Consider the following 144,179-nt stretch of genomic DNA (forward strand, 5'->3'; position numbering starts at 1 on the left):
CATAGATCGGTTCATAGGAACAGAGGAGGAGATCAACCAGAAGGGCGAACACGCCCTCAAAAAAAGAAAGAGGGAACCGGAACCCCCGACTCCCAATGACTACAAGAAGAAGAAGGATCAAGCTCGGGGGGCACAACCAGTTCAGCCTTTCTGAGCTCTAGCAGCAGAAAGGGTGTTTACACCCCTCAACACGAAGTGGGCCGAGATCCTCATGGCGATCAAGGATGCCCCGTATGTAAAGTGGGTACCTCGGCTCAAGGCCGATCCTAGTGTTAGGAACAAGAACTTGTACTGTAGTTTCCATAGAGATCACGGTCATAGCACCGAAAATTGTAATAACCTCCGCAATGAGATAGAAGAACTCATCTGTCGTGGAAATTTGAGAAATTTTGTACAGCATGGCAATAATAATAATAAAGCAGGTCGGCACGTGGGGCGAAATAAAGAAGCCCCTGAGTCCAGCAGACAGGCAGAGCAACCACAGGGACAACCTCCAGACGAGAGATCAGTCCGAGGAACCATCCACGTAATCGTTGGAGGATCAATTGTCGCGGGCTGCACCTCGGTAGTAGCTCGGTCATCAGCCAGTGAAACTGTCAGAGAGGAGTTAAACCCCCCGAAGCGGCCAAGGGTAGAGGGGCTGATCTTCTTCACTAAAGACGACACGCGAGGAGTCCACTACCCCCACAACGACGCGCTCGTCATCAAGATCAAGGTCAACGACCTCGAAGGCAAACGTGTCCTGGTAGATTCAGGCAGCTCAGCAGACATCCTTTTCAAGGCAGCCTTCGATCAGCTTCAGATCCCAGAGGGTGACCTGAAGCCCGCAAGCACTCCACTGGTGGGATTCAATGGCGAGGAGGTCAAGTCGTTAGGGAAAGTCACTGTGTTGATGGAGGTCAGTACTTGGCCTAGTGTGGTAAGGCTCAATCACGAGTTCCTGGTGGTTGCAACCCCCTCTCCATACAACGCGATAGTGGGCCGACCCATCATCCACATCCTGCGAGCAGTAGTCTCCACCTACCACCTAGCGATGAAGTTCCTTACAGGCTTTGGAGTCGGAGTGGTGCGGGGTGATCAGCTCGAATCCCGCAAATGCTACGTAGCCGCCCTCAAAGGAAAGGGCAAGGTAGATGATGACATCGAGCTGGGATGACCCGCAGAGCAGTTCGCAGAGTAGGCCACACCTACTGAAGAGACCATCCCCGTCCTGACCTCAACAGATGATCCAGCGCGGGTACTTCAGATCGGCGCTTCTATTGAGGAGCCCCTACGGTCTCAACTGATAAGCTTCTTACTCAAAAATTTAGATGTTTTCGCATGGTCGGCGGCAGAAATGCCTAGAATAGACCCCAACATTATCACTCATAGACTTAACACTGATCCTTTAGTTAGGCCCGTTAGACAAAAGAAGCGCAACCTAGCCCAGAATGATGGAAGGCAGTCGACGAGGAGGTCGGGAAACTCCTTGCAACCGATTTTATCAGGGAAGTCCATTACCCGAGCTGGGTAGTCAACCCCGTTTTGGTGAAAAAAGCAAACGGTAAGTGGCGCATGTGCGTCGACTACACCGACCTGAATCGGGCTTGCCCGAAAGACTGCTTCCCACTTCCCAAGATTGACTGCCTAGTGGACGCGACTTCGGGGCACAAGTTGTTGAGCTTCTTGGACACCTATTCGGGCTATAACCAGATAAAAATGGACCCAACAGATGAGGAGAATACCGCCTTCATAACCGAATTTGGCCTGTACTGCTACAAGGTCATGCCCTTCGAACAGAAGAACGCTGGGGCTACTTTTCAGAGACTTGTAAATAAGCTGTTTGAGCCACTTGTTGGCACAAAAGTAGAGTGTTATGTAGACGACATGGTTGTCAAAACCCAATTTTCACATGAATTAATACAAGATTTACACTCAACCTTTGAAATCTTGCGTAGATTTAATATGAAGTTAAATCCGAATAAGTGCATCTTCAGTGTCACCTCGGGTAAATTCCTGGGGTTCATCGTCAACCGGCAAGGCATTGAGGCCAATCCGGACAAAATCAAGGCCATCCTAGAAATGAGACCACCTCGAAAGTTAAAAGAGGTCTAGAAGCTGAGTGGCCGGTTGGCCGCCCTAAGTCACTTTTTGTCCAAGTCTGTAGATTGCTGTCTGCCTTTCTGTAAAGCCATAAAAGGCAAAGGCTTTGAATGGACGGAAGACTGCCAGCTTGCGTTCGACGAGCTCAAAAGGCACCTCACCAGCATACCAGTCTTGACCCGACCTGAAGTGGGTGATGCTTTAGAGCTATACCTCTCGGCAAGTGACGATGTGGTCAACTCGGTGCTAATAAGAGAAGTAGATCGGATCCAACGACCCATCTATTATGTTAGTAAAGTGTTGCAGGGAGCAGAGACGAGGTACCCGGAGATAGAAAAGTTAGCCTATGCACTGGTTATAACAGCCCGAAGGCTCCACCCATACTTCCACGCTCACACCATCGTTGTCCTTACCAATAAACCTTTGAGGCAAGTTTTACTCAAGCCCGAGGTCTCGGAAAGGTTGACAAAGTGGGCCATCGAGCTTAGCAAGTATGAGCTCCACTACAAACCATGAACCACTATCAAGGCCCAAGCCTTGGTAGATTTCGTCGCAGAATGCACCTTTAGCTTCGAAGTCCCCAGGCCGGTAGAACACGAGGCCCCCAGTACGGGAGAGCTCAGAGTTCCTAGACCGGTTGAACTCGAACACCGTAAAGCAGCAACCAGCGCGACATTCCTCCTAGTTAGGCCAAGCTCGAACTGGGATGATGAATCCTGGATCCTTCACGTAGATGGCTCGTCAAATCGGCAGGGCAGCGGAGCTGGGATCGTTCTGTACGAACCAAGCGGTGTGAAATTGGAGTACGCGCTACGCTTTGAGTTCATGGCATCCAACAATGAAGCAGAATACGAGGCATTACTAACCGGGTTGGACCTTGTAAAGGAAGTGAAAGCCAAGCACATCGTCGTCTATAGTGACTCCCAGCTCGTAGTAAATCAAGTCCTAGGTGAGTACGAAGCTCGCGAACCAACTATGGTAGCATACTTAGCCAAAGTGAGAGAGACTCTGCTCAACTTCCGGTCACACTTCATCTAGAAAATCTCGAGATCAGAGAACGCTGAGGTCGATGCCCTGTCACGGTTAGCCAGCATGGGAGACAACACCATGAGGGCTATGTATAGAAAACTTACCTCGGCCTAGCGTTCTCAAGGGGGCAGAGGAGGTCGCTCCCGTTGTTCAAGCAGAGCCGAGCTGGATTGATCTACTCACGAGCTTTCTGCTACACGGGGCCCTCCCCATAGACTGTAATGCCGCTAGAAGGGTAGAGCGCCAGGCAGCCAAATACGTCATGATAGATAGACGGCTGTGCCAAAGGTCCTACACGCTCCCCAACCTGCGCTGCCTGTGACCCTCGGAAGCCGAGCTCGTCCTCCATGACACTCATGAAGGCCTGTGTGGTGGACACTTGGGGGGCAGGACCCTCGCTCAGAAAGCACTACGACAGGGGTACTATTGGCTAACCATGAAGGCAAATGCGACTGAGCTTGTCAAAAAATGCGACAAGTGCCAGAAGCACGCTAACATCTGCCATCGCCCTGTCGCTGACATGAAATACCTCACTAGCCCATGGCCATTTGCACAATGGGGGATTGACCTACTCGGGCCATTCCCGCCAGCAACAGGGCAAAAAAGGTTCCTAGTGGTGGCAGTGGACTATTTCACAAAGTGGGTCGAAGCCAAACCTCTCACGACAATCACAGCTCGGAACGTGCAGAACTTCTTTTGGAAGAACATAGTGTGTCATTTCGGATTACCTCGGGTACTGATCTCTGATAATGGCAAGCAGTTCGAAGACATCAAGTTCCAAAACTGGTGCCGAGACATGGGAATTCAGCAGAACTTCACCTCAGTGGCGCACCCTCAGGCGAATGGCCAAACGGAAGTTACAAACAGGGCCATCCTTCGAGGACTGAAAGCGCACCTGGACCGAGCTAAGGGACTGTGGACGGATGAGCTGCCCAGTGTACTTTGGGCCTACCTTACCATGGAAAGGACTGTCATGGGAGAAGCTCCCTTTAACCTTACATACGACACTGAAGCAGTCATCCCAGCTGAGACTGAAGTCCCCTCGCTGAGACTAGAAGCATATGAAGGTAGAGCAAATGAAGATGAGCTATGTACCAACCTCGACCTGCTAGATGAAGTACAGTACCTCACGTACATCAGGACCGCGGCCTACCAACAAAGGATAGCTCGGTACTATAACGCCAAGGTCAAAAAGTGAACTCCCCGCGTTGACGACCTGGTTCTCTGCACGGTTATGGCGCTTGAGCCCGGCGTTGGTAAGCTCGGTCCGAATTGGGAAGGACCCTACCGAGTAAAGCGAGTACTCGGGGAAGAAACATACGAACTCGAAACCCTAGAAGGGAAAAAAGTACCTCGGGCGTGGAATATCGTCAACCTAAGACTATATTACCCGTGAACCACTGAACTGAGTGAACCACGAGTCACTCCCTTCTAGCCTTAGGGCCATTCTGCCAAACTAGCGACAACCTCTGAAACACAAGGTCCAGTCACCCCCTCAACAGGGGCAGACTCCAGGAAAACAGTTTGGAGTGACCACGAGTCACTCCCTCCAGCCTAAGGGTCAACGCACTAGCTTAATTGAAGACCTCGGCGCTATGCATGACTCTACCACCTCGCCTGCATAGGCTTAGCATGCCAAAGACCAAAGGCGTCTCGAGAACAGGCTTTTCGACTCCTAGCCTACCTCGACATATGCTACTAGATGTAAACACCAACCTAAATAGCCAAGCAGGCAGGTCGGGCACGCGCCTTACTATGCCTACCTCGGCATACATCGCCAAAACCTGATGATCATCCCTACTAAGTGCAGGAAGATAGTTCGGGGTGACAACGGTAAAGGGTCGCTCACCTCAGGAACTGAATTTACTAACTCAACAGCTCGGATAAGGAAAACACTCCGATAGAAGTGAATCGCACATGCGCCTAACAGAATATACATATATACTCTCATTGCATAAGTGTAATTTCATTACAGAATCCCAAGTACAAAGAAACAAGAAAAGAAAATACAAGTAGCACACAACTATTTGGAAGGCTTATCAGCCTTACTCGGGGCCTCCTCGGGGGTGTCAGCCAAGTCGGTGGTATCGGCCTCCTTGTTGTTGCCCTCATCGTCAGAGTCTGGGTCGTCTGCGGCCTAACGGGCCATGTCGTCTGTAATGTTATAGGTGGTGAAGGCACTTATGTCAAGGTCAGGGTATGCGCGCCTTATCCACCACCTATCGAGCTTAAACCCCCTACGGTAGGCCCGCGACATTACATCATCAAACCTAGATGAATTGACATAGTCGATGACGGCCTAGGCCTTCGCCTTCCTGAGAGTTCCGTCGAAGATCTCGGTCTTCTCCTTGATGTCGGCTTTGAGGTACTCCACCTCCTGCTCCAAGGCCCCCTTGGCTTCCTTAAGCCCCTGCACCTCAAGCTGCGAAGCCCTCTGACACTCCTTGAGACTCTCCACCCCGAGCTTCAATGCTTCCTGACCTGCTCTGAACCCATTCACCTCGGCCTTCAGCCTATCCCTCTTGCAGGCTAGCTCGTCCTTCTCTAACAACAAGGCTTCGATAAAGCTCTTCTGGGTGGTAGCGTCACTCTCCAACTGGGTCGGGAAATGCCTCAAGTGTTTGTTGGACTGAAAGGTCAGCACGTGCACAACAATGTTCACCTGGCAGAAGGAGGTTGGTCGGTACTAAAGAAAGAAGAAAGAAAGAAAGGAGAGAGAGAGGTGGCTCTTAGGGAGTGAACTCACCACCATGGTGTGGGTTGCAACACGGGCTCCGAGCTAACCAGGGGAGAGTTCGGCCCAATCTATAACCTCCGTAGTGATAACAGCCCTCTTACTTCTTTCAAGGCTGATATCGGGTTTCATGATGCTCTCTTCCTCCTCTTGATTCCCCGAGCTGAATGCCACCGTATCTGCGGCACGATGAGCCAATCCTTCAAAAACCTCGATAGCAGCCCCAGCATGATTTAGGACTTCAGCGGCAGCCCCAGTTGGCCCAGCGATCGACTCTGCCACTGTGTCAGGCCCCCGAGGTGGTAAATCCCCCTCCAAGTCTATCATTGGAGGGGCATCAGGGAGCTCGGGCCCCAAAGAAGGGACCTGCGGAAAATCGAGTTCAAGGGTAGGGGTCCTTGGGGATTCCACGCACGCCTTCTTGGTAGCCCGTTTCTTCCTCTTCTTCATATGTCGGAGGAGCCTTGGACCAATAATCCTCTCTTCCTCCATGGGACCTCAATAGAGCTCGACGTCAGTAAGCCCGAAGACACTAGGCTGATTAAGCAAAACACTAAAGTAGAAATTGACCTACCCGGGCTCAAACCAGCCTGAATGAGCTTCCCTTCAGCAATGTAGTCCCTGTGATTGAACCTAGCCTGAGCCCATGAGTGAAAGGTTTCCCACGTCTTCCGGTTAAGAGCAATGCTAGGAGCTTGAGTGGCCACCCTCCAGTTGGTAAGGAAAGGCCACTCTGTGTTGCTCCGGACTACAAAGTAGTCTCGCTTCCAGGCCGGGACCTTGCTTGGGAACTTATGCAGCATTTTGAAACCCAGGCGAGGGGACAGATAATAGGTCTGCCCATGCTCAGGGGGAGCGCCAGAGGCACTCTTTTTATTAACAAGATGGAACAAAGGATATCCACGTCTAAAGGGAAGTTACGTTCGGAACAGAGGGAGATGGTCCCAACCAAGTTCTGAATAGAGTTGGGGTGGAGTTGGTCCAGCGTGATGCTGAAGCGCCTCAACACTTCAGGAATAAGGTGGTGGAGAGGGAGACGAAGCCCGCCTACAAGTTGTTCCCTAAAGATCATGATCTCATCTGGACCGTGCTCCCAAGGGAAGTTGCCGGTGGGAAGACTATACGAATACTCCTGAGGTATGTTGAACTGTCGGATGAGGTCATGAAGCCTCTCCAACGTCATAACAGATGGACCGAACTGGTCCAGCACCCGAGCCTCATGGGAAGGTTGGGCGACGACAGAATGAACTGGAAGAAAAGGAGAAAAGGAAGCTCGGGGACTCACCGGGAAAAGGACGCAACCGAACTAGAAGATCCGAGATGAAGACTCCAAACGCGAGCTCAAGGCAGACGAAAGATACTTAGTGGCAAAAGAAAATGACCAGGGCCCCCCATTATTTATAGCCGTTGGACCCGCACGATTGAAACGATCTAATGGTCCTCAAGAAAATCGGCTGCGAGACTCTCGATGTGAAATCAGTTTAGCACATTTTTTGGTGTCCGCGAAGTCCAGATCGTGTGACGCCCACACGTATGTTGTACGCAACCGAGGTTTTTCCTTCCGAACAAACCGGGCACCAGACTGGTCTAGCCAAGCGAGTTGCCCGACAGGGTGGCATGAGTACCGAGCCAAATCCACCCGACGCACCATGAACTCCCCATGCTGGGTCACCACCCCCAGCACAGGGAGTGGGGGGCAAATGATAGAGGGTGATTTGGCCCCACCTCGTAGCACGGGGACACGTGTGCATGGCCTGGCTCAAGGAATAGCTCAGTCGCGACTCGGCGAAAGAGACACAACGAGTCCTACGCTATCGACTCAACGGGTTAAGCGACTCGCCGAAGACTAACACCCGGCTAAACTTGACTTTCACCAAGTGTGGGAGGTCCCGAGCTCCTCACAGGGCCCGAGCTCTTCTGAAGGGGCTCTGAGCTCTCCCTCCCTAAGAAGGGAGCACCCCGGTTTTCGACTAAGTATCCCGAGGGAGAAGCACCTCAGGGCAGCACCGCCCCCAACATTGGCACCTCAGCACCTCGGTGCCAAGACAAACCTGCCCCAGGTAGTCTGGTGCATAGTAGTTTGGCAAGCTGTGGGAAGGCCTGCTTGACATCCGTACCTGCCGGTCCCGGTGGTAGGGCTCTAATCCCTTGCCAGGCAGCGTTCTGTTTGCAATCTCTAAAAAGCATGGCACATCAGTCAAGTCCGTACCTGGCGATAGTACTCCGTAGCAGCAACCTGCGCCTACCACACCTGCCCTGGCAGTAACGGCTAAGGCATTGGCGGTTATGCCAGGTATGACCGAGCTCCAACATAAAAGAACCCCAACTCTCACGAAGTAAAGGTATTGAAGCTTAAGCACTTTGAGCACTCTTACTCTCTACTCTCTTTGAGATTTTCTCCAATTCTAACTTAGCCATCGAAGTGTTCCCACCGGGATAACTCCCCGGGAACCCTTCACTTTCTCCTTCCTCTCAGGTGCCGTTCGTTCCGGTCAGAAGCCAGGTCATAGCTAGCTAGGAGTGCCCAGATTGTGCAACATCAATGGACAACACCATTATTGCACATGGAATGTTCCATTTCTTAAAATAGCACAAACGAGGTACAGGCTATGTGGCTATCAAGTTGGGTATGGCAAAAGCCTATGATAGACTAGAATGTTCTTTACTTCTTTTAGCATTAAAAGCGTTAGGCTTCTCTGGAGACTTCTTTCACATCATTCTCGAGTGCATCTCCATAGTCTCCTATTCCATTCTAATCAATTGTACCTCTGAAGGAAAAAATCTATCCACTAGAGGACTAAGACAGGGTGATCCTTTATCCCCCTATTTGTTTATTATAGCCATGGAATGTCTCTCTCAAATGATTATGAAAGCTGAACATGATCATCATCTACAAGGCATCCAAATATTTGCTAGAGCTCTCTCAATTTCCCATTTATTCTTTGCAGTTGACATCCTTTTATTTCTCCGTGGACATCGAGATGAATTAGACAACCTTAAAAATATCCTCCAACAATTCTAGGATTCCTTGGGATAACTGATTAATTTAGACAAATCCAGAATTTATTTTAGAAAAAACATCCATCCTAGACACCAAAGAATGATTTGCCGACAACTCCATATACAAACTCTTCCTGTGAATTTTAAATATCTTGGCCTACCTCTAATTTGGGGTCGAAACAAACACTCCCAACTATCCTACATTTTGGATAATCTTAAAGCCAAAATTAATAATTGGAAAGTTGTTGCCATTAGTCAAGCAGGTAAAAGAGTTCTCATTCAATTTGTTCTTCAAGCTATTCCAACTCATACCATGATTGTTGTACAACTGCCCCAAGAAACTCTGACCTCTATTGAACAAATTATTAAAGACTTTTGGTGGGCCAGATCTAAATCCAACCCCCATCCTTTTTGTTGGTATTCTTGGAATTCTTTAGCCATTCCTAAATCTTCAAGAGGACTAGGTTTTAGACACATCAAGTTGAACAATCTAGTGTTACTCAAAAAATTGGCCTAGAGATACCTTAATGAGCAACATAAATTGTGGGCCCAACTCTGGAAATCAAAATGCCTCCCCATTCATTCTCTCTTTCCTTATACTATCCAACCAAATAGCTTTGTTTCTGGAAATCGATAGCCCCTAAATTTTAGAATCTACTCCAGGAAATAGGACTCTTAGTTCGGACATTCTCCTCAGAACATATTGCTCATCTACCTTGGATCCAAACATCTGAGAAGTTTCAAATGATTACTCACCCTATCTCTTTTCCTATATCTCAGCTTACTTTCAATGATATTATCATCCATGATAATTGGAATATCCCCCTTCTACATGAACATTTTAATACGGAACAAGTTGAGATTATTCTACAAACACCAATCTTTCCATTCAACACCTCTATTTCTTGGGTTTGGACTAAACATTCTTTGGGTAAATTTTCTTCTACTACTGCCTATAGTGACCTAATACAGGATTATCTTCCCAATATTTCTGATCAACATAAAGCTTGTATTATTCTTTCACTCAATCCATTCTTTTTGCTTCACCCTGGAATATTAAGTTTACTACTACTCATTGTACCAACTGGATTAATTGTATTATTCATCTTCGTACTATTTTTTCTGAAAAAGATGCCTTCTTAAAAACTCTTAGTTGATATGCGATTGCGTTATATTATATCTGATTTGCGTGTAATGAAAAATCATTTAAAGATATTACTATTTCCAATCACTGGATTTTAAACAAAATTAATATTGTGTTTACTATTAATAGCATTCCATTTACTATTAAAGATATTACTATTAATAGCATTCCATTTTCACCCAATCTTCAAGGATCCTTGTTGGATTTATCTCTCACCTTAACTCTCTCTATGCAATCACATATAAATGATGTATCTGATATTTTGAAATATGTATCTTGTTCCTTTTATTAATATATTAGCTTTTACCTTTCAAAAAAAAAGCAAAATTAGCTACAATTTTGTCCATGGGATCCCTCGAGTCATCAAACCCAAGCTACTTATTTGAGCAGTGGTCAAGATGGTGTCCAATGTCTAGTGGACACTAGATAGTAAGGCCGACCCCGTTGTCTGAGCGCAATGCACGGGTTGTTACAAACATCCTTATATATGTAGTTGGAAAGCATTTAAACGTCTATGTAACATTAAATCAAAGTTAAATTACAAAGACCTCCTGTAATATAGGGTCAGTGACAAAATACACCCTTAAACTTTTTTGTTGCGATAAATATCCCCTTGGCCATTAAGTCATTTGAAAATAGGCGTTAAATTACCAAAATTTGACTTTCATTGGTGAGAAGTCTCAATTAGTGAGAAATCTGACTTTCTCGCTAGTGATCCTTGCCAGAAAGGGGAAAAAATCCCTTCAAATTCATTGGTAACATCCTCTCTCTCTCTCTCTCTCTCTCCCCTTCTCTTCTCTTCTCTCCTTCCCTCTCTTAGCCATCCTCCCTCTCTCAATGTTCTCTGTCTCTCCATTTTCTCTCATTACCACCACTACAACTCCTAGCAATAGGGGTGATTTCATTTTCGAACCATATCTATCTTCCTTCTTTTCCTTCTTCATTTTATTTAGGGGAAGTTCTAGATTAATACATTGTATTTTGGGCCTAGTGTCACTTTGGACCCCAAACTATAAAAGGTGCCAATCCAATATCTAAATTTCCAAAAACTGCCAATTTAGTATCTACGGTTAATTATGTGTATCGCATGACATCATGTGTGACTTCAGGCTTTGGAAAATGTTAAAATTACTCTTGAAAATAAAACACTATTCATCATCTTCTTCTTCAAGAAGATGAAACAAAGGTAAGTTTTGGACATCTGCAACATTCAAATGAAAAAGCGGAGAAGAAAAAAAAGATGTAGATTCCAAACAAATGTTCAAACTTGGTGTAGATTTCTACTCCCTCCCTCATGAAATCAAGGTGGATTCCTGGAGCAACTCTTAATTTAAGTTCTGGAAAACTATTGGATACTCCACTTGATCTCTTCATATAAACCCTAGCAGCAGCAATGCACTTGTTCTCTCCATATAAACCATCATGAGGAGAACAAAGCACTGATAAACAGGAAAAAGGGAAGAACCCTATTGTGCGCTAAAATTCTCTCCACTTAATGTCAACCTTGTTTCTTTCTTTGGACATTTTATAATCATCGATGACTTCAAAACAAATTCAAAAGGGGCTAAAGGATCTGCAAAAAGATCCTCCCACTTCTTGCAGTGCTGGTCCTGTGGCAGAAGACATGTTCCACCAGCAAGCAACAATCATCGGACAAGCCTTTTGCTGGTGGTGTGTTTCTAGTAACAATTCATTTTCCACTAGATTACCCATTCATGCCGCCAAAGGATTCTTTCCACACCAAAGTTTTCCATCCCAACACCAACAACAATGAGAGTATCTGTATTGACATTCTGAAAGAGAAATAGAGTGTTGCCCTTAAAATATCTAAGGTGTTGCTGTCAATTTGCTCTCGCCTCTCTGCTAGTTGATCCAAACCTAGACAATCCCTTGGTTCCTGATATTGCCCACATGTACAAGATTGATAGAGCAAAGTATGAAGCGCAACTGCCCGTTCCTAGACACAAATATGCCATGGGATAGGAGCTTCGTATTTTGCATATGTGAATAAGTAAACGAGACCTAGAGTCTATAAAGGTTAGAGCATATGTGAATCAACTTGTATTCTTGGAATCTAGTAATCATATATGTTGCTGGATAAAAAAAATCCGTTTGTTGGCATACCAAGAAGGGATTGATGATTGTCCAAAGAAATCAATGGATGAAGACCAAAGGTGAAGAAACTGCTGAGAGGAGATGCATAAATTGACAGCGAATACGAGGATTTAATTTTAGAGGGAAAAATTAAAAGAGATAAAAATTTCACAGTTGGTTCTGATTTGGATGATAGATAAAGAAAATTAGATGATACTCAAAGGGTATTTGTGTCTTTTTATATAGCATTTTGAAAGTTTAGATACTGAATTGATATGGTTTCATGTCTGTAGACCAAAGTGACACTAAACCCAAAATATAAGATACTAATATAGAATCTTCCATTTTATTTATTTATTTATGTTATTTTATTGTTTTCCCTATTCTCCATCAATGTAACAGACCTTCTCTATCACCAATATCCATCACTTATAGGAATCAACCGTCTCTCTCACCTGTTCTCTCTCTAGAATGGAAAAGAAACAATAACAACAGAGGGAACCAAAGGAGTCCAACACTCGCTTGTTCTCTCTCTCTTTCTATCTCCCGATTTTGGATTGACCAAAATCGTCGCGGCCACTACAACTTGCAGCAGTGGTGATGATCTTCTTCTTCCTCGACCCCCTTCTTTATCTATTTTTCAATCGACAAAATCGCCACCGCCGCTGCCTCCACCCTCTTCTCCTCTCCTCTGTGTATTTCTCGATCGACCAAAACCACCGCCGTTGTTGCAACTTCCGTAGTGGCGATGATCTTCTTCTTCGTCCGCTCCCTTCCCCATGGACCCTGCCCCGTTCCTGGGTTTTTCTGGATGATAGGTTCTGTTAATCTAGTGGTAGTGTTTTTAATCTCAACAAAAATGGGATCGATGCATAGTGCTGGAGGTGGTGGTGGTGGTGATGGTGTGGATGGCGGTTTAGGCAGCATTAGCAACAGCAGCCACGGAGGGGGTGTTGAAAGCGAGGAGTTTGAATGGCTGGACTTGGGACGTGGGTTTCACGTTGCAGATACATCTGGACCTTGATGAGGTCAAGTGGGTGGGTGGAACAACCGACAACAATCAAGGCGATGCCTCCTTCAATGAAACCTTTAAGACCCATCTCGATCCTGATTCACACAATCAAAGAGACAAGTTGTGTGTGTTTTGCTGTCGGAATTGTTTGGAGACGAACTCCACTACTCCATCTTTACATTTTTAGCTTTTTAATTAAATATCTTGCTTTCAAAACCGCTTCTGGTTTCGTTTGGTTAGTAACTGAAGATTTTTGTATACGTGGAAGGTGGTGGATTCAAATTGTCATATCTATAGTGTTAGAATTGTTGTAGATGGGTAGCAAGATTGTTCCTTTTTTTTGTTTTATTTTGAAAATTTGAAAAAAAAGGATAAAATGATTTTTGTCTTTTTATTAACGGATAAGAAGTATTAATCAATTTTAAGAAATAGTGAGGATAGCATTAATCAATTTTCAGATAGTGACCCCGTACGAGAGGGGTCTTTGTAATTTATTCTAAATAAAAATGAAGGAGACAAGAATGGGACGATTCGGCTCTCAAAGTTCATGTATTTTATGAGCCGTATGGTTAAATTGTTCAAACGCACCATCGAAGGCTGCGATCAGCCCAAGGCTAAAATCATGTCGTAGCGAAAGTGGTTCGATTAATGTTTCTTCAGAAAAGGAGACGGATCGATAGCTCTGATGCGATTCCCGCCAAATTCTGCACAGGCGCAAAGTCTAACAGCCACCAATGTCCTTCCTCCGGCTCTTCTCCCCCAACTGCGAAATCTTGTTGCGAAGTTGAAATGAAGAGAACTCAACTGTTCAAACGCACCATCCGGGCGAAGAAGACGACTCGATCGAAGGAGAGCGAAGACGATGCACCGAAGCTTACGCGTTCAAAAATCACCACGGCGATCAGAGCCCAACCCCTACCCAAAAATCTTCATCTCCCAGTTGCAAACTCACATCTCACCTTCCGCAGCTCCTCTATCCTGAGTCCTGATTTCTTCCAAATTGACGCCCTAGACCTCGCGCCCCGTCTCCTCGGAAAGTTCCTCCGGCGAGATGACGTCGTTCTTCAGATTACGGAGGTAAAAGAAATAATATATATATATATATTTATTTATTTATTTATTTATTTCCAGGTACTAGCAAAATCGAGAAACCCTAGTTAGAATTGATTGCAGGGATGAAAAATTGAATGATCATAGATCTTGAAGACCGAATGACTGTTGACAGGTAGAGGCTTATAGACCAAATGACACGGCTTGTCACAGCCGATTCGGTATTACAGCAAGAACAGCTCCAGTTGTAAGCTAACTTCCTCCTTTTTGTTTATTAAGTGTTGCATTCTTATTTTCTGCAACGATGTAGTGCTGCTTTTTAATGGCTAATTTCATTAATTTGATTATAGCTACACATACATGAAGCTTTGGTTATATCTTAGTCGTCTGGGTTTAGTTTGGACCAGGAGGGCATGCCTATGTTTATCTTTGCTATGGTCTCCATACAATGCTTAATGTTGTAGCAGACAAGGAAGGAGTAGGCGCTGCGGTGTTAATACGATCTTGCGCTCCTGTAAGCGGTAATATCTCATCCTCCCATCGTTTCTTTGGCTTCGAATGGATTGTAAGAAAAAAGAGGACCCCCTTTTAACAACAAAATAAGTTTATTGTTTGCAACTTAGCCATGCACTTGGGATATCATCCATGGTAATCACTACCATAGCTTGATATTCTAACAACTCCATACAGTCTCTGACAGAAAAATTCTTAGGGGATATCTGCTATTGCATATGGTATATGGAGAACAATGATGCATTCTTCCTTTTTTTATTCATAATTGCAGCCTACAGCCATTAAGTTATGGTTTTTGCTAATATCTGCTAATTTAAAGATTCTAGGATCTTGTCTGATGAGCCCTTTTATAAACAACTGTTTGTTAAACTCCACATGCAAGGCACATGGTGGGTATTTTAATCTTTTGTAATTTTTTTTTTTTTTTTGAAAACTTATAAACCAAACATGGTTAGTGTATTCTTTTGGTTCTTTCTCCCCTCTGGTGACTGAGATTTGTAAACAACCATTTGTTGCTGGTTTCCATCAAAGCATTACAGTTCTATTTTTTGTCCTTTTTTGCGCTCTGGAGGATGACTGAGATTATGTTTAACCCTTATGAATTCAGTGAACATTCTCTGAGCATGCTCTATGGTATGTGCATTTTGCATTTTAGTATGATCTTCTGGAAGTTTATATTATTTCTATTTTTTTCCGCATAGCTCACAGGAGAACCTGCTTTTTCCTTGGTTTTCATTGTTAGTTAATTGGGGTTTCCACTCTGTTGGGGCCTGGCAGTTGGTTAATGGTTTAGGTTAGATGCTAGCCTTTTATGTGAAATGTGTCTTTTCTGATCTCTTTATGCATAACAACAGGGTTAGATACGATTCAGCAGAGACGAGGACAGAAGACTGATAAACCTGTTCTTCTCACTGGGCCAGGGAAGGTCAGTTTTGATATCTGACCCATTATTTCCTGTTCTATTTAAGTGCTGAATTTAGAAATTTTGCTGCAAGAGTTAACGGATGAAGTTCTGATCTGTGCCATTTCTCTGAAGAGATTAATCTTCATTCTAGGGAAAGGGGAGATATCCAAATAGTACAATGTGAAATCTGAAGCTACAGAATTGACTGAAACAAATTCCTTTAGATTATTGGAATTGACTCTTACAATGTAGGACTATACTGGTCATCTGAATCCACAGTCTTGATACAACTATGTAGAGTTGGTTACACTTATCCTGTTTGTCATTCCACCCCATCAAAGAGACAAAAACCATTTCCATCATTAAACTGCAAGTCTTCAACAATTCCTGACTACTTTAATCCAGTTTCATGGTTTTCCCTCATACAACTCTTTCTAGATCCTCTCAGCCAACGTTCAAAGTATCGGAAACGCCAAGTGTATCGGAAAGGCAATTTTAAGATACATATCAGGATACACATGCGTATCAAAGAAAAACTAAGATACGCATAGATACACTTGGAAACACTATAAATACTTTAATAAATCATAAAAATACATCAACAACACTAAATATAAGACCTCAATGAGGTGTATATACATTAAATTAATATATTTTATGGTTTTATGAAGAAATATATTATAGCTAATTATAATTTCATTAAAAATCCTATGCTTAATTATAATTTATAAATTATAATTCTTAAGTTTTAATGTTTTATGGGATGAGAAAAACCAAACTCTCCTATCCAACCATAAAACATGCATCGGCACAACTTCTATGTAAAAATATAATTAATAATTATTTATTGTTTAAATAATTATTATTTATTATTCATTTCCAAAAATTATAAGAAATAAATAAACATTATATAATATATTCAAAAAATAGTTATTAAAGAAGAAATTTCAATTGTGGATATAATAGATCATCCATAGAATTATAATATATTCAATCATCGTGATCAAATGATAAAATATAATTAATTAATTATTTATTTTTTAATTCTAAAAAATAAAAAAAATAATTATTAAAGAAGAAATTTCAATTGCTCTATGGATATGATAGATCATTTTCAATTGTTATGATCAAATGATAAAATATAATTAATTATTATTTGTTTTTTTAATTTTAAAAATATAAAATATCAAAAAAAGAATATTAAAAAAGAAATTTCAATTTCTCCATGGATATGATAGATAAATTCATAGATCTAAAACATATTTAGTCTTTATAGGCAGAGAAAAAACTTACATTTTCAAAATTTTTGTTAATTTATATTTTCCCCAAATATTTTCATGAAATTTCCATAAATCTATTGATGGCACAAAAAATTGTGATTTTGAATGTAAGAAATGTAGGTCAACATAAATTTAAACATTCAAGAAAAAAAAGAAATCACAAGAAATTATAAAAGATTGAAAAATTTTACCTATTTTTGTCGTATTTTTTCAAAATTTGAAAAATATTTTAAAAAAATTAACTATTCACACTTGTTTCTTGCAAAATTTTGCAAATCTAGCACACTAGGAATGAAGTTTGGAGTTTTAGAATCATTTGGGGGTGAAAGAAGGCTTATTTTAGGGAAAAGATGTTTGCTTTCCCCCTTTAATTTTTTTTTTTTAGTTTTTTGCCGTATCTTTTTTGTCATACGCTACTGATATGCCCTGATACACCCCCAATATGCCCCCGATACGGGTCCGATACGCATGAAAAAAGACGAAACATCCGATTTCCATGCATATCCTGTATCGGTTTTTAAAAGATACGATACAATACGCCCTGTATCGGGTGTATTGTATCAAAATTTTAAACCTTGTTCTCAGCCTGGTGTGACCACAATAATAAATGCCATACCTGTACGTTATGTTAATTAGTATTGCTAAACTCCTTGTTGTAAACAACTAAGAATAAACTCCTAAAATGCAGTGATACCCTTAATCAACTTTAGTTCTTTAAATCTTTGAGAGAAGCTTTAATGAAGGGCATGCCAACAGCTACATATAAAAAATAAAAATAAAATGCATTTGCAAAATACTGCTGAAACTTTCTACGGGTATTTTATTTAGCATGGCTAGGATAGAATTCCACTTATGTGGTTTGACTTTGAGAGGAGTTGGTTTTGGAAGCTAATCATTTTATTCCTTGCCACATTGGCCTCTCATATCATATTTCCTTTTCAAAGAAGAATATGCAGACTCTTTTAGGATTTCTTTTATGTGGTTCTGAGTGGATTTGGTTACCAAAGCTTGTCATTCTCCTCCTTATAACATATGGAATCTGCTTATTCACTTTTGCAGTCTCTAATTTGTAGAAAGATATGCATCCTTTTTTCGCCTTTCTGCTTGTTTCAAAATAGTGAAGGCATTTCCCTGCATGTTGTTTGCTCAGTATAGTTACCAACACTGCTTATAGGTTTAAAATTGCTAGTTACAGATTTTGTGCCTACAACTACCTCTCTATACTTTTTGTCGAAGAAAAAAAGAATTACCTCTCTATACTTCAAAAAGAAAATATTTTAGTTTTGGTACAAGCAAAAGGGTCACTTGTAATGGCCTGGCTGCTTTGTATAAGTGCATTGTGAATTTAATTGCTTTCTCTGAGTTGGCAGTCTAGAACTGAGCTTATGATGCAACAGTCGCAATTAGAAGCGCCAACCAATTGAGGTTATTAGTTCCTCCCAGATAAATAGCAGCCCAATTCATGGGCTTAGATTGCAAAACAGTGGTTCATATCTTTTGTTGCTTCAACCTCCTTTATATGATTTCCCCCCTGTTTCACGCCATCATAATGGTCTATTTACACACTGTACCTTGATTGCATGGGTTTTCTAATATTTTCCTTGGAATGAAGGTCCACATAACCTTGGCCATTCTCTCAAGAGGCGCAAGAATTTTTACCATCTGATATGTACCTTTCAGTTCCTTGTGTTAAGGCAATAAACCTAACTTGCTTATGACCTCAACTCCATTTCTAGATTGGTCAAGCATTGGGAATTTCAACAGAATGGTCAAGTCATCCCTTGTACACTCCAGGTAATATTCCCATGCTTTTTTTGTCTGACTTTGGACAGGATTAAAAGTTGCCAATTCTGACAACTATGCTTGGCCAGGCGGTTTAGAAGTTTTAGATGGACCCAAATCAGAGAACATACTGATTGGTCCTCGTGTTGGTATTGAATATGCTGCACCTGAGCATGTTAGTGCATTGTGGAGGTTTGCCATTGCTGGTAGTCCCTGGATAAGTGCCCCTAAGAGCACTCTCAGACCACCCTGATCTGACATTTAGGCACCGAGGGACTTCCTGAGATGGAGGAACAGGAAAAGGAAAACAAGGAGAAGATAAAAATGGTTACAGATATGAAGGCAAAAGGAAAATATTGCAGCCTCTACATAAGTCCACTGTTTTAGAAATATAACATGTATATTCTACAGGTTAATTTCCAGTCTAAATAGAATAGAGAATGGAATATGGAGTTTTCTCAAGGATGAAATCTTAAGGATGGCATTCTCAATTTTTTTGTACAAAAGCAACTTCATATTGTCAATGTGATCTAATAGCCAATGGCTTGGATATGTCAATCAACCATGCTTTTGTGGTTTTGCCCTTGACTTCAATATGCCCATATATTACTGCCATTGAAATTCACCTGTCCAATGAATTTGAATATTTGATTATCTCCCAAGTAAAGGATTGCTAGGCTGCGATGGCCGCTAAGGGCAAACTTGATTATCAGGGAGCTTGAATCCACAGTTAAATGTGCTTTGCTCTTCTTCACCAATGGTGGGTCATGGTCAATTCAGTGTGCCGCTGTGTGCCTCCCGCAAGTGCAAATTTCAAGTACAGGAAGTGCACTCCAATGGGCAAACTTGGTCAGTAAGGGAGAGGTCTACATATATGGCATTATAGCACATTGTTTATGATCAATTGGGATGGATTTAATATTTAAGATGATGATGATAGGTATCAGCTGTACACATTGGCTAAAGTTCATTCAATCATGTATCAGAATGGTAACTTGATTCTATTTCTTTAGATTAAAGGGATATAGAGGGCAACAAATCTTTGTACTTCTAGGGGCACAACTAGCTGTTTTATTGAACATACAATGTGCTGCGAGCAAGGGAATAGACTGCATATGATGTGAAGCTTGACTTTCTAATCTGCTTCGTCCCATGAGCTAACATGATCATAATCATAGATTCATAATATCTTCCTCTGCGTTGAAGGATGTTAACATGGCTTAAAGAAAAGACGAAGATGTTCATACTCACAGAGATGGGGAAAAGGCAAACTTATACTCTTTATGGTACACCACAATATATTAGTATGTATTGTTTAGATGGTAATGGAGCTCAGCCAGGAAGTTGAGGCCCAGGGTTACATTGCAAATTTACTTGGAAATCTGCACATCTTGGCAAGCAAACTAATTGTCCAATGGAAAAAATATATATATAATGGGTAAATCTCCATAACTGTGAATTCAATTAATTTTTACAGAAGGAGCATGTGTTATAACCAGCATGTGATATAAACCAGCTCTTTGTAGGGTAGTTAACACCTTAGGATGAAATCATATGAAACAAGCTAAGTCAAGTTGGCTAAGGGGCTGTTTGATAACACCTAAGCTGTTGAATTGAACAACTTATTGCTTTGTATTTTAGTGGATAAAATATTAAAGGATATAGTAATCTACCCAATTTCAGCTTCGGTCATCAGAAAAGCTTTTTCACTAAATGACAAAGTAATAAACTTTTCAGTTCAGCCATTTCAGCAATTATCAAACGGCCCCTAAGTGGTGAGGTTCCATTACTTTGATTGAAACAAATTCACAAGGGTTTTCAGTGTTCTGATTGGTCAAAGTTCTTCCCATATCATTCCTTCCCAGCATCATAGATATCGCCTATATACTTATCTGAACGTCTTAACTCTGATTTAAAATACTTTGTGAATTGCATATTTAAATTTTGTCTAGATAAAATTGTAAAGGAAAAAGCCATTTTCTATGAAGAAAAGATTGATTTTTAGAGATTTGATCTTATTTATGCATAAATAGATGCCAAAATGAGATGTTCAAATCCTATATATGATAATTGGTGATATCTATTATACAAAAGTATTTTTGAAACGTAAATAGAATGAAAGAATATTTTGCAATTTAATTTAATTTTTTTTTTTTTTGGGGGGGGGGGGGTTGTTTGTATTTCAACTGGACAACTAGGGGTAAGCCAAAAAAAATCGAAAAACCAAACCGATCAAAATCGAACTGAAAAATTGGTTAACCAAACTGGTCGATTTGGTGTTTTTGAAAAACCGAAGGTACCGGTTCGGTTTCGGTTAGCCAATATAGAAAACCAGTGGTTAACTAAACTGATCGGTATACATATAATTTTATATATTTTATATATTTATGTATATTATATTTTTTATATATTATAAATTAATAAATATCCATTATATATAAATATATATTTATAATATATGATATATTATTTATTATTTAAAATATAATGCTTTATATATATTTATAATTTTTTATTATATATTTTTATAATATATATTGTAAAAATTAAAAAACTAAAAAACCGATGGTTAACCGAACCGTCAACCGGTTAACCGACTAGCTTCGGTTCGATTTTGATTACCAGTTTTCCAAAAATCGGTGGTACCGGTTTTGTTTCAAAAAATGCCCAACGGTTTATGCCTCTTTGTACACCTTAAAGCCTGTTTTTTTTGCGATGCAAATTTATTTGCTTTGGTACAAAAGTATGAGAGTGTATGGCTTTGTTTGGTAAAAGTTCAAATGCATAATCAAAATGAAAATGAAAACAAAACAAAATTATTTGGTAAGTATTTGGTAAGATTGCATTTTGTACTGAAAATTGATGTTGCGCAATCCGGGCACTCCTACCTGGCGGAAACCTGGCTCCTAGCTGGTGACAGACATTACCTAAGACGAAGAGGAAGGTGAAGAATTCCTAGTGAGCTCGCCCGGCGGGAACACTCCGATGCTTAAGTTAGAATTCTAAGAGAACTAAAGAGAATACAAAGAGAGAGCTAAGAGTGCAGAAGGCACAAGTTCAGTACCTTGGCTCCTTGGGGGTTGGGGTCTTTTTATATTGGATAAGATCCTAACCTTTGGCTTTATTTTTTGGCACAAATGGCTGGATTCAATTTGATTATGCTAAACGGATATCCAAATTCAATAGAGATATAAGATCAAATTCAAATTCGGTATGGCTTAGATCCAACTCATTTGCAGCCCTACCTTCTTAAGACATAAATGTTATTTATAACACATTTTAGGATGGTTCCTGATGGAGCGCAATCCGGCCGGTCTTAGCTGTCAACGATTTCGCTTATGAGCTGGAGCGACGGGGAGCCTGAAACGGGAAAGATGAGGAAACTCCGGGGGAACCCGGTGAGATAACTCCGAAGCTCAAGTTAGTAATCTCTCAAAGGCAAAGTATAGTCCAGATAGCGCAAAGTTCACATACCTTGTTGTTGGGGGTAGGGGCCTTTTATAATCACTTCGCGCACTCGCTCCGAAGCCCTTGTCAGGTCAGGTATGATTGCCCTTGCATCTGTCACTTCGGGTGTCGTCCTTCCTACTGGGGCAGAACCGTCACTGCCTTTTGTCGGAATCGTCACTCTAACTGGAGATGGCGGTGTCAAGAGGCGGTGGTAGGTGGCCGTTTAGAGTGCGGCCGTCAAGCGTCAAATCCCAAGTCAGTCAGGTGCGCCGCCCTCAGGTACGGACTTCCTCGGTGTCAAGCATAGTACGGTTTGTTTGGTTTTGGTGCCCTGAAGGCGATGTGGTGGAGTGGTGAGCGAGGCGAAGTCTTGAGTTCGGAGGTATGTCCTGTATTGCCAAGGTAGGCCAGTTCGGCGAGGTGTGTCCCGAATTGCTACAAGGTAGGCTAGTTCGGTGAGGTATATCCCGAACTGCTACAAGGTATGCCAGTTCGGTGAGGTGTGTCCCGAATTGCTACAAGGTATGCCAGTTCGGTGAGGTATGTCCCGAACTGCTACAAGGCAGGCCAGTCCGGCGAGGTGTGTTCTGAACTGTTACAAAGCAGGCCAGTTCGGCGAGGTGTACCCGAACTGTTACAAGGCATGCCAATTCGGCGAAGTATGTCCCGAACTGTTACATGCAGGCTAGTTCGGATTACTGTCTGGTTTGGGGCCAGGGTGAGTTCGGGCCCCTAGTAGGGAGTTCGGACTGTTGGTTTCTCCCCTTGGTGCTCGCGCCTTAGGCATGCTTTTGTGCTGAGCTGTCGCCTTTGCCACGTGTTGCATAACTGTGAGGTTGGGCCAAATCTTCCTTCATTAGTTCCTATTGAAGCGATGCCAAAGGCAACCATGGCATTATATGGTAAAGAAATGGTTAGTTTGGTAAATTTTTTTGTAAGCTTAAAATGTTGGCAATCTTTATCTATTAGTGGGAGGCCAAAAGCCCTCTCACCTCAATGCTCATAGAGCTCTTCTTCCTCTCATTTCTCACACATTGTGGCTATTTATCTTTAAACTAAATCTATACTATATATAAAAGTGTGGATGCCAAGTGGAAGTTTTTTTGGACTAAAATTATCCTCTATTTCATTGTTTGAGAAAGGGTATAAAAGTCAATTTATTGTAGCATTAATGTCAGCTTTAATGGCTACTAAAATGCTCATATTTGTCTATTTAGTCAATCTCTAATTGTAAGAATTTGAAAATATAATTTCAATTATTACTTTCCACCTCATTTAATCCCATCTCATTAAGTCTTATAACTTAAGGTATTAATTCTTATTTTCTCTTATTAAATCATATATTTAAGTTATTTTTCACTAATAAATGCTACTAATTAGATTCATATCAATATTTTTAACAATATAAAACCCATGTATTTTAACTGGCTAAAAAGAAACCATTCTTTATCAAAGTGGTGGCTAAGCAATTCAACTATTTGAATCAAATTGATCAACCTATGAAGTCATAGTTAAGTAATGAAAATTTTAAAATAAAAATAAATCTAGAAAATTACAAAAATGTAGAAAATTTAAACACATTTATGATATTTTTATTAACCAAATTAAAAAAAATAAGTGTAATAAATAAGAATTATTTTTATTGATAATGAAAATTAAATACATGATTTAGAACTGACCAAAAATGAAATTGTTTTATGTTTGGCAGAGATCAATAGTTCAACTTTTGGGCCAAATGTATTAACATTTAATGTCATAAATAAACAATAAACATTAATAAAATATAAAAATACAAAAATTGAAAAAATACATAAATTTTTCAAAAGAACATTCAGACACATGTATAATATCATGTAATTGTCATATTAAGCAAGAAGTAAGTGTGACATATCAAAATTATTTTTACACACAGAAATACAAAAAAAAATATCGAAAAATTGAACACATCTATAATTTTATATTTATACTACTATTAAAAATATGAATATGATTATAGAACTTTCTTTTGACTAAAATACTCAAGTTTGAATTTGGTCCCTATTCAATTGGGAGATTTAAATTGTAAATCGACCTACTACTTTTTATTTATTTACATCTTACATTTCTTTGATAAATGAATAAAAAAATATACTCAAAAAAGATAAAACATTACAAAAAGAAGAATCTAACCAAGTAGGTAGGCTTGTCAATGATACTTGAAACTTCATAATTCAATCCAATTATCACATATTTGGATGAGATGTTTATGTAATCATATTTGAATTTTGCAATTTACCTCCGATTAATAATAAAAAAACAAAAATACATATTTATAGAAATATTTGGATACACTTTTACTATCATTATCATCATATAGGTGCATGCTCTATGTGTGTGTAATATCTCCCTTCTCTATTAAATCTCTCATTTCCTTTCTCATAAATTTATATAAATCCCTTTTGACCTCTCCAACAAAAATTACAAAATAGGGGTGTCAATTAGATAGGTTAAAAACCAAACCAAGATCAACCCTACAACACACAGCTTGTTCTGAACCAAAATTGGAATTCGAATATGGTGCATTCATTAATATTGGCTGCAATTAAATTAATATCTCAATCAATTATATTAAAGGTGCTATATAGTCTACTTATTTTTTCATTGATTTATGTTTTACAAAGTATATTTTCCCATTTAATAATTCACCATCAAGTAACATGTCCTTTTGTCATTGTTTCATGTCTTTTGCTGCATGGTGCAACTGATACACCATAGATTGTGCCCCAAAACTGATATCAAAAGCTAAATTTACTAGGCCAAATATAACCAAATTTCTATTCAACTTCAGTAGCTAGTTTCTATGATGCCGGAAAGGTATATGATATGGTAAGGCCTTTGAGGCTTTGACCAATGACACCCCCATTGAATTTTGGTAAGTTGGTTATCAGTTTTGTAGGTATCATGCCTTTTTCGGTAACATAGACGGATTAGTGTTTTGGACGAGAAAGAAATCGAACTAACACAATGGACATGAAACGTGGAGACACGTAAGAGACTAAGAGCAGGTGAGCTGGAGGGATGCTGAGCTGGCAAGGTTAGTTAGCGGTTGAGAACTCAAAACGACTTTCCCGCGAAGAGTGTAGACCTCTCTTTTTCCCAATAACGAGAGGAATGGAGAACAATGTACACACCTCTCTTTTCGGTTTTTCCTCCTATCAAACATGAAATTCGCCTTTCTTAATCTCTATCTTACCGATTCCTTCCTTCCTTTCTTCTTCTTCTTCTTCTCCCTTCTCGTCGTGCTGATCCGATCCCAATCTGTCTGGTACTGTACCACCTCCCATTCATCCTCCTCCTTTTTGCCTTTTTTTTTTTTTCTTTTTTTCTGATAAACTTCCAAATTTCTGCTCCCTTTGTAAATGGATCATAAATCAATTCTGTTATTTTGGGCAGTTCGTTGTTGTCTGCATCTTTCATTTCATAAGAAGTTTATGTTTCCTGATTTGCTGGAGTCGCTGCTCTGGTTACAACGTTTTGTTTTGTTTTCGGCTGGTTTAGATTTTGTTTGAACGGTTTAATATCATTTATGATCATGAATGGTTGGAGTTGATAAATTTGATTTTTAATTCATTGACGGTTTTTGACTTACAATGTGATTTTTTCATAGGCTGAATCCTTTCAGATTGGGGGAATTCGTTCAGATTAAATAATTTGGGAGCATTTGCTCGAGATGGGATTTTGAGTTTACTATCCGGGTTTGGTTTTCTCTGAGACTGCAACATGTTGTGCTGCGGAGGTGCGGAAGAGGAGAACTATGGCCCGCCTGCTAATCAGTATACTGCTCCGCCCAGGGGAGGGAATTCATATGGTAAAATATGACTAACCCTTGTATTATGCAGTCTAATTTGTACCCTCTTTTCTCATTTGGTAATTAGATATGAACCTATTTTATAAGAAAAGAAAAGAACAAGAACAAGAACAAGAATGTTCTTGGTAATAATGTTTATTTTCTGAATTCATGGATCTTACATTGTTCTACCCACTAAATCACCATCATGCCGATTGAAGTGGCCAATATGTTGTTAATTCTTTCTTTTGAGCATTTACTTTGTTGGTTCTTCCATGACTTGTCAGGATATTATTCTATTTTGTTAGCATAATCTAATCAGATGGTCCTGTTTTGAGTCTATAACTACTTAGATTTTCTATAAATGGAATTTCTTGGATTGACTATTGCAACCACAATGATGTTGGTGGGCAGATGCAAAATAGAAAGATGTTCTGGGAACCAAGGAAACATCTTTTACAACATATTATGCATTTTCAGTGTCATCAAACATGAACCCATTGAGTAGAAAATGTTAAATGTTTTTGAGGTTAGTTTTTCTTTCCTTTCTTTAATTTAGGGGTACTGATGGTAGATGTAATAATTTGCTGTTAGTATGGAATATAAGGGGTTTCACCAGCACTATTACCTTATATGGTTTTATTTGACAACAGTTAGCTTTCTTATCATGTGTGGAGCACAAAGAATGTTGCCTTGATAAACATGGAGCATTGTGCATTAAATTCATTATCACTAGGTTTGAAGCTTTAAGGATAAGTGGGAGAAGAACCTCGTGCAATAATTTCTCTGGTAACAGTCATCTAAATACATATTCAAATGTCATCCAGTGCTTGATGGCATTGCTTGAAAAGCTTTATTCTATGCTTTTGACCTGAACTTTATTTCTGAAGAAAATTTATTGCATTAGATCAACACAATGTTTTATTCTTAATCATTTTTTTTTTATAACTACCATAATTTTTCTTCATTTTGTGTAGAGATAACTACAATATGATGCATTTTGTCCTATTTATTTTAGGAGGTGGTAGTGCAGAACCAAGACCAAGTGCTGTCAGGAGCGGAGCTCCTCAGAAGGTTTTACCCATTGAAACACCAGCCTTATCCCTTGATGAGCTGAACAAATTGACTGGTAACTTTGGAACAAAGGCTTTGATCGGAGAGGGGTCTTATGGTCGGGTATTTCATGCAACCTTAAGTAATGGTCGAGCTGCTGCAATAAAGAAGTTAGATCCCAGTGCTTCACAAGAGCCAGATTCTGATTTTGCAGCTCAGGTGACTTTCAGAGAACATTTCATGAGTGACAAACTATTTAAGATCTTATCATGGTGTAATTATTTTTTTATGGTTGCTGCAGTTATCAGCTGTTTCACGACTTAAGCATGAACATTTTGTGGAGTTGCTAGGATACTGTTTGGAGGCAAACAATCGAATCTTGGTATACCAGTTTGCAACTAAGGGTTCTTTACATGATGTGTTACATGGTACTCTTTACGAGTTTCCCTTTCCACAGAAACTCTTACTATAGTATCCATGATGTGTTACATGATACTGTTCATGCTTTGGGAACTAAACTGTGGTTAGTCATTTTTTGGCACAGGGAGGAAAGGTGTTCAGGGGGCTGAACCTGGTCCAGTTCTCAGCTGGAACCAACGGGTGAAAATTGCTTATGGTGCAGCTAGAGGTCTTGAATATCTTCATGAAAGGGTTCAGCCTCCAGTAGTCCATCGAGATGTCAGATCCAGCAATGTTCTTCTATTTGATGATTTCATGTCCAAAATTGCTGATTTTAATTTGACCAATCAGTCTCCAGACACAGCAGCTCGTCTTCATTCAACTCGAGTCTTGGGAACTTTTGGATATCATGCCCCCGAGTAATTTACTGTTGTCACCTAGCAAGTAGCATCCACTATTCCCCTATCTTTGCACAAGAATGGGTTTTTGAAAATTTCTGATGGATTTAGTAATTCATTTTCTCGATCACCACATCAACTTGCATATTGGTGTACAACAGTAAAAGCTGAAATTGCACACTTTGCAACTTGGTTTCATATAAAAGAGAAGTTACAAATAACATATCACATGAAGAAAATAATTGATAATAGGGTAAGAACTATGATTTAGAAGTGTTCCTAAATCCTATAGAAGCTAGGAAATTGATATAAAAGAGGTTAAATATTGATTCGGTAGATGATAGTGTATAACGACCTACAAATTAGAGCTTGAGAAACTAGCAAGTAAATGCTTCCACTTTTAGGCAATCGGAGTGATTTTTTATGTGGTTTTCATTTCAAAATGTGAAAGCTACTATTATTTATTAAGGTTTCTCAAGTAAGCATGCTGATTCAACATTTTCCTTGATTTCTTCTCACGTTTTTATGTGGTCACTAATTATGACTTTAAGTGTCTTTTCATCTATGATTTATTTGGTTCAGGTATGCAATGACTGGGCAATTAACTCTGAAAAGTGATGTGTATAGTTTTGGGGTTGTTCTTCTAGAGCTTTTAACAGGGAGAAAGCCAGTGGATCACACCATGCCAAAAGGACAACAGAGTCTTGTTACTTGGGTATGTTTTCCAGATACTGTGGTTTCTAGGTACTGTTGCTTCTATTCATGTTTGCAATTTCTAACTGCAGTCTAAAACACTATAGGCAACTCCAAGATTGAGTGAAGACAAAGTTAAGCAGTGTGTGGATCCTAAACTAAATAACGACTACCCGCCAAAAGCAGTTGCTAAGGTCCTTTCTGCCCCCTTTTCTCAATAAGCAGTTTTTTTAAGGTTCTTTACTCAAAATGTGGTTACAGAATTCCGCCTTTCTTTAAATCTATTATAATGTAACTTGGTTCTATTGCAATCCTCTCTGTTTTCTCTTTAGTTTGAGTGGGTGGCTGATAGAGAAGATATGACTTTAGCTTTAATTTGCTTAGAAATAATTTACACTTTGCATGTATATTTGAGTTTATCAGATGGCAGCAGTTGCAGCACTTTGTGTTCAGTATGAAGCAGATTTCAGGCCAAATATGACAATTGTTGTCAAGGCTCTTCAACCACTTTTAAACTCAAAACCAGCAGGAGCAGATTCTCAAACGTAACTTTGATTTCTCTTTGTTACCTACACCTTTGCCTGTATTACTGTACTTCAAATCAGTCTGGAGATCTTGTATCAAACAGAATTTTGAGATAGAAAACCAGTTCTGGTTCAATATCTGTAAATTTTCACACTGACTTATTCATTCACTTTTAGGAACTTAATTCTCCCTTGTGATTCTATAAATGGCTTTTCTGGATGATGGGCCATATAATGCTGTACTTTCTCATTTGTACAAAAAGAATATCTATGTTTCAACTTCTTTTACTTAATACAACTTCGCAGATGTGCCATTACCCAATGACATCCATCATCTGATCAGGCTATCCTAACCAACTGATCTACCGGTTTAAAATTTTGGAAGGAAGCGGTCCGCTTTGATTATTTATAGAGAAAACCCAGACATTTTTCTGCAGTGGCATATCTAATCATCATATTCATATAAGCCTTCCCTAAGGGATTGACCTTTTTTTACTCAGTTCTTACACAAAGCATCCCAATTTCTCATCCAAGTTAATGCTCAGACTTTTTCCGCCATGGAAGAAACATCCAAGTTCACTTTGTTCGATGGAGCATTAAGGTAGAGCCAATTTTACTCTAATGGTTTTTTGTCATGCCATGGTTTTGATGATTATAGTTTACACAGAACATGAGAAGTTATAGGAGTCATATGTTTGAGAAACAAAAAGATATTATTTCAGTTCTAGTCTTCCAAAAATTTGAATAAAAATGGTAACCAAGGTGAATGCATCTCTAGTGATAGGAGATAATATGAAATGGTGTGGAAAAAATGACCTAAAAAACTTGAATAGCATCCTTACAATAGAGCTATCTGGAGGAATCTTCTAGTAGTTGATGAATACTTTTAATTCATAAATAGGGAGACCTCATATTGTTAGGTAGCTAAATAATGCTGGCTTACAATGACATTTTGGAAGCTTCCTTCTACTATGGACTATTTATCTGTACTCTGCAGGACCACTATTAACTAAACAGTGGCCACTATTTGTCTGTAGGGCCATTATTAACTAAATAGTGGCCATTAATTATCTGCAGGGCCACTATTGACTAAATATCATTGACTATGAACCTATAATATCCAAGTTCTTTTTTTTTTTTTTCAATTTGGACTTCTCAACCATTCCTCATTTACGGGGAGAGCCAGGGGATGGGGACAAAGCAGAGTGCATGTGAGGTCCTCTAACCTTACCACGGAGAGCCTACAGTTATATGGGTTTGATCATATGCCTCCTTTCTAGGAGGAGTGTTGATTGACCATCTCAACCACTGGGTCATCAGCATAGTTCAATAGTTTCAAGCATAATTGTACAACTACAAACGAAGGCATTTAGCTAGTTTGCTGGTAAAGTCTCTGGTTAGTTGTGTTTGACAACAGGGTTGGTTTTGATTTTGAAAACAGAAACAATTGCCACATCAGCAAAACTACATTGCTTTTGCTGATATGCAGTTGTTTTTATTTTCAACAACAAAAGCAACCATGTTATCAAACACCCCCTAGTGATTGAACGGAAAAACTTATTTCTTCGTTTCTAAGGAGGTTGTGGGCTTATTAATGGCTGTGGCTAAAGCTGAGTTGAGTAGATTACTGTACTGTTGAACATTTTATTATTTATTTCAATTATTCTTATCATTTAATACTTTATTATTTAATTATTATTTTATACACTAAAAGACAAAACAATAAATAATCCAGTTCAACAACTTAAACCTTCAACAAATAGCTCCTTATAAAAGAATCTATATACTTAAAACCCATTTGTCCACATCAGATTCCTCGTATTGTTTCTCAATCCATGTAAAATTTTGTGGAGTTTTTTTTTTTAAATAAGAATTAAAAGTGGGCCAAATTAAGCTCACCTGCAACCAATTCAGTCAAGAAATTGGATTTAACATGGGCATCTTCTTAACCTCACCATGTACACGGGTCTCTTCTAATATATTAATAAAAGGTGGTGGTGAACAATTGACCCATGAGCCTCATGGTCATGGGATGGGGGGATTCAATTGGGTGGTCTCAATCAGACAATCCACATTTTGCAAGTTCTTTAGGATTATGTTCTTTTTTTTTTTTTTTGTTTTAATAAAAACTAGCAAATGTGCATATGTTTTGCACGCGGAAAATGTAGGTGATGATGATAATAATAGTAATAACGTGTCCAATTTTTTTTAATAACCCATTATATTTATGTGTATAAAAATAATTCTTATTTATCACACTTTTGTTTAATATGATGGATATAGAGATGTGTCCAAATGTTTTTTTTTTGTTGTCAAATTTATGTATCTTTTCAAATTTTTGTATTTTTATCTTTTTTTAAATTTTACTATTTAATTATGACATCAAAGGTTGAAACATATGACCCTAAGTTGAACAGGTGACCTACCACTAAACATGAAACAATTTCATTTTTTGGTTAGTTTTAAATTGTGTATTCATTTTCAAAACCTATCACACTTATTTTTCTTTAATGTGATAAATATAAAATATCATAGATGTGCCCAATTTTCTACAATTATTTTTGTATTTATTACTATTTTTAAGTTTTTATTTGACCTAGATGTTTGAATTGCTTACCTGCCACCTAGATAGAAAGAACAATTTCAGTTTTGGGTCGGCTTTAAAAACATGAGTTTCATATTATAAAAAACATTAAATAACAATTTATCTTAAAAGATAACAAAATTTCTTAGTGAGAAAGATTTACTTAAATATAAAATTTAATGAGAAAGAATAGAAATTAATATCTTACACACAAGATTTAATGAGAGAGAATTAAATGAGGTGAAGAACAGTAATACAAATTACATTTCCAGTCCTCACAATTAAAAAGATACTAACTTAAAAAATAAGGATATTTTAATCCAGAAAAAAAAAATCGACACCCTCTTTCATACTCTTTAACTGCGATATCAATTGAGTTGAAATTTTGTCAAATCCCAACATAATCGAAATTCTTCAAAATGGGGAAACTCGACTAGCAGGTAGCAGTACAAAAGTTGGGTGAAGAGTTAAGTGGTTCAGGTGGATGAGTCTCTTAACCTGATCAAACCATTAAAAACTGGGGGCCCAATCCAATTAGGAGACACCGGTGATGCTTTAATGGCTTTAGGAAAAACGGTCGTTTAGGTGCAACTTCAGTACCCGATTTGTAGATTTTCCATTGCAGTGGGCTGTCGGTATGGGCCTGTAGAGGGCCTTTTCCAAATCCAACAAATGTTCAATACTTCAATCCATTCCATTCTCAAACATTAAAAATGTACATTGGTGGTTGATTTGACACAGGACGCCCCCCAAACTCAGATCACTGTCCAGTGGCTGTCTATCAGAGAGAGAATGAAGAGAATGGAAGATGAGGTTGATTTAGAGACTCCATTGATGGAAGGGTCAAATCCAGAGAACAGGTGGACGGTGAGTCACCTGAACTCGGTGGCGACTGCGCTGAGATGTGACTTCTTTGATAAATTGCCGGACAAGGTGAAATGCGGCGTGGATCCTGAGGATCCTGCTCACGTTGATCTCTCTGCAATTAAAGGATTGATCCGAGGTGAGATCTCAGAACTTATCTCTCTGTCTCTGTCACGGTGTCACCATATCTGCTTGTTTTAACTTTTGTATGCGTTGACTACCTGTTGCGATAACGACGCATCCGAGAGAGAGAGAGAGTAAAAGAGAAGAAAAGCTCAGACTCCAAAACATAAATCTCAATCTTTTTTTCAGTTCTCTCTCTCTCTCCTGTGCATTGAGCTACTAGAAACAAAGAAAACACATTTCCAACAAAGGAAGCTCGGCAGCTGCTGATACCCTGCTGCACAAAAGCTTGAAATTTACTTCGTTGTTTCCTCATTCCAGGCTTTTCTTGTTGCAAGTTCCAAAACCAACCGTATTGTGTGTTTTTCCAAAACTAAAACCAACAATGTGTTATTGAATTTCTGGTTAAAGAATATGTTTTCCTCTCGTTTAATTAGCATCATGTTCCAGGGATTATTTAAGTTCTACGTCATTATTTTGATGATTTCAAAAATAATGATATGGGAAAGACATGGTATCCAAAAAAAATTTGTGACCACCAATCAGCTAAAAAATTCATGAGTCTGGTACCATGTATTGTGATTGAAATTTGTCCAAAGAAGTAGAGCAAGCTAAAAGAAGGTCATAATTTTGCATCTTGAGCTGCTCTTATAAGGCAGGAGTGTATTTCATGAGGCAATTTTCTTTCTTTCTTCCTTTTTCTTTTTGATAGCCAAAATATATTGCAATTAGTTGCATCCCGAGGACAATTTTGTCCATCAATTCAGTAGGGAGTACCAGAGTAGTATAATCTCGAATTTTTCTAATCTATAGGATTGTCAATGGGTCAGGGCAGACCTAATAGATCTGAAACTAGGGCTGTTCATAACATGACCCAAATCGATCAACCCGGTGTGGTCTAACCCAAGTTGGACGGTTTTTCTTTAGCACCGGTCGGTTTCGGGTTACAAAAAACATAAACCAATGGTTCAGTTTGGTTTTGGTTTTTACAAATGAAAACCGAAACCGAACCAACTTATTTCATCTTTATTTCAGAAATATATATATATTATATATAAAATTTCTGATATATAAAATTTCAACTTTAATCCATCAAATCATTTTTAATTTCCAAGTATCCAGCCTTCACTTCTTAGACTTGAATCCTTTACCATTCACATCAAAAGAATCATTCACAAAACCGACTCAAACCAACTCAAACCGACCAAGTCGGTTTTACTTAGTATTGGATCGATTTCAATTTCATTTCTAGGTAAACTAACAATGTCGGCTCAGTTGAAAAAACATCAATAAACCGATCCAACCCAATCCATGAACAACTTTATCTAAAACAAACCAATCAAGTATATTACATAAATACCTTTACATAATACTTGTTTTCTCTTTCACAATAATAAAAAAACTATTTCTTCCATTGATATACTTGTAATATTATCATATTACGTCCAAGTGAGTAGAAATCTAGTAGGCACATTCTTGTAACCTTACTGGGTAACCATTCCATGAATGTTCCAACAGCTGTCTTAAAAATTTGTTTTGAATCAATTCAAGTGTTGGTTGGGGGTATTCATGAGAGGGGTCAAATTTTTTATAAGACAAAAATTTTTTCCACCATAACTGAACACATTAAACATCGTTTTATTTATTAATAACTAATTTAAAGGTACTAGTATTATACTAGTGTATAATTAAATAATATAAATATAAAATTGATATTATATAATCAAATTTAATTTTATGATTTATATAAATAAATATAGACTTTATATTATGATAATATAAGTAATTGATTTTTTACACAAAATTAAGCATAATTTACATATAGTGATATAATTTGTATCATTTTCTCATATACCTTGGGAGCTGTAACTAGTTATCATTAATAGAACTGAGTCAATTATTCGAGGGCTACAAATCAGGGGATGGTTGAATGCCATAAGATAGGCAGATAGAAGTGGAGCAGTTGCATTTAATTGAGTGGTGATAAAATCAAATTGAATGATGTGGTGCACATCTACCGCAAAAGGCCACGCTGTTGGAGTCCTCTACTATCATCCAAACTTTACCACAAAAGGCCACGCTGTTAGAGTCCTCTACCATCATCCAAACTTTGAGTTGTCCCGTCCTGTCCTGTGCTGTCTCCCGTACCTCTTCAGTCTCCACATGGCCATGGGGCACTTCACTGTCGCATCACAGAGACACTTGTGATCATCAGAGACCAATCAGTGGCTCCATAATTCACTAATTTGCACGGCCGAGTCAGATTTAATGCCACCCAACGCTCGTGAAAAAACAGAGGTGTCAGTGACGAGTCCGAATCTCCTGCCCACAACAATCCTGCCCAGTTTATCGCAGTCACTGGGGATAGTGTCTTGTGGGTAGGGGCAGAGTTCGCATGGTTCTCGTGGGCAGGAGATCCGTTTGGAAAGAGTTCTCGTGGGCAGTTTTATTTTTCACACATGGAATTAAGGCTCTCTTTGAATTGAATGGTATTTGAAAATCCGATTTAGGGGTGTTAATGGTATTTGAAAATTCGATTTCAAATTCAATATTCGATATAATTGAATTGAATTCGGATAATTTGAACATCTAATCGATCGAATTTGAATATTCTATTTTTATCGAATAGTTAATCGGATTTAAATTCAGACATGACCTTATTCGATTCGATAAATATCCGAATTCGACCAATTATTTAATTCTTATATATAATATATAAAATATTTTATATAATTTATATATAATAATTAAGTTATATAAATTTATATATTTATATACTTTATATTAATAAAATATTTATTTTATATATTTATTAATTATCTAAAATAATTAATTAATCGAATTCAAATCAAATCGAATATTCAAATATTTAATTGAATTCAAATTTGGATATTAATTTTCAATATCCATCGGATTCAAATTCGGATATTACCTGATTCGATTTGAATTCGATCCGTTTACACCCCTAATTACATGTAGAGTGCAAAATCTTGTATTTTTTATTTTTTTATATATTTATACTATAAATATTTGTATTTATACTCCTTCTAAACTGAGACTTAGTAGTTCAGTTTGTGTTGTTCCATTTTTCATTTGGTTGTGTTTAGTTACAATGCAAATAAATTTGCACTAATGCAAAATCATGGCAATGCAAATTATTTGAGTGTAAATTCTGACCTATTTTTGTTTTAAATTTTAGCTTATTTTGTTTGATTGCAGTGCAAATAAAGTAAATTAAGACATTAAGTAGAATAAAATAAAACTCAAAACAAAATTAAACAAGAATTTGTATTTTTTTTCATTTGCACTCTAATGCATTTATGCTAATGCAAATTAAATTGAACTGCAACCAAACACAGCCTAAGCGTCTAGACCCATTTGCTCAAATTCCTGGAAATTACCATTTCCCAATTCTTTTGACATAAGATCCATGTACACAACATCTACATGTGATATAAAGAGATGATATTTTTAGAAACACTTAACACACGGTGTCCTTCAGGCCTTGTTCGTTTTTTGGTAAGTTATTTATCCAAGTAGATACATTTATCTAGGTCCCAGGAAAGACTTACTTACCCACGTTCTTTTATTTTCCATATAAATAAGGCAATGGCCATTTTAGCCATAAAAATCTACTAATAAATGGGATTTTTTTGTCCCATTCAAGTGTTGGCAACTTTCCTCTCAGATGAGAAAGTTATTTATCCACTTAGGAAGATAAACTTTCCCTATCCCTTACATGAATTTGATAAAAGAACATGGGTTTCTTGGTCAGTGGGAATCACAATCCCATTAACCAGCTTTCCCCCCTCTCAAAATTCGAAAAAAGAATGCCCCCTTAGAGTGTCCATGTACTTCAATCTTATATCTTTTTAAAGGGAAAATCTATGATGTGGAAAAGATATGGTATGGGAAGAGTTTTGACCAATCAAAACTCACTCATGATTTTTGATAAATAACACCTGATTGGCTACCAATCTATGATTCCAGTTGATCGGTCAGAAGTTTTTTAGATATCGTATATTTTCCATATCATATACCCCTCTTTAAAATTACTGTTTTTCTTGCTAGAAAACTAGAAATTGCATTTTTAATGAATTGGGTGGATGCTTGCCTGTTTTTCATATATTTTCAGTGAAACTTGAATACCTGGGTGAGGAAAATGAGGCTCATTTTAAAATTAAACTGACTAAAACCCATTAAGTGTACAATATATTAACTACTGAGATGCTATTGGAAATATAATTCATGGTCTCCTTCTAGTTTTATTTATTTATTTATTTATTTAATCAATGTTTAGAAAAACCGGTTGATCAGATCGGTTTAGTTATGCCCCAAAACTGAAATGCGTTAAAAATCGACCAAAACCATTGACCTGACTGGTCCAATTAGATAATTGGTGAACCGGTTCTAGTTTAAAAAATTAGCCATTTTTTTATTTTTTAAATGTAACTGCAAATTTTTGAAGGTCATCCATAACCTTGCATTCAATTGTTCGAGTAGGATGATTTTTTTTTTTTTTGACTTTGGGTGACTTTTCACCATTTATGTGATAACAGTCTGGCATTTGTCTGCTATTTTTGCCAAAATAAATTTTTTTGGCCTTAAATCCTAATTTTTTATATTTAAAATTAAAACTACAATAAAATAATATATGTTATAGCTGAACGTGATTATATATTTTGTGCATATCTAAGGATTATAGTGATGTATATGTTAACTAACTATGCATATTACATATTAACATTTATATATATAACATTTATATTAATATATATTATGTCATAACAGTTTGACCTCCATTTTGAACTTGATTGAATCTCTCCCTTTTTCGAGTCAATGCCTAATCTGGATCTCTAGATATTGGTTATAACTCCTTCAAAAAACACTCTCTTTGCCTTTTCATTTAATTGATTTTTATAATGTACCCTTTTTTCCAAAGCTATGTTTCCTGGTTTCAAGAAAAGGGATGTTTTGCAAAATAATATGCTACAATTAAAAAAAAATAGCTTAATAGGTCCCCATTTCTTTGCCAGTGTGGAATTTCTATCAGATTTTCGAATTGAATTGGTTAAAAAATAGGGTTTGTTTAAAAATCGAATCCTATATGTGTATTATTTATTTATTTATTAATTTATATATTATTTATTTATTTATTTATATCACATTTTTATAATTTGTTTTTTATACTAATTGTGTTTCTTATAAAAAAGACATGTATATATATATATATATGATAAAAATAATTAAAAAAAATGCTTCTATTTTTTAATAAGTTGTTAAATTTTACAAACCTATGGGCAGTTAAATCGGATGTAATCAGATTTGAATATCTGATATCCTTAACTATACCCCGATTTGCCAATCTGTTTGCATCCCTACGGAAACAAAGAAGATGGATTGAACCCAATAGCCAATTGGCCAACTTGAATGATTTCTATGGTGTGTATCCCAAGAATTCTCATGTTACTACAAAATCATTTTGATTTCAGTGATCCTCAGGAGTCATAAAAAAGTGGGTGATTTTCAGTGACTATGTGTGCACAAACATTTTCAATGTTAATTAAAGAAGGAATTCCTTAAGCTATACGAGCAATGTGCGATGCTTTATGATGGAGCGCGATCCGGCTGGTCTTAGCTGTCCGCTGCCTTGCTTCCGAACGGGGTAGCAGGGAACCTGAAACGGAGGAGATGGGAAAACTCCGGGGGGAATCCGGTGTAGAGGCTCCCAAGCTCAAGTTAGAATCCTTCAAAAGCAAGGTAATACCAGATAGCGCAAAGTTTGCATACCTCCATTGTCGGGGGGCAGGGGGCTCTTATAGTCACTTCGTGTACTCGTCCCGAGGCCCTTGTCAGATCGGGTATGATTACCCTTGTGCTTGTCAATTCGACCGTTGTCCTTTCTGCTGAGACAGAACCGTCACTGCCTAACCGTCTAACTGGAGATGGCGGTGTCAGTGGCGGTGGCAGGTGGCCGTTTAGAGTGCTACTGCCAAACGTCAAATCCCAAGTCAGTCAGGCGTGGCGCCCTCGGGCACAGACTTCCCTAGTGTCAGGCATGGTACGACTTGTTTGGTTTTGGTGCCCAGAAGGTGATGCGAAGTGCTGAGCGAGGCGGTCTTGAGCTCGGAGGTATCTATAGGGCAGGTCAGTTCGGCGAGGTGTATCCCGAACTGTTACAAGGTGGGTCAGTTCGGTGAAGTGTATCCCAAGCTGTTACAAGGTGGGTCAGTTCGGCGAAGTGTATCCCGAGCTGTTACAAGGTGGGTCAGTTCGGCGAAGTGTGTCCCCTTGTTCCCGTCTAGGCTTGGCCCATTTTGCCGAGCTGTTGTTTCTGCCACGTGACACATAATAGAGAGGTCGGGCCAAATCTTCCTTCATCAATTGCCCCCCACTCCTTGCGTCGGGGGTCTTGCCATGGTGCGGGGAGTTTTCGCGAGGTAGCTGGTGGATTTGTCCTGTCCTTCGAACCTTCACTGCACGAGACGCTTTTGCTAGGGTTCTTTCAGTTTCCGAGAAGGCTGGAAACGTGCTTACTCAAGAACGCTGGTGGTTGTGACCGCGCGTTTTAAATTTCAAACCAATTCGCGCCGCTGGGACGTGACAGCGGGTCATTTCAAAAAGGCGCGCCACTGCTGTACGTGCGCAGGCGACTGTCAGGGAGACGTGCGGCGCGTCAGTTTCGAAAAGACGCGTGTCGAAGCGACGTCGATTTCAAAAAGACGTGCGCTGACGTTTCGCTTTTTTCGGAAAGACGTGCGCCAATCACGTCTCGACCTTAAGGGTTGTGCGGTCGGTAAGAACGTGGGCCGTCGGATCGTCTTCGGTCTACACGGTCGATTCTTGGTTACTATAGCTATAAATAGTGGGGGACCCCGGTTGTTTTGTCACTTTTGCGGTTTGTCTACTGAGTTCGCGTCCAACCTTTCAGCTCGCGTCCAAGTCTTTTCCAACTCGCGTCAAGGCTGGTTATACAGTTCATGGTTCTTTGGTTTTTCTTCAAACTTTCCGGTGAGTACTTTCTTGAATTCGTCTTTTCCCCAATGTCTAGCTTTGATAGCTCAGACGATTCTTCGAGTAGGGCCGATGTAGGTTCCACCAACTGAGCCGTGTCCCCAGACTGCCTCAGTGATCCTGAGGTGGAGTTTGAGGACTACGAACCAATAGGTCGAGTCGCTTCGGGCAGTTTGGCGTCTACCTCCCGCCGAATTCGGATGCTAGACCGGTTTGGCCCTTCGACCATGACACCTGAGGGGCTTCAATCCATACTTTTGTCTTACAATCTTCCTGGGGGGTACACATATTTTATTCCTTCGGGTAGCTTTCCTTGGGAACACGGTCCCGACGAGATCGTGATTTTTCGAGAGCAGCTTACTGCAGGGTTGCGACTTCCTTTCCATCCCCTTTTCGTCGAAGTCATAAACCACTTCGGTGTCACCATTGGCCAGCTTCATCCGAACTCTATTCGGAACCTGGTGGGGACAATTTCCCTTTTTTGCGAGCAGAACTTTCCCTTAGACTTAGAGATATTCTCCTCTATCTTGATGCTCAAGAGACAGGTGGGTTCTCTTCCTGGGGGGAGACGGGCGTATTACCTTTCTCCTCGCCAGGGTTTCAAGCTTCTGCACGATCTTCCTAATAAGGTCCTGGCTTGGAAGCGGGACTACTTTGGCGTGCGAAGTGCACAAGGATGGCCCTTTCAGACTGGGTGGGGTGAGGCCGCTCCCGATTTGGGCGTAACTCTTGATAAGGAGACGGTGAAGGGTCTCCGGCAATGGGCACGGCAAGGCTTAAAGTGCCACCACTACTTAACGGAGGCCAAGCTTATTGCAGCCGGCCTGAGTTCGGGTAGGTTTCTAGCTATGCGGTTTCTTGCTTGCTTTGTTTTTTTTTTTTTTTGATGTCGAACTCGTTTCTGTAGGTGTGATGGATGCGGAGAGAACTCGTGGGGGGCGTTTGTTCCAAGGTATGAAGAGGAGAAAGCGAGTCGCCAAGCGAACTCGTACCGAGCTACCCCTGGATGAGGAGCCCCAAGCCCCAGACCATACGCCAGAGGAACTGCCCAGGGAGCCCGAAGTGACTCCACCGGTGCACGAGACCGTCGGGGAACCTTACGCTGAAACCACTCATACGGGCGCTCCTGCGTACTCAAGTGCTCCTGCTCACTCTGGGTCTGCTCATACGCGGGCTGGGCCCTCAGGCTCGGGAGCTCAAGGGAAGTTTAGGAGCGTGTTGACGCCGAACTACGCTCTTCAAAAGAGTAGGGATGCTACTTTCCCCGAGGAGGTCGCGGCGTGGACCAATCTTCCCTTGAATCAGGTCGCTTGCCGCGCCGTAACACATGCCATGGTGGTAAGTTAGATTCTGTCTTCCTTTTTTATTCTGTTGCTTCTGCTGTCATTTGCTCACTTGTTTCTTTTGGTAGGTGAATTCTTCGATTCATGTCTTGGCAGCCCAAGTGGAGAGGAACTCGCGACAAGCGCGAGCTGCTGAGGCTGCCGCTCATGCTACTGAAGAAGCCTTTTGTGCTATAGAGGCAAATACCCGGGCTGCTGAGGCGGTTGCTTATGCTGCTGAAGAGGCTGCTCGCGTCACGATGGCCAGACAAGCGAGGTCTCAGCGTGACGCCGAGGCCATGGGGGTAGTTGTCAAGCATATGGCGGACTTGAAGTTGGATTTGCAACATCAAGTCGAATATCTTCAGGAGGACATCAGGGAGAGAACACATATTTTTTCCCAAGGCATTGAAGACGCCAAGAAGAAGGCAGTTGAAGACTACATTGCCTCCCCGCGTTTTGACGATCTGATGGTGGACTCTTACAGGAGGGGGTTCAAGTTGAGCCGGTGGATGATCCGGAATACGTACCTCGACCTCGATGTAAGTGCCATAACCACTTCGCGTATAACTCAGGAGATGGCCAATGCTGCCGATGGCGAGCCGGACTCTGAAGGAGAGGCAGGGCCTTCGGGTGTTGTTGAAGTGCCTTCCGATGGTGAAGAAGTGGCTCCGGGCATGTAAATTTTTTTTTTTTGCCAATGTACTGTTTCTTGCAATGGAGTGTCTTTTTTCCCCTTGCTCATCTTCCCCGAACTGTTTCTTTGCCGGGTTTTTCAAAATTTTCGTGGTCTTTTATGCCGCGAACTGATTTTTTGCCAAGCTGATAATGTGCTGTCTACGCCGAAGTTCCTCGGCTTGCCTTGTGGCACATAGGGCCTGATTTCGTCCACTTCACTAGGTGGTTTATAGGTAGTATCGCCTCAAGTTCACGATGTTCCACGTTCGAGGTACTCGTTTGCCTTCCAAGGTTTCGAGTTCGTATGTGCCCCCGAGCGTTGTTTTTACTTTATAGGGCCCTTCCCAATTAGGTCCAAGCTTGCCGATGCCGGGTTCGGGCACCATAATCTTACGGAGGACCAGGTCGCCGACTCGGAAGCTTCATTGCTTTACTCAGCTATTGTAGTAGCGAGCTACCTGCTGCTGGTATGCCGCTGTTCGGATGTGTGCGAGGTCCCTTACCTCGTCCAGTAGGTCGAGGTTGGTGCGTAACTCGTCTCCGTTCATCCGATCGTCGTATGTTTCTAATCGCAACGTTGGTATTTTGATTTCCTCCGGGATCACTGCTTCAGTGCCGTAGGTGAGGTTGAAGGGGGTTTCTCCCGTGGCTGCTTTTTCGGTCGTTCGGTGAGCCCATAAGACACTTGGTAGCTCTTCGGCCCACAATCCCTTAGCTCGATCCAGACGTGCTTTCAGTCCGCGCAGGATGGATCTGTTCATTACTTCCATCTGACCATTTGCCTGCGGGTGCGCGACTAACGTGAAATTTTGCCGAATCCCCATGTTCTGGCACCACTCTTGGAACTTGATATCCTCGAACTGTTTGCCATTGTCGGAGATTAGAACCCGAGGTAACCCGAACCGACATACTATGTTCTTCCAAAAGAAGTTCTATATGTTTCGAGCCGTAACAGTTGCCAGAGGTTCGGCTTCTATCCACTTCGTAAAATAATCTACCGCAACAACTAAGAATTTTCTTCCGCCTATTGCTGGTGGGAATGGCCCTAGGAGGTCGATGCCCCATTGTGCAAAGGGCCATGGGCTGGCGAGGTATTTGAGGTCGGAGGCAGGTTGATGGTGGATGTTAGCGTGCTTCTAACACTTGTCGCATTTTCTGACGAGCTCGACAGCTTCTGCCTTCATCGTTGGCCAGTAGTATCCTTGTCGAAGTGCCTTTTGGGCGAGTGCTCTGCCCCCCAAGTGTCCGCCGCACAGGCCTTCATGAGTGTCGCGGAGTACGAACTCGTCTTCGGTAGGCCGCAGGCACCGCAAATAGGGGAGCGTGTACGACCGTCGGTATAACCGTTCGTCTATTATGACGTATTTGTCCGCCTAGCGTTGCACCCTCTTGGCCGCATTGCGTTCTGCAGGGAGGGTTCCGTCTATCAGGAAGCTCGCGAGTGGATCGATCCAGCTCGGCTCTGCTTCTAAGACAGGAGCGACCTCCTCTGTCCCCCCGAGAATACTAGGCCGAGGTAAGTCCTCTATGTACACAGTTCTCATATTGTTGTGACTCGTACTGGCTAACCGGGGCAGGGCGTCGACCTCAGTGTTTTCTGACCTCAGGATTTGCCTGATGATGTGTGACCGGAAGTTGAGCAGGGCTTCTTTTACTTTGGCCAAATATGCGATCATGGAGAGATCGCGTGCTTCGTATTCGCCAGTAACTTGGTTTACCACGAGCTGAGAATTGCTGCAGATGACCAAGTGTTTTGCCTTAACCTTTCGCGCTAGGTCCAGCCCGGCGATCAGCGCTTCGTACTCTGCCTCGTTGTTGGATGCCGCGAACTCAAAGCGTAGTGCGTATTCTACTTTTGTGCCGCTCGGGCCGCACAAGACTATTCCAGCTCTGTTGCCTTGCCAGTTCGAGGAACCATCCACGTGAAGGATCCGGGGCTCCTCATCCCAGTTCGCGCTTCGCCTGACCAAGAGAGATGCCACACTGGCTGCTACTTCACGGGGTTCGGACTCTATGGGCTCAGGAGCTCCGGGTTCGCCGCAACTGGGGACCTCGGGCTCGACCTGTGGGGCTTCGTGGCTGAAAGTGCACTCGGCGATAAAATCTGCCAAAGCTTGGGCCTTGATAGTGGTTCTCGGTTTGTATTGGAGGTCGTACTCGCTGAGTTCGATGGCCCATTTCGTCAGTCGACCGAAGACTTCGGGTTTGAGTAAAACTTGTCTAAGAGGTTTGTCAGTTAGGACGATGACGGTGTGAGCCTGGAAGTACGGGCGGAGTTTCCGAGCTGATATTACTAGAGCGTATGCTAGTTTTTCTATCTCCGGGTACCTTGCCTCTACTCCCTGCAAAATTTTACTAACATAATATATGGGTCGTTGGACCCGGTCTGTTTCCTTTATCAGTACCAAACTGACCGCCTCGTCGCTCGCCGAGAGGTACAGTTCTAAGACCTCGCCCACCTCGGGCCGGGCTAAGGTTGGCACACTAGCGAGGTAACCTTTTAGTTCTTCGAACGCGAACTGGCAGTCCAGGGTCCATTCGAACCCTTTGCCTTTGACTGCCTTGAAGAAGGGTAGGCAGCGGTCTGCTGACTTAGACAAGAAGCGGCTTAGAGCGGCTATGCAGCCGTTTAGCCTCTGAACCTCTTTTACTTTCCGAGGTGGTTTCATATCTAGAATGGCTTTTATTTTGTCTGGGTTGGCCTCAATACTGCGTCGATTGACAATGTAGCCTAGGAACGTGCCCGAGGTGAAGCCGAAGACACACTTGTTGGGGTTCAACTTCATGCTAAACTGACGCAGGATTTGGAAAACAGAATCTAAGTCTTGCATTAACTCTTGTGAAAACTGAGTCTTGACGACCATGTCGTCTACATAGCACTCTATCTTCGTACCAATCAGGGGCCAAAATAGCTTATTTACAAGTCTTTGGAAAGTCGCCCCGGCATTTTTTAGTTCGAAGGGCATGACTTTGTAGCAATACAGGCCGAACTCGGTTATGAAGCTAGTTTTTTCCTCATTGGATGGGTCCATCCTAACTTGGTTGTAGCCCGAGTAGGCGTCCAGGAAGCTTAGCAACTCGTTTCTCGAGGTCGCGTCCACTAGGCGGTCAATTCTGGGGAGGGGGAAGATATCCTTCGGGCAAGCTCGGTTCAGGTCGGTATAGTTGATGCACATGCGCCACTTGCCGCTTGCCTTTTTTACCAACACCGGGTTGGCCACCCAGCTCGGGTAATGGACTTCCCTTATGAAGTTTGCTGCGAGGAGCTTCTTGACCTCCTCGTTGACCGCTCTCCAGCGTTCTGGGGCTAAGTTGCGTTTCTTCTGTCTAACGGGTCTGACTACAGGGTCAGTATTAAGTTTGTGAGTTATCAGTATGGGGCTAATGCCGGGCATGTCAGCCGCGGACCAGGCAAAAATATCTAAATTTTGAAGTAAAAAACTCACCAGTTCGGCTCGTAGGGGGTCTTCGATGGAAGCTCCGATGCTTAGTGTGCGAGCTGGGTCCGTGGCTGAAGTCGAGATTGCGACTGTTTCCTCCGTGGGTGAAGCTCGCTCCTCACCTTGCTCCGCAGGCCGCTCCAGTTCGAGGTCGTCGGCCGCCTTGGTTTTTCCCTTCAGGGCGGCAATGTAGCACTTGCGGGACTCGAGCTGGTCGCCCCGCGCTACCCCTATACCGAAGTCCATAGGGAACTTCATGGCCAAATAGTAGGTGGAGACCGCCACCCGTAGGACATGCGTGATCGGCCGCCCTAATATGGCATTGTATGGGGAGGGGGTCGCGACTACCAGGAAATCATGGTTGAGTCTGACCGCACAAGGCCATGCACATGCACGATTCGCTGGCCCTGGCGAGGTGCATTTGCGACTAAAAGGCGTCAACGTGGTCGTTGGGGTCGAAGGACCCGTCGTACTTGTCCAGAGGTGGGAGCTTGAAGTCTCTGGGTAAGGGGACCGCCAGGAGTTCCGATGCGAGGGGGAAAGGAACGGAGAGAGCCGGGGCAGCCCCTACCTCGTCCGAGCTCGTGTCTTTGCCTCTGAATTCCGACAAGGCGCGGGTGGCGATTCGGCGGCTTCGCCGGCGACTTTGCCGTTGAGCGGGCCTTGTGCTGGCGCTGCTGGCCTCCGTGTGACCGAGCTCGATGGGCCCGAAATGCTAGTAGTATGCCGCCAGGGCGCTGAATCGGTTTTCAGTGAGCGGGAGCTCGGGCTTGGGGCGTCGGGGTGCCGACCTCGCGGGCGAGGTTCCCGACCCGCCTGTGGGTTGCGAGGCGAGGATGACATTTTTCTCTCTTCAGCCTGGGGACGAGGCCTGGCTGTTGGGGTGGTTCTGGGGCCGGGAGGCCTTCACCTAGTGGGGGCGCCCATCCTGCGGGGAGGCCTTGACCGGCCTCAGAGCGGGGTGGCGAGGTGGAAGTAGTGGTTGGTTCAGTGGCAGTTGGGGGAACTGCTGTTGATAGTGATACTGGGAGATGTTGTGCAGCACTTGGTGCTGGTGAAGCTGTTGTTGCTGGAACTATTGCATTTGGGCTTACATTGCCCGCATGCACTGCATCAGGTCCTCCAATCGGTTTTGGCTAGCTGCCAGGGGGATGGCAGTTGGTTCAGTGAAGGTTGTCTCAATGGGGAGAGGAAAGGGGACGCTTGTGGTAGGAGGGTTTACGGGTGCCACTGCTTGTGACGCGTTCAAGATGGGGACCCCATCCGCCGAAAGGGGGATGGTGAACTGTCCAACGCACACTACGGGGACCTGAAGTTGCTCCTTGGTGGCATTTGTCTCCGTGCCACGTCCGGTGTTTCTGGAGGAGGCCATGAGTGTTGGGTTTTTTGAAGAAAAAGGGGGTTATCGAAGTTTGGAGGGAGGCTTTTTGAAGCGGTTCCCACAGACGACGCCAATTGATGGAGCGCGATCCGGCTGGTCTTAGCTGTCCGCTGCCTTGCTTCCGAACGGGGTAGCAGGGAACCTGAAACGGAGGAGATGGGAAAGCTCCGGGGGGAACCCGGTGTAGAGGCTCCGAAGCTCAAGTTAGAATCCTTCAAAAGCAAGGTAATACCAGATAGCACAAAGTTTGCATACCTCCGTTGTCGGGGGGCAGGGGGCTCTTATAGTCACTTCGTGTACTCGTCCCGAGGCCCTTGTCAGATCAGGTATGATTACCCTTGTGCTTGTCAATTCGGCCGTCGTCCTTTCTGCTGAGACAGAACCGTCAAACTGGAGATGGCGGTGTCAGTGGCGGTGGCAGGTGGCCGTTTATAGTGCTACTGCCAAACGTCAGATCCCAAGTCAGTCAGGCGTAGCGCCCTCGGGCATGGACTTCCCTAGTGTCTGGCATGGTACGACTTGTTTGGTTTTGGTGCCCAGAAGGTGATGCGAAGTGCTGAGCGAGGCGGTCTTGAGCTCGGAGGTATCTATAGGGCAGGTCAGTTCGGCGAGGTGTATCCCAAACTGTTACAAGGTGGGTCAGTTCGGCGAAGTGTATCCCGAGCTGTTACAAGGTGGGTCAGTTCGGCGAAGTGTATCCCGAGCTGTTACAAGGTGGGTCAGTTCGGCGAAGTGTATCCCGAGCTGTTACAAGGGTCAGTTCGGCGAAGTGTGTCCCCTTGTTCCCGTCTAGGCTTGGCCCCTTTTGCCGAGCTGTTGTTTCTGCCACGTGACACATAATAGAGAGGTCGGGCCAAATCTTCCTTCATCACTTTCTTTAGTTGACACTTACTTGGATGATCCATCGATTAATTAATGAGGGGCACATGGTTGATCGTAAGGGTGTCAATGGACCGGTTTTGGATTGGACCCCATCCAGTCCAAAATCAATTTGGATGGATTGGATGGACCAATAAGATATATTGGATTGGATCAATCTGGTCCAAATTATTTGTTAGATTGGATTGGACCTGGTCAGTTCATAACAAATTTATATTGGATTGAGTTGGATTAAGCCAATATCTGGTCCATTGATATAAGATAAGAATATATGTGTCAATGGACTGGGTTTGGGTTGAAACCAATCTAAATCAAAATGAATTTGAACAGATTGGATGATCTAGACATTGAATCAGACCGGTCCAAATTGGTCCAAAGCATTCATTGGATTGGATTGTACTTGGTCCATTTATAATGGACTCACATTGGACTAGATCGGTTTGGACCAAATCCAGCCTAATTGACACCCCTAGTTGATGAGGGCTTGTTGGTCACACCACACAGGGAGATAGCTCACCATCTACTTCAACCCAATCTAATTAAAAAGTGACATGTAATTTAGCCTACAATAACATTTAAGAATAATGTTGTTATGGTTATCTAGGGGTGGATTCAAGCAAGTCGAGCCGAATAGTACGAGGCTCGAGCTCGGCTCGAGTAAAAAACTCATAAGCTCGAGTCAAAAACTCGTTCAATAGGTTACTCATAAGCTCAAGCTCGGATCGACTCGAGCTCAATTTCAGAAAAAAATTATATATAAAAATATTTTTTATTTGATATTTAAAAAATTAAGAATTATAATATTTTTATTATATATATTAATTTTTACAATTTTATTTTATATAGCCAAGCTCTATTAGGCTCGACTTCGGCTCGTTTATTAATCAAGCCTATAAATTGGGCTTGAACTCGGCTCGAATCTTGGTCAAAACCAAACCAAGCCAAGCTCGAACAGCTCATGAATAGCTCGACCACTCATGGCCACTCCTATGATTACCCATGCAACCATTCCATTTGCACAAGAACTCTCAACCCTTAGAAAAACTTGAGACTAGAGCTTGGTATTAATTTAATACATAGGAAGGGTTTGGGTTTTATTAGATTGTTGAAATACGATTCTTATTCTAGTAAATTACAGTCACATCACATGGTCCACTTTGTATGCAATCATACTTAATTGTTATTTCCATGAAGTCTTTCTTCACCCATGATCCATTTTTGTAAAAGGACTGGTAGCCACAAAAGTCTATTAGAAAAAGGAAAATAAAAGAAAAAAATTAGAAAAACTTTCTTTCTTTGTGGAATGCTGATTGGGAGCAAATTTGTGGATGAAAATGGTGAGAGACTGGGATGCAAGAAAATAACTAGACAAGGTAGGAATTAGGATATGTCTTTTCATGGGTGATAGAGGAATACAAAGGGATACATAAACAATTCTTTTGTAGATGCTTTCTGCTTTGAAAGAAACAAAGAGAGAATCACATATGTAAAATGATGGGATTCTTCTCCAAAATAAATGGATGGATTTTTTTTTTTTTATTCAGGCCGAAATATTTGAATCATTTACAATTTTTTTAATCATGAAAACATTATTTCCATGCCATTTACATAAAAACAACTTAAAAGGTCTGGAAAACATAAATTGCATTGGAAATAATAGCTGAAATATGTCAATATGAAAAATTTTACTTTCATTTTACACAGAAACAAACAAAGCCTAAATTATTGCAGACTATAAAGGAATGCTAACTGGTAAATGATATGAACTTGTGCTCAAGGGGTATTACTATATTTTTCATGGGATGTTTCAACAATTACACTAAATTTTAAAAGTGTTTTCATAAAAACATGCATAATTTAAATTATCGATACTTTTAAGCCATAATCCCAATTATATGAATTGATTACATAAATCCTATTTTTATCAATCCGTTCTATTTAAGATTGTATCTACTATCAAATTATTGGTGTTTAATCAGTTCTTATTACTTATACACATATCCATTTTTTATCTATCCTAAATAATCAATCAATAACAAACACCTACCCTAAAATTCTAAATTATTTCACGCTTGTCAAATCATATGATAATCACATGGAACGTGGTTAGATGATTGACGAAGTTGATTCTTGGAGTGGGTATTTGACTATGTCTCAATTTAAAAAAAAAAATTGACACTATCTTAAATCCAACTATTGTATCTATTATTTTATATTTTTATCAAAAAAATTATTTTATTTTTTTAATTCTACAAACCCTTGAAAATTCGTTTATCCACAATACACTGCCCCCTGAATTGGAAAAGAAGATGAGATTTTTTCCATATGTGGCTGGTATGTTACGTGGATAGATATGGGCAGAACTTGTGTGGGCAGGAGATTGGAACTCGTAGAAGCATCCATTGTCAAATTCTTTACGATGGGTCAATTCGTACTGTACGGCATGCAATGCCTGTCCTGATCTGGTGTATCATGTCGTTGGCTGTTCTCGACAGCTTACGCTGTCAATAGGGCTCTCTCCAGCCGCGCTAAACCCACAATGTATCCAACTCTAACTTTTGCCGTAGCGCAGGGCTAAATCAGAAAAACATGGTCTCAAATTTACTGTAATGGCCCCATTAAAAAGTCCTTTCATCCGATTCGAGCCATGCCAACAAATCAAATTGATTCGGTGTAGGGTTACGATATTATTGTAGAAAATGTGAGGTGTTAATCATAGTTTTTAAAAACGAACCGGTGACCGAATTGGTCAAGGGTCCATTTATCGGTTCGAACAGTCGGCTGGTTCTGACAAAAAAAATTTTAAATTTAAAAAAATTGGAAAACGGTCTAAACCATTCAAATGGTTAACCGGCCGATTCAACTGTTTGTTATCCAAAATCAATATTTTTGGGAGAAAAAACGGTTTTGGAGAAAAACGGAATCTATCAGATGACCGATTTCCAATTTTTCCAGTTTGGTCTGATTTTGAAAGCGGTAGTGCTAACTAATCTCTAAGGCTAAATTTGAAAAGAGTATAAAATGTAAATTTGTACAAAAATAATATAAAATACAAGATTTTACACTCTATATAATTGCATTTGCACTCTTTCCAAACTGAATCTAATCTGTATTACAACTCTCATATGGGAAAAATTGTTTGACGGTTCAGACTATCAATTTTGACCGTCAGTAATAGTATCAATGAAGTAAGGTGTTGTTTGGATAGATTTTTAAAAAGTAAGAAAAAATATTGGTCGAATTTATGTAGTGTATCAGCCCGTATTAACTAATATATATTTGTGTCAGTTTACCATTAATATGAAATACAGGAAGTTTTGGGGTGAGACTTGTTTCAAGAGGTAGTCAGGCCTTATATCTACCCCTGAAAGCACTAAAAACACCCAAACTATAGTCAGCTTTTGATACTTCTTATTTTTGGGTTTAAAATTATTTATAATTTTTTAAATGTATCAAGGACAATGTGATATTTAAACCCCCACGACGCGATTAAATATATGAATGTCATATGTATACATGTGGCCAATCCATTACATAACATATAATGTATTTAATAGCATTAAAAATATATTCAATGACATGTATATTCCACATGACAATTAATATAGATGTTATGTAATATTTGAATATATTGAATGGCATGTGTATATCACATAACAATATATATAAATATGACGTGGCATTCTAAATCTACAATATATTTTTTAATCTATATATTAATTTTATTTTAAAAAGTAAACTTCTAAAATTTTTTCATCTAAAGTCATATCACAGTAAAATATGAATTACAACTTCTCGAGGGCCCGTTGGCCGTTGACACTCCAACCTGTACAATTTAAAGACAGCGAAAGCTATCTTCGGGACCGACTAGCGAATCCTTTTTGTCTTTTCTGGAACAAGAATCCAGCAAAGACGCAAAATAAGAATTCTGTAAACGCCTCCGGATATGCTACGAATACTACGTGTAAAACGGGCTACATGAGCCAATCAAAATAGCACACGTCATCCCGTTTTACACGTTTTGTTTGCAGCAGATCCGGAGACGTAGAAGGCAATTCTTTTGGAGTTACTGAGTTCTGAGTTCTAACTTCTAACATGGAACAGAGCGCCAGAGCGGTCAGATAATTTGGCGCGCGAAAGGCGGTAAGCATTTACTATGCACCCGCAAATCTGCCTAAAATGACCGAAGACCACTAATTCTTCGTCATTGATTGCCCGAATAAGAAAAGAGAGTAAAATCAATCAATAATAAACCAATTCAAACTAATAATTCAGTTCAAATCTTTCAACTCAGAGGATGAAAGGTCTAGAATAGACGATAGTGCACAGATGTCTGCATCTCCATTCCACCATGGACATAGTTTCTTCTTCTTTTTGTTCGACTTCTCCTCGTACATAAGCCCAATACCCAATATGAGAAGCTAAGCTTTGAACTTCGGTACTATCTGGTTTGGATAGATTTGTTGGTTTTGTGGGGGAGATCGTTAGAGGAAGAATGGAGGGGAGTAGGGAGGTGAAAAAACCATTGCTATCGACCATGGAGGGGGAGGGGCAAAAGCCCGCCAACGTTAAACGACGAAATTCGAGACGGTTATCGGTGAATTCACTCAGGGCCGATTTCCTGTGCAGGTTGCCGAATAAGGTGAAGTCGGCAATTGATCCCGAGAACCCTTATCACGTTGATTTTTCCAGAACAACTTCCTTGTTGGAAGGTGAGGTCTTTCGTGCCTTTTGTTCTACTCTGTTCTTTGGTCCTTTGTAATGGTACATGGCTTTGTTTCTTAAATCGTTTCGTATTCACATGGCTTCCAAGAGGTTGCTCCTTTGTCTCACTTGTTCTATATCTGCAGTTATAATTCGATGTTTCTTTCTCAAGTTGAGGCTATTCTAACAACTTACAATTAAAAATTTGGCTATTGGGTAATTGGTTCTATATTGAGCAGTACTGTAGTTCAAATTTTTTAGTGACTGCTGCTCTGGTTGAACTTCTTCTCTCTGTTAACCTCCAATGGATAATTTATTTCAAAAGGTTATAGATTCTCAAAAGGCTTCAGTGTTTGATTCTATGGTGAAATCTCGAGCCGAGAAGTGTGAGGACGCGGGTTTGAGTCTGAGAGAGGCCACTTTGTGCAAGAAAACGCCCAAGGTTAGTCATCAGGAATTCCTTAATGGAGTTTCAGTTCCCAAGTGACTATGGTTGGTAGGTCTATCACCAACAAAGTTGGATTCACGGAATTTTGGAAAAAGTCGTTCTGCTGATATTCTATCTGTCATGGGTGTTTCAAAGTGTTTATTGAACCTCAACAGGCCTGGAGTTGTTTTGGAGAGGCATTCTATCTCATGCTTGTCTCTGTTTATTGAAACCCTCTGGTACTTAGTTGGGTATGACATTCAGGATCAAGGATTCAATGTATTTATTTATCCATTTTGTAGATTCTGTCAAATATACAATGAGGAAGAACTGTGAAGCAAAATATTGAGAAGTTGCAGTGTTCAGGATTAGGAGGTTATATTCTCTCTTGTATCTAATAGATCCACTCTTTAAGCTCCACTTATTTCAGTTTAAAATGGACAAAAAAATTAATGCTGAAACATTTGAGCTATGTTTTTGCTGCAAAAGAGGAAATAATAACTAAAATATTTTAACCTGGAGAAATTTCCATCCATTATACAGAGAAACATAACATGTGTATTGTTATTAAACAATTTTTTTTTAACATTTTGTAGTTGTCATTGTTTGAGTATGTATTTTTCAGACTGAAAAACCTTTGTTCAGTTCATCTTTTCACTCCCGATAAAAAAGTTCAAATTTAATGAATTTGAGCTACTGTTGTCACTTTCGTGCACTTTTTATGTGGAATAGTGGAATTTCATGAATTTTTATGGTAGAGATCACGTACACATCCTACATTGGTTAAATTGGACACATGTGACAACTGTATTGCCAATACTTCTTGGCTCTTCTCTTAGATTATATGCATCACTGGTAGCTTTGCAGTCACCACCAGAACCAACCTTTCTAGAAAGCAAGGTTACTCTTGGTTGTAGAATTTCTTGCAGCTAACAAATCGTTGGCTTTCTGTCGTTGAAGGAGCTTCACATAGGCTGTATTTAAAGATGTGTCTTGTCATATTAGTGATACTCTTTTGCTTGTAAATCCTACTTATCATGAGTTCATTAGGTGCTTGTAGTTTTGCTCAAATTTAATTTGTTCATTCTTTCTGATTATGTCTTTTCTTCCTGATGTGGATGCAATTATGTTGATAATTATTGGACCCCTGTAATTTACCAATAAATATAGATTATGGTGCTTTTTCTGAGTATGTTAAAATTTCTATGTAATTAAATATCAGAAATGAACTGAGATGTTGATTGTATTCAAAGAAATTTCTACTTCATATCTTTCTATTGTTCTTGTCTTGTACCTAATTTAAACCCTTCCTGGTCATTTTAGGAGAAAAGGAATATTATGAAAAACAATTCTCTACATTGCGATCGTTTGAAGAAGTTGATTCCTTAGGGATGACCAATGGCATTGATGAAGATCAACTCCGTGAGGAACAAGCCCAACAAGAAAGAGCAATGAAGATCTCTAATTATGCTAACATCTTTTTGCTGGCATTTAAAGTATTTATATATTTCCCTTTGTTAACTCCATGTTATAACCCTGAAAGTTTTTCCCTAGAATTCCTAGCATACAACTTTTCTAGATTTTCTAACACCCCTTGCCACCAACTTGTATGATATGTTGATGCAGTTAACTGATTGTGCAGTTTGCAAGCTTTGGCTCTTTGAACTGATCATTTCTCTATTACAATGTGCAGCTCTATGCCACAATAAAAAGTGCATCATTAGCTATTGCTGCATCAACATTAGACTCTTTACTGGATCTCATGGCTGGTGGCATTCTGTGGTTTACACACTTATCAATGAAAAATATCAATATATACAAATACCCTATTGGAAAGTTGAGGGTGCAACCTGTAGGGATTATCATTTTTGCAGCTATCATGGCTACTCTTGGTATGGTTATCTACATTAGATGGTTATGGGTTTGTAGTGAATTGAGAGGCAAATATTGAACAATTATTTTCTAATAATGCACCAATTTTTAAATTCTTGTAAGTATGGAATTATACCAGCAATTATTTTATATATGGATTTTTTATTAATAGAATAAGTTGGTGATTATCAATTTCCTTTATCTGTAAAAATATCAATGAAATCCAATTATTCCAATTGTTTATTTAATCTTCTGACTTATTTTTCTGCCTAATAATATTGAACAATGTCTTGTATGATAGACGCTTATGAGAACCAATGCCCATAAGCTGCTACTTAGAATGATTCCCTGCTGTATCATGAAAATAACATAACTCCCTTAATTTCTTAAAAGACCCCAGCTATTGGATTCTACCATTAAATCCACAACTTCTATTTTAGTAAAAGGACAAAATTAACCCTAGAATTACCAAAAGATCTTTCTGCATTGCAATATCTAGTGCCATACCTGATACCCCCATTGGATCCTGCTCAAGATTGATGAGACCTTTCTCTGGTTCAAGAGCCACGGTACTGTTTGTCAAAAATACCCCTCATTTTCCTTCTCCAATAAGCATTCTTTATTGTTAGACTTCTTTTCTTTTGAACCTTTCTTGCCTAGTACATCCAAGAATATTCATGAATCTTCCCTTGTTTTCTTGGTTCTTTGTTTTTTGCTTATCTATAAAAGCAACCAAATATATCTGGTTGACTAGTGGAAAAGTCTTACAGATCTCACATGGTGGGTAAGAAGTGGTTTTAGATATTAAATAGGGGAAAGTATCGAGTACATGTATGAAACTCAGATCTGTAGTGCTTAATAGGAGAAGAAAGCTTAAGAGAATGAGAAAATAAATAGATTTGATATATAATAGTGGGAAAGAGGAGTTAAATAAGAATTGAGATTACAGCAGAGAATAATTGTAGCGAAAAGAAAAGAATAGAGGAAAGGAGAACAGAACAGGAGAAGAGAGAGATACAGGGAAGATTATGGTGGTAGAATATATTAAACTTTTTTTATTTCACCATAAATCACCTTATTAGGGATGACAATGGAGCTGGTTTAGTACAGGTTGGGCTTTAACCTAAATCCTACCCAACTTAACCATCAACCATCTTTCCCCGTAAATAGAGAAGGTCAGGGCATGAAGTGGAGAAAGAAAAAACAAAAATGCTAGTAGAAATATAATAAATTAAAAATGATGTAGAACAAAAGATATAACACCTGATATCATCATTAAAAACGGTTAATGCCTATATGATACACTTCAAATGCTTATGGCACAACAAATACACCTTAACCCAACCTGATCTGAATTTTTGGGGGTTGTAAGAGAGACAGAACCTCAGATTTTAGTGAGTCCCCATGTCCAATCGGTCCTGAGTACATTGCTACCACCACAACTTCTTCATTTCTAAAGACTCTCCCAATTACTAAAGGTCCAGGGTTACCTAAAGAGCTTTCATCAAAGTTCAGTTTCACATTGTTATGTGAAGGGGGTTTCCACTCTAGCACAACCATGTCCTTCACAATTGTGGATTTTTTCACTGCTTCCCATGATCCAAAGATGTCATCCACCAAGAAAGTTTTGAAAACTTCGCTTGTTCTCACCCTGTGTGCCACCTTCACCTTTATATTATTTATTATGTATTCTCTTGAGCTGTACGCCTGTACCTCTCCATGAAATTCCACCCATTTCTTTCTTCCCAGATAGTCTACACCAGAGCTGTTCTCATACCTGTGCTCTAAGCAACTGAGCCAGTATAAAATGGAATGGAATGCCTACACTGCAAGTTGTTAATTTAATATCATAAAGTATGAATAGAGTGTAAGTAAAAAGCTGGAAGACTTGATGCAAAAAAAGAAAAAATTGAATACAAGGCTACCCAAGGCCACAGGTAAATATTGCACAAGAAAGACAAAAAATAGCTCCTAGCTAGGCAGTGTTATACCCTAGTACAGCTCACTTCTTGCTACTTCCTCCCTTGCTTGACTGTCAATATTCAATTTGAACAATCTAGAAATGAATAGAATGAGGACTGTTTCCATTTACTAATATCTTGCTCCCTTGCTGCAGCTTTATGGAGTTGGAGCTTTAGTTTATTTGATAGTAGGTGGATTCCGCCATCTGATGTAAGTTTGCTGTTTGATCCATCCACTATCGTGTGGCATATGAGAAGAGGTAAAATCATGTGGAGATATATCAGGGCAACTATCTTATGGATTATTTGGGAGGAAAGGAATGCTAGAATATTCCTAGAGAAGGAAAGAAGCTTGGCTGAAGTTAAGGACTGTATTTTAACAAGAGCAATCCATTGGCTAAAGACTTTGGTTATGTTTTCCGATTTCTCATTTGATGACCTTTGGAGGAATTGGTCAGCAGTGGCTAATACCTCCACTAAGAAGAACAGAAGTGTGATAGAATGGAAACCTCCTCCAAAAGGTGTCATTAAATTAAACTTTGATGGGAGCAGCCAAGGCAACCCTGGGCCTTTAGGTGTAGGGGATGTGCTAAGGAATTAGGACAGCAACATTATTTCCTTATTCTCAGGACCGGTGGGATTGGGAGACTCTACAAGGGCAGAAATACTAGCTGCTATACAAGGGATCCAGATTGCCAATCAGATTTGGGTGGAACATCTTCTAATTGAAGGGGATTCTCAGGTGGTAATAGCCTAATAGGGTGGCTTTTAAACCCGGATGCTGTCATTTGGGGCTATAGAGACCTCAAAAAAGTGAAGTGGCTAACTAGTAATTTGAGAGTTGATGATGTTAAATGGGTAAGCAGGTTGGAAAATACTATGGCTGATTCTTTGGCCAAACGGCTTCGAAGGAAGGTCTTTTTTGTGCTATTTTGTAACTTGTTCTAGTGAATTGGAAAGCTGTATTTAACTAGTATGGAGAGGTTGCATTTCATGCCTCTCCTTGGGAAGCTTGTACTCTATTACCTTTGGTGATTAATAAAATCCATAATTGTATAAAAGAAATGAATAGAATAAGGGGTTTACTATTGTTATCAAAGGTACTCTATCTAATTTGATAGCTGATATCCAAGATCCCCAGATCTGTCCCACATCAAACCTATCACATTTTAAGTCTCCCCCAAATAAGGGTCTCCTAATAACCCATAGAAACTAAAATCTAAACCCTCAATAACAAATAATAGCTCAACTCTTACAGAATCACCTATGCCTATTGGTCTAACAGATGCTGGCAATTACCCAAAAATGGTCCTAGCTATTTGGCCTTGGGGTCTTGAGAGGGGTAAACTGGATAAAGACCTAACATTTTACTCTATTTTTTTTTGGCACTAGGTGGCTACTCTCAGACTTAAACCTGCATTCTCACACTAAGATCTTACAACCATAAATTCTACGTTCTTAATTGTCCAACCCTAGATGGTCTAGATTTCCTAGAAATCATTCATCAAAGTTTAGTTTAATAGAGTTCTATCTAGAGAGTGAAAACATTAGGACTCTATCTTCTCTGTGAGATGAGGATTTGGTCAAAGTAATCCATTCTCTAATGATCAGATTTGCTCCAACTCTCTGAAAACTTTCCAAGGCATGTGGTTTATTACTCTGATATTGATTAACTGAATTGCACTGATTTTGCCCTACTATAGAGTATGCAATAATTATATCTGTATTCTCTTATTCCTAGAATTGAGGACTAAGAGACTTACTTATGACTTCTGCTGAAAGTTTTCTAGATTCTGAGGAGCAGAGGTTTTGATACCAAAAGGAGAGAAGTGGTTTGAGACGTAAAGATGCATTGAATGGAAAGGTGGTTCACTTACTCATCACGAAGAGCGGGCAATAAGCATGAGGAGACAACATCATGCTTCTATTTTCATCAGATTTTATTAAAAAGTCACAAAGAGAACTATAATATCTGTCCAAACACACTTCAATTCTAGAGCTGCTCATTTCCCACAGAACTAAATGCTCATGAATTTCATTAAACTTGGCAAATAATGTGTATCTTGTTCTTGTTGTTGGTGATGCTTATTATTGTTGTTGAAGTTATTGTTATTGTTATTTCTACTAGTACTAGTAGGCTAGTAGCATTATATTGCTTTTATTATTTCTAAGACTGTAAGTACTTGTTTTCTTTACTTAGGCTCTTTTTCCTGTGGTATTGAACATGTCATGAATGGCTTTTTCTTGATAGACATATATCACTACTCTGAGTTTAAGGCAAGAACTCCTTAAAGCAATTCTGAGGTCCCCATACATATTATTTGCAGGCTTTCAGGTTCTCATCCAGGCTGTAGAACAACTGATTAAAGATGAACCTTCTGAAAAGATGAACTCAGAGAAACTGGCATGGTTATATGGAATCATGTTGTCTGCTACAGTGATAAAACTTGCCCTTTGGATTTATTGCAGAAGCTCAGGAAACCAGATTGTTCGTGCCTATGCAAAGGTTTCCCCTTTAAATGTCAATTTGAGGGTTCTACTTATTTTCATTCTGCTTTCAAATACACCAAATTTTATAACTTCTTGACCAAAAATTTATTTTTTGTTAACTAATTATGCCCCCAGGATCACTTTTTCGATGTGGTAACTAATGTAGTAGGCTTAGTTGCTGCTGTTCTTGGTGACAAGTTCTACTGGTGGATCGATCCTGCTGGAGCTATTATTCTTGCAATTTATACAATCACAAATTGGTCTGGAACTGTTCTGGAAAATGCAGGTCTCTCTCTCTCTCTGGAACTGTTCTGGAACTCTCTCTCTCTGTGCATGTGTTTCTGTGTTTGTTTATTGTGTGCGAGGAGTTAATACAAACACAGAGATATAATTTTTCTCCAAAATTAAATCCTACTGCAAGATTCTTAATAACTCCACAGTAGCTTATTTAATTTCCGTTTTAGATTGTCTTCTCCTCTGTGTGTGTATGTTTGTTTATTGTGTGTAAGGAGTTAAGGGGAAAACACAAAGACATACAATGTTTCTCCAAAATTAAATCCTCCTACGAGATTCTTAATAATTTCACAGTAGTTTATTTAATTTCCCTTTTAGATTCTCTTCTCCTTTCTAAAGTTCAAGAAACCAGCCAACCGAAGCTTTTAGTTATCTATTTTCCCTCTTGCTGTAAGAACTCTGTGACATTGGTGTGGAATCATGGAAATAAACTGTGGAAGAAGAAAAAAAGTTTCTTCATGTTCTTGAATCAGTGACAGTTGTATAATTTCTGGATAATTTGGATTTTGGTATTTTTTGAGTTTTTTTAGTTCAGTTTCCAATTTGTTGTTGGTGTCTTAGTATTAGAGTCGTTTGCCCTAAATGGTCATAGTAATTTAAAGAGTCGTATAAGAATGTTTTAGAATTTTGATAATGCAACCATGTCTTTAGCCTATTTCTTCATGGGCCAAAACTTCTCTGTTTTAAATAATCTTGGTGTCATTAGATATGAGTTATCTATCCAATTAGACCAAGATCTTGTAAATTTAATGTAATTTGATAGAGCTATGGATATTTTACTGATAAGGTGTCACTTTGTTATGGTACTTGAGTCTTTCTATTTTCTTGGTCTATCATGAAACTGTTTTTATTCATATGGTTATAGTAGAATGAATAGTGAGTATTTAGAGTTATTTTGGAGTCTAAGAAATGCGTAAGGGGGATAACTAATTCCTCTTCCTAGAGTCAATAAATATATTCTCTGTAAATTGGCTGGTTCTGAATTTGATTATGGAATAACAATTTGAATCGATTTGTTCTCTTTTCTTTCTCTCTCTCTCTTCCACAAAGCTGTAACCTCTTTTTTTTTTTGTCCTCTTTCTATTCTAAATTCTACATCTAAAGTCAATTGTACTTTTCTGTTTTTGATCTGATTTCCCTCATTTTTCTAGTTCTATGGGGTTAAGAAAGCAATGCATCCATTATTGTAGAATGACTTGTAGCAGCTAATAGCCATCTTATCAACCTTGCCCTTGTTGTGGTGCTGTCAGCAACATATTTTGTATCTCTGACTGAATTTAAGATGCCAGGGGAGATAAAATATCTTAGCTCCCTGAATACAAAGAGAAAAAATTAAAGACTAGCCCAAAAAATAGACTCCCTATTCACCCCTTGCTTGGCCAGCCCATCCGCAAATGAGTTGGCACTCCTTTTCACTCAACTGTATCCCACCATGTAATCCTAGGACTTTTCTCCTTACCATCCTATATTACTTTGATTCTTTAAAGGGCCTGTAATGACTGAAAAACAGATATACTGTGGAAAAGTTTACAAAACAACATTGACAGCAGTAGAAATTCTGAAAATTTGCCCAAATTCTTACTAGACTGATCTTTGAAGTAGAAATAAAAGTAATTTTCCTTCAACTCAAAATAAATGGCAAAACAACTGTCGTTTTTTTCTTATTCAACTTTTCTGCAAGAATGAATCTTTCTCAAAGAGCTTCCAATAGATTTTTCATTTTGAAGTTAGGAAATAGCAATTTTCAACTTTTCTTAATTAAAAACTTTCAAGAATGATCTCTTCTGTATCTAATCAAATTGTTTATTTACTATGATTAGTGAGTTTTAATGTGAGAAAATATGTGATTGATATTAATCGACTAATTAATGTGATGATTTTTTATTTAGAGTTGAAATTTGGAGATTGATTTTCAGAAAATGAAAGCTATTACAAATTTACTATTTTGACTAATTGCATTTTGGTACACAACACTCTTGAGCCGTCTCCCTAATCCATTTCTCTTATTATTTTACTATGGTACTTTTCGGTGCAGTTTCTCTGGTGGGACAATCAGCCCCTCCTGAAGTATTGCAGAAATTGACATACTTGGTCTTAAGGCACCATCCTCAAATCAAGCGTGTTGACACGGTCAGGGCCTACACCTTTGGTGTTCTTTACTTTGTAGAGGTCAGTTGAGTGAAAGACTTCTAGTCGTGTAATTTATTTACTTGTTTGGTTAATTTCAAGACTTACAAAGAGTCTGGGTCTGCTGTGTTACACCATGCTGTGGACTGGGCTGGTGTCCCCAATCAGATCCAGACACATTTTATCTCATATCTGTAGAGCATTCTAATGTGTGTATACAAATTTATGATGCCGAAAACACTTTGACCAATCAAAACCCCATGAATTTTGATGAAAACCCACCTCATTACCACTTTTATGATGTCATGGATGGGTCTCTCCTCTCTCTCTCTCTCTCTCTCTCTCTCTCTCTCTCTCTCTCTCTCTCGTGCGATGCACGAGAAAATCTGAAAGATTGAATAATTTTATTTACTATTAATTAATTGATAAATTAATAATCAAAATTTATTGTTAATTAACTATAAGTATCAAAAGTTATTGTTAATATTTAAAATTTTAATAATTGTATTTTTCATTTAATGTTGATTTATAGAAAATAGTTATTGTTAATTAATATGAACAAATAATTTTAATAAATTTTGGTGATGTGCGATCTAGCGGGCTCCCTGCTGGTTGATGACTCAGAAGCTAAGCTGGAGAATTCCTTACTGGAAGGTGACTCAGATGCCGAGTTGAGTAAGGCCGAATTAGAAGATAGCTCGGATGTCAAACTATATAATGGAGAGTTGTGTAATTTTCTAGGAGACCTACAGTGAAACAATATTAGAGTGCCCGGGTTTCTTTACCCGTGGTGGGCACTCCAATGCTTAAATCAATGAATTGAAGATTTTTGAGAAAGCTAAAAGTAAGAGAGCTAGAGAGCTACGAGAACTAAATTGCGCATGTACCTTGTGAGATTGGAGGTGAGGCCTATATATAGGCGTTTGGCATGGGCTTCACGCACGACGTCCGAGATCTCTGGGAGGTCGTGGCTGGCCAGGCCGAAGTCTTTGGAGGTAGTGGCTAATGTAGACCAGGCTTTGTGCCTCCGAAACATTCGATGCAGGATCTGACTTCCGGAAGACCCAGGAGTGACGGGATTCACACACAGAGGAGGTTGGCGAGCACATCTCGCAGGTCACCACATGGACTTCAGTCGAGTCGACAAGTCCTCAAGGGAGGTCGCTCCTCGCGTCAAGGTCACTTGGACCAGTAACGACGAGGTACCACAGGTCGGCCCTGGACAAGGTGTTCCTAGCCGCCTTACCAAGGTTCCCAAGTTGTAAATGAGGTTGCCAGCTAGGACTCCAGTTAGTCGGTAGAGGTAGGTTGCCAGGTTGGATTTCAGCTAAGGTAAATCATTGCCTACATGGTGCTGGGGTGTCGTCCAACTGCTCTGAGATGCCACATGTCACGATGCCAGTGGAGGGCCAAATCTGCCCTCATCAATTGCCCCCCTCCCCTCCCAAGATGAGGTCAGCTTGGCAAAGGGAGTAGCTTGTTGCATGTCCTTTGGTCTGGAATGACTAGTTTGATGAGCTCGTAGGCATTGGTCCAGTTCGCTCCCCAAGTCGGAAGTCTTAAGGTTTAAATGTAGCCTTACGCAGGATTTCGCCATCTTGATTATCGGGGCATAGGAGCGAACTCATCTCCTCGAGGAGTCGGATCAGGCACCTTGAGGACATCTACCTTATTAGGGATGCAACCGTCAAGGAGTTCTACAATTCGGCCAAATACCTCAAGAGCAAAGTTTGTCATGTCGTCCTCGAGGGGCGTCCAACTGCATGATTGCCTCGTCAGGTCACTCCACTTATGTAGACTACAACACAATGTTCTTCATGTCGGTCCTCGAAGGAGTAGCTGACAAGGTTGATGCGGAGCCTAAAACCGAGGTGGAGGATGACTGTGAAGAAATTGGCCAAGTTTGCATGTCTACTGCAATGCTGAAAGCGAACTAGTCTTCCTTTCTTCCATTTCTCTTCTTTTATCTTTTTTCTCTTTTATTTTTTTTGTTTTTTTTTAGGTCAACGTCGACGTCCTTTGAGGTCGATTTAAGCATAGTGGTGGCAGTGCTGCCGAGCTAGATAGATGGGGAGCCGACCTGCTTATATCGGTCTACCCGTTGTCGCCGTGTTTCGTGGTCGGCTTGAGGGGGCCTTAGATAAAAAGCAGTATGGCTTTTCCTTAGATGGCCGTTCTGTAGTAGCTCTAAATGTGGCTGCATCTATGCTATCACATGGGATTGACTCTCCTAGGTCTACGCTTGTGAGTCAATGCCATGCATGTACCGCACCTACTCCTAGAACTGTTGGCCGCCCACTTCTATTGGAGCCATGGGGGGCTCACCTTGAGGGGGTGGCTCTGGTGTCTACGGGTTGCCTACTCTCACAGGAACCATAAAAGGTTCGACTTGTGAAGCCGGTTCCTCATTCAATTAGCTACCAACTCTCACGGGAGCCATGAAGGGCTCGATTAGTAGTGAGGCTTCGCAATTCGGGCTGGGAGACAATTTGGGCCAGATGGCTGAAGCTAGCCCTGGCTAGTGGTTTAGATTCAGCCCTTGTGATAGCTTTGTCAATACGTGTGTTGGTGTCGGTGTTGGACGGTAGGTCAGTGCCACAACTGCACCGCATTAGTTCTCGGAGACGCTAGTCGTCTACTCCTACGATAAGCTATAGGGATCTCGACCTGTGGGGGCACCTTTACTAACTGTAGGTCGCCAACTTGCACGAGAGCCTTAATAGGCTCAACCCGCAAGGGCGACCACACAATCCGTTGGTCGCCGACTCCCGCGAAAGCCACGAAGGGCTTGACCTGTAGAGGCGACCTCGCGAAATAGAGCTGACGAGGCTCATCCGGGCCGATTACCGTTGAGTGCGAATATAGAATGGGTTGTGATCGGCAGGGCGTCTCTACAGTTTGTTAGCGGTCAACTCCCACGGGAACCACGAAGGGCTTGACCTATGGGGGCGGCCTCACTTTAGGGTGCATGTCGCCAGTCTTCTGGTTGTTCAAGTTCTGCTACTGATTGTTCCGATGTTGTTGGTCGTTCTGTGGCGGCATGATGCACTGGACTTCTCCTCCCAAGCACGCATCTGGAAATTCAATCTGTGGAATCGCTGACGGTTCTCCTCCCCGTGGGAACCGATGACGGCTCAATCGTAGGAGAGGGGTGTTCACTTGATGCAACAGGAAAGCTAGACTCAATACTACATACACACCAAGTAGGGTCAATGGTACTGTAAAATGCCCGATAGTTATTGAGGGTAGTTCTGGTCGAACAATGGACTGCTCTTGCCCCCCAATGACTTGCATGTTGCTATTGTTGATGTTAGTGGAATGGTTGTTTTTTGAAGAAGCCATTGAGTTTAGTGAGAGTAAAGAAGGTGAGAACTTGGCTTTTTTGTTGCGATTCCCACAAGCGGTGCCAATTGATGGTACGTGCGATTTATTTCTCAATAGCCTGCTTGCTATCAAGCTTTCAGCTCGCACACATAGAGTACTGACTTAAGCATCGGAGCGACCACACCAGGTAAGCCACCCCGGGTCCTTTGAGCCTTGTTTCCTTGTAGTTCGACCAGCCAGCTAAGCAACCAACGTCCAAGTTGCCCTCCAGCTAGGAGAATCCATATTGCACACCATCAAATTTAATTATATTAATCATTTGTAGTAATTTTAATAATTGTTATTATTTTCATTATTTTTTAAATGAAAATTTGATTGACTTTAAATAAATAAAAATAATTAACAATTATATAGGAATGGCAACAGGGCGGGTTCGAGGCAAGGCACCCCATCCCTGTTCCTGCCTCGTAGTAAAGACACTCTACCCCATCCTCACCCTATCCCTAGTGTCAGGTGGGTTCAGGGCAAGGCACCCACTCCTTGTTAGGGACGAGGAATCCTTAAATTTCTTTGCCTCATCCTCAATGTTGGGAAAATTCAGGACAAGGCACCCATTCCTCATCAAAGATGGGGAGTCCACGAATTTTCCCCACCCCATCCCCAATGTTGGGCAGGTTCAAGGCAAGTCACTCACTCCCCACCAACCCAATATTCAATTTGATGACAAAAATTATCAAAATGATATATTGAGTATTAGCCCACATGATAGATTTCTAAAAGTACACTAAATTGTCTTTAATTTTCAAAAATGTAATTTTATGAAAATTTTGGAAATTTTATTACATTCAAATTTATTTTTAAATTGCTAGTAAATAATTTATTTCCTTTTCAAATGGTTTAATTATAGAATTACACTAATTTATCTTATATTTTCTAATATAAACTGATCAATAATTTCCTTTTCCAATATTATACTAATTTATCTAAATAATTTGTGTAATTATTGATTCAAATTATAATTTTCCCTTTCTTTAATAATTTTCAATAATTTACAATGAAAATTACATAATTTTTCAATAGTTTTCTAAAATCCATCAAATGTAATAGTTTTTCCTAAAATTTCTAAAATATTCCAATAAATTTTTATAGTTATTTAATATATTTTCAATAATCTTTCAAAAATTTTATATCTTTTAATTTCCAAAATGTTATTTTACGAAAATGTAATATTATGAAAACTTTATTACATTTGTGTAATTATGGAGATTTATTGAAAATCATTTTAGATTGTTATTAAATAATTATTTTTATTAGGTAGTTTACTAACAAATTTACACTAATTTATCTCTTATTTTTTTATATAAATTAATTAATAATTTCATTTTCCAGCATTATAATATTTAATTCCCCAATCTGCATCATTTTCCAGCATTATAATATTTAATTCCCCAATCTGCATTCCGTTTTTAACTATAATTAGTAAGCATGTACGTGCATTTGCACGTGGTAGTATTTCTAAGACAACTATTTATAATTCATTAACGGTTTCTGAATGGCTATAAGTGGGTAGTTTCTAAAGTGAGAGTAAATGGCATATATGCCCTCTTTATGCATGTTGTATGCTTAGACAAGGGGGATAGAAAACATCCAATGAAAATTCCAGAAAGAAGGGGCATCCGTTCTTTAATAGATGGTATAGATAATAGCAATAACTAAAATTTTGTACTTTTTTATAATTGTTAAATATAATTCTCAATTTATAGAAGTTAGTTAAAGAGTTTTCAATTTTTATAAAATGTTGTTAATTAACATGAATATAATAGTATTTACCCAAAATACTTTAAAAAGTCATGATGAGTTAGTTAATAACAATATTTATTAATTTACTAACCATACTAATAAGAATATTTAATTTTTGATAATTTACTTAACTTTTGGTAATAACACTATTTAATATTCATTGAATATGAGTTGGATTAAATATTAACCGTATTTAACTATTTATTAATTAATACGAATATTTTAAATGAGATAATGGATATTAGGGGGAGAGATTTTAGGAATTGATTGGGGAGTGGGGTAACATGATAAGTTCTTTATGGCTTAGAGTAGATGCCTTAGGAGAGAGATTGTAGGAATATTTTTAGGTAGTTGGGTTGGGAATGGTGACATGGCTTAATGGGAGTGGTGGGAACGGGAGAGGAGAGAGTTAAGTAGAATGCAAGATGGGGGTAATGGAGCAAGGAGAGCCAAATAAAATGCAAGATGGGGGTAATGGAGCAACTACTTGACTCCGCTTGCTCCATTACCCCCACCTTGCATTCTACTTTCTCTCCTCTCCCTTTCCACCACTCCCATCAAGTCATGTCACCATTCCCAACCCAATTACCTAAAAATATTCCTACAATCTCTCTCCTAAGGTATCTCCTCTAAGCCATTAGGAATTTATCATGTTACCCCTCCCCAATCAATTCCTAAAATCTCTCCCCCCAATCTATATCTACTCTCTCTCTCATTTAAAATATCTGTTTTAATTAATAAATAGTTAAATACAGTTAATATTTAATCCAACTCATATTCAATGAGTATTAAATAGTGTTATTACCAAAAGTTAAGTAAATTATCAAAAATTAAATGTTCTTATTAGTACGGTTAATAAATTAATAAATATTGTTATTAACTAACTCATCATGACTTTTTAAAGTATTTTGGGTAAATATTGTTATATTCATGTTAATTAACAACATTTTATAGAAATTGAAAACTCTTTAACTAATTTCTATAAAATTGAGAATTATATTTATCAATTATCAAAAAGTATAAAATTTTTAGTTATTGCTAGTATTATAGTTAATAACCAATGCAGATGGGGGAATGAAATATTATAATGTTGGAAAATGAAAGTACTAATTAATTTATATTGGAAAATAAAAGATAAATTAGTATAATTTTGTTAGTAAACTGCTTAATAAAAATAAATATTTAATAACAATTTAAAATAATTTTTAATAAATCTCCATAATTACACAAATGTAATAAATTTTCATAACATTACATTTTCTTAAAATAACATTTTGGAAATTAAAAGATATAAAATTTTTGGAAGTTTATTTAAAGTATTAAATATTATTGAAAATTATTGGAATGTTTTGGAAATTTTAGGAAAATTTATTACATTTGATAGATTTTGGAAAACCATTGAAAAATTATGTAATTTTCATTGTAAATTGTTGAAAATTATTATTAGATAGATGAGTATGGGAAAGGGGAAATTGTAATTTGAACCAATAATTGCACAAATTATTAACATAAGTTACTATAAAATTGGAAAAAGGAAATTATTGGTTAGTTTATATAGAAAATATAAGATAAATTAGTGTAATTCTATAATTAAACCATTTTAAAAGAAAATAAATTATTTAATAAAAATTTAAAAACAAATTTTAATGTAATAAATTTTCCAAAATTTTCATAAAATTACATTTTTGAAAATTAAAGAGAATTTAGTGTACTTTTAGAAATTTACCACGTGGCTAATACTTAGTATATCGTTTTGATCATTTTTGTCATCAAATTGATTATTGGGTTGATGGGGAGTGGGTGCCTTGCCTTGAACCCGCTTGACATTGGGGACAAGGTGGCAAAAATTCAAGGATTCTCTATCCTTGATGAAGAGTGGGTACCTTGCCCTGAATTTGCCCAACACTGAGGACGAGGCGGGGAAATTCAAGGATTCCATGTCCCTAACGGGGAGTGGGTGCCTTGCCCTGAACCCGCCTGATACTAGGGACAGGGCGGGGAAATTCGAGGATTCCCTGTCCCTAACGGGGAGTGGGTGCCTTGCCCTGAACCCGCCTGATACTAGGGACGGGGCGGGGAAATTCGAGGATTCCCTGTCCCTAACGGGGAGTGGGTGCCTTGCCCTGAACCCGCCTAATACTAGGGACAGGGTGGGGATAGGGATGGGGTGTCATACCCCGAACCCGCCTTGTTGTCATCCTATATAATTGTTAATTATTCATGAAATTAATAAAAATGTTAGCTTTTGTAGTTATTTTTATCTATTTAAAGTCAATCAAATTTTCATTTAAAAATAATAACAGTTATTAAAAACATGTATTGATATTAAATTAACAATAACTATTTTCTATAAATCAGCATTAAATGAAAAATGCAATTATTAAAATTTTAAATATTAACAAGAACTTTGAATACTTTTAGGGTCCATTTGCTTTGCAATAGGGATTGGAATTGGAGTCAAAATCCTTTGGAATCGGAATCGGAATGGTCCATTCCCATAGTCTGTTTGGTTCAAACACAAATGGGAATGGAAATTGGAGTCAGCAGGAATGAGATTTCATTCCCAAGGGAGGGGCAAGGAATGAGGGAATGGGCATTCCAGCAGGAATGGGAATGGAATTGCAATTCTATCCAACCAAACAGTTGAAATTGGAATAATCCATTCCGATTCCAAACTCCTATTCCCACGGACCAAATGGGGCCTTAGTTAATTAACAACAAATTTTGATTATTAATTTACCAATTAATTAATAGTAAATAAAATTATTCAATCTTTCAGATTTTCTCATGCATCGCATGGGCCCCTGCTAGTATATATATTGGGCAGCCCAGTGCATGAGGCTCCCACCAATTTGAACCCTGGTCACCCAAGTCACAATGGAACAACCCAACTGTTACAGCAGCACAACCCAGGGAGTCGTAGGACGCTCTGTTACATCATACATAAAGTTCTTCCCTTTTTTTTCGTGTGTTGCTGTTTGAAAGATAAACCTAGGGGTGAGGGGTCCTGTGAAACAATATAAAGCTGCAATTTTTCTATTGAGAATTTGACTTAAAAGAGCACCTAAGAAGGATATAGCAGTGGTGAATTTGATGTGGAACTATTGGTTAAGTTTTCATCTTTTATAGCAACTGTTATAGCAGCACAACCCAGGGGATCGTAGGACTCTCTGTTACATCATACATCATACATAAAGTTCTTCCCTTTTTTGTGAGTTTTGCTGTTTGAAAGATAAACCTAGGGGTGAGGGGTCCTGTGAAACAATATAAAGCTGCAATTTTTCTACTGAGAATTTGACTTAAAAGAGCACCTAAGAAGGACATAGCAGTGGTGAATTTGATGCGGAACTATTGGTTAAGTTTTCATCTTTTATAGCAGTTGTGAATCCTGTAATCAGGAATGAAATTTAGACCAGTAGGTATTAAATTTTGTGCAGAAGGGAGATCTGTTCTCGTAATCCATTATAGTAGTCCAACAACTTAATTTCGTTATTAGTACGAGGGGACTCGAAAGTTCATGGATTGAGGACTATTTAGAAACACGTCTCAATTCAAGATAATCAACTTCAAAGATCTGATAGTGATCTGTCAAGGTTCAGAAGGAGAGAGAGAGAGAGAGAGAGAGATGAGTAGAAAAAAAAAAGAGGAGAAAATAGATAACACATGTCCAGATCTGATTGGGGACAGGGCCCATTCCACAGCGTAGTGGACCCAGTAGAAGATCCCAAGTCACTTAAAAACACTATGACTTGGCACAATCATGGCTTCTTTCCTTCAACAATGGAGTTATTCCATCTTTTTCACAGTTTATTCTCATTCATTTTCAAGTTAACATATTTTCTTTGACCGGAAATAATAGGTTGATATTGAACTTCCTGAAGATTTGCCACTTAAAAAAGCCCACGCAATTGGAGAGACTTTGCAGATAAAGATTGAGGAACTCCCTGAAGTTGAGCGGGCATTTGTCCATCTAGATTTTGAGTGTGATCACAGACCAGAGCACACTGTTCTTAGCAGGCTGCCTGACAGCGACCCTTGATTTTGGAGTTGCCATCTTTGTGGTGGTGGTTGTTATGATAAAGCAATCTCTACAGAGAAGATACAAACGAAGGCTTTTAACCCCTGTTATGTCATGCTTTGTTTCCAGTGCACATCTGGAGAGAAAAAAAGTAACGGTTGGTATAATGTTTTTGGTCTCTTGAAAAAAGGAAGTATATCTTCTCATGAACCAAAGATGTAACAGAACTTGTCTCAAGGAACTATGTAGGACCTTGTTAGCATAGTTGATTAAATACCGAATATCCCCTTAGAGGTGAATTTATTCTTGTAATTGAATCATCACAACCATTATATTAGTTCATAAATCCATTACCCAGTGGAGGTCGATTTATGATTGTATAGCTATTGCAACCATTAGGGTGGTGTTTGGTTTAGGGTTTTAAAAAAGGGTGGTATGGTTCCAGAACCAACCATAGAGTGTAAGTTTTGATCAATGTTTTAAAAATTGAACCTGAATTGAAACTGCTTTAGCCATCGGTTTCTGGATCAGTGGTTTGACCGTTCAAACCAAACAGATAGCCCGTTGTAATTTAAAAAATAAAAATGGATAAAATTCACTGTACAGGTTGAATGGGCTGATGGTTCAATCACCTAATTGTCTAAGAAATGATTCAGGAGTAAAATGAAACCTGTTGCTTGGATAGTTTTTGAGCCGAATGATCCAACTGTAGATCGACAATTTGAAAACCACAGTTTTGATTATATGATTCATGTGTACGTGTACTTCCACCATTTACTTTTGATCATATGGCGATCATCAAATTGAAACTTTTTGAATGAAGCCATATCGATATGAGTTTGGTTGAAGCCGGCGAACCATGCTTTTTGGATGAATTCGTAAATTAAATTAAACCAGATGAAACATAAACACAACCAGGAATTGAACATCCCTTGGTGCCCAACAACGTTTTCAATCCATTCAATTGCTTGCATATTTTGCTACATCTGTTCTTTTTTGGGGTTATAAAGAGTAATCAAAGGTCTATACAACATGGTAATGGGATACCACATCTTTCAAAATAAATTAGGGTAAATTGCTGAAACTCTCCTCTGAGTTTTGTTGAAATTTCTCCTAAAGTTTGATAATTGCAATCTCTCCCTTAAATTTTTGAGGTTTTTATGGTTCAGTCCACCTCTAGGTGGAACTAGGATTTTTTAGGGGTGGACTGAATCCTGCCCGTGGATTGATGCCAAATTCACGGACAAGATGTGGTTTATACTTTATAGGGTGGTGGGGGCTACTAATAGATTAAGAGAGGGCTGCAAATCGGAATTCTGAAGAGTGCAGGATAAAAATCCCTGAACTTCATATAATTATAAGTAGACATCTCTATTAGAATCTTCTAATAAGAGGCACAAAAACGTTATCACCTCTCTTACTATTGAGACTGATTTCTATAAAAAAAGTACAAATTTTATGAATAATAACAAAAAAACAAGAGTTTTAAATTTCAGCTTTACCTTTGAATGATTGATATGAAATTGTGGAACATGAATCAAATTAAAAAAAAAATTAGATTGCAAGGGTTTGCGGCAATAATTAATATGAAGAGAAATTTTAAAAAATTAATATTTTGGTCAAAAAAGCAATTGTATGACTATTGTGGACATTTAGCAACGGTCATTCAGAAATTTACTCAATAAATTACCCAAGAGGATGTCATTTTCTCTAGGTGTCAGTTTGGAAGGAGTACAAACATAAACATGTAGTGTGCAAAAATCCTTATATTTTGTTCAAAAGTATTTGCACTGCATATTTTGCTAGCAATAATATAATGAAACTGTGAGGGTAATATAGTAAATTTATCATATTAGCAACACCAGCAGGGATTAGGGTTTCCAAGTTTTTCCAACGTCCATAACGCAAAATTCGGGTCATCCCACTACTATATAAGTTGAACTGATGGTCGTCTTAGATTGGATTCATTTCATCTTCTGCTCAACGAGTCTAGGGTTTATCTCACAGTTTCCTCTGTTTCGCTCTTCTTCTTTTGTTTTTCCACTATGCATAGTGTGGATGCTGGATCTACAGGAACCAAGGATCTCTATAGTGGCCTGTGATGCCTCAAATTGTCCGTACCATCTGAGATCTCTTACTGATTCTTTGATGTGCTCTTCATCTCTAGCTTTCTGAGGCCATCCCCTTGTGTTTCTGCAGACCCCATTTTCTCTTTTTGCTTTTGTTTTTTCAACTAATTATTTGCTGGAGAAGAAACGGGCGATGACGACGATGATTATACCATCAAACAATGAAAGCTTCAGGGCTTGTTGATGTCATCAAAATCATTACTATCTGAGCCTTTCTGGCAATTTTCCTCATTTTCAAGAAAAAAATAGGCTTAGGATGGTTGTTTATCTGGGTCTGCGTGAATGCAGATTAACAGCTTAAAGGCAACAAATTAGAGTCTCTGATGCGCTTTTTCTATAGCGTTTTCAGTGCTGTACGTTGCCGATAGAGAAATCGAGTGGAGATTCTGGCATGTGCTGTGTTTCTTTCCTTGCAGCTTATGCATTCAGATGCTCGAATATTATTCAACTTAAAGAAGAAACTTTAAATTCTTGGTAGATCTCGTTGCTCTGCGATTTATACCCATTACTTGAAGACCGATGGATCAAAAACAGAGAATCTGCGGACTCAACATTGGAATTGATAAGTCGCTTTTGTTTTTTGGGTAGAAAGAGGATTAGGGTTTGTCGTCCTTTCGTTTCATGATGCCTGAGCGAGCCACTGGGCAAGACAATATGTTGAGATTTTTAGTGCTAATTCGGTAACTCGAACAAATGCTCTGTAGCAGATCTGGTGTTCACCACAAAATCTCAACATTTGGCCAAAATCCTAATTAGAAATTAAGCCGATTCGAGTGTGTTGCACACCATTTCATGCCAGGGAGATGAGCCTGTTTAGTTCAACTTATCAATAGGGGTAGATTTTCATTATTATGAAGAGAAAAATAAGAAACTCGTAGTATGGTAGATCACCCAAAAGTGTATAGTAATAGAAAAATCCATATACTAACCTTTTTTATTCGCCCAAAAACTGGCAAAGGACAAATATATGCCCCTTTGAAAAACATGGCCCAATAGAAGGGTTAATTCTTGGAAAACCTATATAATTGTTAATTTTGAAGTTGATAAAGTTTAAAAATCCATCAAGGGTAAAATACAAAAAATCTCCCAGAAAAATATGTAGACATCAATGACGTCCAACGCATCTGTTTTTCACTTTAAATGGTTTAAGCCTTTAGGGTGAAAATGGCCATGGCAAACCCCATTTGGGCTGCTTTTACTCCTGCAAGCTTACAAAAAGCTTTTAGAATAGTCTGGCAACAGATTTGCCCCGAAGTCGGTCTCAAATTCTTTATGCAAATATGTACAATACATTATATACAAAATATAAGATTTTGCTGCTACATATTTACATTTATGCTCCTTTCAAAATGGTTTAAGCCTTTAGGGTGAAAATGGCCATTTAAATTCTGAGTTCGGCTTCAGTCAGGGCAAAGCCCATTTGGGTTGCTTTTATTGCTTTGCATTGAGAGTATCTCCCAATGCAAGCTTACAAAAAGCTTTTAGAATAGCCTGGCTACGGATTTACCCCGAAGGTCTCAAATTCTTTAGGCTCAGTTCGGAAAAGAGTATAAATGCAAATATGTACAATACAAATATATACAAAATATAAGGTTTTGCGTGTTACATATTTTACATTTATACTCCTTTCAAACTCAGCTTTAGGGTGTGAAGTTTTTATTTGTTAAAAACCAAAACTCCTCTAAATATCTATTTTTGTTCAGCAATTACATTGCGAGATGTGTCGTTCCTTTGGTCCCAGATGTGAGGCTGAGTTGCACGGTAGTAAATTTGTTGTTTATTAAGTATGATATCCAATTTCAAATCTTATGCTCAACAATTTGGTGTTAAATAGGGGATTGAGGGATTGAATACAAGTTATAAAGTATATGTTTGACATTGATGCCGCAGATAAAGCATTGTTTTCTCAGAAAAAGGTGCTACTGATGAGGTTTAGAAGCACCATCTTTTAAGAAAATGTCGTTTTTTGGTTTGAAAGCGTGCTGTCAGGTAAGACATTGCTTGGAGCACTATAGCAACGCCTTTCTGTTTAGTATCAATGCTCTAGGCAGGAATTCCAGCATTGGTAGTGCCACATCATGTTCCTGTCATTGTTGGCATCTCATGTCATGAACTGCAGTTTCAGGAAATGTCAAATTTGGTGTTGCTGCAAGTCTCACCTTGATTTTCAAGGTGTAGTTTGGAGCACCATTTTTTTTATGAAAACAGTTCCAAACAAACAGGTAGACCTGGCAATTGGATTGGCTGGGTTGGGTTGGGTCAAGACACTTTGGGTTGATTTCGGGTTGTGTTATCAAATGCTAAACCCTAACCCTAAATGTTTGGGTTAGGGTTAACCCATGGGTCAATTCGGGTCATTCCAAAAAATAACTGAAATTAAAAAAAAATAAAGAAAAATTTACTAGTAGAAACTTCTAACAATGCATATAGTCCCAATTAGACTTGACAACCAGGCTAGTTCGTTGATCCATGACCCAATCCAACCCAGTTTTTTTTCGGGTTGGGTCATTCTCACATTCGGGTAGGTAAATGAGACCCTAACCCTTATTTTTTTATTGGATTGGGTCGGGTTTGCAGGTTGGGTCAACTTTTTGTCAGGTTAATAAACAAGCATTTCCTGGAGCACCATTTTTTTCAACCTGGTGTTAATGTATCATTTTCTAGAGAAACAGCATCAATGCCAAACATACAACTTCATATTTTCACAAATTTATAAATGCATCGACTAAGTACCAAGTATTAAAATGTTGATATCAGGTATCATATCAAATAATTGGAATATGGATATGCTTGGAAAACATACAACATGGACGAATTATATTGAAATGTATGAATATACTAAAGAAATGTATACAAATTCAATAATTATATTAATAACTTCAAGTTTAATGTCAAAATAACCAAAAATAATGTACAAAATACATAGAAATTGTATATTTTAATGATATATCTAAAAATATATATTACCATTAATACTCTTAACTTAAAATATGTCAATCTATTAAATTTTTGAATGTATATCATATGAAAATTTATAAATTTTAATTACTAAAATAAATAATTTTAAATGTATATCAAATCTATGAATCTTTTAAAATAAAAAATTAATTCTTATTTAAACATTTCATCTTTGTAAATAATAAATACATTGTTAATTAATACAAATTAAAATATTAATTAATAATTTATAAAATAACAATTATAATTTATCAAGTCTACATAAGCAATTCTAAGTATTAAAATAATTATTCTATTAATAATGGTTTTATTTATAAAAAATTATTGAAATTAAAAATCATATATATATATATATATATATGGATTTGATAAATTATTTACTTTATTGGTTTATAAAATAATAATTTTAAATATTATTCTTTTAATTTATACTTCAGTCATTGAATATATTATTTGTTTAGATTATATTTATTAATTTTAATAAAAGATAATTTATCACTTATTATCAGAAAATAGAAGATAGCTTTTTTTAGTGAAACCATCTTAATCAGTGATCAAATCATGTTTAACCAGCACTTTTCTATTAAATTCGAGTTTAATATGCCTCTATCGGTGTGTATCGGCTGATATTATACGAAAAGCACTGATACTATGGCATATTGGACAGATACGGCCCATATCGGGCATTAAGCACGCCAAACAACAGGAAAGATTGCCAATGCCTGACACCTAATTTAAAGCAATCGTATGAGAACCTTTCTCATAAAATTAAATTATATATTGGAGAAAAATCTTCTGCACCAGCAGTAAAGCTTCTCGTTCCCTAATCAAAGAGATATACAATGAACAGTAGAAAAGAAAATGACAACAACCTTACAAGTTACTTCTGAGAAAATATACATCTTTAAAAAGTACAAGCTTTAGATCTACTGTGCATGTTGACGGCAAGCTCCTATTTCAAGAATCAAGATACAGTGCGTCCATAGCAAACACACGCGAGGTAGAGATTCTTTGCCCATTTTTCCTGTACATATACCACCAGAATCTTAATCAGCCAAAAGATATCAATACTGTGAACTGAATCACTGCTAGTCTTTCACCAATATCAAAATTACAGATGGACTGCCAACATCTAAGCTGGTCAAATCAACGACCTCTAGAATTAGCTATATCTAGAAAAGTTACACCATCAAGATCCATGACACTCAACGGTCACAACTGTTAAATTACTCATTCCTGAACCAATAATACAGAATTACAGATAAAGAGATGGTGCGATTTTTGGGGGTAAACATGATGAAGGTAACATAATAACAATAATATATGAAACTAAACATGGAGGCCAGAAAAGTGGGCAAGTTGAGATGGGGTAATCACAACCAAATGGACAAGTTGAGACCATCATATGATAGAGGGAAGAGAGAACAGAAACCACTGGTCCTGAACTTCGGACCCAAATAGAGATGGAATCAGTGTTTTAAAAGACGTGCCTCCAGGCAAGGCGCTCCCAAAACGCCCTGAGGCGTATGCCAGAGGCACTGACACCTCTGAGGCATATGCCTCTTGCGCTTTTTTAATGAGGCGTGCTAGAGGCGTATGCCTCGTGCACATTCTGATATAAAAAGACAAAAAAGAAGAAAATAGGAAAAAAAAAGTAAAGGTAAGGAAAAGAAAGGGAATGGAAGAAAAGATAAGGGAAAAGAAAGTAATTTGCCCCTGCCGTTGGACAAGACCCCCCCCCCTTTCAACTAATGTTATGCATCTTTTTTCTTCTTAATATAAAAGATTTTTATTAAAAATAAAGAAAAAATGAGATCCCTCTTCCTCTTCATCCTCCTCCTAACCCCCCTCCTCTTAAGGAGGCATAAGCCTCGTGTTCGGGAGGTTTACGCCTCTTGCGTTCTAAACTACGCCTCATGCCTCTAGGTAGTGGAACGCCTCGCATCATGCCTCCACATTTTAAAACATTGGATGGAATAAACCCAATAAGAAAGAAGAATAACCCCTGAAATATCTTTTAAAATGGTTGTTTAACCCCCTTGTACATCCTTGCAACAGACAACAGTACCATCCGCGTCAGGTCTCACCTTGACATGCGTACTTGGGAACTGAGATGTCCTTAAGGTCTCCTGAGTTTCATCACTAGGTTTGCGTTTGGGCACACTCAAGATAAGAGCAGCTTGGTCCCATGTAGCAGCTGCACATGTTATTCGGTAACCATTATCCCAACGTCTATGAATGCCCTCACTTGGATAGAGAAAATCAAGCTCAACAACCTGCAGAAGCCAGTCACAAATATCAGAATGAATAAAAAATCCAGATATACAATGTAAGTATGAAACACCAATTAAAAGCAAAATACAATATACGAAATAACTATTTAGAGAATCAACAGGAAAGACTCATCAGATGATGGTACAATGGCAAATATATTATGGATGGCGTGAAAGGCAGTAAGTACATCACAAGGAAGAATACTGCTGAGTGAGAAGTCAAACAAGATTGAATTTCCAAACAAGATTGAATTTCAGTACATATTAAGCTTATCAAAAAAAAAAAAAAAAAATCAGCACATATTAGAAAAAACAATTGTAATGGCTGAGCGAGAAGTCGGTTCTTATTCTGGTTCTTCATTCTAGGAGAATTCAGAAGAATGAATATGCAGCCTTCACAAATAACAGCAAATTCAGAGATTTTTGGCTATTAAAAATCAAAAACCAAAGCAAACATGAAGGTGTTACATTCTCTTGATTGATGTACTATCACTGGCCATTCAAAGCATTCAAGAAATTGTTCTTGAATGTCTTTCTCAGTTACAGTGATGCCCAGACAAAAGGACATGAAATTGGGTTACAACTTTCCAATTCCTAAGATTAGAGAAAGATTCAGATACAGTCAACTTATTTAATATATTTATATCATGCTTTCGAATCTGGTTCTTTAAGTGTGATTTCCTGATGCTTATATCATTCCCAAATTCAATTAAATCTCTAAATAATACATCATTTCATATTATGGTTTGTAAATATTCCAATTTTATATATTTTGGAAGTTACAGTGAAGCAGAGTATCCTAGAAGTATCCATGCAGTATCCAGTATCACACCAGGCATACATTGTGTCCAACAAGGGTATGCTAAGCATGTATAGGAATGAGTATCATAACTGATGACTCGTTGACAAAACAGAAATTATTTTATGCATCCCAAATATTGTGATCGGTTACATAAATTTTCATTAATTGAAAAGTTAAGTGTGTATATACAACTATCAAGCACACTCAAGATGGTCCAAATGTGACCAGACCCTATGATATGTAGATACATAAAAATGTCCCCATGAATAGATGAATTATTTAGACCCCACTCTGTGGATCCATGAATATAACATACTTATTTCCCTCATCATAGCTTTTGTCTCCCTTGGGGTGCTTCTGTAGTGTCAAGTGCCCTTGCTGTCAGCCTTCATCAAAGCTACTACAACCTCTGAATCCCCTTCCACTATCAATTCTGTGATGTTTAGTTGCCTTACCAACTTGGTTCTATGAAGTATTGCTAGAAGATCTGCTCCTGTTAAGTTTCCAAAACCTATAAGCCCTGAGAAGATTGCTTTGTGCAGTCATGGAAATCCCTAATTAGTCCCCACGAGGTCCTGGGTTACCCAAACTGCAAAGATCAAAATTAAGCTTGTAGGTACTATTGTTTGGTAGGCACCAAATAAAGGAGATAATAGTCTTTTGCCTGGATGACTCGGCCCTCATTTTGTCCTTGTAATATCGTGCACAGAGGAGTGGTCAAAAGGCTTTAAGAACTTAACCGAATGACCAAAGCTTACCAAGATGTTTTCCAATATATCCTCTTTAGTCCCTCACTTGTCTAACAAAATCCTAATGTTCCTTGCCTCCCATATAGACCAAAGGGCCAATGCCCCAGTGCATCTCTATAAGACTCTTCCTCTCTCTCTTGATGGTAGAAAGAAAGTTACCCTAAAGAAACTCTCCATCGCATGGGGAGGGGTCCACCTGCAACCAACAAGGAGAAGATCCTTTCCCAAATCCAAATAACAAACAGGGAGATCATTAAGTCATAAAAAGACTACTCTGGCAAAACAAAACAAAACATGCATGAGGGGACAAACAACAGTGAGGTCTTCTTTTCAGCAATAGATCACAACACGAGTGTTTATATTTTGGTGGAACACCTTCCAACAGAAAGCCCTTATTTCTGATGGTTCCGACCAACTTCAAATTTCCTTAACAGGAAATGCAATGAAGCTGATGAGGGCAGATTTGGCCCTCCAGTGGAATTGTGACACGAGGCATCTCGTGACAACTAGGTAAACACCCATCCAACAAACTTACGAAGTTGGTGATCCACCCGAGCATCAGTCTGGCCGGCCTGGCGCGACCTGCGCGCAGCCTGGCACGCGACCTGACGACCTGGACCAGCCTAGCACATGATCCGGCCAAGCCGCCCATAAGACACCCACCGATAAACTCGGCGGCATACATACCCCACGAGCTCGGTAGCTCACCAGGGAGCTCGCCACAGAGCCAGGCAACTCGACAGAGCTCGCCACAAACAGTTCAGTAGAGATCGCCACCGGCAGCTCGCCACAGGGAGTTCGCCCCCAAACAGCTCGCTATGGGCAGCTCGCCACTTGTAGAGAAGTTCGGTATAGGAGTAGTTTGGCGTATCGCAGGAAGATCTCCTACCTGACGACCTGGCCTAGACACTGACCCGCCGACTAACACAGGCGCCAACCTAACGACCTGGCCCAGACAGCGACCCGTCGACTGACGCAAGCGTCGCCCTAACAACCCGGCCCAGGCGCCGACCTGGCCGCCTGACACAAGCGCCAGCCTGACAACCTCGAGGAGTTCACCATCGTACCCCGGCTCTGACAGGATGTGACGAGTCTTACCGTTTGGAGGCTTTTCACCCACCTAACCCGCGAGGACTCCGGTATATAAAGACCTCACCCCCCAAAGGGGAGGGGGAGGAAAAAAGGGAAGTAACCCCTGCTCTCTAGCTCTCTCATATTATCTTCAAATCTCTCTACAATCAAAGTGCTAACTTAAGCGTCGGAGAGCCCCCGCAAGGAAAATACCCCCGGGACCTCTGATTCAATTCTCGCAGGTCCCTCAGCTCCCGCCACCTACAAAGAGGAGGAAAAGATGGAGTTCTCACAGGTCCCTCAGCTCCCGCCACCTACAAAGAGGAGGAAAAGATGGAGTTCTCGCAGGTCCCTCAGCTCCCATTGCCTACAAAAGAAAGAAGACCACCTCATGCTGAGGGCAGTCGGATTGCGCCGCACCAGGGAGCTCCACCATTCTCTAAGTCACTGGCCGCCTAGTAGGGAGTTCGCCACCAGGTAGCTCTCCACCAAGTAGTTCGCCAGCGAGCAGTTCGCCACCGGGTAGCTCTCCACCAGGCAGTTCGCCACCAGGGAGCTCGCCACCAAGCAGTTCGCCACCAGGCAGTTCGCCACCAGACAATTCGCCCCTAGGCAGTTCTCCACCAAGCAGTTCGCCAATAGGCAGTTCACCACCAAGTAGCTCATCACTAAGGCACGCCACCACCGGGTCAAATGACGAGGTACTTAGCCAAAAAATTTTACATCACAAAACATTGGTACGTGGCCGAAAACGGTTACATCAATTGGCGCTGTCTGTGGGAACACGCTACAAAAAGCTAAGTTCTCATCCTTCAAAAGCTAAGTTCTCATCTTACCAAAGCTAAGTCCTCACTTTTTAGCTATCGCTTTATAGTTTACATTTTTTATGAATTCAAAGACTATGCAAGGAGCTAACGGACTAAGTAGCTCTACCAACCTTACTTTCAATTCAGATAATGCCACATCAGTCCTCTCCGCAAGGTCCCCCTACAAAGATGAGCTCTTCGTGGCTTCCGTAGGAGTTGGCGGCCAATTGACTACATAGGCGCCCTTACCGGTCGAGCCTTCCAAGGCTCACGTGTGAGCTGGCAACCTAAAGTTAGTAGTGCTGCCCCCGAAGGTCAAGCTCCTAGTAGCTTCTTGTAGGAATAGGTGACCGGCATTACGAAGCTGATGCAGCACCATCATAGCTCGACACCTCACAGGCCAAGCCTACGGGCCACATTACTACTTAAGACCCGGTCGTCTCTTCGGAACGGGCAAAGTCAGAAAAGAGTAGACCACTAGTCACTCCCAAAGCCTACGAGCCACATTACTACTTAAGACCCAGTCGCCTCTCCGGCACGAGCAAAGTCAGAAAAGAGTAGACCACTAGTCACTCCCAAAGCCTACGGGCCACACTATTACTTAAGACCCGGTTGCCTCTCCGACACGGGCAAAGTTAGAAAGGAGTAGACCGCTGGCCACTCCCAAAGCCTACGGGCCACATTACTACTTAAGACCCGGTCGCCTCTCCGGCACGGGCAAAAGTCAAAGAAGAGTAGACTACGAGTCGCTCCCAAAGCCTACGGGCCACACTAGTAATTGGATCAGCACTTACTAGCTCATCGACTTACGGGCCAAAAGAAATCTACTCCCTTCGTTGAGTTACTATCAGCTCGGGAATGGGGGGCTATTGATGAGGGCAGATTTGGCCCTCTAGTGGAATTGTGACACGAGGCATCTCGTGACAACTAGGTAAACACCCAGCCAACAAACTTACGAAGTTGGTGACACACCCAGGTACCAGTCTGGCCGGCCTGGTGCGACCTGCACGCGGCCTGACGCACAGCCTGGCGCGTGACCTGCGCACGGTCTGGCACGCGGCCTTCGCGACCTTACAACCTGGACCAGCCTAGCACATGATCCGGCCAAGCCGCCCATAAGCCGCCCACCGATAAACTCGGCGGCATACATACCCCACGAGCTCGGTAGCTCACCAGGGAGCTCGTCGAAGAGCCAGGCAGCTCGACAGAGCTTGCCACAAACAGTTCGGCAGAGCTCGCCACAAACAGCTCGCCATAGGCAACTCGCCACAGGGAGTTCACCCCCAGACAGCTCGCTATGGGCAGCTCGCCACTTGTAGAGAAGTTCGGTACAAGAGTAGTTTGGCGTATCGCAAGAAGATCTCCTGCCTGACGACCTGGCCTAGACACTGACCCGTCGACTGGCACAGGCGCCAACCTGACGACCTGGCCCAAACACCGACCCGCCGACTGACGCAGGCGCCACCCTGACAACCCGACCCAGGTGTCGACCTGGCCGCCTGACACAAGCGCCAGCCCGACGACCTCAAGGAGTTCACCGTACCCCCGTTCTGACAGGATGTGACGAATCTTACCGTTTGGAGGCTTTTCACCCACCTGACCCGCGAGGACTCCGGTATATAAAGACCTCACCCCCCAAAGGGGAGGGGGAGGAAAAAAGGGAAGTAACCCCTCCTCTAGCTCTCACATATTATCTTCAAAGCTCTCTACAATCAAAGTGCTAACTTAAGCATCGAAGAGCCCCTGCCAGGAAAATACCCCCGGGACCTCTGATTCAGTTCTCGCAGGTCCCTCAGCTCCCGCCACCTACAAAGAGGAGGAAAAGATGGAGTTCTCGCAGGTCCCTCAGCTCCCGCCACCTACAAAGAGTTGGAAAAGATGGAGTTCTCACAGGTCCCTCAGCTCCCGCCACCTACAAAGAGGAGGAAAAGATGGAGTTCTCGCAGGTCCCTCAGCTCCCACTGCCTACAAAGGAAAGAAGACCACCTCATGCTGAGGGCAGTCGGATTGCGCCGCACCAGGGAGATCCACCATTCTCTAAGTCATCGGCCACCTAGTAGGGAGTTTGCCACCAGGTAGCTCACCGCCAGGCAATTCGCCACTGAGCAGTTCGCCACCGGGCAGTTCGCCACCAGGCAATTCGCCACCAGGGAGCTCGCTACCAAGCAGTTCGCCACCAGACAGTTCGCCCCTAGGCAGTTCTCCACCAAGCAGCTCGCTAGTAGGCAGTTCACCACCAAGTAGATCATCGCTAAGGCACGCCACCACCGGGTCAAATGACGAGGTACTTAGCCAAAAAATTTTACATCACAAAACATTGGTACGTGGCCGAAAACGGTTACATCAGAAGCCAATGAATGATGAGAACAAAATTTAAAGAAAGCAAAAAAATATTTCCCATAGGCACAGGGGAACTAAATTCTGGAATCAGGGCGAGAGGGTCCAGAAACACTCCTTCATAGAGGGAGGGGAGGTTCAAAACAAAGGAAATCCCTAACATCCATGGAAACCAAGATCCCAAGGAAAATTAGTACCCACAGAAGAAACAATAGATGAAACCACTCGGCCTTGATGATTAGATAGAGAAAAATAACTAAGAAAATAATTCTTTGAAAGCAGAGTTCCCCTACCAAAGATCCTCCCAAATATCATAAAATAAAAAATACGAGTATAAACAGAACTTGTGAGAAGGCATGGATGATGATGATGAGTGTAAAGAGAATTTGTGAAAATGTGACATGATCCCTATATCTCACTTTTGCACCATAACATTAAATAAACCTCACTGATAAATAAATAAATATTTAATAAATGTTGAGAGTAGGAGCCCAAATGTGAAACTTGACCTGATCATTAAAGCCAGCATTGCGAGACATCACAACACCCCATCGGCTGCCAGCAGTTGCCATTGAAGTCACATGAAATCCCTCTCTCCATTTCTTGTTTATCCACTTAAAGGGAAAGGAATCACTGACTTTGTAAGATTGTTGTGTGTATTGAGTGCCTACAGAAATTTTGCCAAAACTTCACCAGTTTAATAATTAAGATTCAATTGTGATCTACACATCTGCACTTGAGTGGGTGAACATGTTAAAAAGAACAAAATTCAATCTACCAAGAAATACAACATTGGACTATGGTTAAAAAGATAACCACAAAAGAATAAATATTATAGATTAATCAGAAAGGACCTGAAAGTTGTAAAATTAAAAACAACAGAAAAGACAGAAGTCAGCAGTACCAAAATTGAGGACAATTAGACCTTCATAATGTAAAAGAGAAGTAAATTAGAACAAAAAAGAAAATCCACAACAAAACTTTCTTGCTGCTAAAAAAGACAGCTAAAATGGCATCTAGAAAAGTGGAGTCATGGAAGGAAAAAGAAAATTGCAGACACTTGCATATCTTGACGTAAATAGCGAACATGAATCAACCCCTATCCGTGTTTGTACTTCACTGGGCATATCGTATATAAGATGAAGTATGGTTTAAGTGTTGCCCAGGCATTGAGAAGGCAACCCAGTAGATGTATCTACGGCCTATCAAGTAGACAACCAACCTAGGGGTCTGAGTGGGTATGGCAAAATAAATAAATAAACAAACTTCATAGTGGATGACTGTATCCACTTAAATGCAGGCTGCCTGTGATATTGCTCATGGGTCTAACGTGCACCCTGCACTGTACCCACCCAAGTCCCCTGAAAATGTGTAATATGTAATACCAGAAACCAAATTGGAGCACATGGTCGAACCTAGACTTTTCAATATTAGCTAGCTTACTACATGAATGTGAAAAACGAATGTGCACGCCCGTATTAAAGTTTCATTGCCAGTTTTGATATATAATAGTAATAGAATATATGTTCCACTCTGTGGCATAAAAATGTCATATTAGTATTCTTTCATTTATATATTTATTATTGAAATAAAAGATGAAATGGGCAGCCAGAAAGAGGACCAACCCTTGGACATCACCACCAGAGAGCTTCCGTTTGTAGAACCAGCAATGGAACTGATGTAATAGTTCTTCTCCCATTGCTCCATAATCCATTCCTATGATGATTCAAGCATCAAAATTTAAAATATATAATGTAATTTGACATATAACATGAACTGAGCCAACAGGGGTTCCAGATATAAACTTGTTATAGTAACACAGTTGTACCTTGTGCAAGAAGTATGGGGACAGCTCATAAACTTGACTGGTGTAACCAGTTCCAGCATCCATTATGAGTGCCCAAAGATTGGAGCAAGATGCCACACAACTTATAAGCAGACCATCCTCATTTCCTCTATCCACATGTTGGCGCAATCGTGTATCAGATACATTATAATGGTACCTTGTTATAGATCAGGAGGGAAAAATGAGCATTCAGTAACTATTAGAGCATTTATTACCTAACACAATATGCTATTTTGTTTCCAATCAAAATTTACATAAAACAATGCCAATACATAAATAGTTGTTTTCTAATGTTCTCTCATCCTTCTTCATACAAGATATTTTTCGAAAGATCCACAATTAAATTTATAAAACAAAATTGAACTAAGGCACACCAGGTGCACACCATGCACCTGGCCTGTGTGCTATGCGCACCTTTTAAATCACTGGACCTTCTTAGGGAGGCCAAGTGTTCAGCATACAGAGGGTTCACTAGATTTGAAAATAAGCAAATGGGATGATAGGCTCCTCCACCAGAGGTGGCAAAAAGAGGACTTGTATGGGCATGGGTCATTCACTGTAACTTTTTGGATGTACTGATCCAGCTAAGGATAATGCTTTTGCTGTTTATTATCCATCATATTAACTATATTTTTGAAATTTGTTAATAAAATTTGTCCATCTCTTACCAATCAAAAATAAATTGCCACTACACTGACAGCAACCAATGGCAAGAACAGGGAATACATAAGTGATGGTTAACCACCTTCACTTACATTACAGTTAAATTTTAAGGTAGGGCAACTCTTTCCAGGGATGTAGTCATGTAGTTGATAACTCCTTGTATACTGAGGGATGGATTTACAAACCTTACCAGAATATATATATATATATATATAAACACACACACTGAGGGATGAATTTACAAAACCACCTCGGTGAGGTTCACTGGCATTGCATCAAACAGCAATCATAAGTGTACGGATCATTGGAAGAAGGCTTGATCTGAAAGTCTGAGTGTTCATTCGAAAAGGATTGTTCCCCACAGAACAGTCATTTTATTAATGTGGAGAAGAAATACCTACATGTGGAAATGATTGGGATGTGATAGAACCAATACAACAATAGGCCGACCACATAATCGCAGTAAAAAAGATTAATGTTTTACAAATTAGGCCCCAGTATAGGTGCCCACCAAAACTGAATCACCCCTTTTAACCCTATAATAGCCATCAATGCTTGAACCAGAACATAATAAGAATGCTGCCGTTTGGACTTCTGTGCATTTAAACAAGAGTAGTATTTTTATTTGATGAATAAGAATGTAAATTTTAGGGAAATGTAATTGCAAAAATTATGAACAAAATTAAAATTTTGTTATTTTTCTCTCCTCACATGCTCCAAGGAGTTTAGAAAAGAGTGCAATATACATATTCTGATTTTGGACAGTGCTGGCACTCTATCTTTACTCCCTCTTGATTTTCCTGATGTAAACTTATTCATAATGGCATGTACAGCTAGCTGTCTTGGAAGTCATCCGGAAACCTGATTAAGGACAACAGATCAATGCAGATTTACCACATAACCAGACCCATTGACACCTCTACTAGATATTTGCCGTCAGCCACATGAATCTTGCAATGCCCTCCATTACATTCAGTGGCATGCACTTCCATTTATGTCTTCAGACAAAAATTAAATCAAAATTTAATTAAACTGCTTGTGAAGGACAACGTTATTATAAAACGGTAACAATGTACCTCTGTTTCATTGGCATCCTAGCGTTGTAAACTGATATCCACTGAGTAGCAGGTACTCCCAAACGGACCTTCTTCTTTGGTTGTCCATCATCTTCTTCTTCAATGGTCAACCTACCCCGTTTCTGACCAACTTGACAGATAATCTGGCAAAGGTAGCATAAATTTTCAAGTAGTAAGAAATAATAGTCATTATAGAACTCTATCAGGCTCAAATATGTGCTTATTACCTTCTGAGCACCATCAGTGTTAATTGGCCTAATGGCTGGGTTTGGTCCAATCAATCCCTCAAACAAAGATACTAGCATGGAATAATTGGGCTCTTCATCAAATTTCATGTTCACAACAATTTCCAAAAATTGTTTAAAAGGTGGAGGGCAGAAGCAACAAAGCATTTCAGGAGATGTCGCCATCTTTTTCTTGCAAACTAGGAAGGATTTGTTATCACCCTGTAAAAAAATAATGTATGTCAGTTCATTAAAAAATGTGTCAAGCCATACAGAATAACTTTAAAACAAACTTTAACACCATAGGGATAGAATCATAGAATGCATTACCTGATAACCCTGCCATGGTAGCCTGCCACGGTGAAGAAAGAGTAGAGTATATGCAAGAGATTCTAAATCATCTCTCCTACTCGCAGTTCTTCCCAAGTGAGCATGAACACTAGCATAACGAACAGTTCCTCTGCAATAACAAGCATGGAAAATGACATTGAGAATGAAAATAAATATTATAATAAAAAATTGCGCCATCATCATATGAAAGCATAAACATCAACCAACCTGAACATATCTGGGCGTTGGTCATATTCAACATGTCGACCAGTAGCATCATCTCTCCATCTTGTTGCTGCACATATAACAAACAGTGAATGAAAAAGGTATAATATCCATACACTGAGGTGTGCCTCAGCTTTATTGCAACCAGTGCTTTCATGCACTGAGACATGACATGAGGCAGTCCACTTCCCCAAGGCATGTGACATAAGCCTCATGAGCAAGCATTTTCTAATACATAAAATAAAAGAGTAAGTTGTTTATTGTATTCATTTACCACAAAAAACTAACAAAATTCTGTACCCTTTTATGTATACATTTTTTATATTTTACAAATTCTTTGACTGTTTATATTTTTATAGTTCTATCATTGTTAAATTGATAAACATTACATTACATTTTTTAAAATATTAATTATTTTCCTTTTATTTATTTTGAAAATGTGTAATCAATTTCGATACTGCTAACTAGAGGCAACTCCCTCCTTCCACCCTTGTGTTTCGGGATTGGTATGCAATGTTGAATATTGATAAATTGGGGTTTAGGATCATTAGGGTTCTGACATTGACTTATCACAGCAGATAGTAGCAGGAAAGACAGCAAAAGGCAGATGGCCTACCAGGTGGCTTTTCAGTTTTTTTGCTTCAGGCAGAATGAGGATCATAAGTTGGATGTGAGAGGGCTCAGGAGTTCACAAGAAGGAACAACAAAAGAAATGCTCAGGAAAGCTAGGTCAAAGGGGACACAATGTTTGTCTACATGAATAAACTAATGACTACTTAACTTCCTTACCTAATCCAAGATCAACAAGGAACAACCTTTTTTCCTGTGGCGTATCCGGCTTTCCAAGTAAGAAGTTTTCAGGCTTCACATCACCGTGAACATAACTAATATCAAAAAGAGAAATTGTGTGAATAACAAGGTATTAGAGGAACGGTGTTGACTAGAAAAAAGATGCTCTAGACCATAGGGTAGCTGCACTTGCAGAATACCATGACAAAAGGAAAATCCCAGATTAAGAAAAAGATAATAATGCAAGCAATGTAGATAACAAACAGTTACCCTCTAGAGTGCATCTTTTCTAGGATTGATATAGACTCAACTGCAATACAGGCTACCATTTCTGTGGACATCCTGCAAATTTTAGAAAATGCCAAAAAGGATATGTCAAAAATCTAGCAACCAATCTTATTACAATGTTACAATTCGAAACTCAAATCAGACCATTCAAATTGAAGTGGGGTATCATATGAATGCTACTATTGACTTGTTTTTGAATAAATTGATTTGTGCTCAAATCATATGCCTAGAATCAGAAACCTAACAAATTGTTTGAATCATTGGGCACAATCTGCACTGACCATCTCTTGTGGCTCTACTTATAAGCTTTATGTTTCCCTTGATGTCATTCTCTCTTAAATCATTTTTATTGGCATCCTCTCTTAAATCAAATTTTAAAAGAATATAGAGATTTAGACCACAAATTCTAGTGTTTTTTTCCTAATCAAAACCTAATAGCCCATTATTGCTCTTTACATCCAAGAAAAGACAATATAGACTCAGGTTCTCAAGTTCTTGATTGCATATCATGAAAGAGAAGGGGCAATTCTTTATAAAAAACTAATATTTTCTTGCCATTTTCTTTTCTTTTCCTTTTTTTTTTGTGTCTGAACTTAGCCCATTCATGAATTATTGTGAGAAATAATGGCATCATGTGAAAAAATCTTGTCAAAATTGATTCCAAAGAACAGCTTGTCCACATAGAGTTACCATGGTGAAACAAGTTTATTGAGGTGTTTGTAAAACCTTATCATGAACATACAATGGAAAAGTGTAGGTTACATCAGTACAGGTAACACCGTAACAAGGAATTTCTACTAACAAAACCCCAATCAGGAAGAATCAAAGCAAAAGTGTAAGACCCCATGATGTAGATACAAAAGCAATGAATATGGAGAAATAAATTTTCTTCTAGAAATTTAGTGTTATTAGTAGATCAAAATTACTATTTGTTGTAATTTATGTACTTTTATTAAAGACTTAAAGCAACTCCTGCTGTAATAACTATTCACAATAAAATCGTGATTTACTGTTTTCAATAATTTCAGGTTTATTTACAGTAGTGTTTTAATAGGACAAGCAAGTTGTTACTGGAGTTTCTCAAGGAGATAGAATCCTTATTTGAGTGTCCCTATGGGTTAGCTTTGTGTCTGTCATAGTTTTCAAGTGGTCAAAATTTGTCCAATCACTGAATCACTGGTCAAAAAAAGTTGTTTTGTACTTTTGGGTCAGCTTCCCAGTCTAAATTGGAACCCATAAAGGGACCTAAGGGTTCTTGTGATGAGTCTATAAATAAAACGACTGTAATTGAAAAAATAAAATTGACTTGATGAAATAAAGTTTAGTTTAGAGAATTTTGATTGTTGCTAGTTTTTTTCCTTTATTCCCCTCTCACTCATTTTCTTCTTTTTATAAGTGGCCTATCTCTTTGTAGTTACTCTAACAACAAGACATAATGAAATATTCTCTTTCTTTCTAATATCTTTTTTTCTTGAATGTTAAGTGGTAACTGTAAGGTATATTCATTAAGTTGAAAAATATGCACAATGACAATTGCATAAATCAAGCTGGCCTCAGCTACCTAACCCTTGTACAAAATCTCGCTTCACCATACCTATTCCTCATAATTAACTACCCAAAGCCCGCCCCCCTTCACCCCACAAAGCCCACAGCCAGATCCAGAATTTGTAAGAACCCCTACCTTGTCCAGTATCACTTCCCAAAATGTTTAAAACTTTTTTTTCTGAAAGGGCAACAATGAGTTCAAGTTCAAATTAACTCCACAAGGAAATAAGAGAAATAGCTGCCCATAAATAACCAATGAATTCAGCTTTTACCAATTTACAGCAAGAACAAGGCACAAACACAAAACTGACTAAAAATTGAACTATTCAAAAATAGGAACATTTTCATCATTAACAAATTATGATATATTTTAGGTAGTTTAAGCATCTCTTTAAAATGAACAGTTAAAGAGAAAACAAAAACACAGAAATTACAATTGACGAGGGGAATTGAACTCCCTAACATAAAAACAAGATTAGGAGGGGATAGGCATGCCCCGGTTGTCAAGGAAAAACTAAATTTAAGGCAACAATGTCAAGACACAATAGAATTTATGAAAGAAAATACTCACGCTTGCCCTGAAGAATTCCATGCATCCCATAAACTAGGCCCCAACATATCCATAACCTGAGATATGTAGAACAAAACTAAATTACACACAAATATTTCTTGATAAGGAGAAAATCATTTGATAAATCAAAAAAGGAGCACATAGACCACAGACAGCATGTACATTATAGAACAATTACATGACAAATTAGAAACAGTGGATGATGAGTAGCTAAAAATCAAAAGAACACAGTAGCACCTAGAGAAAGCAGTATAGCTGTATAAGAGCTAGAATAATCAACAATCACTTCTGGATGATATTCTCACATTCCTAGATGCTTTGGCGGAGCAAGATCTAAACGTTAGATTCATCTTAAATGTATCCAAAAGCATATTGATTGGAATTGGAGTAATAAGACAAGATTAAAGGCCGTTGGACTCGATTATCAGATTGGGGAACTTCCATTCAATTATTGGGGAATACCAATAGGGCAAAAGCATCTAGTACTGTGACATGGCAACAAGTTCTGGACATAATTGAGAAGAACTTGCAGAATGAAAAGGAAAATACGACTGTCATAGATATTGCTAAAGTTCAGTGCTTTGAAGTTTGGGTGAACAAGTGCTATGATGCTCAAAAATTTAGAAGATCGTTGATTGGGAATTGGAGGAATGTATTAACTTCTAAGCAAATTGGAAGGTTAACAAGTTGACCCAAGGAGGAAGGGCGAGATAAGGTTGAAGAAATGCAGTAATAGGAAGTTAATTGTTACATCATATTACAAGGCATTAATTAGAAATAAAATCGAGAGTTCAGATATGGGGGGAATATGAGCCAGTCTCATCCCTCAAAGGCTGGTAATATTTGCATGGCTTGCTCCTATGGATAGCATTAAACAAACCACTTGAGAAGAGCAGATTCCAAAATCCATTATATGTGTAGAGAATGCAGCCAAAGCAGACAGAGAGCACTAGAGGAATTTTCTCAGAACACCATGCATACAAGAGGGAAGAAAAATAAAAAATCTATGAATTCAAAATATTTGGGTATGGAATGAAAGAAATAGTAGAATTTTTTAAAGAAAGTGCAGAAGTACAGAGAAGATATGTGCCCATATCGTAGTTTATTGATCATGGACTGGATGTTGACACACTTCAAGAATATTCAGGAAAATTAAGAAACTCTTTCAGGGGAAACTTCTGGTCAACCTTCAAATGTGAACAAGTCTGTCAAAGGTGTTCTGGGTCTGGTGTCTACTCGGTTTTTGAGGAGCATTGTATTAGTTGTCTTGATTTCTCTTGTATTAGTTGTCTTTTGGTGATGCTTTATCACCCCCTCAAGTACTGTATTCCTTGTACTCTTTTTTTTAATAAAATCATCTTTCAGTTAACTATCAAAGAAAAAAAAAGAATTATACTAATCAACAAATGGTAGTTAACAGCAATGCCAAATCATGAAAGAAAAATAGATGAGTTTCTTTTCTTTTATTATATGAAAGGAGAAAAGAGAAGGGAGAGGAGGGAAGGAGAAATATAAATCTTACCATTACATAATAATCACCTTGCCTCCCTTTATAGTGTACTCTAGGGACTCCATGACTACCACCAAGAGCGCTGTTAAACAAGAAATTGCAACAAATAAATGTGGATAGAAAATAGATATTAGAAAATCTAACAAAAGAAATGGTTGGAGAAAAGCCTGCAGATATACTTGTAAACTTGCCACTCATAAGGAGGACCATAGTTACAGCCTTTACTACTTCTATGCTCAAACTTTAGAGCAACCTGCTATGAACAAAATAGACAACAACAACCAATCCATGAAAACTTTGGGGGTAAAAGAATTCATAAGTAAAAGAAGGATAGAAGAAGGTCCAAAAGAACATTCATAAATACCATAAAAATTCCAACTTATAGTCATTTGACAGGCATAATAGTGGAAGAAAAGGGGGGAAACTGACTAAAAAAGAGCTCCTCCAAACCATCCAACTGAATCCCAGACAAACAACCAAGTTTCTGAACTTTAGACCAACTCAAGAAGAAACCCAAAAATGGCCCAATGGGAACAACAGAATAGGAGCTCTGAGGAATCCTATAAAGTATAAACCAACAATAAGTTTACACAAAAGCCTGACAATAACTCTAGCTGTCTAGCATATGAGTTCAGGACGCTTCATCCTTATTGTACAAAGCCATAAACAACGGTTCTTCCACCTAATGACCTCCAATGATATAACAAATATAAACCTAATTTCACATATTATTGTTGATTTATGATGAATAAGAAGAGAACTAAGCTAATAATAAGAAAAAAGGTAAGATAATTTTACCTCCATAGCCCCAGAACCTGTTGCCCTTTCATTCCCTCCTGATACACGGCGACCAACAAATACCTGACCAAAACCACCTTTACCTAACCGCCTTTCAATCTTGTAGACCGGTGATCCTCCTACTTGAACCTGGATCTCAAACCAAAGAGGAGATTTAACAACAAAGCAACATATACAATGCATAACCACTAGCTTCTTCACCAGCACCACAACCATGATAATATACATTATCAAATGACCTCCCTAATTTAACTTCAGATATTGACTTATTTCACAATTACTTTGGGATTATGAGTGTTATGCATCACAAACTATTGGCAATGACCTTATTCATGTCATGCTGGAATCTTAACAAAGCATGTGAAGTGTGAATAACACACCATCCGCAGCATAGATGTATCATGTGTGGCACATTTATACAGTGTGCATGTACCTCATTAGCCACTTGCATGCACCATGTCCATCTCAAAGACTCATTCAATCAAACAAATCCCAATAGGCAATAGTTGGACCAAAAGAAGTACAATAATAAAAACCCACAAGCAAATGATAGTATTTTCTAGTAATAGAGTTCTGCCCTCCAAGTATCAATGTAACTTCTTGAATGGATTACATATCAAGCAACTTTTTCCTATCACAAAATACAAAAAAATAACACTTCAATTAGTCGTCATGCCGTCACAGTTGTATTGATTTTCATTTCCATTCTTCTAACTGCAAATTCTTTCTTCAGCTGTTCATTATCTTGCCCCTATCTTAATCTGATCTACTTTTTTCTATGTCGGTTTACTACTTCTGGTTTTTGTTTTAAACTGAACACTAATATGAAGATGATATTCAGTTTCAAAACTTCTTTTTCCATTAGCTTCTAGTACAGAAACACATCCACTAGAATGGGTTAAAAAATGCAAACAACAAAGTTGAATATATTAAAGGAGTCTACAAATAAAAACAAACGGGCATTACAATTGATCAGAGCAGAAAAAGTAATGAGATCCCAGTAAATTGTAAATGTTTTATACAAATGCACAAACCAGGATTGTAGGATCTAAATCCTATCTGAATGAAGATTCAGGATACGTCCACTGCCAGTAAGTTTGGATAGGTCTCCTTTCTAGTTGAGATCTTTGTTGTATACGGTTAGAGTACATGTACCCAGATGGAGGTATACAACCACTAGTCAAATTTGTCTAACCTCAATACCTTGATATATGGAGAGTTCACTAAGATTTTTTTGGGTAAATTACAGATAGCCACTTTGTACCTAGGGGTGGTAACACTAAGCCCGCCAAACTTTGTTTTGCGACAAAGGCTCCCCCCTCTGGAATTTGTAGATTACAGCACTTTGCCCCCTGGATTGCTAATGGGGTTCACAGTGAAGGTAAAATCACTATATTGCCCATTAAAGATTTTATGGACTGACAACAGCAAATATCAAAATGATGAAAATAACCATTCTGAGGCACAAATTATTCTCAAGGCAATGATGAACCAATAATTCTCAAGGCATTTACAAGATGAATTTTGTTGAAAGAAAGTTGAGAAAAACATGTGAGAATTCAGATCTTATAAAAAAAGCAAGTTAAAAGGGAAAAAATTGTCTCATGAAAATAACATAAGGGCAACTTGGGGTTTTAGATATGTTTAAAGGAATATTCCTTGAAGCCAATTGATGGAATGCTAACGGCAAGAGCAAAATACTGGAATACAAAAGTTCAGGGGGTGCTAAGTATCACTACCCCCAAGTACAGGGCAGCTGTCTGTAACTTACCTCTTTTTTTGGATAATCAAGAGATTTGGCTAAGATTTTCTACCAACATGAAGATATATAGAATCCAATTTTAAGCAATAGAAATTTTCTTAATTACGAACCAGATCAAAGAGTGTTAATCATGCAAGGAAGTCACACTTAATATTTTAGAGTAGTTCAATGTCGATAGCGATATCGGGTAAAAAAACAGGAAATACCAACAAGAAAATGCAATAAATGAATTTTAACACAGCAAGACAGAATTCATAATATAATATGTTATAATAATTTCTTCAAAATCCCCATTGCATAAAGGACAACCCACAGCAGTGCACAAATTACAGTTTCAACTTCTAATAGCAACTATTCAAAGAAAGTCAATTAATGGTTTACTTGTTTTTTAAACCGTTTGAGTTTATGGTTTATGTGGTCACATATCTAATGTAGTGGACAGTATCAAATCCGTATTAAATCCATCATAATTTAGCACCCAAAAAGTCACTTTTAGATAGTGTTGCATGGACATAGACATGGAAGTTGGAATCCAACATGCATCTAAGAGTCTGACTCAGTAAGGTGAGAAAATAATGATTTGCATACACATCTATAGAAAAGTATATAGTATTAAAAGTGATCAAGAATGGTAACTTTTAGACAGTGTTGCATGGGCATAGACATAGGAATCAGAACCCAACACGTGTCTAAGAAGCTCGGGGGTAATATCACAAAACATGGAATCACGGACACATCTATAGAAAATAAACAGTATTAAAATAAATTATATTTTTTGAGTTCTAACATTATATCTCTACAAAAAGGTACCAAAATGTTGTCTTTGTTACCAAGTAAATATTTGGTAAGAAAAATGGCATTTATCTTGTACATCAGTTGTTCATTTATATCAAATAAACTAGGGGATAAAGAAAAAAATGTTATGTACGCTTTTAGAGACGTTTTCAAGACAATTAAGAAAAAAAATAGGGTCAGTTAGTTTAATGGATCCAACATACATACCAGATCATATACATAACAATACCATACCTGGGATAGGTATTTTGGGTAAATTGAAGTGTCTGAGAATCAAATGACACGAAAAGTTGGGTTCTTATCACAATACTAAACCCTACAATGACCAAGATGGTGAAAACAATAATTCCAAAACTAATTTTCCCACTGGAATAACTATAACAGCAGGTCAGAAGGAAATCATAGCCAGCACCAACCAAGATGGGGAAAAAATGGATAATGCACAGTAAATAGAAATGTGAAAGAAGCAAGGGAAAATCAATACTGTAATAAGATAATTAGAAAGAAATCAACTTCTTGAGTTGGAAAAGAAGAAAAATGACGATACCCTCTCAGGAAAAGGAGCAGTGCTCCCTTCTTCTTCCTGCCCACCAGCCTTGTTGGCACTCAACCCACCACTCTCATCATCCATCGCTCCCTTTCTTCGACTCTCCACCCGAACCTCCTCAACTCGCTTCTCAATCCAATCACCTCTTTCCCCCTCCTCCAAAACCTCCTTAAACCGCTCCCCACCCGACTCACTCTCCTTCTCCGAAATAACAATTACCGCCGCCTTCGCCCGGTTCCCCGCCGCCAGTCTCGTCCTCTGCTTCACCGTCCGAGTCTTATCAGCAACAGCCGCAGCAGCAGCAGCAGCTTCCGCTGCTTCCTTCGCAACCGCCGCTCTGGTTCTGATGCAACTCCGGACCAAGGGCTCAAGTTCCTCCACAGCTCGACCTCTTGACTTCCTTCGCTGATCTACGGTCGGAGCACGACGGCGACGTACCCCTTTACGCAGCTCAGGCATTCTTCGCCCATGCAATTGGGAAATACCACCTCTCCCAATCCGACCATTATCTTTCTCAACGAAACTGCGACTTCCCTACCATTGCTGAAGCAGTGAATTCCTCTGTGAACCCTAAAAACATAGAACGAAAGGTTCCACTGATGCAACAGATGCAAAAGGTAACGATCAACCGAGAAGCTAATAACGTGATGAATGGATTCAGCAGAAACTAGCTTTTCCTTAACACTTAGAAGGCAACAGTATAGAACTCTCTTTTAGGGTTTTGCAGCGCAGAAACAAAGAAAACAAACGCTATGTCCGAAACGTACCTGAGAGAGAGAGAGAGAGAGAGAGAGAGATGGGGGTCGTGTTTGAGAAGGATTTGTTTTCCCCCTTTTTTCCGTCCCTCGTTTGTTGAGGAGACGAGAAGAACAACATCAATCGTAGATCGCGTGGTAATGTGTGAGTATGGGACAGAGTGCAGACGGGATGGGCTGCCGCCCGCACAGCGCCCCACTAACGCCCAAGCATTCATCTCCTTCGTGCATTGGGAACATTTCCCCGTGACAAGTACGAAAAATGTTCTCAATACACGGAAGTGATGATCTGTAGGGCGCGCTCCGTAGGCAGCCCTTCCGAAATAGACAAAGTGACTCGGTTGGTTACTCCAATGCCCAAATGGCTCGGGATGATGGGACGGTGTCTCACCGAGTCATTGACACCATGCTCCCTCTTTCGTCGTCGCATCGTCGGTCCTTTTCTTTCCATTTTCCATTCTTTCACCCTTTCTCCCTCCTTTTTTTTATTCTTTTTCCTAATATTTAAAAACAATTCGCGATTAGTGCCCCTAGTGCCATTTTGGTCGTTTAACTTTAAAAGGTGACAATTTAATACCCTTACTTTAAAACATGCTAATTTAATATCCATTATTAACAATTATTAAGTAATATTTGAAAAAACACATGCCCTTCAAATGTCATCTAATTTTCTTTATCAATCATCCAAACACTAACAAAAATTTAACAATCCCAAATCCTTGTCTTTTCTATCTAAGAAAATTAAGATCATATCTCAATAAGTATTATAGTAATCACAACCTTTTTAAATAAAAAAAGCAAACATTTGAGATTGTTTATTTTTTATCAATGCTTGAACAGTTGATAAAGAAAATTATATGACACTAGAAGGGTATTTGTGCCTTTTTAAATACCACTTAATGGATGGTTAACAACAAATTAACAATAGGTACTAAATTAACACATTTTAAAAATTCAAATACTGAATTATCCCGTTTTAAAATTTGGGGGCCTAAGTGGCACTAAGCCTAGGTATTAATCAAGAATCTTCTCTAATTTTTATTTCTATTTCTATTTCATGCATATGGCCCACGTAATTGGATGTTGCAGAAAAGAAATATCTAAAAGACAATATTACAACAAAAAACATGCTTTTGGCTTTACAACGTGGATTCAGTTTTAGCCTTGAACTAATATGGTGTTTGGTTACAATGTCATTTAAAACTGGAAAAAAAAAACGATATCAATTCAGTGGTACGTATATAGGCATTTTCTTCTATTTGATTAAATCGCTTATCAAATAAAATTCTGTCTCCGTCCATGTGAGAAAAATAAAATGAATACCATACAAAATGTTTATTAAATAAATTTAAACACAACCAAACAGCCCTTAAAATGATAAATCACAGCCTTTTCCTATTTGTGACCCCACCATATGGAATGTTAATTTCAGGGTTCGTAGCAAAAGGGGATTATACCTACTAAATCAATTGTTTGGGAGAGCCCAAAACGGCTGTCAGTTGGCTATCCTTTTGGCTGCCCGCCTCAGCCTCTTCAGCATTTCAAAGTAGTGGAACAAGCTGTTCAAACTCAAACCCATGTTTGTTTGGAAGGTAAGGACTGCCGACTGAGAAGGTCCTTCACGCAGCCGCTTCTGATTTGGAGAGGTGGGCTTCTAGTTATAAACTTTTGAGTTGTGTTTGGTTTGAAAGAAAAGGTGGAAAAAGAAAGAGAAAGATAGAGGAATATATACAAGACTAACGGAAGGGCCCCTGTGTTGCAGCCTTGCAGGGTTATAGAAAAAAAAAAAAAAGTTGAGAAGTATTTTTTTAGTGAAAATATCTTAGAAAAAATTACTTAAAATAAATTTAAATTTATATCTAATAATAGTGATTGCGGAAACAGTTTTTTAATTACTTTTTGGGTACGTTATTTCTGAAATTAAGGTAGAGAGAGAGTAGGTAATAAAAAAAATAGGTCTATATTTCTGAAAATTAAGGTAAGTTATTTTCTCTGAAAATTAAGGTAGAGAGAGAGACAAGGTTATAAAAGGGATAAATAGACTATACTGCCCCTCATAGTCTACTAGTAACCCCTATAAACCACATCCTGCCTGTAGATTTGACACCAATGGATTCATTCCACTTGTTCAGTAGGGATCTAATTGCTGATTTCCTATAAACTTTATAACCTAGATGGAGATTAAGAACAAAACATAGCCATGTGACAATAGAATGGCATTGAGTTGGTGCCATCTTTTCCACAGGCTTTCTTACCATTAGGAGTTCCAAAAGTACAACTCCAAAAGCATAGACATCACTTTTCTCTGTCAGTTCACTTGAAATTTTGATGCAATCTCATGCTTTTATGGATGCACTGCACTTAATATGACTACGGATCTTTTTCTAAATGCGAAAATCCGATCCATGACTTTTAGGTATGAGTGTTATCTTATCACACTTGCTGTTGATCTTGTTTTCTTATAGTGATTGCGTTTGATTACAATATGAAATATAAGTATTCATGCCAAATTTTCAATTTCTAATACACAATTTTCCAGGGATTCTGATTTTCACAATATTTCTACAAGAGTGCCAGCAATTCCACGACATATGTCTACTTCTAGAGTTAGATAAACCAAATAATAGTACCATGCCTGCTACACACCAAGCCCCAGGAAATATGACAACCTTCAAACCGAGGAAAAGTTGAAAGGTTTATAAAGATTTTCTTGACAACCGATATTCAATGAATATCAATGAACATTTCTCCAGATTATCCTATTTTTCTTTCAATGATAAAACAATAGCTTCTAAAACGACCATAATTTGGGTGCACAACCCACTCTGAAAACCCTATTAATCAACAAAAAAAAAAAACACTCAAATGCTACCTTGTGCCAAGGGTGAGCTTTTATCTGTGGCAACCTAAGCTCGGTGTAGTTTGCATTCATGCAGCGAATTTCTTCTCGTGTTGGAGTACCAAGAACCTGCACAAAGGCATTAAGTGATCAAACTACTAGTGTAATTGTATGGCATCCATTAACATTTTAGTAAATTTAGGATTTGTGGTTTAAGGACCCATGCACAGGTCCTCTACAGTATGTAGAGTTTAGAAGCATGTACAGTTATGCAATCTACAATACATTTAAACAGTCCAGCACAACAAATCAATATTCAATATGATTAGATGATCAATTAGGAGTACTTTTACCTTTGTTTATTTGCAATGGTATATAAGATATTATATTAAAAGATTAAAATTATATAGACCAATATCAAGTGAATGTTCCCCCTCTCACCAAGGCGCAAAATCTCAATTGGACCCAATCAATATAATTGTTGTAGTTTGTACATGAGATGCAGGTCCAGATATGACATTTGACACCCGAATATATGTCACCAAGCCCCAAAATCAAGATATTCCATTAACTTTTATAGGGAAAATGAAGCTTACCTTGATGATCTCAACAAGCTGGTCAACAGCACTTTCTCCAGGAAATAATGGCTGTGAAAATTTAGAATTCAGAGAACATCAGCATAAATTATTATAGGAACCAGACTAGAAATTTCTTTCAAAACACTAATAAAATGCAGGATCATTCATCCAAGGCCCCATTTGGTTTGCAAGAATAGGGGTCTGGAATCGGAATCGGAATCAGAATGGGCTATTCTGATCCCAGTTGTTTGGTTGGGCAGAATCAGAATCCCATTCCCGTTCCTGCTGGAATGGCATTCCCCCATTTGAGGGAATGAACATTCCCTGCCCCTCCCTTGGGAATGAAATCTCATTCCTATTGATTCCAATTCCCATTCCCATTCCTGTCTGAACCAAACAGACTATGGCAATAGGCCATTCCGATTCTGAAGGATTTAGATTCCAATTCCAATTCCGACTGCAAACCAAACAGACCCTAAGATGTTTAGAGAATTGCATACCTGGCCAAGAAGCAGCTCAGCAAGAACATAGCCAGCTGACCAGATATCAATGGATGTTGTGTATTCAGTCGCACCAAATGAGTTATGGAGCCCTGTAGTAATGAGAGCATATGTACAATATGTTCGCTTCACCCTTGACCTGATAATATAATGCTTGATGAATACCATCAGAAGAGGGAAAATGTATTAGTAAGCAAAGAGAGTATGACGAACTCCAGGAAAGCATGAACAAGTGAATACCCATAATAAGATAAGTGGCCATAAAAACCCATTTGAAAATTATGCATTCAAAAAAGAGCATACTAAAAGATTCTAAGGCTTTACATCCCTGTGGCAAACTCTAGGAACAGTGTGAATATATGCCAGCCCTGAGCCCCCCTAAGTATCTGGAATAGAAAACCCTATTAAGTATCAAGAAAGGAAAAAAAAACAAGTGCACAGCATTATGTAATAAAAATAACCATATAGCATACTTGGTATGTATAGGCAAGTACCTATGTTTGCAGAATGTATTGGTTGAAGGAGATTCAAAAAATGTGGTGAGGTGGTTGAAATACAATTGCAATCGGACTTGACAACATAGGTATACTATTAAGGGGAATCAAACAGCTAGCTAAGGGAATGGTTTTGGACTGGCATTGGACTTGCAGACCAGCAAACAAAGCAACCGATTCCCTAGTCAGGCAGGGTTTTTGCAGGGATCATTTGTATTGGGGTGTATTGAACTAATGTAGTGTGTAAAAAAGTAAATGGGGGCAAGTAGTAATTAGACTACCAAAAAAAGTTGTACTTAAATTTTTTTTACCACAATTAATAACATTTTATTGTTATTCATCAAGAAAAGAACAAATGATAGGAAGTGGAACTACTTCAAAACATTAGGAAGGAGCTACTTCATAGAAAAAATAAAATAAAAGACAAAATAAAAGGGGTCATTGTATAGTACTTTTGAAACTTATTTGTAACAGTAAAAAGGAAAACGGTAGTCTTTTTGCAAGACATGAACCAGAAGAGATGGATGCAAACACTAAATAAGTTTGTTCACTTTGTTGTAGTAGATAGATTCTCTTTAGCCTTCTACAGGAATTTTTGGTACACAATTAAAAATTACTTGATAAGCATGTCTAAGGAATCAAAGATAAATGCAACTTTCATCTTCCTCGTCCCTAAAGTTCAAGGAGCCTCATTCCTAAAGTTTAAGCAGCATTTCATGTATAATTGACCATCATTGAATTTTAGTTATATATCATAACGCACATCTCATCAATGGAGAATGAATCAGTGAAAAAATTCTTAGGAACAAGAAAAAATGATTGGAAACATTGTGTTGAATTGGGCAATATATAGTACAGATTAATTATGAAGTTCTAATGGTAAAACTTAAGCAGACAATCAGGACCAATCGGTTTTACTAACTCAACTCTGAAGTGTTGGCTGCTTTCATTGGCAAATGCCATCAAATGACAAAGGGACAAGGAAGGGGATCCTTGGAGGTTAAAACATTATTTGGAAGAAGCAATGGATTCCTTAGACAGCTTAAATGCAAACCTGTTTTGGATGCTGAGGGAACTAAATCCTATTGCAGATGGCTTAGCTAAATTGGGTGTTTGCTTAGAAAATCTATATGGTAATAGGATTCCCCCTTTGTAATCTTTGGAGTTCTCCCCTGCTTTGTACATCCTCTCATATACTCCCTTTTATTTTAATGAAATTTGATTAAACTTTTCTCATAAAAAAATCACTCATGAATAAACTCCTACAATAAACAATAAAAAATGATTCTTTGTCCCTTGATACTACAATAAACAATACAATATAGTCCTTTCATCCTTCACAGCGTGGCATAACTAGGGTACAAGTATTGTTTCTAAAGCATATGAAGCCTCAATCATGGCCAAAAAGCTGAAGAGCTAATTAAAGTTGTAAAATAGTTTACTGCATGACAAGTCATAGATATTCAAGTTCAACATGAAGAATGAGCTTCCACATCTCTGTAGACCAGGAGCTTTTGTTAAGGAGGAAAATTGATAAATGAAAAATAAGATAAAGATCCAGATTTATATATCAAGTTATCAACAATATCAACAAAGACTGGACATCCATAACCTCCACGAGACCTTTATATGCAAACCAACTAAACCAGATATCAGCCGGGAAAAAAACAACCCAAAAAAAAAAATAATGAAATGTTGCGGGCACCAGTAAAGAATCTAGAATCATTTGGGTCATCTTTTCCAATCAAGCAACTTCCCATTTCCCGTCAAGTGGAAGAACAATTTATATCACTTAAGCATATATGCAACCCAAGGGCAACGCAATGATTGGGTGTGTTGGAATTGCATAGTGGAAATAATGTAATCTGTACGTGCACAGAAACAAAATAAAAAGCAGATAACAGTAAAGAAAGAAAGAAGAGAGAACACCAGATTTACATGGTTCGGCCAAAATGCCTACGTCCACGGGCAACAACTCGGAGCTTCCTTCTTACTATAAACAAGAGAAAATACAAAGATGGTCTTACCGGAATCACACCTGTACCTAACACTCAATACACCCCAAACTCAATACTCCTCTCAACACACTGTATACACTATATACTGAAATGAAATGGAGTATATATTATGAAATAACATAGGAGGGACCCCTATTTATACTTGAGATGAGGGGTATAATGGGGTTTTAAAAGTTTTCTTCATAGTTAAGCAAACCACAATCGGTGGTTTGCAAATGGTGTGCCACCGAACAAAATGGTGGGCTCAGCTCGGTGGTCCACCGATTCCAAATTCGGTGAGCCACCAATTGGCCCACCTTTTTTGCTTTTCAACATTCTCCCACTTGAGGACAATTTTCATAATAAAAAACTCGCTCGAGAATAGTTGCCGATCATCTCTTGCTATGTGGCTTCAAGTCCCAGAGAAATTCTGCACCAGATGAACTTCTATCTCATCACCGGCTTTGTCAATATATCAACAACGTTGTTGTTAGTGTGGATAGAAGTGTTGAAAAGCAAAAAAGGTGGGCCAATTGGTGGCTCACCGAATTCGGAATCGGTGGACCACCGAGCTGAGCCCACCATTCTGTTCGGTGGCACACCATTTGCAAACCACCGATTGTGGTTTGCTTAACTATGAAGAAAACTTTTAAAACCCCATTATACCCCTCAACTCAAGTATAAATAGAGGTCCCTCCCATGTTACTTCATAACATATACTCCATTTCATTTCAGTGTATAGTGTATACAGTGTGTTGAGAGGAGTATTGAGTTTGGGTGTATTGAGCGTCGGGTACAGGTGTGATTCCGGTAAGGCCATTTTTGTATTTTCTCCTGTTTATAGTAAGAAGGAAGTTTCGAGTTGCTGCCCGTGGACGTAGGCATTTTGGTCGAACCACATAAATCTGGTGTTCTCTCTTCTTTCTTTCTTTATTGCTATCTGCTTTTTATTTTGTTTCTATGCACGTACAGATTACATTATTTCCGTTGTGCAATTCCAACAATTGGTATCAGAGCCACACGGTTTTGTTCCGGGATTCTGCCGAAATCTGTATTTGCTGTTCCGGTATTGCACGTGTTGAATACGGCGAGTTCGAGCTCTACTCGGTTCGACATACCGAAATTCAACGGATCAAACTATGCAATTTGAAAGTTGAAGATGCATGCTGTGTTGGTGAAAGAAGATTGTGCAATTGCCTTAGAAGGAAAAGAGACAAAGCCTGCTGATATGAAAGGCGAAGATTTTGAGAAGAAAAACCAAATAACCATGGTTGATATTCTTCTTGCTTTAGAAGATTTGGTTCTATTCAACGTGTCCGAGGAAATCACTGCCATAGGTTTATGGGACAAGTTGCAGAATCTCTACGAGGGGAAATCGATGTCCAACAAAATCTTTCTCTGACGACAACTCTACAATCTAAGGATGAAGGATGGAGCCTCTTTGCAAGTACACTTAAATGAGTTCAACACTCTCGTAAGCAAATTAACAGCAGTAGAGGTACGTAAGCAAATATTTCTACCTATGTAGTTGTTCTCTTTCGTTTTTTTTTTTATCATAGTTATATGTAGTAAGTAATCATTTATCGCATTTCACTATGTTGAAAAGCAAAAAAGGTGGGCCAGTCATGGCTAAACTAATTTGCAATCGGTGGCCCATCGAGTTGAGCCCACCATTCTCTTCGGTGGCACACCAAATTGAACGGTGGCACACCATTTGCAAATCACCGATTGTGGTTTGTTTAACTATGATGAAAGTTTTTAAAACCCCATTATATCCCTCCGTTCAACTATAAATAGAGGTCCCTCTTATGTTTCCATTTTATTTGAATGTATAGTGTATATAGTGTGTTGAGAGGAGTATTGAGTTTGGGTGTATTGAGTGTCAGGTACAGGTGTGATTTTGGTAGGTCATCTTTGTATTTTCTCCTGTTTATAGTAAGAAGAAAGTTTCGAATTGTTGCCCATGGACATAGGTATTTTGGCCGAACCACATAAATTTGGTGTTCTCTCTTCTTTCTTTCTTTATTGCTATCTGCTTTTTTATTTTATTTCTATGCACGTACAGATTACATTATTTCCGCTGTGCAATTCTAACAATTGGTATCAGAGCCACACGGTTCTGTTTCGGGATTATGTCAAAATCAGTATTTGTTGTTCCGATATTACACGTGTTGAATACGGTGAGTTCGAGCTCTACTCTATTCGACATACCGAAATTCAACGGATCAAACTATGCAATTTAGAAACTGAAGATGCATGCTGTGTTGGTAAAAGAAGATTGTGCAATTGCCTTAGAAGGAAAAGAGACAAAGCCTACTGATATGAAAGGCAAAGATTTTGAGAAGAAAAACTAAATAACTACGGCTGATATTCTTCTTGCGTTAGAAGATTTTGTTCTATTCAACGTGTCCGAGGAAATCACTGCCATAGGTTTATGGGACAAGTTGCAGAATCTCTATGAGGGAAAATCGATGTCCAACAAAATCTTTCTCTGACGACAACTTTACAATCTAAGGATGAAGGACGGAGCCTCTTTGCAAGTAAGTACACTTAAATGAGTTCAACACTCTCGTAAGCAAATTAGCAGCAATAGAGGTACATATTGATGACGAAGAAAATGTTGCTCATTTGCTTTGTTCTATGCCTGACTCTTGGAATAGTTTGACAATGAATTTGAGCAATACTAAATATTTGTCATTAGAATCTACTATTTCTATGTTGCTTACGGAAGAATCTCGTAAAAAAGTTGGTGAAAATTCTTCAGGTGACGCAATGATGGTACGAGGTAGATCGAATGAGAGAAACAACTCTATCAAAAATCAAACGAGATCCAAGTCAAGAGGCAACAAGAAAAGACACAAGTGTTGGAATTGTGGTAAGAAGGGGCACCTTCGAAAAGACTGTCGGCAACCCAAAGTAGAGCAAAATCGGCCCAACTCTGACAATGATCCGGCTTCAAATAATTCCCAAGGAAACATCGCAGAAGAAAGTTTCATCAGAAGATGGTGAGGTATTGTCTATTGATTCTTGTGAAAATTTAAAGCATGACTAGATATTAGATTCTGGTGCTTCTTTCCATATGACGCCATGCAGAGATTGGTTCTACACATACCAGTCGTGCGATGGTGGGACTATTTACATGGCTGATAATCGCACATGCAAAATAGTGGGAATTGGAGACGTTAGAATTACTATGTTTGATGGCATCACTTGTACAATCTCTGGTGTACGATATATTCCTGAACTACGAAAGAGTATCCTATCACTGGGAAAGTTTGATGAAGACGGTTACAAGTTTTCTGGAGAAAATGGCTAATTGAAGATCAATAAAGGAGCTATGGTAATTGCAAAAGACAAAATACCGGGGAAGCTATATCACTTGATCGGGGATACCATGGTCGGCGATGCCATCGTTGCAAATGTTGTGACCGATTCCGATATGACGTCATGCAGAGATTGGTTCTACACATACCAATCGTGCGATGGTGGGACTATTTACATGGGCGATAATAATACATGCAAAATAGTGGGAATTGAAGACGTTAGAATTATTATGTTTGACAACATCACTCGTACAATCTCTGGTGTACGGTATGTTCCTGAATTGCGAAAGAGTTTCCTGTCACTAGGAAATTTTATGAAGACAGTTACAAGTTTTCTGGACAAAATGACAAATTGAAGATCAGTAAAGGAGCTATGGTAATTGCAAAAGGCAAATTACAAGGGAAGCTATACCACTTGATCGGGGATACCATGGTCGGTGATGCCATCGTTACAAATGCTGTGACCGATTCCGTCATGATTTGGCACAAACGTTTGGGTCATATGAGCAAGCAAGGACTTAAGGTACTTCTTGATCAAAATCTAATGATTTGAATTTCTATGAAGATTGTTTATTTGGGAAACACCACTGAGCTAGTTTTCTCAAGTCTAAAGCTAGGAGTAGAGAGGTATTAGATCTAATACACTCTGATACGTGGAAGCTACTATGGAATCTCTTGGATGTTCGTTATACTTTGTCTCTTTTATTGATGATTTCTCTAGGAAAGTATGGGTATATTTACTCCAACGGAAGAGTGATCCCCCTTTGGAGTATAACAAGACTACAAGAGTGAAGAGTCAGAGAATAGCCGCTAATTAGAAATTTGTAGAAACGAAGATTTTTTTACGGAATCTTTAGGTACCGGAGAGAGAGATGGAGAGAGAAAGGAAGGGCTCTCTCTCTCGACTGCTCCCAACGAGAAGCAGTGCAGCAGCAGCAGCAGCAGCAGCAGCATGCCATGAATTTAGGTGAGAAGAAGAGCCTTGAGAGTAGTAAGAACAGAGGCTGCCATTCAAGCTCAAAGGTCTCAAAGCTAAGTAGTAAGAACAGAGGCAGATCAAACATGGTCTGAAGAATCACACAGGAAAGAGTTCAAGAGAGAGGGAGGATGGGGAAAAAGGAGAGAGAGATTGAGAGATCGGGAAGAAAGAGGAAGGAAGTGAGGGAAACGTGTTCTTCACATACAATAAATGTACGTGTACTTCGCATGCAAGGTAAAAGACAAATTGCACGACTTCTGTCATTCTTCGCATGAAACGTGTCATAAATCTACACTAATGTATAAAGGAAAGCAAGAAATCAAGAGCTTGATGAGACACGCTCAAATCTCTCGCATGTAAAGACGTTTATCTACTCGCACGAGTAGATTCCGTTTTCTGTAAAGAAAAACCATCCATTCCGGGAGCTGCGTGACGTGGCAGACCTGGACCAGCCTAGCGCATGATCCAGTCAAGGCGCCCACCGACAAACCTGGCCTAGACACTGACCCGCCGACTGACATAGGCGCCAGCTTGACGACCTGGTCTAGACATTGACCCGCCGACTGACACAGGCACCGACCTGACGACCTGGCCTAGACATTGACCCGCCGATTGACGCAGGCACCCCTCTGACAACCCGGCCCAGGCGCCGACCTGGCCGCCTGACACAAGCACCAGCCTGACGACCTCGAGGAGTTCACCACCGTACCCCGGTTCTGACAGGATGCGACGAGTCTTACCATTTGGAGGCTTTTCACCCACCTAACCCGCGAGGACTCCGGTATATAAAGACCTCACCCCCCAAAGGGGAGGGGGAGGAAAAAAGGGAAGTAACCCCTGCTCTCTAGCTCTCTCATATTATCTTCAAAGCTCTCTACAGTAAGAGTGCTAACTTAAGCATCGGAGAGCCCCCACCAGGAAAATACCCCCGGGACCTCTGATTCAGTTCACGCAGGTCCCTCAGCTCCTGCCGCCTACAAAGGAGAGAAAATCACCTCACGCGAAGGGTAGTCGGGTTTCGCTGCACCAGGGAGCTCCACCATCCTCTGAGTTGCAGGCCGCCTAGGAGCAAGTCAAGTGACGAGTCTACCAGGCAGTTCGCCACCAGGGAGTTCACCACCAAGCAATTCGCCACCAGGCAATTTGCCACCAGGCAGTTCGCCACCAGGCAGCTCGCCACCAGGCAGTTCGCCACCAAGGAGTTCGCCACCAGGCAGTTCGCCACCCGGCAGTTCGTCACCAAGTAGCTCTCCACCAGGGAGCTCGCCACCGGGCAGTTCGCCACCAAGCAGTTCTCCCCCAGGGAGTTCGCCACCAAGTAGCTCATCACCAAGGCACGTCACCACCGGGTCAAACAACGAGGTACTTAGCCAAAAAATTTATACATCACAAAAATGGTACGTGGCCGAAAACGGTTACATCAATTGGCGTCGTCTGTGGGAACACGCTACAAAAAGCTAAGTTCTCATCTTGCCAAAACTAAGTCCTCACTTTTTAGAAATTGAAGCTATCACTTTATAGTTTACATTTTTTATGAACTCAGAGACTATGCAGGGAGCTAACAGACTAAGTAGCTCTACCAACCTTACTTTCAATTTAGATAATGCCACATCAGTCCTCTCCGAAAAGTCCCCCCTACAAAGATGAGCTCTTCGTGGCTTCTGCGGGAGTTGGCGGCCAACTGACTACATAGGCGCCCTTACTGGTCGAGCCTTCCAAGGCTCCCGTGTGAGCTGGCAACCTAAAGTTAGTAGTGCTGCCCCCGAAGGTCGAGCCCCTAGTAGCTTCTTGTAGGAGTAGGTGACCGGCATTACGAAGCTGATGCAGGCCAAGCCTACGGGCCACATTACTACTTAAGACCCGGTCACCTCTCCGGCACGGGCAAAGTTAGAAAAGAGTAGACCACTGGTCACTCCCAAAGCCTACGGGCCACATTACCACTAAAGACCCGGTCGTCTTTCCGGCACGGGCAAAAGTTCGCTGAGTTACTATCAGCTCGGGAGTGGGGGCTATTGATGAGGGCAGATTTGGCCCTCTAGTGAAATTGTGACACGTGGCACCTCGTGACAACTAGGAAAACGCCCAGCCAACAAACTTACGAAGTTGGTGACCCACCCGGGCACCAGTCTGGCCAGCCTGGCCGACTTGCGCGACCTGCGTGCGGCACACGCAACCTGCGCGGCGCACGTGCGGCCTGCGCGAACTGCGCTCGGCCTAGCGTGCCTCCTGCGCGAACTGCGCACGGCTTACGTGAGCTGCACGACATGGCCGACCTGGACCAGCCTAGCGCATGATCCGGCCAAGGCGCCCACCGACAAACCTGGCCTAGACACTGACCCGCCGACTGACATAGGCGCCAGCTTGACGACCTGGTCTAGACATTGACCCGCCGACTGACACAGGCACCGACCTGACGACCTGGCCTAGACATTGACCCGCCGATTGACGCAGGCACCCCTCTAACAACCCGGCCCAGGCGCCGACCTGGCCGCCTGACACAAGCACCAGCCTGACGACCTCGAGGAGTTCACCACCGTACCCCGGTTCTGACAGGATGCGACGAGTCTTACCATTTGGAGGCTTTTCACCCACCTAACCCGCGAGGACTCCGGTATATAAAGACCTCACCCCCCAAAGGGGAGGGGGAGGAAAAAAGGGAAGTAACCCCTGCTCTCTAGCTCTCTCATATTATCTTCAAAGCTCTCTACAGTAAGAGTGCTAACTTAAGCATCGGAGAGCCCCCACCAGGAAAATACCCCCGGGACCTCTGATTCAGTTCACGCAGGTCCCTCAGCTCCTGCCGCCTACAAAGGAGAGAAAATCACCTCACGCGAAGGGTAGTCGGGTTTCGCTGCACCAGGGAGCTCCACCATCCTCTGAGTTGCAGGCCGCCTAGGAGCAAGTCAAGTGACGAGTCTACCAGGCAGTTCGCCACCAGGGAGTTCACCACCAAGCAATTCGCCACCAGGCAATTTGCCACCAGGCAGTTCGCCACCAGGCAGCTCGCCACCAGGCAGTTCGCCACCAAGGAGTTCGCCACCAGGTAGTTCGCCACCCAGCAGTTCGTCACCAAGTAGCTCTCCACCAGGGAGCTCGCCACCGGGCAGTTCGCCACCAAACAGTTCACCACCAAGCAGTTCGCCACCAGGCAGTTCGCCACCCGGCAGTTCGTCACCAAGTAGCTCTCCACCAGGGAGCTCGCCACCGGGCAGTTCGCCACCAAGCAGTTCGTCACGCGGAGGGTAGTCGGGTTGCGCTACACCAGGGAGCTCCACTATCCTCTGAGTTGCAGGCCGCCTAGGAGCAAGTCAAGTGACGAGTCCACCAGGCAGTTCGCCACCAGGGAGTTCACCACCAGGTAGTTCACCACCAGGGAGTTCGCCACCAGGCAGTTTGCCACCAGGCAATTCGCCACCAGGCAACACGCCACCAGGCAGTTCACCCCCAGGCAGTTCGCCACCGAGGAGTTCGCCACCCGGCAGTTCGCCACCCGACAGTTCGTCACCAAGTAGCTCTCCACCAAAGAGCTCGCTACCAAGTAGTTCGTCACCAAGCAGTTCTCCCTCAGGGAGTTCGCCACCAAGTAGCTCCTCACCAAGGCACGTCACCACCTGGTCAAACAACGAGGTACTTAGCCAAAAAATTTATTTATCACAAAAAATGGTACGTGGCCGAAAACGGTTACATCAGTTATCACTCCACTCTACATCTTTACCTGGCCAAAGATACAAAATTCAGCAGTGCAAATAGTTAGATATGGTTATAATAAGCAATTTATATCATTCATCATTTTGATTACAGAAACAACCTAGCAAATAAATTAGGAATATGCAAGAGATAAAAGCAAGGAGAGAGTCACTGACCTTCTGACACATCCTAGCAAATGAATTAGGATATGCTATTACCTGTTACCACCAAGGAGAAGAGTTGGATCTCCGTCACATGACACGAAGAGTGAAAGAAGAAGAAGAAAAAAGACGGGGGACGAAGAAAAAAGAAAGAAAAAAAAAAAAGGAGAGGTGGAGGGAGGAGGTAGCAGAGATGTGGGATGAAGGAGACGAGAACAGGGAGGGACAGAGAACTATGAAAGCATCGAATTGAGTGAGGACCCAATGAAAGGGGAAGATGGCGGAGAAGAGTTCGATCTCCGGTGGTAACAGGCGCCATTACCAGTTACCACCGAGGAGAAGAGTTCAATCTCCAGCGCGTGACATGGAGAGTGAAAGAAGAAGGTGGGATAGAGAACGATGAAAGCACAGAACTGAGTGAGGACACAACGAAAGGAGAAGATGGCGGAGCAATGAGAGAGTCACTGACCTTCTGACATGACAAGTGTGAATCATACAAAGAAAAAATACAGAATGTGAAGAAGATTCGGCTTCGTTTTATAAAAGAAGAAAACACCCATTTCACTTTAATATATATATAGAGAGAGAGATTTATTATTACCTACATTTTTCTTCCTTTTCTTCCCTTTTCTTTCAAATCAAGCACAACCTTGATAAAAAATTAATTTAATCCAAAATCCAGATAGTTATTATTCAGCTAAAAATTTGACTTTTCCGCAAAACTTCTTTTAATAGTTTCTCCAAATGAAATCAATAGATCAATTCAGCCAAAACTTCAGCCCTCTCAAACGAGCCCTACCTAGTTGGGTCGACCAGTTAGCTATGAACCATCTTATTTCCGTTATGTGGACTTAGTGAGATATTATGGTCAATCCAAACTATTTAATAGTCGTTAATGGTTTTGACTAGTCATAAATCTACACTAAGTTCGAAATCTACACTAACGTAAAAAGAAAAGTGATAAATCAAGTCTTTCAAATCAAGCACAACCTTGGTAAAAAATTAGGTAAGTCCAAAATCCAAATAGTTGTTATTCAGCTAAAAATTTGACTTTTCCGCAGAGCTTCTTTTAATAGTTTCTCGAAATGACTTCAATAGAACAATTCAACCAAAACTTCAGCCCTTTCAAACGGGCCCTACCTAGTTGGGTCGACCAGTTAGCTATGAACCATCTTATTTCCATTAAGTGGACTTAGTGAGATATTATGGTCAATCCAAACTACTGAACAGTCATTAATGGTTTTGACTAGTCATATGTTCGCAATGCCACATATGCAAGATTATAGTTTTTTTTGTTGATGTGGCTGTTGATTTTTTTTTCAAAAACAAAACCAATCAAACATCGAGATCACATTAGCACCCCACATGCACATCTCAGCATGCATTGGGAATGTCTCATGTACTTGTCATCGGAAGATGTTCCCAATATATAGTTAGGATGTGTTGTGGGGAGTCAATGTGAACTCCCAAACATCCCCTATATCTACCATATATTCCAACTTGCATATGGCTCTGTATGACTAAGATTGTCAATTTAGAGGGTATTCTCCAATGTGATTTTTTTTTTTTTATGCATTATGAGTAAACCGATTTTGATGTGAAGACACACACAAATATGAGAGAAAAGAGAGAGAGAGAGAGAGAGAGAGAGAGAAAGCTGAAATCATGAATGAGTTGTTGAATTTCTAGTTTTTCATATGATGAGTCTTGTTCCATAGATTATATGATGTTTGTACTCCAAAATGTGTATATGTTAAAAAATACAATGTTGATAATTTAAAAAAATATAGATCTTTTTTGAAACAAGGTTATCTTGTTTTCAACATCCATGTAAGTCATAAAAGTTTAACAAATACCATATAAGATTGTTAATGCTTGCACATATGCATACTTGCATAGCATCTGATTTTGCAAAAAAGCAATGTATTATGCTTAATAGCAACATACATTCAATGATATTTTTGGATTTTCAAAAATTAAAAAAAAAGGATCTACGATCGTTTCCACAAGCCCAATTCTCTTGTAATTAAAATCAATGCAAACACCCTAAGAGGATTGCATTCAACCGCACATCAAGAATATCTTCGGCACTTGTATGTTAAATTCATAGAGAGATATTGTGATGTACAACTAGATGCCGTTCTCTAAGGGTGTTTGTACAATTCAAACTCATAGCCAATTTAGTTTGAAATATAGAGCATCTCTAACACCAACCCATGCATCGTACATTTTTGCACGAAAGTGCATGGTAATTTCAAGTGGTTTTTTTCTTTTTTTTTTCTTTTTATTTAGAAGACACTTTCACCCAAAATTGTATGACCTGCACGATCATATTGAAGTAATTTTTGTTGGATATTTGGAGTTAGAAGATTAATCCAAAATTCTGGTATGATAGTTTGGTTCACTCAAATAAAATGTAAAAGGATACAAAAAAAGGTGAAATAAAAATTATTTCAAGTTGTATTTTAAACGAATTTTACATAAAACCAAGCTTAAAACAATACACGTTACTGAATATAGTAGGTAACAGTGTATTGATACTTGTATTTGACCCAAGGTTAATAAAATCGAATTGGACAATAAATCGTTCAGGGGTTTGGTTCCTAGGTCAAATGGTTCAACCATTTGAACTGAACAAACGGCCCATCTAACAAGAAAAATAAAAAAAAAAGCCAAAAAAGCTGGATGGTTCGAACAGTTCGATTGTCTAGATCAGCAGTTTATTAACCAAATCAATGGTTTTTTGGCCAAAATGACGGTTCTGGAGTAAAATGAAACCGGTTAGGTTACTGGTTCCCGATTTTTTGGTCTGACCATCCGGTCCGATCTGATTTTGAAAATCATGATTTGACCAAATCAACATTTATAAGAATATAAAAACGTTTTGGCTGTTAGCCCTTGATCATGATGATTAGACTTGTTCGTTGGTCGGGCTTCAAGTTTAGCCATGAACATTTTACACTGTTTCAAGCTCAAGTTAACTTAGAGCCCAACTCATGAAGAAGTCTAATAATGGTATAATCCAATTTAATCTAATAACATTGGTTAATACTGTAGTCTGAAAATGCACTTGCCTTCTCATTGGCATGCGTCAAAGTAAAACACAACCAATAGGGCTTCTCCCTTAACTATGCCACTAGCATTCCAAATAGGATATGTTTCTAAAGTTCCCTACGAAATTTCTCTTAAATCTTAGTTTCTCTTTTATTCTCTATCAAACCAAAGACAACCTTAGGGGTTTGTTTAGCAATAACTGGGGCAATTGAACTAAATAACCGATGGGATTCTATGGATGAAACAATTAAATGATAGACATATTCAAGGATGTAGAACTTCCTTAATAACTTATTTTACCAAAAAACAATAAGTCATTCAATTCAATTATTTTGGTCATTACCAAACAACTCCATATAAAAAGGGTAAATACATGTAGATCTTCATGGGTTTCGCAATAGTTGTAAAAATTATATTATTTATAATCAGAAACTCACATCATTTAACAATTGATCAAACATAATTCTGGACACTATTTGGAAAAGCTTTTTAAAACACTTTTGTGCTTTTCAAATAAAAATTCAGCTTAAAAGCACTATTGGTATTTGTATAGGCATGCTCTCTTAAGTCATAACTATGATACCAAAAAAAAAAAAATAAAAGAATAAAAAAGGGACAAAACACAAAAACAGAATTGGTCAAATGATATAAGTGACATTTCTCTATGCATTTTGAATTATCCTCTTGCTCTCCAAATATATGGCTGCATGGCAAACTTATTAATGACATGGGGCAAACATAAAGATGCCACATTGTAACAAGTGTTCTCTTTGCCGCGTCATCAAGTGCCATCCATCGTGCCTATAACAGCCACTTCAGTGTCCAAGGGTATGTCATGGGTGGGCTATGCATGTATTTTTGTATGGGAGATTGTCAATGGCACTATTGTAATATTGTAGTATGCTTTTTCACCTTTTTTATGTTTCTTAATGTCACTCCCCCAAAAGCTTAACGTACTCTTTGAGGGGAGGTAGGTAATCGAGTGAGCTCATAAGCGTGTAAAGGTTAAGCACGAGATTCCCTCGACACTGTACTGTGTGCTTGTGCTTACCACAGATTAATGCAATACAAGTTGCCTTTTGTCTAATTTGTGTGTCTTCTCGTTGCCTTTTGTGTGTTGTTGCTTTCATTTGTAGGCTTTCTCGACCCCATCGAGCGCCGCACGGGGCCTCATCGATTAGCCCCGTGACAGTTGGTATCAGAGCAGGAGCTCCTACACACACTCTGGACCTTGTCTTCGTCCCTACATCAACACAATGAAGAGCAACCGTAGCATCACCGATGACACACCCCATGGGCGGCCTCAAGCCCACGACATTGAAGAAGCTCCACTTGACGAACCTACCAAGTCACAAGCCCCAAAGGGCCGTACAACCAAAGCTAGCAAGCACGACAAATCAGTCGACCAACTAGCTATTGTGGACATGCGCCTCCTACGTTGCGAAGTGACAGTGGGAGAAACCCGAGATCGGCTTGATGAACTCCACCTCAACCTAGAGACGGTTGAGAATGCAGTGGTAGAACTAGAAGGACGTTTCAATGGCGCCTTCAGAGACATGCACACCACCATACAGAATTCGGGAGCTGGGCCTTCCCAAAGCAGCCTACAGGGCTTGCTAGACAAATTTCAAGCGCAATTGGATGAGATAAGAGATGAGATGACTCTCCTAAAGAGGGCAGTGGCCAATGCACCTAGCACTCCCTCCCCCCTAGCTTGATGGGCGCCCTCATCTCTAAGGCTCCCTCCCGCTTGATGGACACCAACACTCCTAAGACCAGAGTCGCACAAGGGATTGTAGTCCCTCTAATGAGCTCATGACTAGTTGCTTCTAACTTGATGGTATCCAAGGCTTCACGAAAGAGCTTTTGAAAGCGTTGACTTACGCTTTCCGAGTCTACCCCTTGTAGAATACCGAAGAGCATATCATCCGCGTATCTAACATACCTGAGTTTGTCCTCCTGCTCTAGAATGGATCGGATCATTAAATCGAATTGGTGCATGAAGACATTCATAAGAATAGGAGATAGCGGACTGCCCTGCGGTATGCCTTTTGAATTGGAGGCATAGCTCTTTCCTTCTTTATCCCGGATATCGGTTGTTAAAAAAGCAGCAATTAATCGACAAAAGCTCTTGTTTCCTTGTCCAATATGAAATTGTGCGGTCGAATTCAGTAATGCATGATCTATATTATCAAAGCAGTCCGAGAGCCAACACCTTACTCGGGTGCTCGGGATGCTAGGGAGCTTGACAACTTCTTGTGGCAACTGGAGCAATATTTCTCCGCCACTGGCATCATTGACAACCAAACTCATGTACGTACAACTGCTATGTATTTGACTGATATCGCAATGTTATGGTGGCGTAGGTGTTGCCAAGACATTGAACGTGGAACCCGCACTATCGACACTTGGGTTGGATTCAAGTGTGAGATCAAGCGGCAGTTCTACCCAGAAAATGTTGAGTACCTGGCGCGCCGGAGAATGAAGAATCTCAGACATCAAGAATCACTACATGACTATGTCAAGGAGTTTTCGGCCTTGACACTGGAGATCACTGACATGTCAGACAAGGACCTTCTGTTCAATTTTATGGATGGTCTCAAGCCATGGGCCGAGCTCGAACTCCAGCGATGTGGGGTTGAGGACCTCGCCACTGCCGTGGCTGTAGCTGAGCAGCTTGTTGATCTGAGAACACCTAAGGAAGATGTGCAAAGACCATCCAGCTCACGTACCACGACTTTGAGTGGGGGTGATGAACAATCAACCTCTACAAAGGAGAAGCCAGTGCCTGCGGATAAGCCCTACAATTACCAACAAGGGAAGAAGCCACAAAGGGGCCCAAGCCATCAGGGCCACCAAGCCACTAGGAGACCTCCTCCTGCGCCTTGTTACCTTTGCAACGGGAAGCATTGGACGAGTGACTGTCCAACCCGAAAGAAAATAACTGCCCTCATTGCCAAACTCAGTGATAGTGAAGAGAGCGATGAGGAGAAACCCACCGCGGCACCAAGAGTAGGCGCCCTCCAACTCATCAACACCATGGCCAAGAAAGAGGCCACATCCAAGCAGCCCACCAAAGCCCACAAGGGGCTGAGTTATGTAGATATCACCCTCGGCGGGAGGCCGACCCAAGCCTTGGTAGACACTGGGGCCACCCACAACTTCATTTCGCTTGCAGAGGCCAAGCGACTCGGCTTGACCACCACCAAACAAACGAGGTGGGTCAAGGCTGTCAACTCCGGGGCCAAAGCAGTAGAGGGCACGACCCATGGAGTAGAACTCCGAGTCGGACCATGGAAAGGACCCATCAATCTATCTGTGGTTCTCTTTGATGATTTTCAGGTTGTTCTTGGAGTGGAGTTCCTCAAGCAGGCAGAAGCAGCACTTATGCCACACATCAACAGCTTGCTTATTCTAGACGAACACTCCCCTTGCATGGTTCCTATCTCATCATCCGTGCAGATACTTGGGAAACAGCTTTCAGCCTTACAGTTGTACCAAGAAACCAGCAACTATGAAGACAGCGCCACGCCAACAAGGAAGAACCCCTGTCAAGTACCTCACCTCGACACTGGAACTGGTTAGGAAGTCGTCACCAGGAAGAAGTCACCCCCAAGACAGTTCCATTTCCAGCGCCAACGCCAATGCCAGCGCCCAAGTCTGCACCAACATTGGCATCAGCATCAGCTTCAACATCAACGACATCAACGGAAGCCAACTTCGCAGCAGAAGCCGAAAGCGCCTGCAACTGATGGGCCCAACAGAAAACCCAAGGCCGTGTTAAACCTAGACCACATCTACTACCACAACCAACGGGGAGAGCGAGTGCCACTCAAGCCATTTAGGGACCACCCTTACATCATCCCTCATGCTAAATCCAGTAGTAGCGTTGTAAGTCAACCTTGGGGAAAAATAAATGGGAACCAACACCCTGACAATCCAAAATATCATCTTGACCTAGCCCTGGCCACAAGCCTTCCAAACACCAAGCTAGAGCAACCAAAATCCTACCTTGAAGCAGCCAGCAAGGACTAACTGTAGAGACTAGCCATAGGTTTTCCTGTCATCCAAAACACATTGAAGACTTCCACCCATCATCATGCCCGGGCCTTGGAAAAGATGAACTTCATGGAGCAGCCGAAGAACCTTCCTTCATCAACAACAGCAGATCGGAGCCTCAAGTAAAAGCTAGTCTTCGAGGACGAAGACTGAATTGAGTGGGGGAGACTGTAACAAGTGTTCTCTCTGTCGTGCCATCAAGTGCCATCCATCATGCCTATAACAGCCACTTAAGTGTCCAAGGGTATGTCATGGGTGGGCTATGCATGTACTTTTGTATGGGGGATTGCCAATGGCACTATTGTAATATTGTAGTATGCTTTTTCACCTTTTTGATGTTTCCTAATGTCACTCCCCCAAAAACTTAATGTACTCTTTGAGGGGAGGTAAGTAGTCGAGTGAGATCATAAGCGTGTAAAGGTTAAGCACGAGATCCCCTCGACACTGTACTGTGTGCTTGTGCTTACCACAGATTAATGCAATACAAGTTGCCTTTTGTCTAATTTGTGTGTCTTCTTGTTGCCTTTTGTGTGATGTTGCTTTCATTTGTAGGCTTTCTCGACCCCATCGAGCGCCGCACGGGGCCTCATCGATTAGCCCCGTGACAACATGGCAAATTAAATTGTGAATGAAACACTAGCATTTAAGGCTGTGTTTGGTTGTAGCGCAATTTTATTTGCACTAATACAAATGTATGAGACTGCAAATGAAACATATGCAAATTTTGGTTTAATTTTGTTTTGGATTTTACTTTATTCTGCTTTGGGTCTTATTTTGTTTCATTTTTACTACAACCAAACAAAGTAAGATAAAATTTAAAACAAAAATAAATCAAAACTTGCACCTAAATCATGTTCACTACCATAGTTTTGCATCAATGCAAATGAATTTGCACTGTAACCAAACACAACCTAAGGTACAATAGTAATATCATTACACGTGTGTGCCACATGGCATACGCATAGATGTTATGTGGCAACCTTGTGAATGTCACATGTAGATCTTTAAATTAGATCATGTCGGGCTTGGATTTTCAAGCCTATGGGCCAGTAAAAGAGGACATGATAAAGTAGGTCATGCTGGTAAAGGCCTGCAACACAGCCCAACCCATAGCAAGCCGTGTCAGCCATACCACTTAATATAGCTTGCTTTTTTCTTGGAGAGGGGGTACATAAGTACCTCCCAACAGCTATAAACAACTAATTAGGGGGTATTTATCATTTTGGCTTTGTGGGGGAGAAAAAAATAACAACAATGCCCCCCAATAACTATATAAGTATATAACAACTAGTTTGGGGGTATTTGGGTAATGTGATAATTAACTCTTAAGGAAAATTTCTTAAACTATCATTATGGTTTAGCTAATTGATTAACTCTACCCTTATTGTTTGCATATTGTCTTAAAGTACCTTTAATGCTTTTGACAATTGACATCATGTTAAGTGCTAACAGAAAAAACGAAATGTCAAATTTGCCTTCTACTATTCCTCAATTTTTCAAAAAACCCAAAGATAGAAAGCATATCACTGCTTAATCTTCGTCTCCATATCCATCTTCGTTTTTGTTTCCGTCTCCGCCTCTGCCTCTATTTTCGGTCTTCATCTTCGTCTCTACCTCTGTCTCTGTTTTCCGTTTCCATCTCCATCTCCATCTACGTTTATATCCCCACCACCTTCATTTCCATTTCCATTTTCGTCTCTATATTCGCCTCCGTCTCCTTCTCCATCTCCGTTTCTATTTGCATCTCCATCTCCATCTCCGTCTCAATCTTTTATGTTTTTCAGCCTCCACTTCTCCTTCCTCTCTCAACACCTCTGCTGCTTCTCACGCTCTCTCTGCTACAATTTATCTAACCTTTGCCAGAAGCTCCACCGACCTAAAAGCTTCACCGGAAGCTCCAATTTAATTTGTAGATGAAAACTTTTGTGTATGTCATTAATGAAACTAAGTGGAAGAGAAGCTTTCTCTCTTTCTCTCTCTCAACTATTCTTTGTTATCATCCCTTTTATGTTTTGTATTACAATTTCTTTTATGGCTTGAATAGAGTTTTGACACAGATGAAGACAAAGTTATCCAACTACATATACAAAGAAGAAAACTGAAAAACTGTAAAGAATGAACCCCAGTCATTCCATTAATAAAGAACAAACAAAGTCCTGAAATATTCCTTATTTGCTAACATTTGATTTAATAGGTTTCATCTTTGTGTAAATAGAAGAGATGGACTAGAACCACCTTTTCGTTGCCATGGAAATCACTACCTCTTCATCAACGATCTAATGGGTGTAGCTTGTATAGGATTCTGTGAAGGAAGAAATGCTGAAGGAGAGGAATTACGGAACTCATCTCTTTCCATCTCTCTCCATCATCTCCTAACATTGGAAACCCCACAAATCCAGTGTACCCACCAACCATTTCAAACTCATCATCGCTTTGGCTATCAGCAAGAGATTTGAAACGCCCCTTGTGCATAAGTGAAGCTTGTAACTAGCTCTAAGTTTCTGCTAATGGTGCCCAACGCCAAGCCTATAACCATCTAAAATATTTCTTGGGGTTTGTGGGTTTTGGTCGTCCCACTGATCTACTTCCATAAACAATCTCATAGGTGTTGAAACTAAAGATTAGTGACTAGTTCAATCACTAAAGGGCATATTATGGCACAATCTTTTTGCCTAAACCAAATAGGGTACTTTTTTACCATAAAAGGATAAATTAGGGATTTTTGAAAAAATATAGCAATCTTGTGATGTTATATGTGAACGGTTTATGATGGAGCATTAATGGTAAGGGAGGTTTTAGGCAATTGTTAGAAACAGTCGGGGTGGTGTAAGACAATAGTTACACATTAAAGGTATAGTTAGTCAATTAGTTAAACAGTAGGGATAGTTTAAGAAATTTGCCCATAAACTCTATAATGATCAAAACACCCTTCCCCACAACTAAAAAATAGCTAATTTTATAGAGTGTATTGGTTAACTGAATTAATTCAAACTCATATAAATACCCTTACCCTCCATCATTTTCATCGCACCAATTCTCATACTTTCTTCTACACACTCTCGTGCTCTCTTTACTCTCTAATTCTTAACCATATTCAAGTTTTAACAAAAAAGAAGGCTTGCTCAAGTATCTTAAGTTAGCAATTTGGGAGGCATGGAGGTTTCAAAATTTGAAATCAATTTGAGATTCCGAACCAGTAGACTAGGTAAGTTGCAATTAAATTAATTTTTATTTTTTAAAAGCTTTAATACTATATTTAAAAAAAAAATGGAAAGCTCCTCTCAAAATCAATTCCCAACATGTTTAACTTTGACGATGTTCAATCGCAGTATGACAACACTGATATGAATGGTAGTGGTTATATGGTTGATGTTGTTAGAATTGCCACCCCTAGAACTACTACTAGGAGAAAGAAAAAGGGTGTAAGCTAACTAGCCCAATTTGGAATTTATTTATTGTAAATGCAAGAGTACTTTAGTTATAATAACAATGGTGGTACTGGCCATTGATCAGACACATGGTAACTCATATGAAAAATGAAGAAGAAGGTGGTAAATAACCATCACAAACATAAATTGGGCGTTGGATTTTTTTTGGTAATTTTTAATATTCTTAAGAAAAATGAGACAAGAATTAGCAATATATATTGTACATGTTGAACAACCATTTTTTTTAGTTGAACACATTAGGCTAGAAAGATTTTTACAACAATTTGTAAATCCCCAATTTGAAAAAAAAAAGTATAGAAATACTATTAAAGCACTGCTTTAAAATTTTTCTATTTATATAGACAAAATTTAATTTATACTTATCAACACTTATTACTAAAGTTGACATTTCTTATCATATTTGGACTTCTAAATATAATATACGCTATATTTGTGTTACTTGACATTTTATTGATGAAAACTGTCTTTCACAAAAAAGAATTTTAAGTTTTACTATGCTTGAATGACCACATATTAGCCAACAATTGTTGCAAGTATTTTAAATAGTTTACATATATATTGAATTGAAAATAAACTTTTTTCTATTAGTTTTGATAATGCCACTGATAATAATCTAAAAAATATATATTTTAGAATCTCAATTAAAATCATGTTTAAATGGTGGAGTATTTCATATTAGATGTGCATGTCACATCTTAAATTTATGTGTTCAAGATACTTTAAATATTATTTTTTGTAATATTTTCAAAATTAGAAATTGTATTATATATATATATATAAAATTCTAGAACAATAAACAATAATTTAAATATTTATGCCAAAAATATGGTTTAAAGTTGTATTTAACTATTCTATGTTGTAAAGTTGTATTCCATACAAAGACATTCTTATTAATACAACTAATGAATTTTTAGGTATTTATTACCCAACTAGTTGTATTTTAGTTAATCATGTATTTATGATTAGTAAGTATTTTGCAAAATATAGAAGTAATTCAAATTTTAAAAGTATTAATGAAATAATGGGATTTAAATTAAAAAAAAAACATTGGGAAAAAATTTTCCCCTATATTGCTTACCTACAATATTAGATCATAGGATTAGGAAAGATGGTGTAGATGTTTTACTTGAATCTTATTATGAAAATATGAAGACTCCAATTGGAAAAAAAAAAGTTAATAATTTATTATTTGAAATGCACAATTTATATAAATCTCAATTATTAGGGTATAGGAAAACTTGTACGGGTACAACAACTACAAATTCCACTTCTAAATTATCTAATTCTAGTAAAGGAATAGAAAAAAAAATCAGTCTTTAGTAACTAGGAGATAGAAATCTATTGCCACTTCATCATCAGGTTCATTTATTGAACTTAATTTTTATTTACAAGCTAATTTTTCTAATTTAAATGATTCCTTCGACTTGGAGGAATTAAATAATTTTGATATTTTAACTTGGGTGGAGTGAACATTGAAAAAATTATCCAGTTCTTGCTACCATGGCATGTAATCTGCTAATACTTCTGGTGTTTACATTTCCATCGGAATAATGTTTTAGTGCTGATACTAGGGTGTTAGACAACAAGAGAAGTTGCATGAATGATGAAAGCCCATATATGTGCATGTGCATAAAAGATTGGTTGGATATTGAAGATAGACTACAGTATAAAGGAGGAGGGCATGACACTTCACCTGATGTTTCATTTGAAGCAAATGATGATTAGGGTCAAAGAGATGGAGCTGGAATTTGAAGAAAATGATGAAGTCAATATTTTTTTGTATACCTAATAATTATATAGAACTTCTTAATTTATTGTAAATTTTGTTTTTTTATTTTATTTAAATTATTTGTTATATTTTCAATACCATTGTAATTTTTTATTTTCAATTTTATTATATTGCTTTTATATTTTATTCCATTTCCAATATTCCATTATATTGTTCAAATTCAAATGAAATAAATTTTCAATCTTTTTTATTTGTTGTCTATTTTGTATTTTGTTAAGTATTTTTTGTTAAATTTTTATTTTTCCCAGAGTTTGTATCACTTAACAAAAAAATAAAAAAATAATAATAATAGAAATGTCAAAAAACAAAAAAAAAGACTGGCCTCACCTGGCCCAACCCATAGACTACCTGACCTAGGCCTGCTTGGGGTTGTGCCATGGGCCATGTCGGGCCTGACCTTTGAAGTATCCCAAAGGAGGCAAGGATAGCCTGACATGACCCAATTTACACCTCCAGTCACATGTCATCAATTTGAAATACAAAATGATGTCACTTCGCACGTGCTTACAACATGGCATGATTGCATGCAATTTGACATTTTGATTTTGAGAGTACAAAATATGACATCACATGTATGTGTCACATGGCATATTTGATGCATGCATGCAACCACATGGCATTTTATGAACATTTTAAAATGCATTATTGAACAATTAACACGTGTAAGTGTGTGGTTCCATGTCAACGCATGAACATATTATGATTAGAGGTGATCATGGATCAGGTCGAGCTTTGCACTAATAATAACATCTATAGTCTGGTCTAGGGCCCTTGCTTGGCTTGGGTTTCTTGGCCTGAGCCATAAGCTTTCCTACATGCCTATATGGGTCCATGCCTCATTCCAAGCCTATATCTACATATAAAATATCATACACACACATAATATTTTAACAATTTATGTTATATGGCATATAATTTGCATAATATTTATTATAGGTCTCATATTATAATATTTATATATAAAATATACAACATAAAATAAAATAATATATTTATACATACATATATAGAAATATGTATAAAATACACATATTTAAATAGGCGTGGATATGGCCGAGCTTGAAGTATTAGGCTCGAGTGGGTCAGGTTGGGTTTTTCAAGTGTTGGGCTAACCTGCTAACAATGATCACCATTAGTTTTTGATACCCAACCACCTATTAACATTAAAAACACGCTCTATGAACACACTTTTTACTAAACTAGCAAATGCGAACATACTTTGCATGTGCCAACTTTAGATGATGATGTGTCCAAATTTTTCTATATTTTTTAATATTTTAATATTTAATTTCTAAGGTTAAAATGTTGACCTGCCACTAAATAAGGAAATAATTTGTTTTTTGGGTAAGTTTAAGTTTTGTAATTCATTCTTATCATTGATAATGACAATTGTTGCTTATACACTTATCTTTCTCTAATATAAAAAATTGGAGTGTGCCCAAAGTTTCTATATTTTTTTTATTCTTGTTTGATATGATGAATATATAATATTATAGATATACCCAATTATTTATATATTTTTCATATTTTGCATACATTTTTATTGTTTAATTGTGACATTAAGGGTTGCCACATTTGGATGAATTGCTTACATGCCACCTAAATGGAATAATAGATTTGTTTTTTAGTTGATTTTAAAAAACATTGGCTTTATGTTGGAAACATCAAAAACCATGACCAAGAGACAATTCTATACACTCAACAACAGTCAGCAAATTGAGCAATGGAATGTGCAAATAGAACTCTGCAGTTAACACAAATTACAACAAAGGGATATGTTGAACTGAACTTTTCAACTATGAAGAATTTATTCCAATTTAACATTTTTTTCCTATTTGTCACACTTATTTTTATTTAATATGACAAATATATACTATATTAGAGTTGTGCCCAAAATGTTTTCTATTTGTTTTTTTTTTTTTTTGAATTTTTTATACTTTTGTGTGTTTTCATCTTTTCAGCTCTCATTGTTATTTAATTATGACATCAATGATTAACACAATTAACCCAAAAGGTTGAATTGTTGACCTGCCACCAAACAAGAAAACAATTCCATTTTTTGATTGGCTTTAAATTTGGATTTTATTTCTATCATTAATGAAAACAATTATTCATTGTTACACTTATTTTTCTTTAATATGATTAATTAATATAGGTTAATGAAGTAAATGCCTTAAATAAAAGACTTAATGAGGAGAAATGTAGTAGTTCACTCGAGGACGTTGAGGTTGTAATATTTGTTTAATAAAAAATTAAGTTGTAAAATAAAATTATAATAAATTGCACAAGCATAAATAAATAGACTATGTAAAGTATCGATACACCTCTGTTGATACACAAGGGTGTATGGATACCTTGAACTATGTTTTTAGTTTTTAACAATAATTGCTTTTAATTGAAACCGCTAGATTTTAAGGCTAAAAAAACTTCTAAACCTAGAAGATAAATCCTAAATTGGGGTTTTTTGCTTAAAAGCACAAATCCTGAAGTAACTCGAGAAACTAATATTGAGCATTGAGCAAAATAATTAATATCAGTAAGATTGTCCATAAATCATACAGACACTACTATGGTGCAAGGCAATGGGAGTGGTAGTATTTGGTGGTGGAAGGCAACAACAAGAATGAATAATGTAAAAAAGTCAGTTGTGACGGGTGGCAGAGCCAAGAATTTTCTCTTAGGAGGGCCATGAGAATGAGAGATGAGGAAGAATGGATAATGGAGACTAGGTAAAAATTTCTAAAGTGCACCTATGAGATGTATTCTACAACTAAAATCCAACCAAAAAGTTCGGCTTAAAGTTTCTGTTAAGGTTGAAGTTAAAAAATATGAAGCCTATTAAATTTTGGGTTGGATTAAGATTGAGACATTGTTCAATCCGACCCTACAATATGTAAGTAAATAATAAGTCATTCTAATTCAACTCCAACCTAAAAAAATTCAATTCAAACAAAGTGGATTGACATAGGAAAAAAATAATGGATTTTGTTAAAGTTAGAATTAGGATTTCAAGAAATCAGATTGGGTCATGATACAGATAAATTAGTATTAATGTGACTCTCCCACCCAATGACATTTTCTCTAAAATGCTTTGGGGGGGCAAATATTAGCCCAACCTAGTTGTTGGTATAGGGTGGGGAAAAGTTTTTTATTGGGGGGGTGGGGGATAACTTAGCTCCGCCCCTAGTTGTAACCACTATCTCAAAGGGGACAAATATGAATCCTAAAAGTATCAAATAAAAGAATAATTAAGTTGTTTTTCTTGTCAACCCATTTTGATCTAAATATCTAAGGGTGTGTTTGGTTCATGGACAGGACCGGAATCAGAATAACCTATTCCTGGAACCTGTTTGGTTCAGTCAGGAATCAAAATCAGATTCTGATTGTTACTGTTTGGTTCAACCATAAGCTGGAATCGGAATCAGCTAAAATTTCCAATTCTGCCCTTGTTAAAAAAACCTCAAAAACAGCCGCTCATTACATATTTTCAACATATACACACATTGGCAACCTGCTAACAAGTGCATATATGGAGAAAATATGAAAAAAATGGAAAGAAAAACATATAAACAAGCAAAAATCACAATAAAAAAATCATTCTCCACCATAAAAAATGAAAAGAAAAATACATAAACAAACAAAAATCTCTGCAACTCTATAATAAACATCCCCAAGAATTGATCCAACTTGAATCCATGCACTGTTATCTTCTATATCAACGTTAATAGATAAAAAATTTAGCAGGTCAACAATGATGAATGGAACATTAGATGCATATGAAAGTCCCTCGTAGTCGTGGCCACCACTTCGGACACTAAGTTGCAGGCCAGCTTTTCTAGAACAAATAACTGTTGCTTGGATATGAGACATATTGGTATAGGAGCCAATTGCAGGGATTAATTGCTTCCATTTTAATGGTCCCTATGAGATATAAGACATGTATTAGTTGACTAGAAAAGTTTTAGAGTTAGATAGTTTCAAACCCCATCTCAACTTAAAAAGGAAAAATTGATGTTTCATGCTTTTAATCTACTATATAATTATTGGATTAATGGTTCAAATATTTTGCAGAAATTTCAAAAAAAAAAGGAAGAAATAAGGACTGAACTTATATAATTCAAGATATGGTGCTGATATGGTTGTTACATAGTTCATGATAAGCTGGACACATAAGCTCCCTTGCACACACTTGGATGAACCTGCATAACCAGGTAAATGAAGTTGTATGTTAGAAAAAAGTTGGAATACCAATCTTATTTGTCTGTGTTATGTGCAGCTCCCTCCCTAGTTGATTCCAGTCTAAAGCATACGGAACCGAGTCATTGTGGGTCAATGATCCTTTTGTACCTAAATCAATCAAGTGTTTGATTCCAACGATTCCTTTGACTCCTACACAAGTCACACTGACTCTTCCAAGTCAACCTTCATTAAATCTTACCCATAATCCATGTCAACATTTGGATGAAGGCCTATTGATATCAGCAATAGATCAAAGAGCAGTCAGCCAAACTCGATAGTTCCCCCAAAGATATATGGCTCCCTATTCAATAACTAGGATTTCTATATTTCTGTTAAGGGAATTAAGGCATTGGCAGACCTTGAAAACCAGATGAACAAGCAGTTTATTCCGTACACCTGGTACCCTACTTCTCTAATGGCGTGCCCTATGCAACCAAGTTCATCCTCACAACCTGTACACTTTCCAATAAAAAAGCAAAGCTTAGTTTCATGCCTTGAATTATAGAGGCCAGCTCTGCTTGTATAGGTCCAAAAAATTGTAGTGATCCCTCCATAAGTTGTACGTGAAGATTACCATCACAAGCAATTCAGACCAATTTCTTTTTCTTATCAGAAACATTCAGATCATAATTATTTTATATTTCAAGAAGTGGAAAATAACAACTTACTCCATAAGTTTGTCAACACGTGTGTCCACTGTCAATTAGTAATGAGGAATAGTTTGTTTTGAAAGTAGCAAGCATGAATCTGTGACCTGTAAAAAACAGGGAAAAAGAGATGATAAAGTTTCCATTTCACCATGTTAGGTTTCTGTATTCCTATTAACATATGCAATAAATAAGCTGAGGCGATTACTTTTCTCATTTGAGAGTGCGGAAGGTCAGTGTAGTCCATTGTTTCTGCTATTGTTGTGCCCTTGGTCTTGGAGACTAGAACTGAAAAATCCTTTCCGCTGGAAGCTACAATATAGGACAGAACTAGTAGGAAAGTTATAGGATCCGAGTGATATGTAATCAGTCAGAAGAACTATTTTGAACAAGAGAATAATAAAATGAGAGACATCAGAGTCCAATAAATGATATAGACCTACATATTAGCAGCATGTCCATTTAAAGTCAAAAAATATTAACTTTCACTGAATACCAATAATGTGAACTACATGAAAACACTGGTAAATGGTAAATGCACTCTAGGTGATACTTGATTACCCTGTAATGGTAAATGCACTTACTTTCTAATGAATAAAAAAGAGGCTAGGTTTCAATTGGCAAACAAGGTACAAGTTCTTACCTGTGAATACAAGGAAATGTGAAACCTTCTGGCTTCCTCTAGCTACAACATCTCACGTTTAATTGTAGTAGCATTTTTTATTAATTCAGTTGCACCAATAATATGAAGAAACCTGAAAAGAAATATGGCACAAACATTTATACAAAAATTGAATCAAAATTTAAGTATGTTTCCACTGACACCGGTCAATTTGTGAGGTTCTTTTAATTAGAGGACCCATTGGTGGAAAGCAAAACCATACAGGTGGAAGTGGAGAAAATGTAAAAGACTGGAATTTGAACCAAGCACTGAGGAGCCTCTCAAGAGAGGAAGAGCCTAATTTGGTTTTCTATTAGAAATGCTATATCCTGAAAACTACAGTCACTCATTTTGATATAATGTTTTTTGAGTGTCTCTTATATCAACTATGTTGATTTATAAAAAAATCTTAAATAATGTAGATTTATTGTCTTTAGACATGTGCATATATGAGAATTTTGGTAGAGGGAAGAAGCAATCTAGATAAGCCCTGCTAAGCCAAGTAAACTCAAGTTTCAGGTAAAATCACTATAACCACTACAAGTTGATTTGATTTGGTTTTAATTTAGGTTGAAGCCTTGGAACCGGAGTTGGTTAGTTAGGATTGGTCAGAAAAAACCAAGGCTCAAGAGCAATTGTTCCAAAAAATTGTGGTTTGTGATGCCTAATCATGATTGTCATGACAACTTTAAAATTTGCATCCCTTCCTACCTGATACAAAATTTGAATTTCTACCTTTTGTCTTGCCCCTCTATTTTTGCCACTTCAGATAAAGTTGAGAGAAATTCCAATGCCAAGAAAGTAATATAAGCCTTGGCAGAAATGTCTGAAAACATGGAAAATCTTTCATCCGAGTAGTCAACCCGCCACACTGTAGATTGAAAACACAGGCCCTCAAATGAAAATTTATAGCAAATAAGGTGATCCATCACATCAAAGCAGCATGACCACAATAATGGGAAATCATGGGTATGTCTAGATCTTTGATGGCACAAATGCTCTTCGCATATTCAACATTCAACACCTGAATCTATAAACACTAGTTATAAGGATCCTACCATCCTTAGAAAATATTGGAGAGACACAAAAGAAATAGATCACCTTTGTTGGTTGAAGGCCCAATTAACTTTTGTGATCTGAACTAAAGGCTTATTTGGGATTTAATGCATGCAAAGAAACATATCACTCAGATACTCACTATCTGTAATTTGACCCAATTCTCGAGCTGTTGGTTTCTGGTAAGAATCAACTATTTTATTGGTTGTATCAATTTCAACCTTGTTGATGGATGTAATAACTACTAACAAATTTTGAAAGAATGTTATAACGCTAGGATTTGGAGTGAAGTTTGGGTTTTGCTTTCAAATGGTTGCTATAATTGGTTATTGGTGTGTGCTGATCTAAAGAGTGGAGGTGCAAGTGGGTGGTAATGGATTTTTTTTCTTTTCTTTTTTCTTGTTCTTTTTTATATTTCTCTTAGATGATTGCTGGTCATCTTTCTTGTCATTCTCACTAGTACCTTCTAACACTCTTTAGGGTTGGCAACATAAGACTACTGACTTTGCTTGGATTTCAAACTCCAAATCAGCACTTATATGATTTGGCAGAATTTTTTCAACCAACACCCAATTTGACATGATCCCCTCCGATCTGTGCTTGCTTGCCATTGGCAATGCACAGCATGAGCATAGTCTAAAAGGTCTTAATTTCTTTTTCCTTGTTTTTTTTCTTTGATATTTTCTCTAAAGAAAGCTCATTACTGGACTCTAGTACATGAGATTTTGTTTATAAAACTCTTGCTATTGTTTCTGATTTGTTGATTTCAAACACTTGCTTTCTGTTGTCACTATTCATGTTTAATCAGACTTCTATCTAATTTGAAGTTAGATTAGAATGTTATTGTACTCTAATCAACTTGATAGAGATCTTTCAGACTTATTAGCTAGAAAGATAGAGCTAAATCGGGCAAACAACAAAATAAGCATAGAAAAATTCAAACACCATGCAAAACTAACAACCAAATAACTATACTCACATAAGGATGCATTCCAAAGTGAAATTGGGAAAAAAATTAAAGCACATTTAAATATTTGAAAGAAGATATGCTAAATTTAACATGCATTTCATACAAAGGAAAATCGAGGAAAGCATACCTTGTTGTGGTTTGGTCTGGCCTGGTCTGCAGTGGAAAAACTAGAGAGGAATGAAAAAATAAAGTGAGAGAGAGAAGGAGCGGAAGAGGAAGAAAAAGAATAGGAAAGAGGGGAGAAAAACTAACGGTGATTTACCTCATTGTCACTGTCGCCGGAGTCTCGATTCAAATCAGTACTTCGAACCTCTGCCGGAGGAGGGAGTGATGAAAGGACGAGTGAGAGGTTAGAAAGTTGGGTTCGGGTAGATAGAGATTTGAGAGGTTTTTTTGTCATTTTTGTTTTTTCTTATATTAAATAGTAGGAATGGCCATTCCCTCAAATGGGGAATGCCATTCTGCCCGAAATGTTAATCGGATTCCGATTCCACCCAACCAAACATCCGGACCATTTCGGTTCCAATTCCGGACCCCTATTCCTACAACATACCCTAATTTTTTTTTTTTCATTAATCAGGAAGAAGAGAGAGAGTGCAAAGTTAGACATTATTTGATTTAAAATTTTGAAGATTTTCAAATGCACAGGGTATCAGGCTGGGTCCATTCAAAAATGCAAGAAATGCTCGTCAAGGCACACCAAGGCTGGGTCCATTCAGAAGGATGGGCCTAATCTTATCTTGATATTAAACCGGGCCCCGACACGTTTCAGCCCTGACCCACCTTGTTTTAATTCACTTTTAATATTTTGGTGTATGTGGAGGTGAAGCGACACTTTTTTTTTTGTGTTTTGTTGAATGGACAATAATGGGAAGAAGAGGTGACAAATTTTATCTAATGAAAATTCCAAAAAATTACAGTTCATATAAGTAGTATGGATTGGATATATATCCATCTAATACAATTTATTCATGTACAAAGTACTTTAAATATAGAATTTAATGAGAGCATGGGAGTTAATACATAATTTGAATATAATACTTAATGAGAGGAATTTCATGATGGAATATATAATTTAAATTACATATTTGGCCCTTTCAATTGGAGGGGGCCAGATTAAAAAAAGAGTATTGATAAAGAATAAAACTTCCACATGCTTATTTGTACTTTTAATAATAGAATAGACGTAGATAAATATCTGTTACATGGCATAGACACCACATTTTTGTACACTTCTATCTTATTTTTCTTCAAACATTCTTTAGCAAAATGTCCCCGTTGTTTCTTCAAGAAAGGGTATTTTAATCGTATTTTGAGATAAAAGTTGAAAATTAATTAAATTAGACCATTATAATGTATTTGGCCTAAAACATTGAGCCTTTTGGCACCCCTAACACCTAAATTATAGCTGAATTAACAAATTGATTGAAGATTGATTAGTTGAATCAATCACAAACCTCTAACCAAAATCTTTCAATCCCAAACCAATTTAAGACAAGATTGAGAGATTGAATCCCTATAAAGCATAGGAATATTCATTTTAGACTTGTACCTAGGAGGTTGCCCTGATTAGGATTGTTGATCACGTATGATCAAATTAGTAACCCTCCAATCAAAACCTCCAAGATTACCAAAATCTATATCGAACCTAGATGACAATGTTTAGAAAATTGGACTGGACTAGCCGCCCCAGGCTGGTTGAATGGTGACCCACAACTCTACAAGCTCTTGATTGGTTTGATTGTACCTAAAAGTCAAAATTCATAGAAAACTTAATTATTTTAGTTGTTTTAACTTAAGAATGGGTGAATCAGTCCTGGTTTCATAAAATCGTCCAATTCACTAAATGAATGAATATTTTACATGTATTGTCTTGTTACCATTAATACATTTTTTATTTATGTCTCTTTGATGTATACATTACTTTAATACACATGTGTTTTAAAGAAAATGTGAGTTCAAAGGTTTAAACTATAATCATTTCATAATTAAGAAACTAGACATGCATCCACCACATTCAAGTGAGATATTATTTGTAAAATATATAATATATAGTATTAATGTGACCTACAGTATATATATATTTTATGTCATCACGATTTGACCTTCGATTTGATTATAGTTGAACCATTGATCGGTAAACCTCTCCCCTTTTGTTACTTTGAACATCGTTGATAGTTGAAAAAACCTAACCAAGTTGAGACCAATGGACAACGGTATAAAGATACAAGTTCTGTGCCCTAAGATCATCGTGGTCGAGGGACTACAATGATGAATTGGTTATAGATCCTATACCGGAATTTTGTGTTTACAAAGGCTAAAGAGCTGTCACATTGGAACCCACTCTAGTTTGAGATTCTACAAGCCCAATTATCGCATAGGAGAGACTACATTTGGAGGTTAAACTGGGATTCCCTTGCAGAAAAAGGGATGAAACTCTTGATTTTGAAGGATTCTCCTTGGCCGGCCTAAAGAAGGCTAAATATGAATGAGTCCCAACTTGTCTAACTCCTCAGGGAAGCCCTCTTCTGTCAAGAGTCACTAGACTTATCTAAAAAAGGTTGGCCTCTTTTTGGGAAATTTTGTGAAGTTGGCCTCAAGAAGGCCAACAAATCCACTCTCTTTAATCAAATTAGTACATAGCTAGCCTTCACAAAACTAGTGATTTGTTCTAGGTTAAGTAATATTTGTAAAGGTGACCTAAAGAAGGCCAACTATGTGTTATTTTCCAATTTGGGAGAAGTCCTCCCCCAATTTGAGTTTTCAGTAGGAGTGTAACTTGAGCGGGTCCAACTCCAACCTGAGTTTTTGCATGGCTTGGGCTTGGGCCTAATCTAAAGTTGGGTTTGGCTTGGGCTAAGGCCTTGGATAGCCCCAGCTCAATCCAACCAATCCTAAGCTCGACCCAACTCAAGCCCGCCCAAAAAATATAAGCATATGTTTATTATATTTAAATAAAAATATCTTTTTTTTTCTAATTATGTATATGTGTGTATATGTATAAAGTATGTACATATATATGTATGTTTGTAAATGAAATTTGTACATTTGTTCAATCAGTTCTATTCTTAAATTGGACAATAAATCCCAATAAAAATTGACTATGTAAAAGTATATACATAAATCCTTTCAAACCTGACGAACCTTTCCCAAGCCTAACTAACCTAGCCTGGCCTAGCCCAAGCCCAACCCATTTTGTATTGGGTTAAGCTCAGGTTGGGCCTGGGTTAATTAACTTGGGCTAGGTCAGGCCCAAGCCCAATGTTTGCACCTTTAGGGTTGACCCTGGGCTGACCTTAAACCCAACCCAATCCACCCAAGTTGCACCCCTAGTTTTCAGTGACTTATGGACCCCGTCTTGAACCAAATTCGAGAATAAATCCCTCCCAAAGCCATATGAGTGATCCAAACAGGGTTTTAAAAGGCCAAAGGTGAAGGTGAGGTGTAAGCCTCAAGCTCTCTCTCTCTCTCTCTCTCTATATATATATATATATATACATTTTTTTTTAATTTTTATGTATATATAACTACAAAATACAATATGCTTATAAAATATGTATGTGTACATGTGTGTATCTTCGCATTTGTATTTTGTTTCATGTTTGTGATATTTTTTATCTAAATTAAAGAATTTATAAATACATATTAAAATTGTTTGTAATATTTTTAATATTTATTCAAAGTTATAACTAACTTGTTTCATATTTTGTGTTAAGCAGGCCACTAATCTATTTGTCTCTATTCTCCCAAAAAAGAAGCGCAGTGGTCCTTCAAAATTCCAACTTGAAATGGTAGAACATTGAAACACATGAAAAGCCAACCTCTTTCTTGTAAGTTCGAGTAAGAGGAGAGTCAGAAACATAATATCTACTACTTAAAAAGAACATAATATCAATATTAGAACATTGAAACACATGAATATGGCTGGCCCCTATTCCCTACCTTATATTACAAAGGACAATAGCAAGTCTCAAAGGTCTTCTCTTTTTCATCACAAGGACCTCCATTTCTCTCCCTCCCCCATATTTACTCTAACATATTGATAATTACATTTTACAACAATTTCTTAGGTGTCGTTTGAAAAGTTTTTTTATTAAAGATCTTCTTGTAGACCTAACAATCAAAAGACGATGTGAATTTTTGTATTAACATCTTAGTAGCTTGAAAATCGTATAGTTAAGGAATGTCTTCTTGCACGTCTTTTTATACGAAGACGTGTTAAAAATGTCAAAAATCTCCATTGATAGCCTTCAATAGCCCAAAAAGGACTTTAAGCATCTTTTCAATGTAGTATCTTTTAACGACTAGATCTATCCTCAACCAAACAGAAAAAGACCAAAATATAAGCTACTGGGCTTTTAAACAACCAACAGCCCACACAAAAAGATACACTAAACGGGGCCTTAATTAAGAATTATCACCATACACACAAAAACAGACTACAAGTAAATTAGCAACAAATTAATTTTAAGCAAAGTGATATGGTCACACATCAAATCAAATCAATAAAATGAATCCATTAAATAAGATTCATAGTAATGACTAATGAGTAATAGGTCATTCGTATGGTATAGATTTCATTATTTGCATCATATTTACACTACATCTTGCATTAAAGGTTTTTGTTAATAGGTTGTATACGTGGTTCTCAACTTGCATTATTTCTCTTGGTGTTTTCTTTCAAAATTTATTCGATTTAATTTGTTTGCATACATACAGCACAATAGCTTCACTTCAACTTAGCAATTAATATCATTGTTTTCATTTATTTTATTTCTCTTAGTATATTATATTTAGTTATAATTCTCTAGCGAAAAATTCACCTCATACTAGGGGTGAGTACCATTCGGTTAAAACCAAAAAATCGAATAAAAAATTACGGTTTTGGTTTTTTTGGGTTAAATTGTTTCAATTAATTCAGATTTTTGCTAATTCCGTTTTCGGTTTCGAATTTTAGAATTAGAATTTTGGTTAATCAAAATAACCAAACTTTTTATTATTATATGCAATATATAATATATTTATATATTAATATATTATATACTAAAATTTGATTTCATAATATATATTATATATTATAATATATAATAAAGTATATATTATTAAAATTCGGCTTTAACCAAAAATTTTGATTTCGGTTTTGGTTTTTATTTTTTTAGTTCGATTTTAAAATTTTTAATTTATTCGGCTCATTTTTTAACCGAATAAATTGAATACTCACCCCTACCTCATACCATCATAAACTTTTTAAAAGTTCATTTAGCTTCAATAGTTTATTCCTCAGTCCTCGCGTTGCATATCTACTGCAACTCGCATCACCCTTTTTTCCAAAAATTTTGTTTAAGCATATTACTGATTACTTGGATTTGTTAGAACATATTTTATTTTCCAAATTTTGAGTGTTTGCGTCATTTAGATACAATTAGGAATTTTCCATGCTAAAATACTCTCATCGTCAAATCTGAATTCCTAGTTTTCAACTAGTTATATTAACATACATTTCAGTTTGCAATTAGTTTTAATATTAGTTAATGTTGAATTGCTTCATTAATTACTTGCCTAGTTTTAGAATTTATGTTGAATTGATCTTTGATCGTTTTTATTAGCTTGGGTGTGTGTGCGGTGCTAAAACCTTCCTACTATGTAATTTAGTAGTTCGATCTGATATGAATTTGGTCATATTTTTTCCAGTTAAAAAAATACTTGTATATTTTTATTTTTCTTTATATAAATTGCTACGTTTTTTTTTTTCTTTTAATAATTTATTAAAATGTTTAGAAGTTAAATCAGGTCATATCATCAGATATCCAACATTTATAATGGATTCGAATTTAAATCGCCATTTGTGAGATCTGATCGATCGATTAGATCTTCAAAATAAATTTAAATTACCCTAATTTAAATATGATCCAATTCGTTTGCATCTTATACTTTAGCTACCAAAACTAAGATTTATAATTTACATCGGGTGAATTACAAAATGTGCAAAGGCTCCTAAGCTCCCAATTCCAAAGGCTTAGGTGATGACTACGAAATATGCAAAATCTACATATCGTACAAACACAAACTACAAGTAAATTAGAAGCCCATAGAAATATATCAAAACATAACCTCTCGAGGCATTAAATTAGTGTAGTTTCCATTATTCTAAATAAAGGAAACTCTAGATCTCCTGCGCTTTCCATCCTGCACCTAGCTGTGCATTTTCAATGAGAATCAAATGCATTAATAACACACATGAGAAAAAGGAGACACATACATGCATATGAGTAGAGGTGTTAGGCCTTCTATCATTTCAAAGTTTGTCCTATTTTGACATTAATTTAAAAAGTTTGTCCTATCTTCTTTTTAGCAATATCTTCTCCAATTAGTCAAGTAGAGCTTTTGTCATGGTGTCTTGGCATTTCCTTTTTTTTATAGAAACAAGTGGTGTGAAAGAAACCTTTGTGGAAACTGTCGTGATTTTATTATGCAAGGTACATCTTATATATACAAGTAGGAGATTCAGTTTCAGTAGAAATTGATTTTCCAAATACATCTAGGAATACTAATTACATGCATGCAATAAGGTTCCTAAGGTTCCCAATGAAGGTTGCATAGAGATTCGGTATGAAGGTTAAGTGGAGATTTGGTTTCCCAATACTCCCCCTCAAGTTGGCGCATGCAGATTCTGAATGCCTAATTTGCCAAGGAAATATGTGAATTTCTCTTTTCCCAGAGCCTTCGTCAGGATATCAGCCAACTGTTTTGCGGTTCGAACATGGCAAGTAACAATGTTCCCACGTCGTAGCTCATCGCGAACAAAATGACAGTCAACCTCAATATGCTTTGTCTGCTCGTGAAACACTGGATTCACGACTATGTGCAAAGCTGCCTGATTGTCACAATACAATCGCGCAGGTTCATCATGCGCCACTCCAAAGGACAAAAGAAGTTTCTTCATCCACTTCAGCTCACAGCTTGTTGCAGCCATCGAACGATACTCGGCTTCTGCAAAGGAGTACAACACGGTATGTTGTTTTTTTGTTTTCCAAGAAACCAATGACTACCCCAGCATAACAAAATAGCCAGTCAATGATCGTCGCATCAACGAGCAGCTTGCCCAATCAGAGTCGCAATAGGCATATAGACACATATATCGCTATCAGAATGGAACAATAGACCTTGTCTTGGATATCCTTTCATATAACGCACCACGCGTAGAGCTGCATCCCAATGTTCTTGTTATGGACTTTGTATGAACTGAGATAGGATATGAACACAATAACACAGCTCAGGTCGTGTAATGGTCAAGTAGATCAACCGTCCCACTAATAGTCGATACCGATTTGGATTTTTCATAAGAGCGCCCTTTGCTAGTGCAAGATGATGATTATGTTCAATGGGCACGGATGTTGGTTTGGCTCCCAAGAGTCCACATTCTGAGATGATATCTAGGGCATACTTCCGTTGCGACAAATATTCCCTTAGGGCCACGAGCTACTTCAATCCCTAGGAAATATTTAAGTGGGCCCAGGTCTTTCATATGGAAGCACCGATGGAGATACTTTTTGAATTTTACAATAGAAGTAGTGTCATTTCCCCCAATAATCAGGTCATCAACATATATCAGCACGTTCAGACGAACATCGTGTTTGCAATAGGTGAACAAAGAGTAGCCAGGATACGATTGAACAAACCCAAACCGTGTTATTGTCAACTTCGATAAGCAACATCTGGGAGCTTGACGCACTCCATAGAGAGATTTCTTCAGTTTGCACACTTTTGTTCGATCCTTAGACGTAAATCCTAGCGGCAACTGCATGTATACTTCCTCATTCAAATCCCCATGTATGAAAGCATTATGTACATCCATCTAATGCAACTCCCAGTTCCTAACGGCCGCCACGACTAAGAAGGTTCGAACTGTCGTTAGTTTGGCCATAGGAGCAAAAGTCTCGTTGTAATATAATCCTCCAACCTGTATATTCCCGATGATAACTAGGCGTGCCTTATACCGTTCAATCGTCCCATTTCTCACTTTTTACTGCCTCAGAAAAACTGGTAGGCTCGGCTCTTGCAGTGATTGCAGCTAAGAAAGCTTGATGTCTAGCAGAGAAGTTAGTACATGTCACATAATTTGCTATGGGATAGAGAGTTGTACCTAAGGACTTTGATTCAGAGTTGGCTTGAGTGTGAATGGGGTCTTTCAGACATCGAGCAATGTAGGTTACATAAGGCTTTAACAAAACAGACGGCGTGCGATGTCGATGTTCCCTGCCAAGTTGCTCTTCTGGTGTTGTTTGCGGTGCTGGATCCACACTAATTCTGTCCTCACCGCCATTAGCTTCTACTCCATGCACGTCCCCTCCATTGCCTTGCTCCTCCTCTCTTCTATTAGTATTTTGAAAGCTCTCCCTATCATTCGCACAGATATCCTCTTCGTCACTTCCCCTGTCTTTATTTCCTCTATGGCTGTGAACAACATCATCATCAACTACAACCGCAATTGTCGGGCCAGGGTTGTCTTCAAGAGGTACTTATAAATCACTAGCATATGGAAATACATTTTCATGGAAGACTACATCGTGAGAGACGAAATATTCACCACTCTCAACATCATATACGCGCCAACCATTCTTCCCATAGGGATAGCCTACAAAAAAAACATTTCCTACTCGCTCCAAACTTATCCTTATCTCAAGGGCTCCAACGGGCATAGCAGAGACAGCCAAACACTCTTATTTGCTCGTATCGCGGTGTCGTTCCAAACGGTACCTCATACGAGGCCTTCCCGTCAAGTACGGAAGAAGGTGTCCCATTTTTCAAGTATCCGGCGGTCAAGAAACACCCTCCCCAAAAATGAATAGGCAAACCTGCTTGAAACCTCAATGCTCTCGCAACATTCAAAATATGCCTACATTTTCTCTCCACTCAACAATTCTGTTGGGGCGTTCCAACACAGGAAGTTTGATGTAGAATGCCATGAGTGTCAAAGTATGACTTCAAGCTTTTAAACTCTGTTCCATTATCACTTCGAATAGTTCTGACTTACTTCCCAAATTGGCGTTCTGCCATGGCACATAAATTCTCAACAATATGTGCTACTTCACTTTTTTCAAGTAACAGGTAAACCCATACAGCACGAGAATAATCATCAACAATGGTTAGAAAGTAAACGGCACCACAAGAAGCAGGTACTTTATAAGCACCCCATGTATCACAATGAATTAGAGAAAAACAATCATCAACTTTATGTTTACTTTCAAGAAAAACTTCCCTAGTTTGTTTTGCTTTGTGACAAACATCACATGCCTTATCACTTTCAGGTCTACTATTTAATTTATCTACTTTAGGAAGAGAAGATAATATCTGTTTAGATGGATGCCCTAATCTGCGATGCCACAACTCCCATTCACTCATTCCACTTGTTCTATTTGCCTGAACCGGTGCTGCTCCTCTAAACTGATAGACCGCATCACACTACTCACCCGCTCCAATCAGAGTCCTTGAGGTTTGGTCTTGTATCACGCGCAGCTTGTCAGTAAAAGTGGCAGTACAATTTATCTCTTGCAATAATTTAGCTACAGAAATAAGGGTGCAGTTCATTCTTGGTACGAAAAGCACATGATGCAAATAAATATTTCCACCCAAATGCAAAGTCCCTTCCTTTATTGCGGTAGTTTGCTTCCCATTAGGAAGTTCCACCGAACACGGTGTAATATTCTGAACTTCAATCAATAAATCAATTTCTCCAGTCATATGGTGCGACGCCCCGGAATCAATTATCCAATCAGTAGAATTTTTCTTACCGGAAAGTTTTTCACCAGATTTATGTGAATTTAGAATATTGAGAAGGGTCGTCCATTGATCTCCACTCAGCCCCGGAAAGCCGTTGCGGTCATGATCATTTGTGGTTCCAATGTTTTGTCCTCTAGTCTCACTTCCCGCTACTTGGGCAGCGTTGGTACTTGCCTTGTTTCCTCATCCTCGCCCAACGCCCAAACCACTTCGCCCGTGGTCTGCTCCTTTCCCGATTGAGCGTGGTCTATCTCCCCACCATTCTGGATATCCAATCACCTGGAAACAATCCTTTGCCTAATGTCTGGATTTTCCACAGTGTGTACAGCTCACGCTTTTATCCTTTGTACGTGCAACAGCTGCTTTTGCACGAGCGTGTACCGCAAAACCCACAGCATCACTTCGTTCTTCTTTGCTCTTGGCTATACTTTGATGCCTTTCCTCTTGAACGACCATTGCATAGACACGGCTCAAATTTGGCAATGGCTCTATGCTCAAAATATTCGAACGCACGGTGCCATAAGTTGCGTTGTTAAGGCCCATCAAGAACTGATGTACCCTCTCTTCTTCTCGCTTCTTTTCAAGTATGGTTGCAATTTTGCAGTTGCAACCACTACAGTGACACGCGGGTACTGGATCATATTCTGCCAGCTCATCCCACATGACCTTCAGCTTCCCGTAGTAAGCCATCACTGCCTATCCCCGTTGTTTACAAGCAGCCAAATCAGCCTTCAATTGATGGACTCGAGGTCCATTCCTGATAGAAAATCTCTATCGCAGATCCTCCTACAAGTCTTTCACACTCTCCATATATGATATAGTAGTTCGCAAGGTTGGTTCGATTTTATTGAAAATCCATGCAACCAGCATTGAATTCACCATCCACCAATCTTCGATACCGGTCGAATCATCTGTCGGTTTACCCAACGTTTCGTCAATGAACTCGAGCTTTCTCTTCGCTCTGAGGGTGTTTCTCATGGATCTCGCCCATTCCTCATAGTTCTCACCATTTAACTGAACAAGTGAGAGAATCATTATGGGGTTGTCAGATGGATGCAAGTAGTACGGCGAGGGGATGACCGTGTCTTTCCCTGCGCTTTTTCTATTGTCTTCAACTCTGCCTGACATGATGGAGAAATCGGCAAGATGCCTTCAGATTCGCTGGTACACACTGTTGCGCACTGTTCTGATCCTTCGGTAAAGAAGAGAGGACTGAAACTGTAGAAGGAGACTATAGAAAAATCTTGTATCTTTCCTCAAATACGAACCAGGGTTTCAAATCGACCTTCGACCTCCAGGCCTTATTTCTTTCTAAGTAGGCTTCTGCTATCTCTGTAGACCTTCTCTCAATCTCTACTACGCTTATCGAGCTTCCAAACTCTCGAGGGATCCGCGTCGATGCCTCCACGAACGATGAAGAAGGGATTGGTCGCGCCTAGACTGAAGAGAACCCCGAGGGCAACTAAAGCGACGCCGAAGCCCCAAACTCAAGCGGAAGTAACAGAAGAGACAGTGAAGATCGACGAGGTTTCGGTTTCTGTAGCTGAAACTGAAGAGGTGAAGGTGGAGCCGGTTGTTGAAGAAAAACCAAAGAAGACCGAAGAGCTCTGCTTGAGTGCAGAGTTCTTGTCTGAACCACGAAAGGCGCAACTCGAAACTCGAATCCGCCGGTCGCAGCCTTGGGAGGCTTCTCGATCTCTGTCTCTCTGGAGTCTGGAACAGACGAACAGTGGAACTGTTCCAACTAGTAACTGCTCAAGCTGGAATTCTGAAGTCTGAATTCGCAGTGAGGGAAGAGGACGACGAAGAGTCTTCTTATTCTTTCTATTTTCGATGGAGATGACGAGTCTGGATTCTGGTTTCTGGGAGCGCCGTAGTGACGACTGTGGAAGACAAAGTTTCGAACTAGAGACCGGAGTGCAAAGCCTGTACTCTGCTGGCGCCGAGCTACGTCGCAACCGCCACTGATTTCTAGGTCTTAGAGCACAAACCTCTTGCTCCTGTTTCTTGCTCTGATACCATGAAAGAAACCTTTGTGGAAACTGTCGTGATTTTATTATGCAAGGTACATCCTATATATACAAGTAGGAGATTCAGTTTTAGTAGGTATCGATTTTCCAAATACATCCAGGAATACTAATTACATGCATGCAAGAAGGTTCCCAAGGTTCCCAACGAAGGTTGCATAGAGATTCGGTATGAAGGTTACATGGAGATTTGGTTTCCCAATAGGTGCTACACAAGACAGAGGTAGTACACCCCACAAAGTCACCAAAACAAATAAAAGTTATCTCTCTAGAAAGGATACAAATATTGAGAGAAACAACACCATTAGATAAAGCATGAACCCTATTTCACTAGTCAGTCCGCCGCTTGGTTTGCCTCTTGGTACATGTGTTTATAGCAAACCTTACCACCCAACTTCTCCTTCATCTACAAGAAATCTAAGATAATGTTTCTTAGATTCCGAGGAGGAGTCAAGTCTTTTGAGACAACTTATGACAAACTTTGAATCCCTTCAATTATGATTGAACAATCGTTGAAGTTAGTGGCCAATTTGCGAGCTTGCCATGCCACCCAAGCCTCCGCGGCATTAATAGAGGAGTTGCCTAAGATATATCCTTTGTAGTCCAAAACCTTGCCTAAATGGTTTCCTGCAATGGTAGCAACACTACAACGTCCATTCCTAGTGCAAGATCCATGAAATGTTTTTCGTTTTTCTCATGTCGTTGCTATTATTCGGCTTTTCATTATGATCCCAATACTTAGCAAAAGCCTTATATAAGTCCTATCCAAAAT

At 39.1% G+C, this 144,179-nt stretch overlaps 6 protein-coding genes, 1 long non-coding RNA gene, 2 other non-coding genes and 1 pseudogene across 28 annotated transcripts; 8 read left to right on the plus strand and 2 right to left on the minus strand.

Annotated features, from left to right (window-relative positions):
- Positions 1 to 11,526: 11,526 nt before the first annotated feature.
- On the plus strand, positions 11,527 to 11,972 carry LOC148872811 (ubiquitin-conjugating enzyme E2 28 pseudogene; annotated as a pseudogene).
- Positions 11,973 to 13,546: 1,574 nt separating this feature from the next.
- Positions 13,547 to 19,212, plus strand: LOC148872812 (DNA-3-methyladenine glycosylase (MAG)). 2 transcript variants are annotated; one of them, XM_088974005.1, is made up of 6 exons: positions 13,547 to 14,172; positions 14,321 to 14,392; positions 14,543 to 14,666; positions 15,513 to 15,583; positions 18,579 to 18,636; positions 18,714 to 19,212. In XM_088974005.1, the coding sequence occupies exons 1-6, from the start codon at positions 13,744 to 13,746 to the stop codon at positions 18,875 to 18,877; spliced, it is 918 nt and encodes a 305-aa protein (XP_088830131.1). In that variant the 5' UTR covers positions 13,547 to 13,743; the 3' UTR covers positions 18,878 to 19,212. The 2 variants fall into 2 exon arrangements, 1 of the variants encoding a protein (XP_088830131.1); XR_016108304.1 differs by having other exon boundaries at positions 13,603 to 14,172; positions 18,455 to 18,636.
- Positions 19,213 to 25,205: 5,993 nt separating this feature from the next.
- On the plus strand, positions 25,206 to 29,265 carry LOC148872813 (protein CYTOSOLIC ABA RECEPTOR KINASE 4-like). 4 transcript variants are annotated; one of them, XR_016107443.1, is made up of 9 exons: positions 25,783 to 25,921; positions 26,315 to 26,429; positions 26,554 to 26,689; positions 26,919 to 27,172; positions 27,255 to 27,381; positions 27,498 to 27,771; positions 28,333 to 28,465; positions 28,536 to 28,637; positions 28,867 to 29,265. XR_016107443.1 is itself a non-coding variant. In XM_088970882.1 (9 exons), exons 2-9 carry the CDS (start codon positions 26,412 to 26,414, stop codon positions 28,990 to 28,992), a joined length of 1,155 nt encoding a protein of 384 aa, XP_088827008.1. In that variant the 5' UTR covers positions 25,783 to 25,921; positions 26,315 to 26,411; the 3' UTR covers positions 28,993 to 29,265. The 4 variants fall into 4 exon arrangements, 2 of the variants coding, with proteins under 2 accessions (XP_088827009.1, XP_088827008.1); XM_088970882.1 differs by having other exon boundaries at positions 28,551 to 28,637; XM_088970883.1 differs by lacking the exons at positions 26,315 to 26,429; positions 26,554 to 26,689 and adding an exon at positions 25,206 to 25,378 and having other exon boundaries at positions 25,721 to 25,921; positions 28,551 to 28,637.
- A 2,822-nt stretch (positions 29,266 to 32,087) lies between these two features.
- Positions 32,088 to 70,641, plus strand: LOC148872814 (Cation efflux family protein). 4 transcript variants are annotated; one of them, XM_088969458.1, is made up of 7 exons: positions 32,088 to 32,554; positions 53,707 to 53,879; positions 54,077 to 54,275; positions 58,544 to 58,722; positions 58,842 to 58,992; positions 61,036 to 61,169; positions 70,111 to 70,641. In XM_088969458.1, exons 1-7 carry the CDS (start codon positions 32,344 to 32,346, stop codon positions 70,288 to 70,290), a joined length of 1,227 nt encoding a protein of 408 aa, XP_088825584.1. In that variant the 5' UTR covers positions 32,088 to 32,343; the 3' UTR covers positions 70,291 to 70,641. The 4 variants fall into 4 exon arrangements, with proteins under 4 accessions (XP_088825584.1, XP_088825586.1, XP_088825585.1 ...); XM_088969460.1 differs by having other exon boundaries at positions 32,274 to 32,554; positions 61,036 to 61,130; XM_088969459.1 differs by lacking the exon at positions 32,088 to 32,554 and adding an exon at positions 51,350 to 51,964.
- On the plus strand, positions 40,318 to 41,738 carry LOC148872815 (uncharacterized). The gene is made up of 2 exons (XM_088973139.1): positions 40,318 to 40,890; positions 40,964 to 41,738. The coding sequence occupies exons 1-2, from the start codon at positions 40,465 to 40,467 to the stop codon at positions 41,555 to 41,557; spliced, it is 1,020 nt and encodes a 339-aa protein (XP_088829265.1). The 5' UTR covers positions 40,318 to 40,464; the 3' UTR covers positions 41,558 to 41,738.
- A 1,721-nt stretch (positions 70,642 to 72,362) lies between the features above and the next one.
- On the plus strand, positions 72,363 to 72,449 carry LOC148872816 (small nucleolar RNA snoR117). Its single transcript, XR_016108393.1, has one exon. It is a non-coding gene; the product is annotated as a small nucleolar RNA snoR117 (small nucleolar RNA).
- Positions 72,450 to 72,526: 77 nt separating this feature from the next.
- Positions 72,527 to 72,611, plus strand: LOC148872817 (small nucleolar RNA snoR116). Its single transcript, XR_016108391.1, has one exon. It is a non-coding gene; the product is annotated as a small nucleolar RNA snoR116 (small nucleolar RNA).
- A 3,478-nt stretch (positions 72,612 to 76,089) lies between these two features.
- Positions 76,090 to 97,532, minus strand: LOC148872818 (casein kinase 1-like protein HD16). 2 transcript variants are annotated; one of them, XM_088970171.1, is made up of 17 exons: positions 97,131 to 97,532; positions 96,364 to 96,933; positions 93,260 to 93,388; positions 92,641 to 92,714; positions 92,474 to 92,543; positions 90,952 to 91,007; positions 88,818 to 88,889; positions 88,548 to 88,642; positions 87,762 to 87,828; positions 87,534 to 87,663; positions 87,207 to 87,425; positions 86,980 to 87,122; positions 85,223 to 85,397; positions 85,020 to 85,110; positions 83,904 to 84,061; positions 77,444 to 77,632; positions 76,090 to 76,380 (listed from the first exon to the last, which is right to left on the minus strand). In XM_088970171.1, exons 2-17 carry the CDS (start codon positions 96,820 to 96,822, stop codon positions 76,321 to 76,323), a joined length of 2,187 nt encoding a protein of 728 aa, XP_088826297.1. In that variant the 5' UTR covers positions 96,823 to 96,933; positions 97,131 to 97,532; the 3' UTR covers positions 76,090 to 76,320. The 2 variants fall into 2 exon arrangements, with proteins under 2 accessions (XP_088826297.1, XP_088826296.1); XM_088970170.1 differs by having other exon boundaries at positions 96,364 to 97,241.
- A 6,668-nt stretch (positions 97,533 to 104,200) lies between these two features.
- LOC148872819 (uncharacterized) lies at positions 104,201 to 106,735 on the plus strand. Its single transcript, XR_016107002.1, has 2 exons — positions 104,201 to 106,066; positions 106,291 to 106,735. It is a non-coding gene; the product is annotated as an uncharacterized LOC148872819 (long non-coding RNA).
- A 20,858-nt stretch (positions 106,736 to 127,593) lies between these two features.
- On the minus strand, positions 127,594 to 132,109 carry LOC148872820 (uncharacterized). 12 transcript variants are annotated; one of them, XR_016106853.1, is made up of 9 exons: positions 131,863 to 132,070; positions 131,728 to 131,767; positions 130,310 to 130,445; positions 129,557 to 129,668; positions 129,122 to 129,225; positions 128,935 to 129,020; positions 128,625 to 128,725; positions 128,136 to 128,226; positions 127,747 to 127,948 (listed from the first exon to the last, which is right to left on the minus strand). XR_016106853.1 is itself a non-coding variant. In XM_088968278.1 (5 exons), exons 1-4 carry the CDS (start codon positions 131,998 to 132,000, stop codon positions 128,970 to 128,972), a joined length of 333 nt encoding a protein of 110 aa, XP_088824404.1. In that variant the 5' UTR covers positions 132,001 to 132,095; the 3' UTR covers positions 127,594 to 128,226; positions 128,935 to 128,969. The 12 variants fall into 12 exon arrangements, 1 of the variants encoding a protein (XP_088824404.1); XR_016106851.1 differs by lacking the exon at positions 128,625 to 128,725 and having other exon boundaries at positions 127,594 to 127,948; positions 129,122 to 129,243; positions 131,863 to 132,081; XR_016106852.1 differs by lacking the exon at positions 128,625 to 128,725 and having other exon boundaries at positions 127,594 to 127,948; positions 128,174 to 128,226.
- Positions 132,110 to 144,179: the final 12,070 nt, after the last annotated feature.

Source organism: Nelumbo lutea, chromosome 2, assembly GCF_056320005.1.
Source record: "Nelumbo lutea isolate HS-2025 chromosome 2, American lotus-T2T, whole genome shotgun sequence".
NCBI lineage: Eukaryota > Viridiplantae > Streptophyta > Magnoliopsida > Proteales > Nelumbonaceae > Nelumbo > Nelumbo lutea.

Coding starts and splice junctions, on each gene's coding strand:
- LOC148872813 (XM_088970882.1), top strand. Junction 26,690..26,918: donor CTCGTGCAATAATTTCTCTG/GTAACAGTCATC, acceptor TATTTATTTTAG/GAGGTGGTAGTGCAGAACCA. Junction 27,772..28,332: donor TTTGGATATCATGCCCCCGA/GTAATTTACTGT, acceptor TATTTGGTTCAG/GTATGCAATGACTGGGCAAT.
- LOC148872815 (XM_088973139.1), top strand. CDS start 40,465: ATGGATGCGGAGAGAACTCGTGGGGGGCGTTTGTTCCAAGGTATGAAG. Junction 40,891..40,963: donor CCGTAACACATGCCATGGTG/GTAAGTTAGATT, acceptor TTCTTTTGGTAG/GTGAATTCTTCGATTCATGT.
- LOC148872812 (XM_088974005.1), top strand. CDS start 13,744: ATGTTTCTTCAGAAAAGGAGACGGATCGATAGCTCTGATGCGATTCCC. Junction 14,173..14,320: donor TCGTTCTTCAGATTACGGAG/GTAAAAGAAATA, acceptor GACTGTTGACAG/GTAGAGGCTTATAGACCAAA. Junction 14,393..14,542: donor CAGCAAGAACAGCTCCAGTT/GTAAGCTAACTT, acceptor GTCTGGGTTTAG/TTTGGACCAGGAGGGCATGC.
- LOC148872820 (XM_088968278.1), bottom strand. CDS start 132,000: ATGACAAAAAAACCTCTCAAATCTCTATCTACCCGAACCCAACTTTCT. Junction 131,768..131,862: donor CCGGCGACAGTGACAATGAG/GTAAATCACCGT, acceptor ATTCCTCTCTAG/TTTTTCCACTGCAGACCAGG. Junction 129,226..131,727: donor CCAGACCAAACCACAACAAG/GTATGCTTTCCT, acceptor CCTATATTGTAG/CTTCCAGCGGAAAGGATTTT.
- LOC148872814 (XM_088969459.1), top strand. CDS start 51,748: ATGGAGGGGAGTAGGGAGGTGAAAAAACCATTGCTATCGACCATGGAG. Junction 58,723..58,841: donor TTGTTCGTGCCTATGCAAAG/GTTTCCCCTTTA, acceptor TTATGCCCCCAG/GATCACTTTTTCGATGTGGT. Junction 61,170..70,110: donor GTGTTCTTTACTTTGTAGAG/GTCAGTTGAGTG, acceptor CGGAAATAATAG/GTTGATATTGAACTTCCTGA.
- LOC148872818 (XM_088970171.1), bottom strand. CDS start 96,822: ATGCCTGAGCTGCGTAAAGGGGTACGTCGCCGTCGTGCTCCGACCGTA. Junction 85,398..86,979: donor AGGATGCCAATGAAACAGAG/GTACATTGTTAC, acceptor ATCTATAACAAG/GTACCATTATAATGTATCTG. Junction 85,111..85,222: donor CCCCATACTTCTTGCACAAG/GTACAACTGTGT, acceptor GAATCATCATAG/GAATGGATTATGGAGCAATG.